Source organism: Neophocaena asiaeorientalis, unplaced genomic scaffold (assembly GCF_003031525.2).
Source record: "Neophocaena asiaeorientalis asiaeorientalis breed wild unplaced genomic scaffold, Neophocaena_asiaeorientalis_V1.1 scaffold196, whole genome shotgun sequence".
NCBI classification, from domain to species: Eukaryota; Metazoa; Chordata; class Mammalia; order Artiodactyla; family Phocoenidae; genus Neophocaena; species Neophocaena asiaeorientalis.
The window spans coordinates 922,355-1,066,533 of NW_020173929.1; the positions used below are offsets into that span (position 1 = coordinate 922,355).

General features: G+C 43.1%; 1 protein-coding gene and 1 long non-coding RNA gene across 4 annotated transcripts in view; both read right to left on the reverse strand.

Annotated features, from left to right (window-relative positions):
- Window positions 1–7,152: 7,152 nt before the first annotated feature.
- LOC112404593 (uncharacterized) lies at window positions 7,153–95,712 on the reverse strand. The gene is made up of 3 exons (XR_003004125.1): window positions 95,518–95,712; window positions 54,621–54,659; window positions 7,153–7,392 (listed from the first exon to the last, which is right to left on the reverse strand). It is a non-coding gene; the product is annotated as an uncharacterized LOC112404593 (long non-coding RNA).
- Window positions 95,713–133,055: 37,343 nt separating this feature from the next.
- Window positions 133,056–144,179, reverse strand: part of WT1 (WT1 transcription factor) — a 52,083-nt gene continuing 40,959 nt past the window's right edge. For 2 of the 3 annotated variants that reach the window (XM_024752633.1, XM_024752634.1), the window contains 3 exons: window positions 140,719–140,808; window positions 140,013–140,105; window positions 133,056–137,447 (listed from right to left, as the gene is read on the reverse strand). In XM_024752633.1, coding sequence (XP_024608401.1) covers window positions 137,326–137,447; window positions 140,013–140,105; window positions 140,719–140,808 — 305 coding nt within the window. In that variant the 3' untranslated portion in view covers window positions 133,056–137,325. The remainder of the gene's footprint in view (window positions 137,448–140,012; window positions 140,106–140,718; window positions 140,809–144,179) is intronic. The other variant, XM_024752635.1, reaches the window with a different exon arrangement.

Consider the following 144,179-nt stretch of genomic DNA (forward strand, 5'->3'; position numbering starts at 1 on the left):
ATGTAGGGGACACGGGTTCGTGCCCCGGTCCGGGAGGATCCCACATACCGCAGAGCGGCTGCGCCCGTGGACCATGGCCGCTGAGCCTGCGCGTCCGGAGCCTGTTGCTCCGCGGCAGGAGAGGCCACAGCAGTGTGAGGCCCGCGTACCGCAAAAACAAAAACAAACAAAAAAGCCCACTGTTAAAAATCCTTTAGTATTTACTAAGTACCTATCAGTAGCAAACATGGCTGAGCATGTAACATGGGCCCTTTTCTAAGCACTTTATATCTCACAGCAGCCTTTGCGGTAAGTGCTATTATCCCCACTCCAGAGAGGAGAGAATGAAGGACAGAGGCCTAAGCAGGTTGCCTGAGATTACGCAATCAGTAAGCAGTAGAACCAGGATCAAAACCTGGGCAGTCTGGTACCAAGAGCTGCCCTCTTAAGCACTGCTTCTCAGCATATACAACTTACTGCACTGGGCAAAGGAAAATGTACAGTATACGTACTGGACGCCTCTACCAGGCTGCCTCACCTCCTCTGGTGCCCCATTTTGTATTCCAGCCATCGCTACAGCAACCGGCCACGCTGGTGCTCAGGTGTGACCTGGCAGCACCTTGCCTGGACAGCGTGGAGAGTCTCTCGCTTTCTGCCCTAAGGTTGCAGAAATCTGCTCAATGATTCTGACGCATGCACACACTTGGAAGAGGGAGGGACCTAACATCCCATGGGGCAAACCTTGACCAGTGAGGGACGGAGCCAGTGGATAAATGCTCCTATTTCTGTCCTGTGGGCAGAGAATTCTGAGGCCCATTCTACACAGCTCCTCGGGATCTCAGTGGAATACAGCTGCTGTGGTCCACACTGCTGATCAGCTCAGTAACGTTGGGTTGGCCTTCCTTCTAATTCACTCCTCCTAGGTCCCACTCTACCTCCTTGGGATCCACTTCTAATAAAACAGACTACATGTACGCAAGAGCTTACCTCAGCTCTGCGTTGTGGGGAAACCAAGGCTAAGACATTACAGTTCATAGCTTGAGGAGTTCAGATTAGGGTGACACGTCGTTACCACAGGAAAAACTCAGTAACGATGCATTAACAACCCATGATGAAGCAGCCACAAGAGTGACTTGAACTGTAACAGTACAAGAGCACGGAGAAGTGAAATAAGCAGGGAGGTACGATAAAGTTTTCTTGGAGCGCAGACACGCGTTCATTTACATGTCGTCTATGGCTGCTTTCCTACCACAACAGCAGAGCCCCGTAGTTGCTATGGAGACCCACGGCCCACCAAGCCAAAACTATTTCATATCTGGCCGTTTACTGAAAAGTGTGTGGACCTCTGATAGAGAAAAGCCAGGATCCTATGGGGATACAGAGAATGGGCACACATCCTATTTCTGAGGGTAGCTGGGAGGGTTGGACTGTTGAACAGGAGCAGGGGCATTCCAGGTAGAGGCAACAGCTGAACCGAAGGCACAGCGTCAGCACGCTGCTGGCGAGGAACCACGGGTGGTTTACCACCGCAGGAGAGAAAGGGACCATGAGAGGAGTGATGGGACATGAGGCTCAGGCAGAGATCTAAGGTCTCTGCTACTCGGTTATTTCTCTCACTTTAGGATATTTCCTTCAATAGTCAAATATACTGTAACAAAGAGTAACTCCAGAGCTGGGTGTGTGCCTTCTACTGAACGGAGTTTATGGGGAGTTCAGGACAATTCCGTTCTTTTGATGAACAGCGGGAGCCCGTCTCGCGAAGCAGCCCTCTTTGCACCCGGGCATCCCTGACGTTAAAGGCCCACTGCCCTGCCCTTCTCAGGGGGAATGCCTCAGCATGCGCCAGCCCTCCTGCCCCTCTCACTGCTAAACCACACAGAGCTGACACGTCACCATGATGGTCAGCCCCAGCTGAGCGCTCTGACCGGTCTCCCTGCAGGCCTGCCTTTTGTTTTCCTGGAACGAGGATGCAGGAACAGTGCTGGGAGACTGAGACCTGCCCCACGGCTCTGAGAGGTAGTGCTTCTTCGTGTCACTGGGAAAGGAGAAACCCTGGGGGGATCAGGATGGTCTGAGGAGGCGTTATTTTGTTCAGTTCTTTCAGGAATATGTATTGAGGGAGGGCAGGCCAGGCGGGGCAATCTTCTCAGGATACAAAAGAATGATGAAGGCCCTCTCCTGCCCTCATGGGGCTCACAATCTAACTGGGGAGATGGACGTGCTATTCCACAGCAGGGAGAGGCTGATGGGAGTGCAGCCCTGAGAGGTAAAGCTTGGAGGATATTAGAAGCTCAATAAACATCCTAAGAGAATCTGCTTTAATGATTATTTTGGAATGAACTACAGTTACCACATCAACTGCTGACATGAAAGTACATGCATAAAGTACTGAAGAATACTCAAAATGGTTTATTCCCCCTCAAGAGATTTTCCTGACAATACTCATCTATACTGGTTGGGTGAACCATTTTTGAATAAGCAATGCAAAGGTGAATTTCAGTCCCCAAAGGACAGACTTAAAGATAATTTGGAAAACAAACTGGTAATGCCAAGCCGCTGGCATTTAGATACCCATTTCAGTTGTTTCAGATTTGGCTTAGATGGAAATGTTGAAAACCAACATTGATTTTTTTCAAAAAGAAAAAATAGTTAACATTTACTAAGTATGGACATTTTGTCAGGCACTGCTATGGCTTCATAGGTTTTATCTCATTTAATCTCCCCAGGAATCCTCGAGGTAGATTTTAGTATTATTACTGTCTCCATGTTACAGACGAGGCAACTAAGTCTTAAACAGACTAAGTAACTTGTCCCCCAGCCATCACTGGAGGAGGCAGATGTCACCTGACAGTTTATCCACAGGGGCCAGACCCTTAACTACCACACCAACTGTCTCCCCTTACTGACTAGTCCCCAGTTCCTGCCTGGGACATCTTTTTTCAGCAGTTTGGCCCAGAACAGATCTCAGGATAAGTTCCTTCTTTGTGATAAGCAGGGCCCACGATCTCTGACAGCTGTTCCCCGCTCTTCATCATCATCTGAAACAATCAGTAAGCATTAGAGAGTACTTTTCCCTTTACAAAGGTGATAATTAGATAACAAGCTGAGATTAAAGTAATTACAGCTAGACAGCTGGCGAGGCAGCACGGTCATGTTGAAATATTGTTGGTACTTCAGCATCTGGTTCTAATAACAGCATAGGCTAAAGGATTTTACATTAATTACAGAACATAATTTAATATAAACATATTTAATTACAATTGATGAGTGATAAACTGTTCGAGAATGACTTAACCCCTTCCGCGTGTCAAAGTGATGGGAACTTTGGGCAGTCCGTGGCCTCTTCTGCTGTCTTTCTCTCCCTCCCCTGCCACGCCCTCCATTACTCCCTGGTTCCCTCGAGCAGAGAAACACCCCCCCCAAAGAGGGAATCTTCTAGACAAGGATGTTGCTCATTGATTATCCCATGGTGTTTGGCACCTGTACAGTGCCACCTATCCTTAGAAAGCCAAGTGGAAGGAGGCGAGTGTGCAAGCCAGGCTGGGATGCATTGCTTCCACCTGACCAGCTGCCTTCCTCACATTGGCTCACACTGATGAAATGAGGCTGCCTCTCCCTGGCTGGTCTTCTCAGTGTCCTCACACCTCTATATGCTGCTGGCTTGCCTTTTGACAGTCAGTGAGCAACCTATTAAACAATCCTCAGATCTCTTAGAAAATGTATAAAGGTAAACTCATTTTTTTGTCATGATCAGGAAGTCCCTGACCACAATAGTTAGGGTATTTTCACAGTTTTGGAGTCAATGTGTAATACCTGGAGGCTTCTACATGAAACAGGACACTATTCTGGCAGAAATTCTTCCTTACATGCTGCCAACCCCCATCCCTACCCCCAAAATTGGCAGAAGCAGACCTTGGATGAAACGGTTTACAACAAACTGAGACCACACAGACACAATCTCCACTGGATAAAGGACTCAATCATTAACTGCACATTGTCTTTCTAGAAGCCCCATTTACAAATGGAAGACTTCAAAAGTCACAAAAGCCATGTTGTGGACTGCACACATGTCTGTGTTCCCCCCAGATCATATATTGAAACCCTACCCTTTGATGGAATGGTATTAGGAGGTAGAGTCTTTGGGAGGTAATCAGATTTAGAAGAGGTCATGAGGGTGGCTCGATCTCTCTTCCCTCGTCCATGTGAGGATACAGCAAGAAGGCGGCTGTCTGCCAACCAAGAAGAGGGCCCTCCCCAGAACTCAACCATGCTGGTACCCTGATCTGGGCTTCCCAGCTTCCAGAATGGTGAGAAGTAAATTTCTATTGTTTAAACCACCAATTTACAGTGGTTTACAGTTTACAGTTTAAATTTCTATTATAGCAGCCCAAACTGACTAAGACACACCACTAGGTCTCAACTGCAATACAGCTGAGAGTCAATCCAAAGAAATTACAAGGCTGATCCTTCCTTAGAAAAGAGTAAGTAGCCCTGGAGTGAACTGGGAAAATTCATTGTCAAGTTTCCCTATGACAAATGATGTGAAATTACAAATAGCCTCAAATACTGTTTTTACCTCCTGCTGTGGATTTCAAAGTATAAAGCACACATTCTCCTAAAAGCTATCATGAGTGCTGAGAAAGACGGTTTATTATTCATAAGTAAGCAAGTACAAGTTACTTCTAGAGGAATCACTGACAGGTGCACAAAAAGTAAAATTAGTGTGACAATTCAGGACCACATAGCATCCAAGAGAATGAGGCACTCTTCAAGTGAAAACATATCCTTTCGAAGAAAAAAAATTTAATTTCCCTCACATAGTAAATATGTAATGTGAGAACTACAAGGTACTTCTTTTAGGTGAAGTGATCCTGCAGAAATGAGGAAGGGACAGGAAGGGAAAGTAGCCAATAAAGCATTTGCTATTCAAAAAGTTACCACTGTCATCAAAATTAAAAGCTTGTGTGTGTCAAAGGACACTAGCAAGAAAGTGAAAAAACCTACAGAATGGGAGAAAGTATTTGTCTTCTTCTCCCTTTTCCCTTCATCCTACCCAGTGACGTGAGGATCTTTTCTTGCACCTTTGCTTGTATGAAATCTTCTGCCAGCTTTCAGTAGGTATTCTGTGAGAATTGTTCCACATGTAGACGTATTTTTGATTTATTTGTGGGAGTGAGTGAGCTCCACCTCCCTCTACTCCACCATCTGGATCTCCAGGGGAAAGTATCTGTAAATCATATTCTATGATAAGGGTCTAGTATCCAGAATATATAAAGAACTCTTACAACCTAACAATAAAAATACAAATAACCCAGATGAAAAATGGAGAAAGGATTTGAATAGGTATGTTTCCAAAGAAGATGTACCAAAGACCAATAAGCATGTGAAAAGATGCCCAACATCATTAGTCATCAGGGAAATGAAAATGAAAATCAAAATGAGATACCACTTCATACACACCAGGATGACTATAAGCAAACAGATAAATAATTACAAGTTGTGGAGAAACTGAAATCCTCAGACACGGCTGGTGGGAATATAAATGGCACAGTCACTGTGGAAAACAGTGATGGTTACTGTTGATGGTTACTCAAAAAGTTAAATATAAAGCTATCATATGACTCAAGCAATTCCATTCTAGGTACATACCCAAAAGAACTGAAAACATGTCCACACAAAAACTTGTATACAAATATTCACAGCAGCATTATTCATAATAGCCAAAAAGTGGGAACAGCCCGAATGTCCATCAAATGACAAATGAGTAAACAAAATATGGCTTATCCATACAACAGAATGGTATTTGGCCATAAGAAAAACACAAGCTGCAACGTGGACCAACCCTGAAAACATCAAGCTGAGTGAAAGAAGCCAGACACAAAGGATTATATATACTATGATTCCATTTATACGAAATGTCCAGAATTGACACATCTATAGCGACAGAAAGGTTGCCAGAGGATGGGAGGAGAGGGGAACTGAGTGACTATTAACAGGTAAGGGGCTTCTTTCGGGGGGGGATGGAAATGTTCTGGAATTAGGTAGTGGTGATGGCTACACAACATTGCGAATATACTAAAAGCCACTGAATTGTACACTTAAAATGGTTAAAATAGTAGGTTTTGTGTTATGTACATTTTATCTCCATTTTTGAAAGCTACCACTCTGGGACCTGGAGCCTAATCCCACTAGGGAAGGCTGGGAGCCTGTATTACAGGGTGCAGCTCAGAGTTATCTCATCCAAGAGGTAAGGAAGCTGGGGTATTCATACACTAACTCCCATCAGTCAGTGACTGAAGGTTGCTTTTAGGGAACATTGATTCCTTGCACTTCTGGCCTGCCCGGCCAAAGGGGCTCTGGTGGCCAGAGAAAGTCCTTAGGCAAAGAAATGCTGGTGCTGACAGTGGATGGTCAGACCAGTGTGCCCTGAAAGTTACAGGCAAGGAGGTTTGGGCAGTGGACCAACAATCTGCTACTCTCTCATCAAGTTGTTTTGGATTAAACAAGAAAGGCTGTGTAAAGGCTTTACAGTGCCAAACAAAGAGAGAGCTCTCAGTAAATGCAAGTTATTTTTACAAAAGATGCAATAGGTTAAATAATTTGATCCAAACTGCACAGTTAATGCAAGGTGGAGCTGGGATTTACACAGATCTCTCTGTGCAGTTCAGTCTTTCACACAGACAATTGTATTAACCAAACGTACAGTAACCAATCTTGCAAACACACCTCCGATGGCAACTGTGTCATCACGGCATTCAGAGGCTATCATAAACAGCTTTACTCTCTCTCCTCCCCCTGATGTGCCCTTGGTGGGGGAAGCAGCTGCTTTTCTCACAAAAAGGCCTTGAGGGCTGAAGTTACTGTCTGCTCAAACTCCAGGGTTTGAATATTATGTAGCTTGTTGTGTAGTTGTTTAACTGAGACTCAAAGCTCGCACATTTGCTGACAATTTAGTGCAAAGGACCAAGACAGACAAACACCTGCAACTGCAGAAGCAGCAGGACACTATCCTCACTAACCTAGCGGTCCTGCTGTTCTCCAGAATAATCTGGCTCAACAAAGGCGGTGCACTAGCAGAAACACTAGAGGAATGCCCTGCGTGAACTCCCACCAGAGAGCATGCCAGAGGGGTGACATGAGGATGGGGGCTGCAAAACCCACACCTACCTCATCAGGTACGGGTTGATCATCGTGTCTAAGTAGCTGTAGTACACAGCACTGTTCCCACGGCCGTACTGGTCATTGTCCTGCCACCTCGTCTGGATGAGCAAGAAGTACCCATAGGCCTCGTGGTGCTGGTGGCAAGCCTCAACTCTCTGATTCCCTGATGATGTAGCCAAGGAACGGACATTCCTAGGAAGCAGCCTCAAAACCCAAAAGGTCGTGGCTGGTAATTGCTGCGTTGGAGAGTACCTTCAAGAAAAAAAGCAATAGGGGATAAGAATGGTCTCAAGAAATCTTGATTTTAGTTTTACAAAAGCAATTGCATTACATTTTGGCCATTGGTTTCAAAAGGAAATTAGAGGGGACTTCCCTGGTGGCGCAGTGGTTAGGAATCTGCCTGCCAATGCATGGGACACGGGTTCGAGCCTTGGTCTGGGAAGATCCCACATGCCACGGAGCAACTAAGCCCGTGAGCCACAACTACTGAAGCCCACGCGCCTAGAGCCCATGCTCCACAACAAGAGAAGCCACCGCAATGAGAAGCCCACGCACCACAACGAAGAGTAGCCCCCGCTCACTGCAACTAGAGAAAGCCCAAGCGTAGCAACCAAGACCCAACACAGCCAAAAATAAATTAATTAAATTTTTAAAAAAAGAAGGTAATTAGATTTTTTTTTTTCTGCTAGGAAATAAATCTTCCCTGATAACCCAGGTCCTTGCCACAAACCTATTTATTTATTTATTTTTGGCTGCGTTGGGTCTTTGTTGCTGCGCACGGGCTTTCTCTAACTGCGGCGAGCGAGGGCTACTCTTCCTTGCGGTGCGCAGGCTTCTCATTGCAGTGGCTTCTCTTGTTGCGGAGCACAGGCTGTAGGCATGTGAGCTTCAGTAGTTGTGGCACATGGGCTCAGTAGCTGTGGCTCGCGGGCTCTAGAGAGCAGACTCAGTAGTTGTGACTCACAGGCTTGGCTGCTCCGCCGCATGTGGGATCTTCCCGGACCAGGGATCAAACCCGTGTCCCCTGCACTGGCAGGCGGATTCTTAACCACTGTGCCACCAGGGAAGTCCCTTACTTTTTAAAAGGACTCCTTATTTTAAAAGGCTTTGGCACATACTGACAGAAGCAAGTGAAGCCTTTGTTTGAATTTGACTAGTAGGAATTTAAAGTATATTTGTATGAGGGTGCTCTATTCCACAAAGTATTTCAAGGAGGGTACTGTTTCTGACAAAATCTGTAACAACACCAAGGGCATAAAGATAGAGTTTGGGTAAACAGTATTATCAATTGGGCCTATCAACTATAAGGATTTTTTCTTTTAAGTGCATTAGTTTTCTTTTAGAACAAAAGTAATGCCCTATGGAAAATGTTTAGACTATGCACAAAGGGGAAAAAAAACCCAACAACCCAACAATACCAGCTATTGACACTTCTGTGTGCATTATTCCAGTCTTATATTTATGTATCTACGTACACATTCTTAAATAGGACCGTACTGCTCATGTTGTTTTGTAATCTCCTGTGCTTAACAATACTCTCTAACGTTAAATAGAGAGAGTGTCTAAATATGCTTAAATATTCTCTTATATCATTTGCAGTGCTGGATTCTGTTATATTCCATTATATTGAAGCACCAAAATTTCCCAAATATTCTTTTGCTGCATATTGAGAATTTTGATTCCAAGTTTGTTAAATGGCATTGGAATCTTTGTAAATAAACCTTCACACACATCCATGATCATCTTCTTAGGATAAATACTTAGAAGTAGAATTGCTGGGTCAAAGGGTAAGTGAGTTGTTAAGGATTTTGATATAAATTAATGCCCTCCAGAAAGGTGGTACCAATTCATACCTTCCACAGCAGTGTATGAGCAGGCCAATTTCCTTGTCAATTTTAAAATGCTTTGTCAATTTGACTGTGTTCTCCCATTTCCATACAAATTTAATGAAATGTGCTAAGTGGAAAGATGACTGGAATGGAATACCAGCTATGATGGAATAACCGGCATCAGAATAACCTCTCTGTCTGAGAACAACTATAGGAGCTAGATGAAACATAAAAGAAGAGCTGTTTGAACATCTGAGGAAAAAAATCACAGCAGCAGGACTCTACAGTCTGTACCCCCAGGGACAGGGTAACACACTGGCCTCTGCTGTTTCTCATCAGGGCACTTGCCAGTTCACCACATGGGGAATAAAGGCTGAAGAGGTAACAGCAACCTAGAGCTTGCAGTGGTCTTGCTGTGTTGGAAGAGTTGACAAGAACTGAAAGGCCAACATCCTGGAGAAAGTGAGCTGCAGAGAAGTGAGCCTAATAGGGCAGATTCCCCTCAAGGACTTCGCTGACTCACAAGCTGCACATGCTCAGAGAACAAAGAAACCAGCAGAAGCAACTGTACACGACTAAAATCTCAGGAGAAAACAGGAGTCTCATTGCACTGAGAACCCAAAAATGAGCTTTCAGAGCTGCCAGGGAGGAGGGCAAAGACCCCAGACTCTGAGTTTCAAAATACCAGGCCAACCAGGAAAGAGGAACAGAGGAATTTTTTTTAATAAAAATAGTCCCACAGACTCACACAGATTTAAAAATAATTATGAATAACATACATCACAGATAAAAGGCCCAACACATAAAGAACTCTAAAACTGAAGGGGGAAAAAGATCAAAAACCCAATAGAAAAATAAGCAAAAGTCACAGACAGACAATTCACAAATAAAGATTTTAAATGACCTTTAAACATATGAAAAGATGGACAACTTCAGTTATAATGGAAATTATAACTGCAAATTATAACTATGCTGAGATACCATTTCTCAATGATTATATTTGGTAAAAATTACAAAGCTTGATAGCACATTCTCTTGACATAGCCATGAGGAAAGAGAGTTTTATACATTGATGGTGGGAATGTCCCCCCACCTTTATGGGAGGAGAATTTGACAATATGTAACAAAACCACAAGTGAGTTTACCTTTTGAATTGCATCTAAGCATTTACCTTGAAGATACACCTTCAAGAATGTACAAACAAACAAAACAAAACAAAACAAAACATATGAACAAAGTATATCACTATTTGTGATTGAAAAGTACTGGGAAAAAACACACTTAGGAGATTGGTTGAATGAGCTATGGTATATTCACACAATGGTATATTATGCAACTATAAATAAAAACTATAGAAGATGTGATATGGAGTGATTTCCAGGATATATTTGCTGTCAATCAATAAAAGCAAAGTGCCAAAGGGTATATATAGTATGATACATTTGTGTAAGAAAGAAGAGGAAATAAGATAATATAAATGTATTTATTTGTATTTAAAAAAAAAGAAACTCAGGAAGAATGAGCCAGAAACTAATAAGGGTGCATTAAGGTGCATGGGGTGAGAAAGGGGAAGTGACCCTCCTCTCAATATAGATTTCTGTGTAATTTCGAGTTTTGGAAGCATGTTAATGCTTTACATACATAAAATAATGATGATGATGAAGATGATGAAGTTAAATTAACAGTGATGGAGGGGAAAGAAACCAAAAATGGAATATAAACAAAAACAAATAAGCCCATAATTCAAATGAATAACACTGAAGGGAAAAATAATTACTTTTGAATACAGAGTTTTCATTCTATACCCTCAGTTTGAAAACAAAAATCTTTTAACAAGTATTGAACACTGGTTAGTCAGTATGATTTTTTATAGTGGTAGGGTTAGCAATTCTGAAACAGTTTCTGTGAATCTAAGCCTGGGCAAGTGAGTAAATATACTGAGGATAATGTGAACCAAGTTTGTCACTTGGAAAAAGGACTTACAAATATGGAAAGGAAAAAGACTAAAATGAACCTTCTGGTGTTAGATTAGATCTGGGAGCATCAATATGAACTCCTCGATTAGAGGCAGAGATAGAGATTTCCTAGCCCAGCTGAGCCTAGACATAATGGCACTCCAGTAGAAAATCAGCGCACTTAGCGCCCAGATCTTAGTTTGTAAATACCCATCTCCACAAAAAGGAACCAGGGCTCCTTAAAGAAAACAACTGATTCTAATGATGGGACAGATAAAGTAAAAGATGATCCCGGAATATCTTACTGTGTCAGAAAGTAAAGAAATGTTCAAAGAATCATGGGCATGTTAAAAGTTCATGGGAGGGACTTCCCTGGTGGTGCAGTAGTTAAGAATCCGCCTGCCAATGCAGGGCACATGGGTTTGAGTCCTGGTTTGGGAATATCCCACATGCCGCGGAGCAACTAAGCCCTAGAGCCACAACTACTGAAGCCCGCGTGCCTAGAGCCCGTGCTCCCCAGCAAGAGAAGCTACCGCAATGAGAAGCCCGCACACCGCAACGAAGAGTAGCCCCCGTTCACCACAGCTAGAGAAAGCCCGCATGCAGCAACGAAGACCCAGTGCAGCCAAAAATAAATTAATTAAAAAACATTTTTAAAGTTCATGGAGGCTGCTTGAGTGAGTTCCCAATGGCCAAATTTGAAACATTTGAGCATCAAATTTCAAAATGAGATCAATGCATTATAACCTTTTGAATTAAATAAGAATTAAGTCTACCAAATTAATAAAGGGGGGCGAAGGAAAGTTATCCCTTACGTAAGTATGCTCAGTAATAAATGTAGAAAGGATAATGGAGTTAGAAAATCATCATTTTGCAAATATCATAGTAATAATTGATTCAAATATCATAGTAATAATTGATTCAGTCAACAATCATTGACAGATGCTAAAATATACTGGGTACAGGTTTGGTGAGGAGCAGATTATTTGCACTGTCTCAAACTATTTCCCCACAAATTATTTACTCACTACAAATTAATAATGGTACGTTTATGTTGGCTCATACTGGTAAGATAGCTCCTTATCCAAGTTATCAAAGTTAATATCACTAATAATGAAACAAATGAACATCAAATGCCTCCTGATATGATGGACTGTGAAGGACACAGTATCACTTTTGTGTTATTTCTGCCAACAATGCAATATCTGAATCTAATCATGATGAAACACCAGAGAAACCAAAATTAAAGAACATTCTACAAAGTAATTGTTCTGGACTCTTCGAAAATATCAAGATCATGAGAGACAGATAAAGAAGAATTGTTTCAATTAAAGGAGACTAAACAAACATGACAACTAAATGCAATGTATGATCCTAGATTACACACTAGACTGGGAAAAAGATGTTGCTAGAAGGGACATTATTGGAATAATTGATAAAATTGTAATTTAGACTGTAGATCAGGTAACAGTATTGTATCAATATCAAACTTTCTAATTTTGAAGTTGTACTTTAGTTGTATAAGAGAAATTCCTTGTTCTTAGTAGATACAAACTGAAGAATTTAGGAATAAAGAAGGATGACATCTGCAACATCATGCCAAATGGTTCAGAAAGAAATAACGTGTGTGCGTTGGGTGGGTGGGGGGATAATACATGTGCATGGAGGGGAAGATGATAAAGTAAATGAGGACAAAAATGTAAAAATTTGGTGAATCTAGTTAGAAGATATACAGTAATACTTTCTGCTATTCCTACAAGTTTTCTGTAAATTTGAAGTTATAAAAAAATCAAAAGTTACCCTGAAAAGCTATCACTAATATGTTCAAAAAACAGATTAAAAAATTTGATAATTTTACCAGAGCATTGGAATCTATGAAATACAATCATTATATTATGAATTCAATAGTTCAGTTAAACAATAGACTAGTCACAGAAGGGAGAACTAATTAACTGGAAGATAAATCAGTCTAAATATTTAGATTGAAGCACAAACAGATAGAAGACTTTAAAATACAAAACAAACATAAGCAAAAGATAGGACACTACTTTTTAAAAAGATAGGAAAGAGAGAGATAATGGGTAATAAGCAATATTTGAAGAAATATTGGCAGAAATTTTCCCCAAACTGAAAGAAATGAAGCCACAGATTCAAGAATCATTATGAACACAAGCTGGATAAATTAAAGAAAACCAAACATAACAAAACTGCTGAAAACAAAGACAATCTTAAATACAGGAAAAAAAAAAAAGACACTTTACCTTCAAAGCAACAACAATAAGATGACTTATTCAATGGAAACAATAAAAGAGACAAAAGAGCGGCACCTTTAAAATTCTTAAAGTAAATGATTGCAGAGCTAGAATTCTACACCCAGAGAAAACATCCTTCAAAAGTGAAAGCAAAATAAATAATCATTTTAACAAAAACTGAAAGAATTTATCCCAAGCAGACCTACACTAGGAAATGCTGAAGGGCACTCTTCAGATAGGAGGAAAATGACCCTCAATGAAAGCATAATAATGCAGAAAAGAATAAAGAGCAATGGAAAGAGTAGATAGATGGGTAAATTTAAATTAATAATGACTGCTTAAAACAATATTAATAATATCTTGTGGCATTTAAAATATATATGGAATTAAAATATCCCAGAACAGTAGCAAAAGAGATAGGAGGGTAAATTCAGTTACAGTGTTATAAGATCTTTTCTTTTTTTAGTAAGTGATAACAATCCTAATTTAAGCTTGAGTATAAGTCAAGGAAGCATGATGTAACCTCTAGGATAATCAGAAAAATATTAGAAAAAGAATATTTAATTAACAAAGGGAAAACTAAACAATAAAGATACTTTTCAAATCCAAAAGAAGACAATATGTCAGGTGAAAGGACCAAAAAATAGATGAAACAAACAAAAAACAAACAGTATAGTGGATTTGAATAAAACTTAGCAATAATTACATGAATTATAACAAACTACTGCAAATAATAGGCATAGACTGTCAGAATGGATTTTTTTAAAACCCAACCACATGTTATTTATAATAGACACACCTTAAATATAAGGACACAGAAAAGTTGGTAGTAAAATGATGGAAAACATACAAACATAAACAAGAAAAAAGGCTGGTGTAGATATACTAATGACAGACAAAACAGATTTTAAGTTAAGAAGTATTACTACATATAAAAGAGAAACTTCCGGTAAAGATAAAAAGGTCAATTCAACAAAGATTTCATAACACAGACTCAAATATAGTAAAAACTAACAAAACTAAAGGAGTAATAAACCAATTCCCAATTGCAATGCACAGCTCTAACACACCTCTCTCGATAGCTCAAAGAAGAAGCAGAAAATAATCTATAGAAAATTAGAACAACATGATTAAAAACTTAACACAGGACCCACTGACTGTAGAATACACATTATTGGGGTTTTTTCAATAAATTTATTTATTTTATTTATTTATTTTTGGCTGTGTTGGATCTTCGTTGCTGCATGCAGGCTTTCTCTAGTTGAGGTGACCAGGGCCTACTCTTTGTTGCGGTGCATGGGCCTCTCATTGCAGCAGCTTCTCCTGCTGTGGAGCACAGGCTCCAGGCACACAGCCTTCAAGCAGTTGTGGCTCACAGGCTCTAGAGCACAGGCTTAGCAGTCACGGCACATGGGCTTAGTTGTTCCACGGCACATGGGATCTTCCCGGACCAGGGCTCGAGCCCGTGTCCCCCTGCATTGGCAGGCAGATTCTCAGCCACTGCGCCACCAGGGAAGCGCAAATACACATTATTTTTAGGTACATATAGAAGTTACCAAAATAAAGCGTATACTGGGTCATAAAACAAATCTCAACAAATTTTAAAGAATTAAAATCAGAGTCTATTCTCTGACCACAGTGGAATTAATCTAAAAATCAATAACAATAACTACAACAAAAACACAACTTTAAAACTCCCCAAAAGCCTGAAAATCAATTAATAAAGTTAAATAAGAAATCACAATGGAAAATAAGAAAACATTTTCAATAGAACAGTAATAAAAATATGACATATAAAAACTTGTGGGATATACCTAACTTGCAGTTAGAGAAAATACAATAGTTAAATGAAAATCTAAGGATGAAAATGAATGATCTAAGGATCTATCTCAACAAGCTTGAAAAAGAGTAAATTAAACTAAAAGAAAGGATATGAGAGCAATAATGAAGATAAGGACAAAAATCAATAAAATAGACATAAAAATAATAGAGGAGAAGTCAGTAAATTTTTTCTATAAAGGAACAAATGGTAAGTATTTTAAATTTTGTGGGCCATAAGATATGTCACAACTACTCAACTCTGCCACTGTAATGCAAAAACAGGCATAGACAATACATAAATGAATGGAAATAGCTGTGTTACAATAAAACTGTATTCACAAAGGGGCTTCCCTGGTGGCGCAGTGGTTTGAGAGTCCGCCTGCCAATGCAGGGGACACGGGTTCATGCCCCGGTCCGGGAAGATCCCCCGTGCTGCAGAGCAGCTGGGCCCGTGAGCCATGGCCGCTGAGCCTGCGCATCCAGAGCCTGTGCTCCGGAATGGGAGAGGCCACAGCAGTGAGAGGCCCACGTACCGCAAAAAAAACCACACAAAAAACAAAAAAAAACAGGTAATGGGTTAGATTTGACCCATGAGCCATATTTTGTCAATCCCCACAGTAGAAAATACAATAAAGCCAAAAGTTTGTTCTTTGAGAAAATAAAACAGAACAAATAAAATTCATAAAACCCCAGTAAGACTGTAGAAAGAAAAGAGGGGACAAATTACCAATATAAGCAATGAAAAAGGGACATCACTACAGAAATCACAGGTATCAAAAAGATAAGATGTTATAAATAACTTTAGATCAATAAATTTGATAATTTAGATGAAATGGACAAATTCATATTTAAAAATACTAACTTACCAAAACTGACAAAAGAAGAAACAGAAAATTCAAATAGTCCTATATCCATTAAAATGTGAATCTGTAATTAAAGCCTGTCCACCAAGAAAACTTCAGGATCAAATGGCTTCATCAGTAAATTCTTTAAACATTTCATGAACTACCACCAATCTTATACAAATTATTCCAAAGAACAAATAAAGTGAAGTCATTTCTGAACACATTTTATGAGGCCTGTACAGCCTTGATACCAAAACTTATCAATAAAGAAAAAGTATTACAAGAAAGGAAGAGTATAAAGCCAATCTCTCTTATAAACATAGATGCAATAATTTGGCAAAATCAAATTAAATATTGGCAGATCAAAGCCAGTGATATATAAAAAGAACAAGCCTCAACCAACTTAATTTATAACACTAATACTAAGCTGGTTTAAAACTTGAATGTCCATCAATATAATTTACCCCCATTAACTAAATAAATAAGAAAAGTTATATAGTCATTGAATATATGAAAAAAAGCATTTGATAAAATTCAATGCCCATTTGTGGTGTTTAAAAATCCTAACAAAGTAGGAATGAAAGGAACTGCCTTAACTAATAAAGAATACCTTTTTTAAAAATCTGCATTAAATATATTAATGGTAAAATAGTGAAAGCTTTTCCACAGAAATTGGGAATGAAATCAGGATGTCTACAATCACTTCTATTAAAACACTGTACTGTGGCCCAAGGAAAATAAATTTATTGTTTTTAATTTTAAGAAAAAAAATCACCGTTGTTCACAAATGCTATGAGTATATGCCTAAAATATTCAAAATAATCTACAAATAAATTAAGGATTAAAAAGTGAATTTAGCAAAGTCCCTTAAAAATCATACTTAAAAATCAATTGTATTTTTAGATACTAACACTAAACAATTGGAAAATGAAATTTTAAAACAATACCATTTACATTAGTAAAACATAAGCTACCTAAGGATATCTAGCATCAAAAATACCAGATACCTGGGAACAAAACTGGTCAAAAATGTGCAAGACCTGTACACTGAAAACTACAAAACACTGCTAAGAGAAATTAAGAATGACATAAATGGAGGGATATACCACATCCGTGTACTGGAAGACTAAGTACTGGCAGGATACCAGTTCTTCCCAACTGATGTAAGTTCAAGGCAATAAAAACCCCAGCTGGCTTTTCTATGAAAACTAATAAATTGATCATACATTTTACATGTAACTGTAAAAGACTTAGAATAGTCAAAACAAACATGAAAAAGAATAAAGTTGAAGAATTTACATTACCAAATATTAAGATTTATTATAAAGTATAGGGTAATTAAAACAGTGGTCTTGGCACAGGATAGACAAATATATTGATGAAACAGGGTCTAGGAAACAGGCCACTCATATAAGACCGTGCAATTTATGAAAAATGTGCCACTGGAATGCAATGGGGGAAAGGATAATATTTTTAATAATTTATATTTTTTAATGAAACTTTATCCCACCTCAAAACATGCACACAATTCAATTCTATATGAATTACAGAACTAAATGTAAAAGGAAAAACAATAAAGTTTCTAGAAAGTAATACAGACTACATTTTTAGCATTGGGGTAAGCAAAATAATCCCTTATACAGGATACAAAAATCTCTTATTATAAAAGATTAATAAATTTAACTTCTTTAAAATTAGGAACTTATGTTTATCAAAGGACACCAGTAAGGTATGCAATACACATATCCAAAAAGAACTAATATCCACAATATATAGAGAACCCCTACAAATCAATGAGAAAAAAAAATACACAACCCAAATTTAAAAAAATAATAATAAGTTAAAGATTTGAATAGGGACATAATGAAAGACGATATCCAATTGGCCAATAAGCGTAATAAAAGGTACTAAATATCATTAGCCATCAAGGAAATGTAAATTAAAACCATAATTATTTCCCATTTAAACCCTCATAATGGCTAAAATTTTATTTTGTTGATGAGGATGTGGAGCAACTAGCACTTTAATACTCTGCTGGTGGAAGTGTAAATTGGTGGACAAAATTTAGCAATCTATTTCACAATATCTACTAAAATTGTACAACTGCATGTGCTATGACCCAGCAATTCCACTCCTTGGTATATAGTCCATAAAAATGCATACATATGTCCCCCAAAAAACACATACAGGAACATCCATAGCAGCATTGCTCATAATAGCCCCAAACTGAAAACAACACAAGTATTCATCAATAGTAGAATGGATGAAGAAAAAGTGGATATTCAGACTTCCCTGGTGGCACAGTGGTTAAGAATCCGCCTGCCAATGCAGGGGAAAAGGGTTTGAGCCCTGTTCCGGGAAGATCCCACATGCCGTGGAGCAACTAAGCCCGTGTGCCACAACTACGGAGCCCGTGTACCACAACTACTGAAGCCCATGTGCCTAGAGTCCGTGCTGCACAACAAGAGAAGCCAGCCACAGCAATGAGAAGCCCATGCACCTCAACAAAGAGTAGCCCCTGCTCACCACAACTAGAGAAAGCCCGCGTGCAGCAACGAAGACCCAACACAGCCAAAAAAATAAAAATATAAGTAAATAAATAAATGTACTTTAAAAAAGCGTATATTCCTATAACAGAATACTATACAACCTTGAAAAAAGACTTTCTGCTACACACAATCACATTAATAAATCTCACAGACATAATTTTTAGGGAAAGAAGCCGAAAGAGTAGCTGTTATATGATTCCATGTATATAAAGTTCCCAAACATCAGAAGTAATCCATGATGATAGAAATCAGAATGATGTTCACTTTGGGGTGGGGCATAACGACAGGGAAAGGACATAAAGAAGGCTTCTGTAGGGTTAGTAATGTCCTATACCTTGGTCTGGGTGGCATTTACATGGGTATATTACTTTGTAGAAATTCGTCAAGCTTCTTTCATCTATAAATGTGTTATACTTCAATTAATATTTTTTCCCCAAAAGTGTGCAACATAAACAAAAATTATGATTACCCTAAGTTAAGACTCTAGTGGCCACAACAATTTACTTTTCCTTCATATACATACAAGGAGTTTATCTCTTGTCCATTCACCCTCATGCAAACTCAGAAAACTTGAGGCAGTCAAGGTTCTTCTTTATCCACATAAGGCCTTGTTATATTGGTTGCTTTGTGGATATGTACATAATTATACAGCCCCAAGCAGGCACTGACAAAGATGGACTTTAATTCTCACGTAGTAGAAGAGCAAGTAATTACTTAGAATCTTTTGATGACCTGAAAATAAACTGCCATCCAAGTGACATTTAAAAAGAGACGTTTCTTAACTTAAACATCTTTACTTGAAAGTTTCCCAAGGAATCAACCTTCATCGTCTGCACCTCTTGGTCACACGCAGGCTAAAATTCATCCACTTGAGCAAATACAAAAATCTCAAAATAGAAGAGTGCTCTGCGTGGTACTGAGTACCAGCTGGCATTTTGACTGACCACTAAGAGAAAGCAGGGGGAAGTCATTTCTTAAAACAACTTTAAAGAGCTATGTCATTAAGCACACTGGCATAATCCAAAGGAAATCAATTTTGACAAGTGCTTCACAAATATTCAGACTTTACAAATAATATTAAGGGCATTCTAAATCCTTTGGGAATGTGTCTTGACTCCAGAGAGAAAGTTGCCACAAATGGGCACTTTCCTGAAGTCTAAATGTGTGGGGGAGGAGGAGCCTGCCGTGCAAAGAAATTCTCAGGAAGCTGTGAAGATATTAGCTATTTTACTCAATTTATTCCAAGCTGAAACATAATAGTACATTATAAATCTGTTTTGATTGTACTTAATCTAATGAAAAAATGTTCATCTTTTTGATAAGTGCTCATTAGTCATTTTTTTCTGACACAAACAGACAAGAAAGATGTTCTTGTGCTGCATTTAAAACACAACTCAACTAATTACAGTGCAATGACTCAAAGAACAAAATCAACGCGCTGAAGTTTCTCACTTGAACTGTCTTTATAGTTGAATTAAAAGTCTAACCACCAATAAAGATGTTATTAAAAAAAAAAAAAAAAAGTCTAACCAAAAAAAATTTAAAGGGCCCTAGCAGTGTGTTTTATACTTAGGTTGAATAACGTTTAAGTAAACAAAGGCTAAATTTTAGCACATTATATACATTTTAATATTTTCTGTCAATTGCTCTCTAAGAATAGTTGCTGAATTTACCAACAAAGGGGTATGTGTTGGGGGCGGGATGCTCTCTGTTTTGGAAGTGGTGATAAATTTGCATAAGCAATTCATTCTGTTTCATTCATCTGGTCCCTTGGAGACCAAAAGCCAACGTGTAGATAATACCCGGTCAGGGTTGGGGCCAGTCAAGGGCCAGGGAATAGCACGAAGCTAAGTGATCATATAAGAATCAAGCCTATTTACAGCTCAGGCTTATGCCCAGGACTTTTAGAAGTATCAGATGTTTTGGGCTTTTTGGAATCACAGAGTATTAATCTGCTGAAATATTATCTTGAATGAGTCTAACAGAATTAATGCCATTTCCTAAAATGCTTAATTTATGCTCCAGGAAGTATTTTAACTAATCTGACACTTTGGGTATCTTATAGCTGGCTATGACTCAAATAATCATTTAATTGATTTTTTATGATTTATTTTTTATTATAAAATATATTAACCTGAAACTAGAAACTTTAGAAATTATTTTAGCTCTATGACACATTAATTATGCATATTGTATGCAAATTCCCGGGCAAAACATCACAAAGAGCAGTAAGTAAAATGAATTACTTAAATATGTTACTTCTTCCTACCCTCTCTATTGAAGTCAGTATTTACACGAATATATGCAACTTTTTTTTTTTTTTTTTTTTTTTTTTTTTTGTTACGCAGGCTCAGCGGCCATGGCTCACAGGCCCAGCCGCTCCACGGCATGTGGGATCTTCCCGGACCGGGGCACGAACCTGTGTCCCCTAGCATCGCAGGCGGACTCTCAACCACTGTGCCACCGGGGAAGCCCTATGCAACTTTTTAAAGGCTCATTTGAATGAACAAACAAAGCAAGAGAACAGTCTAGCACTGAACTCATTCAGTGGATGGTTGTCAGAGCCACCTTCATGAATGATTTTGCTGGCATTTTATAGTCTTTAGACATTGGGTACTAAGAAAAAACACACATCTTGTGTCCAGCAGGAAGTCAAATTGCTCTAATCTCTGTTAAGAAAATGGCTATCCCTCATTAACAAAGCTGTAAACACAGTATAACCATCTTGAAGCAAAAATGCGTAGCTTGGAGGTCAAGAATTCAGGGTGGAAAAACCAAGATTCAAGTCCCAACTCCACCACTTGTTCTTCAAGGGAACCTGGACAAGATTCTTCACTTCTCTAAGATTCATAAATGAGTAGCTGTTGGGGGAAAGAACACCCACATTGCTGTTATGAACATTACCTTCAAGAAGATGACAGGTGGAAAGCACTTAGCACAGAGCCTGACATATCATCAGGATTCAAAATTTAGCTGAGATTAATGAACCATCAATAGGACCTGAGTCTCAGGGACCTTCCTAGGAGTGATGAGCCACCTTTCTTCCCTTCCATCCTGTGTCATTTTCAATACTCCAGCATTGTCTGGAATGAAAAGGCAGCCCTTTTCCCTATATCACACTAACTGGTTGATTTCAGGCATCAAACCTACAACCTTGACCTTGTTATTATCATCCCAGCAGAACCAGCTCTCTTTATTAGACCTCACTTCAAGGTGTCAGCATGTAAGAGAAATGCAGTACATGGTGCATTTGGTCATTATGGGTCACCACACCTTTTCTGTAATTCTACTTTTGGATTTATATTTCCATTCATACTATTTGGCACAAAGGAAAAGTTTACCAACTTATTAAGTAATGGAATGGGCCACGTTCACTTTACTCGGACTTTATCTAAAGCAAATAAAACCATCAGTGTTTCTCAATCCTATACATGCTTATCAAGGCTGACTCGAGTACCTCGTTCCTCCCCATTAATATAAAAAGTTAATAGTCAACTGTTATTGAATGCTTACTAAATTCCAAGAACTTTATGAAACTCTTTCGTGGACTATCTCATTTAATTCTCAAACAATCCTAGACAGTAGGTACTGACATCCTTACATTAGGAAAGTGAGACTCAGAGAGGTTAAGCAACTTATTTAAGGCCACGCAGCTAGTAAGTGACGGAACCAGGATTCAAATTCAATTTGGTATGACTCCAAAGTTCACGATCTTTATCACAAAACTGTAACACCAGAAAGAAGTCACAGAGATTAGCAGCAAACACATCCAGAGGCATTCACATCAGTAAAAATTAATTGCAATGAGGTCAGAATTCGACACCAATTAAGTGTTATTCTTTTCACTTTGGGGTCATCTGGACACTGATTAGCAAGTTCATTCTTTCATTTATTTCTGTATGTATTTACTGAACAACCACTATGTGTTGGGCACTGTGCCAGGTGAGAAAAATGAAAACAACATATTTCCTAACCTGGATTTTCAGTTACTTCTCCCAGGCCTCATCCAAAAGTGAAAGGACATCCACTAGGAGTCCTTTCCTCAAATGCCACGCTTTGGACAAAAACAGTGGACTTGAAAATAGAGGAAGTAAGATTTTCTATATGTTATACAAGTTAATCAAGTTCTCTTTTCCAGTTCTTCAGGTACTGTTGCTGTCTGCAATTCCCCAGCGTTAAACAAAATATGTGAGGGGCTTCACAGTCTTCCTCAGCTCACCAGACTCTTCTTCCATTGTTCTCCACCATGTGCCCTAAGTTCCAACGATGCTGAGCCGCTCATATTTTCCGAACTCATGGGGCTCCTTCTCACCCTCCATACTTTTACATACGCTGTTGCTTCTGCACAGCATGCCTATTCCTCCTAATATTTCAATTCACCATGTACAAGCCAGCTCAAACATCACCTTCTTTATGACATCCTTCCTGATCACTCCCCACAGTCTGTCTACAACCTTGAATAATCAGACGGAGTTTGATGGTTACCTCTTTCGTTCTTTCAACAAACTATTCCTGCAGTTGAAACAAAACAGACCAATATCCCTGCCCTTGGGAAGCTGACATTCTTGTGGTGGGAGAGGAAATAAATATAAGAAATAGGCAAATTATACGGAATGTTATAAGCTGATAAGTGGCATGGAAAGAGATGGGTAGGGTAAGGAGAGTGGGACTGAGGGTCGAGGGGAGGACTGCACACAGGAGAAGCTGCAATTAAAAGCAGTGGTCAAAGTAGAGCCAATTAAGGAAGTGAGAAAGACATGCAGAAGGTGAGGGCCTCTGAACATTTTGCACTACTTCTCCCCACATACATTTCGCATCTCTCATTTGCATTTCAGTCTTCCTCATTAAGCTGGGAGTTCTCCAGGGGCAGGGACTAAGTGAATTATCTTTTTCCTCCACAGTGTACAATTCAGCACCTGGCAGGAATTGCTCAGTTTATTGTTTGTTCAATGAACAAATGAAAGAAAGAAACTCTTCACAGGCTCCACAGTCAGAGAATTGGTCATTTCTCCTACCCCTACATTTTTTAAATGGTGCTTTACTGTGTTTGCTTTCAGCATCTCCAATAATCTTCCTGTCTTCTTCACCAGTGATCTCCAAAGTATGGGATGTGCACCAAGGGGTTTCCAGGATCATCCAAGGATGAGAGGCCTGGAGAAGCAGGAAGGAAACACTAAAATCATGCGATTTTTTAATATCTAAACTAAGAGAAAATAAGCACTACTGAAATGTAATATATGGGTTGAGGCGGACACCCTCACTCACAGTGGGCCTGAAATGCCCAAAGGGAAGGAAAGCTTCACTCAAGAATGACATCCCCACTTGGACAGGGCCCGTTGCTGTCACTGTTTTTGTTTTTCTTTACATTATACCCTCATCCTAGCAAGCCCTCAACAAATATTTGATGAATAAATGAATGAATATTACAAATAGTGAAAGTTCTGGAGAACTGTCTTTGCACCTCAGTGACCCCTGGTAAGGGCCGGGAAGAACACAGATGTCAGAGACAAAAAGGGCTACACCCATTATTCAAGTCAAGACTTCCCTGTTACCTCAGTCACCTCAGCCAAGGAGCAGCAGCCCTGGTCTATTAAGGGGCTTATAGGAGAGGGAAAAAAGGATTTCTTCCTTGTGCCGTTGACTTGTCGAAAGGAAGAAGCTTTTTCATCAGGCTTTTCCTTACCTCCCAACATTCCCTTCTTTATAAACTAGATTCTGATACCTGAGAGATTCTCACGTTGAGTAGGACTCATCCAGCCTCTGTCTTGATGGAAAATAAGTGGTGTGCCACTTCATAAGGGTACCAAAGTAAACCTTTGACTTTGGTATCCTGGACATGGCCAGGCAGGGCTGCTAATTAGAAATGGTTAGCCAATGCAGCCTTGTGGTACAGGCCCAACAAGCTCTCCCTCAAACCTTCCCTGGGAACAACAAAGCAAGGGTGTGCCAAGGGTACTCAGTGACAACTGGGCTACTGGGTTCTGATCAAACTGTGTAGACTTTCTTCCTCCTTCTCCCCTCCTCCCAGGGTTGGAGACCTAGTACATGAAGATGACAGAGGAAGGCAATCATTTCAGCACAATGATAGTATAGGAGACACCCAATGAGCTGTTTCTCATACTTTGCAAATAACTCCCCACCCAGAAAAGACACTGTGAAAATCCCCTTTAACCCCAACATTCAGTGCCCTGGTGCCATCTGGTCAAGAACACAAGGGAATCAACCAGCATAGAAAGAGGTAAAACACTGAGGATTGGGAACAAATGAATAAAAACTGAAGAGGGCACCAGGGAGACAGAGAAAAGGTAGGAGATGAAGAGAGGAAAGCCTTACTTAGCTTCCCAGAACCACTCTCAGCTATAAAATGGGAATAATTATTGTAAAGTCCTGAAACTAGGTGTAAGTTAACACCTGCACAAATATAGGGAGGAGAATCTCTGATAAGAACCAGGGATTTTAGTTGACTACAAGGTCAGTATGACAGTGTGATGCATGCGAAAGTTAAAAAAAAACAAATACAGTTTCCAGCTGCATGAATAGAAGTAAAACTGTTTGCAATAAATAAGGCAAGAACATTTCTCTTCTTTCTGCATGGCTTTGAGGTACAGCATTCAGTCTCAAGAGGAACTCTCTTAAGTTCCAGGGTAAAATGACCAGCATGGCAAAGGCCTAGAAATCACAGTACCTGGGATGATCATGGTGAGACCAGCAGGGATGGCTCCCACAGTAAGTACACAGAAACCCAACCCTGCTGACCACCTTGTTCTTGCCTCACCACCTTTTATGCGAATCTAGCCATTGTTAGCCTCTTCCTATTATGAAACCACCCTCGGACAACAAAGGATTTCACTAACCGGGTCAATGTGATCTAATACTTTTTGTGTATGTATGTGTGTCTGTTTAAATATATAAGCATTTGTTTATATCCTGCCTCGTTATATAAAAGGGATTCAAGGTGGTTTACAGTGATATATACATAAAATGCAAAGTAGCATACAGTGGAGTATAGATAAGAAAGATAAATACTCTTATTCTACCTCTTCTCCTCCCCGACAGCCATTTTACCTTGCGTTCCCAAGTCACAACTGCCATCCAGTTTGACCCAACGTCTACTCCCAATAAGCCTGCTTCAGCAACAGCAGCCTGAGTCAGATCTGCGTATTCAGCGTCATCTTCTCTAGCACACTCCTTCAATCCCTACTTAACACAGTTGGTTAGGAACCAGAAGCATAACAGTGACAAGACGAGGCCACCACCCACAAAGATTTCACAGTCCAGCAGCCCACCTTCTTCCCAATGGACAGGCAGTTTAAGAAACTGGCCATGTTGTTTAGATAGTTGAAATTTAGGGAGACTGGATTGCTGTTTCCAAAATTTGAAGGGCTCCAACAGGGTTTACCTTTCCTTTCAGTTTTTAACTATGCTATTTTATGTGCACTTTTATTTGAAGAGACCTTAACTTCCTTTTGGATCTAAGTAAGTTATAAATTAGAAATGAGTAAATATAGGGCAGCAATACAGCAGAGCAGTCAAGTGCAGAGGTTTTAGAGTCAGCTATTTTGGTTTCAAATCCAAGCAGCCCTGGCTATTAGCTATGATTTTTAGATTAGATGCATTTAGATAACCAAGATTAGACGTTGGACAAGTATTTAACATCCCTTAGCATCAATTTCCTCATCTTTAAGATGAGAATATCAATACATTGTGAAGATTAAATGGCATGATGTATTGGGTTGGCCAAAAAGTTTGTTCAGGTTTTTCCAAACCAACTTTTTGGCCAACACAACATGTGAAGCACTTCGAGCAGGAGCTGGCACACAGTAAGTGGCCAAGCACTGGTAGATAGTTATCATTAAATGTAAGCATATTTGAAGACATATTAGGCAGAAAGGGAAATCTTGATACCAGTGAGCTGAATTGTGACTTCATTATCATCAGCTCTAGAAACAAATTCTGGGTTTCCTCAAACTGATATTTTTACTTATTAGTATATGGAATAAGTTTCTAACTACTAAAACATTTAAAAAACTGCAACAACATAGGGGTAAACTCTCTGTTGTTACAAGCAGACAAGCAGCAAGATCCCCTCCATCATGACTGTCATTGGAAGGGAGTTGGGCTCCGTGTCTTATAAATTTCTTTCCTACTGTAAGACCCTGAACTTGAATTAAATCTACCGTAGAGTGAGAACAAAAGAATCATGCTAGCTTGACCTCAGAAGACGAGATTAGAAAAACTGGAGAATGGAGCCTGAGTTTCCACATAACTGGAACTGCTGGCTCAGGGTCTCTTCCCTCTGCTGTCACTGAGCTGCCCTGGAGCCCAAAGGGAGGGCGGCCTCACCGAGGCTTCCGGCTCTGGAGGGGCCCCACTAGCCAAAGCCGCGACCGTCCTGGGGACCGTGGGCCAGTTCCCTGAAACTTGGACCTTGAAGGCCACCTTTATTCACACAAAGAAGATTTTTCCATTTGGACGTCAACGTGTCAGAGGAGATTGTTTCAAGATGGTGGAGTAGAAGGAAGTGCTCTCACTCCCTCTTGCGAGAGCACCAGAATCACAACTAACTGCTGGACAACCATCGACAGGAAGACACTGGAGCTCACCAAAAAAGATGCCCCACATCCAAAGACAAAGGAGAAGCCGCAATGAGACGGTAGGAGGGGCGCAATCACAATAAATCAAATCCCATAACCGCTGGGTGGGTGACTCACAACCTGGAGAACAATTATGCCACAGAGTCCGCCCACTGGAGTGAAGGTTCTGAGCCCCACGTCAGGCTTCCCAACCTGGCTGTCCGGCAACGGGAGGAGGAATTCCTAGAGAATCAGACTCTGAAGGCTAGCAGGATTTGATTGCAGGACTTTGACAGGACTGGGGGGAACAAAGACTCCACTCTTGGAGGGCACACAAAAAGCAGTGTGTGTGCATCAGGACCCAAGGGGAAGGAGCAGTAACCCCATAGGAGACTGAACCAGACCTACCTGCTAGTGTTGGAAGGTCTCCTGCAGAGGCTGGGGGCAGCTGTGGCTCACCATGCGGGGAAGGACACTGGAAGCAGAAGTTCTGGGAAGTACTCCTTGGCATGAGCCCTCCCGGAGTCCACCATTAGCCCCACCAAGGAGCCTGTGGGCTGTGGTGCTGGGTCACTTCAGGCCAAACAACCAACAGGGAGTGAACTCAGCCCCACCCATCAGCAGACAAGCAGATTAAGGTTTTGCTGAGCTCTCCCTGCCAGAGCAACACCCAGCTCTACCCATCACCAGTCCCTCCCATCAGGAAGCCTGCACAAGCCTCTTAGATGGCCTCATCCACCAGAGGGCAGACAGCAGAACCAAGAAGAACTACAATCCTGCAGCCTGTGGGACTGTATGGGACCTAATGGGACCTAATGGGACCTAATTCTGACCTAATTAAAAGCTTTTGCACAGCAAAGCAAACTATAAACAAGACAAAAAGACAACCCTTAGAATGGGAGAAAATATTTGCCAACGAATTAACAAAGGATTAATCTCCAAAATGTATAAATAGTTCATGCAGCTCAATATTAAAAAAACAATCCAATCAAAAAATAGACAGAAGAACTAAATAGACATTTCTCCAAAGAAGACATACAGGGATTCCCTGGTGGTGCAGTGGTTGAGAGTCCGCCTGCCGATGCAGGGGACACGGGTTCGTGCCCCAGTCCAGGAAGATCCCATGTGCCGCGGAGCGGCTGGGCCCGTGAGCCATGGCCGCTGAGCCTGCGCGTCCAGAGCCTTTGCTCCGCAACAGGGGAGGCCACAACAGTGAGAGGCCCGCGTACCGCAAAAAAAAACAAAAACAAAAAAAAACAACTACAATGAGTATCACTTCACACTGGCTAGTATAGGCATCATCAGAAAATCTACAAACAACAAATGCTGGAGAGGGTGTGGAGGAAAGGGAGCTCTCTTGCACTGTTTGTGAGAATGTAAATTGATACAGCCACTATGCAGAACAGTATGGAGGTTCCTTAAAAAACTAAAAATAGAATTACCATATGACCCAGCAATCCCACTACTGGGCATATGCCCAGAGAAAACCATAATTCAAAAAGACACATGCACCCCAACATTCATTGCAGCACTATTTACAATAGCCAGGTCATGGAAGCAACCTAAATGCCCACCGACAGACGAATGGATAAAGAAGATCTGGTACATATATACAATGGAATATTATTCAGCCATAAAAAGGAATGAAATTGGGTCTTTTGTAGAGAAGTAAATCAGAAAGAGCAAAACAAATATCGTATATTAACGCATATATGTGGAATCCAGAAAAATGGTACAGGTGAACTGGTCTGCAAGGCTGAAATAGAGACACAGATGTAGAGAACACATATGAACACTAAGGGGGGAAAGCCGGGAGGGGGAGATGATGGTGGTGGGATGAATTGGGAGATTGAGATTGACATATACACACTAACATGTATAAAACAGATAACTAATAAGAACCTGATGTATAAAAAATAAATAAATAAATCAGGAGGAAAAAAAAGAAAAAGAAAAATTGAAGGCAGTTTTCTGAAGCACTGCAAAGATAAGGGATTCCTGGACCTGGGAAGACTCATCTGGCCAGAGGCCAGAACAAAAAGTGCTGAATTATTTTCGTTGGTTCCTGGAAACCAAATGCAAATCTAACCAATAATCAGTCAATATTTATCGTATCCAGGATTATGAAAAGCTCCAGACATGGTCCCAGAAACAGAATATGAGGTCATTAAGGATGACAGTGACCATGAACCTGCCTTTTTATCTCAGGATCTGGGCTGTGTCCTCTGAGGCACAGGTCAACCGTGGTGCTTTCAATTGTAAGCTGCCAGGCCTAGGTCTCACTCAAATTTGCTCAGAGATACCATTCTTCAGTTCCTCTCCTAGATAGTGAAGCACATGCTTTGAAGAGCCACAGCATTTAATTCTGGAGACAGTTACCGCAAGGCTGGTGATGATATTCCCAAAATATTGTTCCCTTGCAAAATATTGATCAGAAGCTTGAAGGTAAGGAGTAACAGAAGCGCCTCTGGCCTGAATATTTTTAAAGTTTGCACCTGAGCACCTGAAGGAAAAATACATCAAATCAAAGAAATTTAAAAATCTGAAAAATACTTGTCCTTATCACATAATTTTAAAATAAATTGTTGTGGGGTTTTTTTGCGGTACTTGGGCCTCTCGCTGTTGTGGCCTCTCCCGCTGCGGAGCACGGGCTCCGGACGCGCAGGCTCAGCGGCCATGGCTCACGGGCCCAGCCGCTCCGCGGCACGTGGGATCTTCCTGGACCGGGGCACGAAAACCCGTGTCCCCTGCAACGGCAGGCAGACTCTCAACCACTGCGCCACCAAGGAAGCCCTAACTTGTGATTTTTAAAGCTGCTTTCCAGTTCCTTACAGATGAATGTTAACTTTGTTCCCAATCAAAAGCTTTTTTATGCATTTGGTCCCAAGTTGTCATGCTGCCTACAATATTTGCAATAAAGCAATTAGAAGCCATAGAGTAAACAAAATGTGTTCGGTAGGATGGCAGGCTCAGGAAGCAGATCAGAAATATTCACACACTGTCTGTCAGGGTGTTTTCTGGCTTTTTCTCTGTTTTATTCATTTATACTAATGTGTGGACAAGGGGGTTGAAAACATTTTGCTAAGAATGAACCCCTGAGTTTTATATGTAATTTCTAAGTTTATCCTCGGGAAAGAAGCCACAATCTGTTTTCAGACAAGAGTAAAACACTTGCAATTCCGCTTGAAAAACAACGTCCAATCTTCCCTTAAATTGAGATGCCAGAGCAACTAGATTGCGATTTAAATCAGAGAACAAAATTAGCCCAGGTACACTAGGGTGGAAGGAGAGGCAGAACAGACACTGGTAGATAGCCTATGAATTCAAAACGTAGAGCCTTCCTCCTGGCCCCAGCCAATTTTGACTTCCAACAAATTAGAGAAATATATTGGCAGTTCACCTACGATTCACTGGTAAACAAACATATTTCAGCAGCTACTTTGTGACCGCCTTTTGAGGTGAGCCTTTTAAAATTCCATAAAGGACTGGGCTGTAACAATAACTGCTGGATGCACAATAACCCTTGGCAGGGCTCTAATGAAAAACAAAAATCTCCACCTAATTCCAACAATTTGCCATAGTAACAGAAGCCTTCATATTATTAATATTAGCATGGCCTGAGGAAGAGTTAGAACCTCAGTGAGGGGCAGGGACGGACAACAGCAGCTAAAATACTGCATCTCCTGGTTAAACCCAATGAGATTCGAGTTCCAAGTTGGGTTCAAAAAGCACAAATTCGGACCGATATCAATATCAAGGATGGACTTAGCCAAACAGCTTCATGTGCAGCAGAAATGAACTGATCATCCTGGTTGGATAGGGGCTGGGCCAGCTAAGACTTCTTTGTGTTACGGGTGGGTAAGTGGATCCGTTTGTTGGTTCTCCTTTTTTTTTTTAACATCTTTATTGGAGTATAATTGCTTTATACAAACTGGATTAAAGATTTCACCTCCACATTCCCATAAAAGTAAGCACACCTGGGGATAATCATAATCCCAGATTCACCCACTCTTCTCTTTGAGTTCTGTAACCAGCTGAGATCCCTGCTGGCAGAGAATTGAGGACTTAGTGGGGAGGGAGGGAACACGTTCTGATTGGAGGAGTTTCTATTCCACAGAGGTGCCTTTATCTCTGCAGATATGTCCCACTGGCAGGTTTGCTGGAACCAGATCTATCTCTCCAAGGCAAGGGCATTTCAGGACTCAGCCTAAGGTGGCATCTATTTAGTTCAAAAGTTTACCATCAGTAGAGCCCACAATCTGCCTAGCAGGGCCTGTGTGGTTCCCCCCCTCCCCTGCCCCAACCCCATCCCTGGTGAAAGGCACTAATCCCAGGTGAGGGGAAATAGCCAGAGGGGGGAGAGAGAGGGGGAGGGAGAGAGAGAGAGAGAGAGAGAGAGAGAGAGAGAGAGAGAGAGAGAGAGCCTTCACAAAATAATTTTTGCAAAGGTTCAGGTAGTGATAAGGAATGGGGCGGGGGAGGGGATGATTTGCATTAATCTAACATCCTAGCATTAAATTCAGTCCAAGTGGGCTTTTGTCAAAAATCATACCAAATGCTGGGAAATGATAATCAACTGAAAGCAAAGTGGTCCTTCCTTACAGAACGGTTTCAAATTCACCATCTTTGTAATGGGAGAGGAGGATCTGGAGATAGGGAAGTGGGTTTCTGAAAGACTCTGCAGATCACAAATGTGCTGATCTAACACTATCAATGACATCTCATCCCAGATGGCAAGTGAAGGAGACACTGGGATTTAAGGCACCTAGACACTTGCCAACAGAATATGAAGACATTAGGGAAAAAAAAAAAAACAAGAATCCTTAAATTGCGTTGTTTAAAAGGCATAGAGGTCTAAAATTAATCTAAGGAACAAGTTCAAGAATAATAAGCATCTAAACCTCAGAATAATGTGAACTTCCAAATGCAGAGAATGGGGATGCTGACTAAATTCAAATCTGTTCAGAGACTTTATTCCAGGGCACGAGGCTGAGCTGCTGTCATGTACACAAGTGGGGTGTAAAGTCAATGGGATTACATTTTCCTAATTATTTTCTCCTTGAGCTTTACAGCACACACACAAAATGAGATCAGCCGGGACCTGCCTCTCTAACAAATCACTCCGATTTAAACATTGCTCACATAAACAAAGGGGGTGGGGTGGGGGAGAGAGGCACAAGGCTGGGAAAAGACAGAGAAGGGCTTCTTCAATCACAGTTGCAAGGAACAAAAACCTGGAGGGGGAAAAGAGTTGTTGGACCGCCACCAAATCTCTCCCACTGGAGACAAGAGCCCATCTGCTGAGCTCGGCAACTTCGCTTTAACTACCATTCAGCTCGCGTCTCTGCAGAGATCTGTCTGCCGAACTGGCAGATGGACCCCTGCTTCCCTGAGTCGCTGTGTTATTTGTTTAATAAATTTAATTAATATCCATACTGCATTGGATTTCTCCCAGAAAGGAGGCCGAAGTGTTCCCTTTCCCAATAGCTACATGATGAGTGATTTTCCGGAAAAGAGCAGACAACGGTGCCCCGCGGCACGCTGAAAAATTAAAAGTACTGTGTGCGTACGTTTCTTTACATGTATTAATTTTTTGCTACGCACTAATATAGTTTGGATGGGTATTTTAACTTCATGAAAGGACGCAGTTCTAAAAAAGGCAGATTATCGCTTTTTTCAGATCAGTTATATTTGTTGGAATGTTTTTTAAAGAATCCAGTTCAACCACATATTTAACATTTTTATCTATTTCTTCCCAAACGGTGGGTCCTGAATGTTAAGGAGGTTCCCTTTGGCAAACAGCTAGCTCCACGACCGTTGTTAACACACTGAAAAATCTCCCTGGTCATGCTGAACTTGTATGATTTCCTAAGCTGAAAAATGTGGCCACTGCAAAATGGAGAATAGAAAAGGTCTTAACAAAATCAAGGCAGTAGCGTTCTCCCTCGTCACTAACCGCAGTGCCAAGCTTCTTGGTGACAGAGTCCCTGCAATCAACAAGTATGAATTAAAAGTGTTTTACTTGCCTTGTTATTCACTGTCATCCTGTCTTTCTTGGCACCATATTTCATCTTACTCTAGATTTCCCAGAGTATGTTCCAAGAAAGAATAGACCCTTGAGGATGAAAATGTCTAGGAAACATTATGTCAAAGAAGGTTCAACAGGCTTCTTCACTGCAGGACTTCTCAGAGCCTTTAATGTGCTAATAGGTATTGTGAATATTCTTGTAGAGGAGGGTGGGGTTCAATATAAAAGGCAGCATTTCCCAAAACCCAGACCTGTTTGATTCATCACTATATCCCAAGCCTTAATATAGGGCTTGGCAAATAGTAGGTACTCATTAGTATTTGTTGAACGAATGAATCAAAGGAACAAATGAATGAACAAAGAAGTAACTCCCCCAGTGGTTTTGCTTAGAGGTAACCCTTGGGCACCTGAACCTGACCACTGATAAGATTTTATTAAAGAACAAATGAACAAAATCACCTCCATCCTAAGGAAGAATTGAAGGAAGTTAAATCAAATACTGAATTTGGAGGGTTTCACTTTCAAGGTGCTATTTTCTTATATTAGGTTTATTCTGCATTTAAACTCTTCGCCACTGTTCAATATCCTAAACAATCCCCCTTTCTTTTACATATCGAGAAAACCTGATCTTGTAGAATTCTGTAAACTTCTCAGCTCCTTGGCAGTACCCTAATTTACTTGTGTTTGATATGCATAATCTCTTCCTAGGAACTGAATAATGAATTCGGTTCAATCGCAGGCATCGAGGTGGTGACAAAGATAAAAAATTACTCCTTTCAACAGAATTATTTTAAATGCAAAAGCTAACAAAGGCAGAATTATTTTGAGAGTTTATTGATAATCTCAATGTTGAACTTGTCAAATTGAAATTAAAGTTTTATTTAATAGGAAAAAATAACAATTATTTTAATGTAGGTTACCCCTTCTGCATTTTGTCTAAAACAATCCCCTATTGCTCATTTTCCTTCCATAATTTTCCTACAATATTCCATCCTGTTGATACAGCACTGAATTCACTCATCTTTCTCCTACAATTTCAGACAACTACAGCCCCTCCTGCTAATTAGATATGCTCATAGAGAATGCAAAGAACTGGCACTGGATCCTACATGTCCGAATAACTAGATGATAGAAATCTCTCCTCTAATTCTGCTGGCTACTAATTTCTAAACTTAAAGAGAAAACCTTCTGTTACCTAACGATTTCAAACTGCTGATTGCAGTTTTATGCTGAAAGATCTCAGAAGGCTTCGCTAACATTAAAACCTTTAGAAGTAAAAGGAGAAATGAAGCCTTAAATAAGCATGCATTTTTTTAAATTTCCTGCATCAAAACATTTCTTGAATTGGGAGAATAAATAATCAATAGATAGAATTCAGAAAATATTATGGGCTAGATTTTAGGAAGTAGGGGGGAAAAGAAGGGGCAGGAAACTCGATATTAATTGGATGCCTACTTACATGCCAGCCACAGGGTACAGTACTTGTAATAAAAATAATCAATGAGAGCTAACATTTAGTTATGTGACAGATACTGTGATAAATCTTTATATGGAAATCTATTCCTGACAATAGTTACTATTATTATGATTTTAAGGTGAGGAAACTGGGGCTCAGAGATGCTAAGCAATGTGCCACAGGTCATACGACTAGTAAGTAGAGTGGGGGAGCCCAGATTTGAACCTGGCCAATCTGACTCCAGGGCTTACGCTCCCAACCACTATGTGTTCCCACCTCTTGCATGTATTACCTTATCTCAGAGGCTATATACAACAATATCAGGTGCTCTCGGCCCTTCCAGATGGAAAAAGACATGATGAAAATATGTTGCATTAATACTCCAAATATATGGTAATGGCAGAAATTTGTTATAACTTGATGTTTATAAAGACAATCCCTGAACTAAAATCTGTTAACTTCATCAAAAGCCGAGGTCCCTTTGCACTGACATAGCTGTCTTTTCCTCTACCAGATTTTCTAGCCTATATTTCAATGTGATTTTCTCTTGCAGGTATCATTTTCAATAGTCTACCTAATGTGATGTGCTGTAATTGATTATATCCCCCGCCAACTCCCTCCTCATTTTAGGAGCAGCAATTAATACAGGCACCTCTATTCAACAATAAACTCAGACAAAAAACAAATAAGTACCTCTCTACAGTTGTCTGCCTTCTCCCCAAAAGACCTCATTTTCCTGTAAGACAACATGAAATCTTTTGTTTTGTGTGTGTGTGCATTGTTGGTTTTTTAAAATAAATTTATTTATTTTTGGCTGTGTTAGATCTTTGTTGCTTCGCGCGGGCTTTCTCTAGTTGTGGCGAGCGGGGGCTACTCTTCGTTGCAGTGCACAGGTTCTCACTGTGGTGGCTTCTCTTGTTGTGGAGCATGGGCTCTAGGCGTGTCGGCTTCAGTAGTTGTGGCATGTGGGCTCAGTTGTTGTGGCTCATGGGCACTAGAGCTCAGGCTCAGTAGTTGTGACACATGGGCTTAGTTGCTCTGTGGCATGTGGGATCTTCCCAGACCTGGGCTCAAACCCATGTCCCCTGCATTGGCAGGCAGATTCTTAACCAATGCACCACCAGGGAAGTCCCTAATTTTTTTTTTAATTGGAGTATAGGTGATTTACAATGTTGTATTAGTTTCAGGTGTACAGCAAAGTGAATCAGTTGTACATATATCATATCTCCACTCTTTTTTTAGATTCTTTTCCCATGTAGGCCATTACAGAGTACTGAGTAGAGTTCTCTGTGCTATACAGTAGGTTCTTATTAGTCATCTATTTTATATATAGTAGTGTGTATATGTTAATCCCAGAAAAATTTAACAAATATTTTGGTTGGTAGACAAAATAAATACTAATAGGCACACATTGGGCACCGTCTGAGTGCCCTCTCTCTGCTACTACATGCCAGATTGGATACATTCTGTTATCCTTACTTCACATAGATAATGTATTAGTTTATTCATTGTAGTATAACAAATGACCCTGAAACTTTGCAGCTTAAAACAATAAACATTTATTATCTCACCGTTTCTGTGGGTAAGATTTTGGGCACAGCTTAGTTGGGTGTCTCTGGCTCAAGGTCTCTCCAGAAATTGCAGCCAAACTGTCAGGTGGGGTTGCAACCTCACCTGAAGGCTCTAGCCAAGTGGGGAAGGATGTACTTTCAAGCTCATTCACATGGTTGTCAGCAAGATCTATTTCCCCAAGAGGAGTTAGATTGAAGGTATCAGTTCCTTTTTGGCTGTTAGCCAAAGCCCACCCTCAGTTCCTTGCCACATGGCTCCTCTCTGTAGGGCAGCTCCCACTGTAGCAGTCGGCTTCCCTCAGAGAGAGACAGAATGAGAGGGAGAGAGAGAGAGGCCAAGATAGAAACCATGGTATTTATGTCACTTAATCTCCGAAGTGACATCACACCACTTTTGCCATATTCTATTTGTTATAATTGAATGTAGGTCCAGCCTACAATCAATGACAAGGGATTACATAGGGTTTGAAAACCAGGAGTCAGGAACCGTTGGGGGCCATCTTAAAGGTTGCCTACCTACTTCCAATGTTGCATTTTTGTGCCCCTAAAGGGAAAAAGACACACACACACACACACACACACACACACACACATACAAAAATCTATAAAATAATTCTAATTTCCCAATATTTCTGTTTCAAAACAAAATGAACACATTTAGGAAAAGTCATTCGACAAGTATTTAGAGTGGCTAACAGGACCAGACACTGTTATTGAACGTTTTCTAAAAGAAATAACTAAAATGGTTTTGTAAAAATTCACCAGGACCACTTCTTTCCCCCCAGGCAGAGACAAAGGAGAATAAAGATTAAGACAACCATTGTTCTTTTCTAATTAAAACCACCTCAGCATTTACTGTTACAGACTATTGTAAGAATGTCTTCTGAAGCTAGAGCAGCGACAAGCAAATCCACTTGCCCACAGATATAAAACACAATCTCGGGGCTTCCCTGGTGGCGCAGTGGTTGAGAGTCCGCCTGCCGATGCAGGGGACACGGGTTCGTGCCCCGGTCCGGGAAGATCCTACATGTCGTGGAGCGGCTAGGCCCGTGAGCCATGGCCGCTAGGCCTGCGTGTCCGGAGCCTGTGCTCTGCAACCAGAGAGGCCACAACAGTGAGAGGCCCGCGTACCGCAAAAAAAAAAAAACCAAAAAAAACCCCACATTCTCTAACACGAGATTTAATAATGATAGCAGTGCTATTTTGATCCCCATATGCCTTCCTCTTCTGTCTTATAGCTCAATTGATCAGAATTGAGCTATAAGGAAGAGGGGTATTATTTACTGATTCCCTTCAAAATTCAATATATTGATACATTAAGCAGGGACCATCCACAGTAAATAGTACAAACTAGACACCTTGTCCCTGATGCTAAGAAAACACTTAAGCGTCTCCAGAATTTTAAGTGCCTCAAGGGAGAATAAAATGAGAAGGGTGAAAGGAACACATTTTTTTTTAAGGTGTGTATTTATTTATCTATTTATTTTTGGCCACGCCCCCTGCAGTAGAAGTGCAGAGTCCTAGCCACTGGACTGCCAGGAATTCCCAGGAACACATTCTTTACTGAAAGAGCGTTTACCAAAAAGAAACTGAGAAATAACCTATATGGGAAAATAATCTGAAAAAAAATGGATATATGTATCTGTATAACTGAATCACCTTGCCGTACACCTGAAACTAACACAACACTGTAAATCAAATACACTCCAATATAAAATAAAAAAATTAAAAAAAAAGAAACTGAGAAGATACAGAATTACCTGAATCTACCTTGAGTTGGCAAGACCCCCTTCACCCCCCCCACTGCCACCAATCAAAACGGGGACCCACAAGATGGCTTAGGTTCAACTATAGAGAAATAATATTCCATTTTGCACACCTACGTTTTTGAAAAAGACCTATTACACAAGCAAATAAATACTTTACAACCTGTAATAAGTGCCGAAAAGGAAAGAGGGGAAAATGATAGAGGGAGAATGATAGAGAATTGCTTTGTCGAGAAAGATCCCTCTAGAGAGGTGATATTTAAGCTGAGACATGATGGAGGAGAGAAGTTTCCAGGCATGTAAAAAGTAGGACAAGGGGTTTTCCAGGTTGAGAGTGAAACTGAGCAAGATCCTGTGGGGCTCCCGGGCATGGAAGCCTTCCTGTCCCCCGTTTCTTGTAGGCAAGACTCCAGCCTCCATGACCCTCCCTGGGTTCCAAAGGGCAGATTCGAACAGTTGCTAATCAAGGGAGAAGCAGCCAAGAGACCACCTGAGGCGAGATTAAAGGGACGAGAGAAGCTCATCAAGATTAGGAGACCGACCACCTGAGATGAGAGTAAAGGCATGCAGACCCTGCACACACCCTAATCTTATCAGGAACCCCACCTTTGAACTATTGTTATAAAACTCCTCATCAAATCCTCCCAAGTTGGGACACATAGTTTTTCAGGGCAGGAGCCCATTGTGTCCCCCTTTGCCTGGCAAGGCAATCAAGCTATCCTTTTCTACTTCACCCAAAACTCTGTCTCGGAGATTTGAATTGGCACTGGTGCACAGAGGCCGAGCTTTCGGCATCAAGAGGATAGCATGTTTCCTGATAAGAGGAAGAGGCTGGCATGCTGCAGGAATCGAAAGAAGGCCATCTCTGGATGAGGCAGAGAACGGAGTAAAATGAGATCACACCAGCTACTCAGAGGGAAATGGATAGGGCATGACTGGCCGTGGAGAAATCAGTTACGAGGCTGCTGCTGGAATTTAGGTAAGAGATGGTGGTGGCTCAATCTGGAGCATTGTTAGTGGAAACAGAAGTTAGAGGCAAGAAATATTTAGGAAGTAAAGATAAGCAGTGAGACTGGTTAGGAGGGTGAGAAAGAGGTGGAGAGAGAAAATGAGAAAGTGAGAGAGAGAGAGGAAGAAAGATGACTTCTATGTGGACAATTTCCATGTGTCTGGGTTAATAACGTGGCGAGCGGTATGCTTCAACGTGACCACCTCTTGGCTTTGAGAAAACAGCTTCCCATGTGCCTCAAGAAAAATTCTGAAGAACCCAATCGTCACTTCTTTGTATCCCGTCAGCCACAGGCGAAATCTTCCATTCATTGGGAAATCAGACAGGAAACAAATAAAATGCTTCCAGAAAGAGGGCTGAGAAGTTAAGAGTATGCACAGAATCCAGAGAGGGTCTTCATTGACCATATATTCCAACCATTTTATTTTAACAGATGAGAAAAGCTTGACTCAGAGAAGTGAAGGAGCAGGACAAGTTAACAGCCAGTTAAAGGCAGAACGAAGGCTAGAATCCAGTTCTTCTGATTGGACCAAATACAAATGAAGCAATATGACAAATGAGTACAATGATTACATGTACTTAGTAGCCATGTATCCATAATTTCCTTTCCTCCCTCCTCCAATCCTTGGTGAAAGAGGTATGGCATTTGAATGCAAATTGCAGGGGGTGTGGGCAGGTGATATTCTGCATCGATTTTTGAAGAGAGCCTGCTAAACATACTCTGTGGGACACTAAACTGTAGAGGTCTAAATGTTATTGAAGAAAAGGAAGGAAGGATGCAAGGGAGGGAGGGAAGGACAGAAGGACAGAGGGAGGAGAGAGAAAGAGAGAGAGAGAAAGCTGAAATTTTTAACCTCAAATTACATTGTTGAAAATGAACAAATTTGGACCCTATATGAACCTTAATGTGATGCCTCCTTTGCTTTACTAGGTTATAAATGATATGAAATTTATGTGAAAACTTTGAATATTTCAATTCCTAAGTCTAAGAATCTAATTTTATAATCTTTTCTACATTTTTCTAGTCTTCCAATTCTAGTAATTTTCTAATATCAAGAAAGAAACGGATTATGAATTCAGAAATAGGTAACCAATGAAAAGAGAGATGATAAATGCAAACTATTATGATTTTAGCTCTAGTATTCCCTTCCCAAATGATATTTCAACCCTAGAGGCTTCTCAACCCACGCCCCAATCCACTCACATTTATTTTTAACTCTCCTTTACAAACCCATTCCGATACAAATTTAGAGAAAAATCTAGGTAAAAGATTTCAAATTGTTATTCATCTCACAGTAACATGTTTGACTAAATTCAAGTTCTCAGGAAAAGACAACACTGAGTGAAGTCTTCCATGCAAACTTACATCTCCAAGCTTTCAAAAAAAAAAGAATGCTTATGTCAACAGATACAATTTTACATGAGAAACAAATAGCTTTCATGCACATTTACACCCACCAACAGAGAAAACAATCTAGCCTAGAGCAACCTACTTTTCCTAAAATTATGGGTACCCTATGCAAGTTGAAAATGTCTGTTTGAAAGCTTTAAAGCCAGAATTAATTTTGTTTGTTTTAAGATAGCCACCAAGTATCTTTCCTCTTAACACGAAAGTTAGTTCTTTGGATCTGGGCACATTGCAACTCTGAAGTTTGGATAGATCAATTGCCTCTCTTTCCATATTTCATGCTCTCACACTCAAAATGGGTGGCTCAATTTAGATAACATCTTCCTCCAAACACCCCTCATTGTAAAGCACAGTGTGACTGCTCAGAAAGCTATGAGTCATGGAAAAGAGGAGGTTATAAAGCCTTTCTCCTCTAAACTAAATAAAAGCATTTACTGCCAACCACAGGAGAGGAAAGTCAAATCAGTCCTCCTGCAAGCCAATGAATCAGTTCTATATCCTCCCACAAAATTCTTCTCAAATAATTTGCAAAAGAATTAGCACAGCCTTCACCAAAGGAGTTGAAAGAACATCCCACTGTGTTTCTGTAATTCACTGATGAATTTACGAGAGTTGATAATTTTCTTGTCAACAGAAAGATCCAACTTCACTCTTCTCCAATTCAGTTTTGTAAGTGATACCTTGCAGTTTAAATAATAAACCTTAATCAAGTAATGAAATAAGGTGACCCCTGGCATTTTACTATGTCATAAACAAATTCAACCCCACCACATCCCAGACTATCTCAGGACCAATGTATAAAGACTCAGTCCACAGCCAAGGGATTCGTGGGCCTTTAATCCCGTCAGGCTGGGGAGAAAAGAGGAAGAGAGACAATGAATGGTCCAAGCCTACTCTTTACCCCATGCCTTTCTCCAGTGTTTTCTGCCAAGAAAGCAAAGGAGTTTTTAAAACATTTTCATGATAGTAATCTATTCACAGCAACCCAAAAGGAAGTAAGAGTCCATGATTCTTCTTAATATAGAGAAATAAATACTACCACTAGCTACTACGAGGTGAGTGCCTCTTCCACAGAGGTAAGCATTTATTTGTTCGTTTGTTTTTGCTAAGTTGTTCATTTTTTAAATATAAATTTATTTATTTATTTATTTTTGGCTGCGTTGGGTCTTCGTTGCTGCACACGGGCTTCCTCTAGTTGCGGCGAGTGGGGACCACTTCTCATTGCGGTGGCTTTTCTTGTGGAGCAGGGGCTCTAGGCGCACGGGCTTCAGTAGTTGTGGCACATGAGCTCAGCAGTTGTGGCTTGCGGGCTCTAGAGCGCAAGCTCAGTAGTTGTGGTGCACGGGCTTAGTTGCTCCGCTGCATGTGGGATCTTCCCGGACCAAGGCTCGAACCCGTGTCCCCTGCATTGGCAGGCGGATTCTTAACCACTGCGCCACCAGGGAAGTCCAGCATTTATTATTTACCTAGTTTTCCATTCAAGGGCTATCCCCACCCCCACCCCTACCTCCATCCCAACCTCCATCCCAACCCCCAGCCGCATCACCCAGTCCACTGCCAGGACAGAAGGCAGCACGCACTGATCTGACTTGTAACGTGGCTCCAGGAAAATAGTGCATCAGGTGACTAATCACCGCCCTCTAGCGGTGCCTCGACAGTTCCTCTGAAGACCACAACTTGGGGTAAGTGGTAGAGGCACGTGGCTCAGGCATGTGCCAACTGACACCACGCTAAATTCACCTGTGGGCTCTCCCATCAGTTCCACCTGTCACACACGTGGATGGGGGGTGGTGCATGTTTCACCTGAAAGACAGTGCCTGACATTGACAAATCAAATTCCAGGAATCTCAGGCCCAGTTGGTGTCCACACCAAGAAGCACCCACTTTTTTAGGAACATCCTCAGATCACAGCAAAATATTAGGGGTGAATGAGTTGGTGGAAAAGAAGGGCCTAGACTTTCCCCTGCTTGGGCCCACTCCATCCTTCAAAGCTCTAAAGAGGATTTTATTATCCATTTTGTATTAATATTTATTTACACACCCAACACTGCAACACATGTTGTCTTCAAAAAAATCCTTAGGCAAATAGTAATTTTCCATAATATCACAAGGTTATGCAGATGTCACTGGTAACTGTGGCACCCTAGGATTTTGCACATATATATTCCTTTTATAAGTATTACATTCAATTTTGAAAAGCTTACCTACCTGAGGTCCAGATCTGGATTCCTCCCTCCAACTAGAAAAAGTAATAGAACTAGTAAATGTGTGTGTGTGTGTGTGTGTGTGTGTGTGCACGCATGTGTGTGTATATGTGTAGGAGAAGATTGTTAGGAATGGAAAATGAAAATTCTGGGAAAGACTAGTCGTTCAATCAACATAGCCCCCCAGGCCTAGGTTAAGAAATATCTTAGGTCTGAATGGTGCTTTATAAGCACATCTTTATAGTTTATAAGCATATCTGTTTCTTCAGAAGAAGCCTCATTTTGCCTAAAACTACCAAGATGTGCCATGGTTTAGTACAAGTTGCAAACAGGATCCTCTACCCAAGCACCATGTTTCTTCAGGCAGTTTGCACTGTGAGTAGATCTTTATCCCCCGACATTCACAAATGTGGGAGAGAGCTGGGAGAAATCTTATGACCCTAAAGAGTCTTAAAGTCTCTAAGCCAAAGTAAACAGGCCAAATGTGCTAATCATCAGACAAATGTAGAAGGCTGAGACCTCCACTCAGAACTTTACGAAGATATCCTCAAGTTCACTTTATCGCACGTAGGATTTTCAAGATATGAATTTCACTAAAGCACAAACGGAATAGAATCGTGTTGGTATAATCCTCACATATTTCTGCCAGCTGGGATCCTGGATGTTCAGATGTGACCGCCTCTCCGTGGGCCTGAAACCACCAATTTGTTTCACCTGGGTCGCTGCACAGCCATCAGATGGGAGACACTATGTGGTCACTACCCTAACGAAAAGATCCAAAGCACCAACGTCTAGGGAAAAGGCTACAGCTCCCATTTCCAATCTCCCGAGCCACGCGAGTCCCTCTGCGATGGAGTATCAATAGACAGACTAAATGAATTGTTCACTTAATTGTGCTGTGCAAGCTGAATAATTGCAGGCTTTCCAGAAAGGCTTTGTAACCAGTGAGATGGCGCTGGATCTGCCAAAACCTTTACCTTGAAGCCAACATCCTTTCTTTCTCCAGGCTCTCTCCTATCACAAATAATGGCAATCCTGGCATTATTTCCAGAGAAGGCAAAACCATGGCAGGAACATCAAAAATCACGTCTTTCAAAAGGGAAAGATTTCCATGAAGCTGCTGCTGAGAGCCGCTATCTCCATATATGCCAATGTGAAACCTTTAGTCACAAACCCTGATTTAGTGCATTACACACTGAAACAGCCAACAAATGGCAACATGAATCTACCTTTAGGGTGAGCAGAATTGGTCCATTAAATATAATGACCACATTTGAAAGAGGATACAAGAAATGGGATGAGGTAAAGGCTTCAAAGACATGGTTCAACATTGAGAAGTCTGATCTCAATTTTGGAGATCCATTGGAGACCCTGATCTCCAGCCATCCACCTCTTCCCAGAGGCTGTTTCTTGTTTCCTTCCAGACCAGAGATCTAAATATTTTTTATACTCTATTTTATAATAATTTTCCTTCAATATGTTCTTGCCTATTTACTACCTTGTTTTTATCTCTTGCAACAGTTTTTCATTAATAATAATCAGGGTCTTTTCTCCTTGATAGGTCTATGTTTATACAGTTTGAGATTCTCCAATTGGCGGTTTCTTCTCAGATGCGATAATCCCCCATGATACAGTTTAATCAACATGTCTCACTAACAGGATTAGGACTTTAGAAAAAACAGTATGCATCAGGATCTGACAAGAATGCGAAGATGCTATTTTTCTGCAAATATCCTTCAAAAAACCAAGAGATTTAAAACAAGTAGAAAATACAGTGTGGAGCAGCCACCAAACCAAAGTTCTAAGCGGGTTTAAGTTTTGACAGGACAGTGTTATCCTGATTCAAGCGCCAGCTGGCTTGGATGTTGAAACATCAACCGCTTCTGATTTTTCAGGTTTAGATTGGTCCAGAGCGATACAGTTCTGCTTTTCTAAAGTTTGCTTTATACCACTTTGCTTTTACAAAAGACCTACATTCGTACACGTTTGCACTAATCAAAAGAAATCGGAAAAGGATTTTCGTTTTTATGAAAAAGAGAAAACAGCGTTCAGCATTTGTTCTGCAGGCAGCTGTTACAGAGGCAGCTCGAACCCTAAGCAGGGAGAGTGGCACCCCCAAGCTCCTTCCCCAGGAAATACACTGGGCATCTCAGCATCAAGCTGCCACAGCTTTGAACCATGCCTGTGCTTTATCTCAGTTTATTTTGTGCATCCATTAGCAATATGTATCCTACGTTAATTACTCCTTCACGTTCAGCCATTTCAGCTCAGGAAGGGTTTCACAGGAACGCTCTACTTTCTGATAGCGGGGGAAACCTGTATTGGCCTGAGTGTTTAGAAGTGGGAAAGAGATGATGGATGCTGGGAGGGAAACTAAGCAGGGTGCCACCCACAGTCGGAGAGGCCTTCCAAAGAGTCCTTGCTATGAGAATACCCAAAAGGAAGGTAACATGCACATTTCAAACACTATAGGTCAATTTTTTTTTCCTTCCCAAATCCAACTGAGGCTACGGAGAGTTAGAGAGGAAAAAAAAAAAAGACCTAGGTTCTAGTTCTGGTTTTGTCATGAATTCAATGTACCCTTGGCCTAATCACCTTCAATGCACTCTGCCCATTTATAAAATGAGGACCTTGGCCGTGATGAGCTCTGAAGCCCTTTTCACCTTTAACCTTCTCAATCCGAGATGCAATTTCTCTCCATATGTTGACTTATATGCCTGTCATATGGGCATAATTTTTTTTTATTTCCCACACATTTATTTGCCATGAAACAACAAATTTTGCATAAATATTTTAAAATCCTCATCAGGGAAAAGAAGTGACAGTAGTGGAGAGCTGTCACTTTGAAGATGTCCAGCATCCATTCCCCCTCCTTGGCAGCACCTAGGTTTCTTTAGGGGGGAAGTATTTGTGTACAACTGGGGGGAGATAAGTCCAAGTGTCTATCGCCTCCCCCAGTACAAAAGCTTAAGAGGAAACTGGAAGTTCCTTCTGCCAGATTCTCCTCTCATAAATCAATACATCCATAGGATGGACATGTGACCCATCAAATTTTCTCCCTCAGTACTCTGAATCTGTAGAACAACGCAAGAACAAGAGAAACAGCTGGAGTTCATTCACTCCAGAATTGATACCCAGGCAAGACTGTTGAGTAATTCCTGCTACAAGGCTTTCTATTGTTTCATTCTGAAGTTTTCCCTTCGATTCTACAAACGACCCTGTATCCTCCCAATAAATTCTTTTTTCTATTTAAGTTAGTGGTTTGCTGCATAACAATCAACTCCAAAGCTTAATGGCTTAAAATATTAACAATTTATTTACTCACAATTCTACAGATTGGCAATTTGGGTAGGGCTCAGCTGGGATGGCGTATCTGTGCTCCATGTGGTACCAGCTGGATTCATTTAAACATCTGCAGTCAGTGGGTAGATATGCTGGGGGCTGACTGACCCCGGATTGCCTCAATCACTCACTTATTCGGAAGCTGGCTGGAGTTATCAACTAGAACACCTCAGTTCTCCATGTGGCATCTCACCTTCCAGTACGCTAAACTGGAGAAATGTTCAGAGAGAACAAAAGCAGAAGCTGCAACTTCCCTTATATCACATTCTATTGGTCAGATACTTTTTTTTTTTTTAGTTTTTATTGGAGTATAGTTGCTTTGCAATGTTGTGTTAGTTTCTACCGTACAGCAAAGTGAATCAGCTATACATATACATATAGCCCCTCTTTTTTGGATTTCCTTCCCATTTAGGTCACCACAGAGCACTGAGTAGAGTTCCCTGAGCTATGCAGTAGGTTCTCATTAGTTACCTATTTTATACATAGTATCGATAGTGTACATATGTCAATCCCAACCTCCCAATTCATGCCATCCGCGCCCCCCCATCAGATAGTTTAAAACCAGCCCAGATTTAAGGGGTGGGAGAAGAGACTTCATCTGATAATGGGAGGAGTGACAAAGAAACCTTCCCAAGTAAAGGGGCTACAGGGAGACATGATCCACTGGGAACCATTACTGTATGAATCTACCATGTTAGAGTTAGTTTCTGTGGCTTGCAACCTAAGAATGATAACTAATCCACCAATCAGTGGAATGTGACATGGAACACATTAGATTTGGGGGGCTTCAACCTTTAGGACATTTTCCCTGATTCTACATCACATATTAATGAGATTATTTGGAAAGAATGTGGTGTCATGGTAGTGGGGCTATAAGAAGAATGAATTTCAAGTGAAATTATCATGGTTCAAGTCCTGCCAGTTATTTAGCTGTGTAATTTTGAACCTACATAATCTCTGTGACTTCATTGACATATATGAATGAATAACTGAATGAAATGGGGGTGATAAGATTTTCCTGAGCTGCAAATACTGTTGGGGGTATGAAACAGTGCAACTCTGTGAACCACAGGCAATCCTCACTTTGCACTGTAGTACAGGACCATAAAATGACCATGCAAGTTGAGACTGTGCAAAACTGTCTTTATGGGAAACACTACAATTGTTTCCTGACCTTTAAAAATTTCTGTCAAAACATTAAAAACTCTCTCACTATTGGTTATAAATGTATAAGGATATGAGAAAAAGAATAAAACTGATGTTTGCTTAGTACACTATTATTTAAAGTATTATACTAAAAACACTAAAAATAAAGTGTCTTATTTATTTGTACAAAAATTTTCAAGATTAGTTTGGGTGGTGCTTGCCTTCTTGTCATCATATAACTGACAAGCCAGCACCTTTTCTATGCCTTGGTAAATCGTCACACTGCTTTTTACGTTGGAAGCATCTGCTTCTTTTTTTTTTTTTTTTTTTTTTTTTTACAGCAGGTTCTTATTAGTTATCTATTTTATACATATTAGTGTATATATGTCAATCCCAATCTCCCAATTCATCCCCTGCGCGCCCCTGGCTTTCCCCCCTTGGTGTCCATACGTTTGTTCTCTATATGTGTGTCTCTATTTCAGCCTTGGAAGCATCTGCTTCTAACATTTTATCCCTTGTATTTTTAATGTCATGAAATATCTCCAAGAGTTCCTTTTATGTGAACTTTTTGCTGGTGTCACTTCTCTAGGACATTTTTATCCTTTCATACAACCACCTTCCTCATTTATGTCAATAAATTTGCCTTCACTGAGTTCCTTCAGACGCATGTCTTTCAAGAGGCAGTAGTATCAACATTCCCACAATCCGCTATTTCTTCTACTCTCCATTTATGTTTGATTCTAACTTCACTTTCAGCATTAGTACTTTTGTTTCTTTGTTGCACTTTCATTTTCGTTGGATAATTCTCTTTTAATTTTCCATATTTGTAAAATGTCCCATGAGTTTATCACTGGGAAACCAGGAAGCAACACAAGTATACACTTTGCTGTCTGTTTGTGAACTCAGTAACAGATGCATAGTACCAATCACTGAAAGAAGTGACAAGATTGGTCACTGATCATGATGTGCATCTGTCACTTATGTAGTGACCTGTGGACTAAAGAGCTAGCAGCAAAGTTTGTACTTTATGCAACTTCTCAGTGAATACATTGGTAGCTAAAATTTAAACTGTGTTGTTGGCAGACTGGTGTTATTTAAATGGCAGTAACTGAAATTTGTGCGTATCAGAACTATGCAGAGTGAGACCTTATTAAAGATTATGCTGAGTTTAATTATTGTCACAGTTGTTATTAAAGATAGAAAGACAGACCTCAGGGGCTTCCCTGGTGGCGCAGTGGTTAAGAATCCACCTGCCAGTGCAGGGGACACGGGTTCAAGCCCTGATCCGGGAAGATCCCACATGTCGCGGAGCAACTAAGCCCGTGAGCCACAACTACTGAGCCTGCACTCTAGAGCCTGCGAGCCACAACGACTGAGCCTGAGTGCCACAACTACTGAAGCCTGCTCGCCTAGAGCCCCTGCTCCGCAACAAGAGAAGCCACCGCAATGAGAAGCCAGTGCACCGCAACAAAGAGCAGCCCCTGCTCGCCACAACTAGAGAAAGCCCACGTGCAGCAATGAAGACCCAACGCAGCCAAAAAATAAACAAATAAATTTATAAAAATAAATTATTTTTTTTTAAAAAAATGAAAGACAGACCTCGTTCTTACTGTATTAAAGAAGGAGTTCAATTTAACTCAAACACTATTAAGCTCCAACAATTTTCATCTTTGCCACTGCAAGGTCAGCAGATTAGTACTAAATGCAAGCAAACAAGAGGGGAGGAGGGAGGACTGAAGAAACAACTGCGTTTTAACCTTTCCACATAGGCCTAGAGGAAAATAGAGCACACCAAACCCAAAGGTCATACAAAAGTAAGGAAAGATATTGTCAAAATTAAGTAGCTCTTTTTACTACTCTTTACTTCCAAGGCCAGAAGGAAAATCTTTCCATACAGCTTTCCAGGAGTGTGGCTGGTAGTCTCCCAATATCCACTTTCTTTTCTTTCTTAGTAACAGAACGCCAATTTTTGGCTGGTTATGCTGCTACCCAGAATATTTCCCAGCTTCCCTTGCAGCTAGTTGTGTCCACATGATTTAATACTGCCCAGTGAAATGTAAGTGAAAAGACTGAGGGGACTGGGGAGAACTCCTTAAAAGGAGCTTGTTCTATTAGGAGAAGCAACCTTTTGTCCTTCCTACCGCCTAGAATGTGGGCAAGATATTAGAAAGTCATGTTAGACCATAAGGCAATGTTGAGAATGGAAGCCAGGTGTTGGGATGGTGGAACATAAATACCGATGGAGCCTGAGTCCTACGTGGTGTTATGCAAACATCATACCCAGCTCTGGGCTGCCTCTCTCCATAAGACTTCATGTGTATTTAAGCCACTCTTTCTTACCCACATCTGAATACAGTTCCTAACTGATAAAACGAATACTCTTATCTAGTCAATGGGCTATGTCAGTGACCCAAGCAATAGTGACTGTCTTTTACACAACAAATGTCCCAAATGAGTCAGAAGCACATAGGCAAAATAGTATCCTCCACATGGTGTTGGATATTTAGGGGAACAAAAGCTTATGGTTGTTTTGTAAAGTCCTAAAACAGATTCAAATAATCAAAACTCAAACACAGACCTGGCTTAAGAACTGTTTGGACCAAAAAAAAGGGGGGAGGGATGAGAGGGAGGGAAAGTACTAGCTCACAGCAAGCTTGCTATGAATCAGAAAGTGTGGATGGGAACTAGAAGCCCCAAAATATAATTCGGTATAAGGCTGCCCTCATATGAGTGTCTAGAGGAAAACAAAGGAGGTCCTAGCTCAGTGCTGGTCTCAGGTTAAAAGGGACATTTAACAAACAAAAGTAAATTGAGGTGACAGCAACCAAGGTGTCTGGATTCCCCATTTTGTGAAGGATGGGAGAAGGAACTGGAGTTATGCACCTGGGGGCAAAGAAGACAGAGAAGAGATATGATTGGTGTTTCAAATACATGAAGTGCTATCTTGTAGAAGAGGACTTTGCTTTAATCTGCATGGTTTCAAGCATTAGAACCAATGAGTGAAATAAAAATAAAACATATTTCAACTTAATAAAAGAAAAAACCTTCTGAGAATTAGAACTTTCGAAAACTGGAATGCACTACTTTGTAAGGTAGTGTGTTATTTGACATGGTAGTGGATTTTTTAAAAAGTAGGGACGATAATGGAATTCAGGACTTCTTCTGAAACTCAGGATAGGAAATAAAACACTGCTGTATCTTGCAATCCTTGAAAAAATGAAGTGATTTTGATTCTAAGGTGACTATCAATGAAGAATAAAGAGGAAGGGAGCTCCACATTGGATGGGAAACTGGAACAGGCACCCCTTCTATTCTTACTGTGCTATTAGTACTGCTATTAATAATTAGTATTTTCCTGTTACATGTGAAGTAGTTAATATGCAATGATGCAGGTGTTGAACAAATGTTTCCTGAGGAAAATGATAATGATTGTAGTGGACAGAACTCTTCTACCTGTAAGTGGATGAAACAAGCTCAGAATAGTCTGGGGGTAAAATAAGAAATTCAATGGCAGGGGTAATCTCATTTCAGGCTCAAACAATAGGGTCAGAATCTTTCTCCATCTCTTGGATCAATTTTCTCCGAGCTGGCTTCAATCTCAGGCAGACTCTTACCATGTAGAAGCCCAGACCACCTCTGTCAGCTTCATACTTCATTCCCTATAGAAATTTCAATGGGGCTTCCCTGGTGGCTCAGTGATTAAGAATCCGCCTGCCAATGCAGGGGACATTGGTTCGATCCCTGGTCCGGGAGGATCCCACATGCCGTGGAGCAACTAAACCCCGTGCGCCACTACTACTGAGCCTGCGCTCTAGAGCCCACAAGCCACAACTACTGAGCCCGCGTGCCTAGAGCCCGTGCTCCACAACAAGAGAAGCCACCGCAGTGAGAAGCCCGCGCACAAATAGAAATTTCAATGGGGCTTCCCTGGTGGCTCAGTGATTAGGAATCCGCCTGCCAATGCAGGGGACATTGGTTCGATCCCTGGTCCGGGAGGATCCCACATGCCGTGGAGCAACTAAACCCCGTGCGCCACTACTACTGAGCCTGCGCTCTAGAGCCCACAAGCCACAACTACTGAGCCCGCGTGCCTAGAGCCCGTGCTCCACAACAAGAGAAGCCACCGCAGTGAGAAGCCCGCGCACCGCAACGAAGAGTAGCCCCCGCTCGCCGCAACTAGAGAAAGCCGCTCGCAGCAACGAAGACCCAACACAGCCAAAAATAATAAATAAATAAAATTTTTTAAAAAAAATAGAAATTTCAATGGACAGAGAACTCCTTTTACTCAAAAGTCTTACAGTTGACTTGGACTAACCTGGCTTCAAACACAGCCCATTGTTTACCCAATTACTGTGGGCTTTGGCCAGGCTTGGGTCACATGAACTGAGAATAGGGCAGGGGTGGTTTCCACAAGGAAAAGAAGCTTCTGATGTAAGGATGCTGTGAAGTTAAAAATAATAAATGGCCACTACAATGACAACAATGAATGTGGTAGATTTTTTTAATGGCAACTTCAGTGGAATTCGGGGCCTATTCTGAATCTCAAAATAGGAAATAGAAATACTGTTTTATCTAAAAATCCATGAGAATACGAAGTGAATTTGATTCTACGCCTTAATCTAAAATCCTAATACTCAGGCAAATGATAATTTTAACGTGTCTGTCTTTTCACCAATTCCCTCTTTTTTTCTTAAGATGCCTGTTCACAGACAGCCTCATCACACAAAGTAATAGCAAACGAAGAGAAAAGCATAAAATGTTTACTGAAGTGGATGAAGTCACGGCATGTAAAGAAAAATTATTCATTAATAGCTGAAAAAGTCCTCTATATTTAATATTTAGGTGACATATTTCCATTTCAAGTGAAGTAGACATTATAGTCATGAACAGCAAACAGAAACACAAACTCCATTTATTTGTAAAATAAACTCATTTTCTTTTCATATCAATGCAAAAAATGACCCGATGCCATATGTTCCATCTGCCATGATTCTAAGACAGCAAAGCTATACAATTTCTAGATCATTAACTTGTCTTCCTATTTTTCCACGTCTTATGGTTCTGCTAGGTAAGTGTTCGTTCATTCACTTTGATAATGCTACCTTTTATAGGTTTGGTATTTCATTTGCTCAATTACTCCATGCAAAACTGTAGCAGCCAGTGAGTGCGTGTGTGGGAAAGAAAAGGACCCACCCCACAGTTTCTCTAAAAGAACAAGAACTCAAGACTACACTTCCAATGGTTTCAAACAAAAGGGGGTTTGGTCTTTTGCTAGTCTCGAGTTTGAAAAAGGCATCTATACCCCCTCATTTTATATCATTGGAGCCAGGCTGAATGCCACAGTATTCAGGACAGCACAATGGTACAACATAGCAGCATGTCAGCTCTGTAAGTAGTGGGTGGCAAGATGGGGAAGAGGAAAGTGTCCCTATAGTCACATGGGAATCATGGAAGGGTCAATGGAAGGGAACAGGAGCAATCATGGGTCCATAGGTTATCTGCATAAACTCAGAGAAGTAGAATTCTACAAAGAAATCCCAAAATCAGACCTGAAAAATATAATTCAGGGTCATTGCAATGATACAAGAGAGAGATATCCTGAGGTTAAAGCAGCCGTGTATCATCCCTGAGTTTTCCATTTTTATTACACTGCTTAGCTATCCACAGCGTTTTCTTTGGGCCAGCTAAATCCATTCAAAATGGCTGCATGAGACTGAGACCATTATGAAAAAACTGTGCTCAACTTCTGAGACAAGCTGTAGAATTCACACTAAATAGCCCAGTCTATGTGACTTAGAATAGAAAGTCATCAGTAGATGCTTGCCCAAGAAATCCAACAGGAACTAGTATACAAGCTGCATACGAAACATGTTAAGAGGATGAAGGAGCAAAGCAGTAACAAGAGGTTTAAGAGAACGCAGCAACTCATGACAGGTGCATGCTTACACAATTAAATTTACTACTTCTTTTTTGGAGATAAACTCAGGAGTTTATAAAATGAACAGACATAATAATAACTACAAAAACGCCACCATGATTTATTGAGCATGAATAAATCATTTAAAAAATCCAGCATTGGGGGACCTCATTGAATTCTTTCTATAGGTAGGCACTAATAGCCTCTCCAGTTTATAGAAGAAAGTAGATCTCTGAGAATTTTGTGGAATTTCTTTAAAATCACACAACTAGCAACGGCAGAGCCAGGATTTTAACTCTGCCAGTCTGATTCCCAATTCTGTGCTTCTAACCGCCAGTGCTTTTTTCTTAAGCACTTCGCATGAACTCACTCATTCAAGTCTCATAACAATCCCAATAAAGTAGAAATTATTATTTCTGTTTTTCTAATGAGAAAATCAAGATGATAAATCATTTGTTCTAGGTCACATGGCTGGCCAGTGGCAGAGGCAAGACTGGAACTCATGTCTGTCTGACACTAGAGCTCACTTTCATAGATAATGTCACAGGCTGCTACTTGCCCATCAAAATCTATTCTCCTCTTCTTCCTGGGTACGCATCTGCTTAGCCAAAAACTACACTTCTACGCTTCCTTTGCAGTTATGTATGACCATTTGACTAAGTTCTTACCAAAGGAACATGAGTGGAAGTGACGTGTGCAACTTCTGAGTCAAAAGGAACTCCATGGTCACAGACCTCCTCTTTCTCTTTCTCATGAACTGGACCTCAGAATAGCAGGGGCAAAGCTTCAATCATACAGACAAGGACTATATCCTAAGGGATGACAAAGTGCAAAAGTTGGAGGAGGGACTTCCCTGGCAGTCCAGTAGTTAAGACTTCGCCTTCCAATGCAGGGGGTGCAGGTTGGATCCCTGGTCAGGGAGCTAAGGTCCCACATGCGTCGAGGCCAAAAAGCCAAAACATAAAACAGAAGCAATATTGTAACAAATTCAATAAAAGACTTTAAAAGTGGTCCACACCTAGAGAGTGTCATACTGAGTGAAGTAAGTCAGACACAGAGAGAGAAATATTGTATGATATCGCTTATAGGCAGAATCTAAAAAGAAATGATACAAATGAACATATTTACAAAACAGAAACAGACTCACAGAGTTAGAGAATGAATTTATGGTTACCGGAGGGGGGTGGGTGTGTGTGCAGGGAGGCTGGAGGGAAGGGATAGTTAGGGAGTCTGGGATTGACATATACACACTGCTATAATTTAAAAGGATAACCAACAAGGACCTACTGTGTAGCACAGGGAACTCTGCTCAATGTTACGTGGCAGCCTGGATGGGAGGGGGGTCTGGGGGAGAATGGATACATGTGTATGTATGGCTGAGTTGCTTTGCTATGCACCTGAAACTATCACAACATTGTTAATTGGATATACTCCAATATAAAATAAAAAGTTAAAATGAAATGGATAAATAATTTGTGGTTAAAAACAAAAAGTGGTCCACATCAAAAAAAAAAAAGAGGCTTTCAGAAAAAAAAAAAGTTGGAGGAGCCCAATTTCCTGAATGACTGTATAAAGCACGGCTGCCCCATATATCTGGACCACCTTGGAACCGTTATATGAGAGAGAAACAAATTTCTACATTGCTAAACCACTGCACTTTTAGAGTGTCTTGTTACAGCAGCTTAGCTGAACTCTAATATAGCCAGCAAGTACTATCACACAAGCAAGGAAAAGATGCTACAGACTTAGATAAGAAGGCAGGCATGAGGGTGTGAGGGAATCAGTGAGACTAATATTCTAATTACTTACCCTTTCTATTAAATCTCCATTGTAGTATATTCTTCATTCCTAAAGACAAAAAAAAAGTATTCTGAACAAAAGATACCTGTAAAACATCATCTAATGAAAAAAGCAAAACAAGACAAAAACAACAACCTGGAATGTAACAGCAAGTACTGGGAAAGTGGTGAGATTTTCATTTCTTGTTTTTACATTGCTTTATGACACTTCAGCTGACTAAGAATCTTTTGGAAATGATATCCAAATTGGCTCTCTGTAGAATTCATTAGAACAACCAAGCTAGAATCCATTAGAACATAAGAAAACAAAATCCCCTTTAAAACAGGTGTACTGAAATGAGCCCAAATCATAATACTGTAACATACTAAGTCAGTATATCTGGACATCACTTCAATTATCTTCATTTCATCTCTACACTGTGTGTTGCCTCTCTTGGACGTGTTGTTCTGGGTCATACAATGCAACCTCCTTTGTCATCTCTTTGAAAGATATCAGGAAATACCGTAGGGGCCAATCTTCAATTATACACCCACCCCCTGAGTCTGTGGTTACCCAAAGAACCCATGGGATCTTCCAACTGAATCTGAGAAACCTTAAGTTTTAATTTTTTAAAGTAAAAAACAAAAAAGCATTCCTGTGGAAAGTAGTTTTCATATATTTAAAGATCCACTAAAATGATCATAACTTTTAACTCCACATCTGTGTGCTCATTTTAAAGAAATGATAAAAAGTATTATATTTGTGAAGATGTTCACTGAAGCATATTGTAAAAAGGGGAGAAAACTGTAAACCAAATATAAAACAGCAGTGAAAAAATAGTTAAATAAATGATGGTTCATCCCTAGGGGAAACACAAGGCTGATATTTAAAAACAAATCCAGGGCTTCCCTGGTGGCGCAGTGGTTGAGAATCTGCCTGCTAATGCAGGGGACACAGGTTCGAGCCCTGGTGTGGGAGGATCCCATATGCCTCGGAGCAACTGGGCCCGTGAGCCACAACTACTGAGCCTGCGCGTCTGGAGCCTGTGCTCCGCAACAAGAGAGGCCGTGATAGTGAGAGGTCTGCACACCGCGATGAAGAGTGGCCCCCACTTGCCACAACTAGAGAAAGCCCTCGCACAGAAACGAAGACCCAACACAGCAAAAATTAATTAATTAATAAACTCCTACCCCCAACATCTAAAAAAAAAAAACTATTAAAAACAAATCCAAAGCAAAGGTATTGAGAAATAAATCAAACCTTTCCCGTTATCTTTCAAAGAGATAACAAACATTTGCTTTGGATGATCCAGAACAACATATCCAAAGGAGGCAACATACAGTGTAGGGATTACAGATTCTGCAAGTTAAATGATATCATGGAGAAGCAAACAGACAAATTCAAATTGGGTACTTTTACCGGGCAGTTGACCAGGTTTTTCAACAAGTTAATGGCATTTTTAAAAAAGTGAGTCTGTTGTAGATTAAAATAATGTTGAGATGTAACAACCATTGCAATGTATAGATCATTATTTGTATCCTGGTGTGCATGAATCAAGATTAAAGAAAGACATTTTTGAAATAATGAGGGAAATCTGAATATGACTGGATTATATGTAATATCAAGGAATTACTGCTAATTGTGTTAGGTATCATAACGGTACTATAGTTGCATAAGAAAATATGTAGAAAATATTTTCTAGAAATGCATAACGAAGTATGTAGGGGTGAAAAGACATAAGGACTGGAACTTGCTTTAAAATACTTCAGTCACAATAACAGCTATAACAACAAAACACAAAACACACAAGAGTACAAGTTCTGCAGTAGCCTGCCTGAGTAGCTCCAATTTGTATCCAACACTTACTAGTTATATGACCTAAGGCAAGTAACTTAACTTCCCAATGCCTTGGGTTCCTCTTCTGTTTACTAGTGATACCAATCACGTCTCTTGTCTTAGGTTACTGTGAAGATCATATGAGATGAGCTCCGTAAAGACCTCAGCACGACAAGTTAGCTATTATTATCATCATTATTAACCAGTATGCTCTTCACTCATCTAGGACCCCAAACCCCACTCACCAAAAGCACTTAATCCCTTGAAATCTCTCCTCTGTCTTTCTCTCCAGGTCTTGGCTCCTTCTTATTCCCTCCCGCCCTAGCCTGTTTCCTTCTTCAGGATATAGAGCCTCTGCTTTTTTTTTTTTTTTTTTTGGTACGCGGGCCTCTCACTGTTGTGGCCTCTCCCGTTGCGGAGCACAGGCTCCGGACGCGCAGGCTCAGCGGCCATGGCTCACGGGCCCAGCCTCTCCGCGGCATGTGGGATCTTCCCGGACCGGGGCACGAACCTGTGTCCCCTGCATCGGCAGGCGGACTCTCAACCACTGCGCCACCAGGGAAGCCCTGAGCAGCTTTTTAATATACAGATTCCAGGACCTGCTCAAGGGCAACTGAATTGGAATTCTGAGGAATGCTCCCAGATGTTTTGTTTTCTTTTGTTTTAATTCATCTGTTTTATATTTCCCAGGTGATTCTTATGCAACCAGCCCACACTGATCCACAGAATAGTTTTCAGAACCACTAGTTTTCCATTTTTTTTTTTCCCCCCTGTTGCTATGTTTATTCCCTTCTGGGAATAACTTGTTATCCCTTCTGGTCTTAGGGACCTGACCAGAGTTGTGTATCCACCCCTTCCCTTTGCAATACAGCAGTAAAGGTGGACAGCGCCCCCTCAAGAGAGAATGGGTGATGGCAGCAGTGATTAACTAGTTATGTCAACCCAAAAGGAAAGTGAATTTCAGGGACCAAGACTTAGCGACAGTGAGGCTGAATCCTGCATCAACCACAGTAGTTCTGCATTTATCTGTTATATATACTGCACTTCCTTGTACATTCGTCTGAAGGAAAGATTCCATTGCAGGGGGCAAAACGTTTGAAAAATATTGCCTTTTATAGAACCATAACATAACCAAAACACATTTCTTCTTCAGTTACATTTTAGGCAAACAGAATTTTTTTCTATTTTGGGCTACCCTGAAAATTTTAAGTATCATCTATAACATGGATCCCGTGGAAAAATATGAATCTGAATTCAAGATGGCAAAAACACATCTCCCTCACCACCAGCAACTTCCCACTGACTGAGCAGCAAGATGGGATTTGTTGTTGCCTCCCTGAATACCCTCAACCCCATCCCCAAGACTAAAGTGACCCCTAGCTTGGAATAAAGGAAACTCTCCCCGAAGCCAGAAGGGAATCCCTAGTCCCTCCCTTCTCCCCTTAACCACCCCCTGCAGTGGCCACAAGGACTGGAGGTCGTCCAGTGGAAAGAGACACCAGGCACATTGATTCCCTGGGGCTCAGGAAACTCCCCGCACCAGACCCCTGGCTATGCCAATAAATGCCCCAATAAATATTTTACAGGCAAAGAGGAAGCTGCTGACCCACTGTCATTACAGTATGTTAGAGTACGCGCTTTGAATTGCTTTGAGGATCTAGCTATGAATCACCCACATGCTCCCTGGGGAAGAACAACATTTGTGGAGTTAGCCCTGGACACAGATTAAAGCAGATCCACGTGGTGACCTTGTTCCTAGCCTCATGACTACAATATCCCAACCAGGCAAGGCCAAAAGCCCACCGCGGTAAGAAGTAAGGCATTGCTAACTACTTCATTTGCCAGACTTGTGTTTCTCCTCTCCTCCACCTCTGCCTAACAAAACCGCACTCTAGTGACTACTGAGTCGGCACAGGAGCCAAAAGTCCTGCCTGTTCCTCGTGCTAACTAATGAGTTGAATCAATGGAAAAAATCAATACATACCTGAAAACAAGCCAATCCCAAGCCTAAGTAACCCACATCACACCACATGTGTCTTCAAGGGAATACATTTATTGAACTCAAATTTCTCAACCAGCCACATCGACAGCCCCAATAATGACCTATAGGTAATGACCTAGTAATAGGTAAAGACCAGTAATCGGTAATGACCTATGACATTTGAATGCTTACCTAGGAGACCTGAAGGAGCCTCAGCTGCAAAAGACTGCACTGAGCTCGCTAAACTGTGTTTATTGATATAGGGAAGTTAAGACTCACACATCTCCTCATATATACAGGAACAAAGTTTGAAACCAAAGAGGTTTGGAGAACAGTCCTCCTAATTATTAAGGACAATGCTTTGGGCATTCCAGTTATTAAGAGATTGCCTCATGATGGCACTTGTAACAATAAAACCTTTTATTCATTCATATATTAAATAATAATGGCAGCCAAATACCAGGCACTGTGCCTGGCCTCTTTTCTAATCACACATCCCTAAATTCCACCTTCCAAATACACTGGGTTGCTCACAATGCCCAGAATACGCTCTGCTCTCTCCAGGGCTCTACACATGCTGTTCCCCCTGCCTGGAATGTCCTTCCCCACCCTCCATAGGGAGTGTACACACACACACACACACACACACACACACACACACACACACACACACACACACATTCACCATTGCTTTCATCAACTTCCAGCACAAATATCTCATTCTCATTCACTCAGCTCAAAGGCCATTCCAGGAAGTCCTCTCCTCTCCTATAGTAACATGTGCTGCCCCAAGTTTGTCTCACTGCAAAATGGAGCCTGTTTACGTGTGTCTCTCTTCCAGTGGGCTCTGGAGAGCAGGAACTTGGCACTGAGAAGCAGTTCCTTTTAGTGTTAGAACACAAGCCCTGGAACTAACTCCCTGGATTCTAATCCCAGGTCTATCTCTTAATCACTGCATAATTTGGGGCAATAACTTAATCTCTCTGGGCCTCAGTTTGCTCATCTTTAAAATGGGCATAACAACTGTGCCCATCTCCTTGTGTTATTAAAAGGATTGCTCAATACATGTAAAGTGCTTAGGATAATGCATTGCTCTTATAATAGTAAGAGCTCAATAAATGGTTTTCTAAAAATTTCTCCTGCAGAAAGGTAGGGAAAACTTACCTGTGTACACCTCCATTATATTGTGAAAGGGTACTATAATTAAATGACTTATCTCTTTTTAAATGTTCAAGGATAAAAGTGGCAAAGACCTATAGAAACAAGCAGAACCAAATTAAAAGAAAAGCAAGTACTAGGAGAAGGTACTTGCAATGCAATTAACTAACAAAGGATCTGTTTCCAGAAAAGATTTTCAGAAAAGAAGAAAACAAAAACCCTCCTATGAATCAATAAGAAAATCAGAGACTATCTAGTAGAAAAATAGGCAAAGGGTATTAATTATAAATAAGCATTTCACAGCAGAAGAAACCTGAATGACCTATATAACTATGCAATGATTCTCAGGGAACTAGAGGTACCATTTGATAGCTGCTAGATAATGCCACGTGTTGCTGAGGATATGGGAAAATAGAAACTCTTGTATAGGGCTGGTGTGGGTAAATAGGCACAACCACTTTGGAGAGTATTTTAAAAAGGAAAATTGAAGATGTGCAATTCCACTCCTGGGTGTCCACCCTCCAGAAGCTCGTGCACGTGTGAACAAGGAGACACGTTCCAAGATGTTCACTACAGCATCGGTTGTAACAGCAAAAGAAGTAAAAGCAACTTAACTGCCCATCAGTTAGATGCGTATATGTCAAAATGAATAAATCTCAAAAATATAGTGTTGAAGGACAAAAGCAAGGTACAAAAGCACATTGATAGTAAATGCAAACTGTAAAACTCGAAACAACACTAAAGATTATTTAAGAATACATACAGATGTAGTAAATGTAAAAAAACCATGCATGGGAATGTGACATGGATATGACGTGCCATCTTTAGGCTAGAGAAAGAGGTGAAAGAGAGGGGGTAGGTTTTGACTTTCATTGTTCTATTTTCTTTCTTTAAAAAACAGAGGCAAAGGAAATTTGAAGTAAATATAGCACAATATGAAATCTGAATTGTGGGTACATGGGTTTCTAGACAATTACTTGCTTTTCTAATTGTTTTAGATATTCAATAATTAAAAATTTTATGCCACGTGAACTTATAAGAAAAGGTACTATAAAATTAGCGTTTCTAGGTATATTTCAAGAAACTGAATATTCAGACCTTTAATAGATACTCCATACCTTCACTGATTCCACTAAATGTATGACTGCGTGAGGGGATGGGCAGACGGAGGCACGGATAGATGGATGGATGGATAGACAGATGAATAGGTGGCTGGATAGACTGACATTCAAATATATAACTATACAGAGACAGAAGAAATGAAGTAGCTTAGTGAAGTGAAAAGTTTTAATAAAGTTGTATAAAATGAAGTGCTCAGGCTTCAGAACTGAAATCCCAGCTCTGCCAACCCTTAGATCGCTGCTTTGGACAGGGTCACCCTGTGAACTGCACAACACCAAAGGGCACCATCTACATAGACGACAAGGTGAATGGCGCCCCCTGGAGTTGTGCGACGCCCCAGCCCTGATGGATTAATGCCATTACCCCTCTGAGTCCTCATTTCTTTATCTGTAAAATAAGTGCAATCGTACCTGCCTCACAGGGCCTTTAGGAAGACTAATGAGACAATGTATGTGCAGTGCTTAGCACAGAAAGCAGCACGTGGTAAGGAGTGAGAACATGGTAACCATTATATTATCCAGGTGGTACTAGGAGAATGGACACTTAGTGTTCAAGAACAGGTTAACGTGCAACAGCAGCCTAGGAGCTGTCTCCTTAGGATTTAAAAAAGTCATGCACTTTCAGTAGGAAAGTAACATATGTACCTAACGGCACACCTAGTGAGTTCAGGATCTTGGTGACTGTAAGTTTTCCAGCAGGCACTGGAGTGTGTTAAAGCAGCGGCCTTCCAATCCACAGTTCTGGGGTTCACTGGAGCACCTCAAGTTCAAGAGAGTAGGGTTAGCTACTAAGCCCAGATCCTCCCCCTGCCGTCATCAGAGCAAATGGGGCTTTCTGTGCCCTTAGATGCAGGCGTGTCTTGGCTGATGTGAGCGATGTAAGACTGAAGAAACACAAATCCGATTCTACGTAACACTTTCCACAGAGCATCTATAAAGTGCTCACAGTGCATAAACATACACAGCAAGCTCAGCCATGACGTGTACGGTGCACAGAGAGAAGGGGGCGGGGAGTGGGCAGGAGGGAGCAGCGACACGGGGCAGCTGGAAGCCATCTCTCCCGTTTACACTGGCATCACGCAGAAACCAGTTTCACAAGTTAAAATAAGCTGGCTTGCGCGCACGCGCGCGCACACACACACACACACACACCAGACTTAACACACCAGACCAGCCCCTCCCTGAAGGGCACCTCCTTCCGTTCTATGTCTACATAACAAACCACTCCAGAATTTAGCAGCTGAAAATAAAAAGGACCGACCAGCTCTCCTGGCTATGCACTTTGCTGGGTGATTCCTCTGCTTTACTGGAAGGCTTGCACATCTTACTGCAATCAGCTGGCGGGCACCTGAGCTGGAGGGTCCAAGATGCCTCCCGGCACTCAGGGCCGGGTGCTGGCTGGGGAGCCTCACGTCTCCACGTCTCCTCCCATCCTCTGGTAACTAGAGCAGCTTCTTCACCCAGTGGTCTTGGCAGTCTCAGGACAAGGACCCAAGAGGAAGAGTGGGCGCTGCAAGGCATCTAGAAGCTGGGGCTGGGCTTGCAGTGTCACTTCCACACATTCTGTTGGTCAAAGCAAGTCAAAAGGCCACCAGACACAAGGGGAAGAGAAGCAGATTCCACCCCTTGATGCTCCGGAGAAGCAGCAAAGTCCTCTTGCAGAGGGGTCTGCAGGGACTGTGAGAGGCATCTTAAGAAACCACCTGCTACAGGGCCCTTGGAAGTCAGGCGTGGACTGGGCGGGGCTTCTGCCTATGATTTATTTCCTAAGAAAAAAAAGTCCATGGTTAAAAACCACTCCATTAGAGCAAAAAGGCCAGAAAATACTATGAAAATAGGAATGAGGAGCACTTTTTTTTTCTCCTGAAGAAAAGCCTTCCTGGCAGGAGCAACAGGGTTCCTGAAGAAGGCGAGATTTCTCCTGCACTGAGCAGTGGAAGTCATATCGATGTGGCTAGTGAAGATGGTGAACAAGTGACTGGGGGAGGGGAGACTGGTCCTCACTGGAGCAGGTACCTAAGACTTGTCCTCCTAGGACAATGACAATGGAGTGTGATGCTCGTGTGTTGACAGGCCAGGCTGTCAGGTAAGAGAGAGATGGGGCAAGGTGAGAGGAGCCCCGCTGGCAGGGGAGGGAATGGCACTGAGGAAAGCAAATGCAGAGAGAGGCAGAGCTGCTCAGGGACAGGGACACCCCTCACCAAAGGGACAAAAGGCTGAAAAGTGACCCTCCGGAACTCTTCCTTTCCTCTTTTGGAAAGAGAGCAGGAAAAATAAGAAAGAGGCTTTGTCAAAATAGCAAAGCCTTATTAATACAATAATTGGACACTAAGTAAATGAGAAGAGAGTTCATAATGCCCTGACAACTCAAAAGAAGAGGACGAAGGAGAAGAGAACAGAATAAGACTGAGATTCAGACAATAACCCAGCCATTCCACCCCGCTCTAAGAAACAATCCAGCTCCCTCTGTGGGGACAGGTGGACACGTAGAGTCACACTTGTATACGTGGGTTTATAATTGGTTTCATTTTATTCCACAGTAAAGTGGGTTAATGGTACATCCATATTGTGACAACATTCTCTAGCAAATGTCCTAATTAGGAATCCTAACTAGCTTTCCATTATTTCAAAACTGTCCAAATCTGGGTAGACCCCAAAGACCATCTGGAACCTGGACTTCTGCCCAGGGAAGCAAGGGATTGTCCTTCATTAGACCTCTCCATGCCCCACCTCTCTGAGAGAGAGACAGAGTGATGGTGAACACAGTGGAAAACAGCATTCCCTGCTCAAACATTTGGCTTTATGATTTTATCTTCCTTGTAAGTGACCATGTTCATGAAACTTCAAAGGAAATTTTTCTGGTGCTTTGGCTATTTAACATTAACTGGGACATGCATTTGTTTCAGTATGCATCGATGTCTGCACACATATGCAAAACACTCATCCAAGAAACAGCAGAAAGTACTGCTATCCTTTATTTTATCTTTAAACTATATGAGTTTGAAGGGGAAGCTTTTTAAAAATCAAGAATAACTTCAAAATCCAGAGGGGAACTGCCCATAAAGTAAAACCATTCCCACTGATTTATCATTGTATTTCTGCAACCATTGCTTGCTTCAGTAGCTTGTCACTGTCGTGGGTGTGTGTAGGGGGCGGGTAGTCATATGGATCTCACATCGCAGATAAAAGCTGATATAGATTTTAAAAGTCAATCATAAAGCTCCCCCAAGTGGATATTTTTTAAACTACATCAAGAAACCAGCCACTGTATCTAGGATTGTGATCAACTCTGAGGCCCCATATAGGCTTTTGATGAGCAGCAGTGATCTGGCTTATCCATTATTTTGTACATAATTTAATAAGATCTGCATCTTGGGGAAACAATTCTATAAATGTTAAAGAGCATCTGCAAAAACACTCCCCCTGGCTTCCTGGGAACTTAACTCAGCCTAGAAGCTGCCTGTGGCTACTCTTGATTACCTGGACTCAAAGGATCCAGGGATACAGTGATTTACAGCTACTCAGGGGTGGAAAATCTCCCTGTGGCCCCTCTGGAAATGTGGCCCCTTGTCCATTCAGTTGTGTTCTTTATTCCACTAGCTGGGCTGATTATACTGAATTTCTTGGCACCCCTGTTAAACCTGTCGCTTAGATTCCAGAACAAATTAAGTTTGTTGAAGGCTCTGCTCTTTCTCTCTATTAAAATATTCATATCTACTCTAACAACCTGATAAAAACTGGCTAAAAGCCTTGCGGTATCCCCTACAGGGAGTGCCATTTTTAATGAACCCGCAAGCAGCATAAATAAAAAATAACTGGTCTTAATAAAGAATTGATAGAGCAGCTCTGGCCCCAGATGGGTGTCAATGGGGAAGCTACTCACAGCCTTGGGAGACCCAGTGCAGCAAATGAGTCTCCCAGTTAGATAGGGAAGGCCCCCATCCACCAGCAAACTCCACACAAGGGCAGCATCAATGAATAACCTTCCATAAAACGGTTAAATCTAATGGGTCTCAGTGGGGGTGGATGGTAGAAGGGTGACATGAAGGTCCTTCATGGGTGGTGATAAGAGTAATAGCTAACATTTCTTGAGCATTACCATGTACCAAGCATTATCTTCCCAGCAAATCTACCAAATGGGCAGTATTATCCCCTCCTCACAAATGAAGGCTGACAGAATTTATATAAGCAGCCGAAGACCTGAATTCCAACCTAGGTCTGACCCGAAACCCAAGTCCCTGCACTAAAGGCTTGATAAAAGCTTCAGAAACACTGCTTAAAACTCTTAATTCACTCCAGTTATTTTTTGGCAGAAGATGGGACATGAGGCCAGCAATCGCAGCCTCCACATGCCCCTGGGGCCAGGGACCCTGGCTGGAATCCTGGCTCCCTTCCTACCAGGCCAGAAGGCTGCTCACTCTGACCCCATGCCAAGGCCCCACAAGGTAGCACGGGACCCAGAATCCTAAGCTCCAGAAAATAAGCTAAATATGTACTCTCAACGCCTCTGGAATCAAGGCAGAACTGTAGCCCTGATTCTGTCACTTGGGGATTGTGTTACACTAAACAAGTTATCTCATCTGTCTGAGCCTGCAAACTCGTCCATCAAACAGGGATGACAGCCTTAGCTGTTCACACCCAGCCTTGTTCCAAAAGGATTTAAGGCAGCTAATAACACCGACTTCACTGAGAGGTGGTCAGAATAAAACATGATTTTACTACCTATTTATGACAACAGCACTTGTTTTGAGAGACTCTCCATAAAGAGCCCAGCACGGAGCCTGGCTCACAGTGGGCTGGCAGTAAATATGTCCCTGCCTCTTGCCCTGGACCACTCACAATCCTCCCAGCCCTCCCGCAGTGCCTTCCCAAGGGCTCCCCCCCAGCATCACCATCCCACTCGCAGAAGCCTTCCATCGCTGTGCCTGCTCCTTCCCAGCTCTTCATCCTTTCGTGACCTTGGGATGGCGGGGAGGAAGGTCAAGAAGAAGGAGCTGAAACCACCCTGGCTTCCCAGATCTCGCTCCTCAAGTGCGTTCACAGGACAAGTGCTTAATTGGACAAAGGCTATTGTTGTAGTGATGTCCCCTGCAGGAGAGGCTGACCTCACTCCATTCTAAACCTCTTTCCCACATAATAAGGGCAGGAGGACAGAGGGAGGCCGCACCTGAGGTAGCCCAGAGGGTGACATCCACACAGAGTGGGGCACTAGCACAGGCAGTCCAGATTAGCAAATTCTTTCTTCTTCAACCGTACTGTTGTGTTTAGTTTCAAGTTTCAGACGAGTACCATTTTCGAGAATGCTAGCACTCCAGACTCCACAGCCAGACCACATTGTGGAACCTCAGTTTTCTCATCCATAATACTGGGATAGTGATAAATCATACCTCGTAAGGTGGTTGTGAGGCCTGAGTGAAGTAATCCGTGTGAAAGCGGGGCATATAGTAAGTGCTCCATAATATTTTGTTTTTATTATCGGAGCCAAAATCATCTTGTGCCTCAGAATCTGGCTGCCAATTAGAATGCCACCGTTGATAAGGAAGAAAACATTCGAAGATGCAAATCACAGGTTTACAACGAACTTTTGAGTTGTTACGAAAACAAAGAAGTTACCGTTCAACTTTTAAACAGTTAGCTATATTAGAAAAAGACTGCCTGTTCAAAATCAATGCAAAAATGTGGGATTGATTACCAAAGATGGTGTTGCAACAAGCAGTAAGTATCCTTTTCTTCATCCAATGAGTCTAGTGTGATCAATTTTTTTTTTTTTTAATGTATGCCTCTCGTAGCATCATGTCAAAAAAATTTCTTAGGTTCAGGGTGTGAGAGAACCTAGCCACCTTCAACCCTCACCCCAAGGCCATCTTTAAAGTCTAAGTGGCATCAGGGATCTTCATTCACTGACAGCTAACAGCTACGTGACTGAAAGGGGTTTTTTTGGTTTTTTTAATTTATTTGTTTTTGCGATACGCGAGCCTCTCATTGTTGTGGCCTCTCCCGTTGCGGAGCAAAGGCTCCGGACTCGCAGGCTCAGTGGCCATGGCTCACGGGCCTAGCCGCTCTGCGGTATGTGGGATCTTCCCGGACCAGGGCACGAACACGCGTCCCCTGCATCAGCAGGCGGACTCTCAACCACTGCGCCACCAGGGAAGCCCCAACATGACTGAAAGTTAAAAACATTTTTCAGTGGACTGTTGGGGTCAGAGAGAAGAGCATTCCTTCCACCCACTACCCAGGTCAGAACCTATGCAGGGGTAAAGCCAGGAGGCCCAACCCTGGTCTTGTCTTAGGTGGGAAGGAGAAAGGTCAGGATTCTTCTTGCTCAAAAATAGCTCCCTCACAATCCCACCAATTGGTTTCACTGAGTCTACAGAGTTCTCCTTTTAAAAGCAAATATTACATAGTAAAGGATTCTAAAGAGATGCTCCACAGTAAGAAACTGGTTTTCTCTAGGTAGTAGGATTGTGGGTGATTTGGGGTTTCTACATTTTTGTTTACCTGTATTTTCTAGTAATTTTACAGTGAAAAATTAAGTTAATTTTGATTTTGAAAAGGTCTTTCCTGGAAGGATTAAATAAATTATATTTGGTAGGAATTACCTTAAAAATGGCAGAAAGCAAATCACAATGAGATATCACTCCACACTTATTAGGATGACTATCTTTTTTTTTTTTTTTAAACTTAAAATAATGAGTGTTGACAAGGACATGGAGAAACTGGAACCCTTCTGCACTGCTGCTGGGAATGTAAAATGGTGCAGAGCAGCCTGGCAGTTCCTCAAAAAGTTTGACTTGAGGTACCATATCACCCACAACTCCCCATCTAGGTATATATTTAAGAGAAATGAAAACATATAGCCACACAAAACGTGTACACGAGAGTACATCATTCAGAGAGCCAAAGAGTAGAAACAACCCAAATGTCCATCAATGGACAAACATAAATAAGATGTGGGATATCTATATCATGGAATGTTATTTGACCATAAAAAACAATGAAGTACTGTTACACGCTACTACATGTGTAAACCTTGGCAACATTATGCTAAGTGAAAGAAGCAGTCACCAAAAGACACATGATTACATGTGTTACATGATTTCCGTTTATATGAGATGTCTAGAATAGGCAGATCTATAGGGACAGAAAGTAGATCAGCAGTTGCCTAGTGCTGGGGAATGGGGAGATGGGGGAATGGCAGCATGAGGGTACAGGTTTCTCTGTGGGGTGATGAAAATGTCCTCAGACTGACTGTGGAGATGACTGTACTTATTTGTGAACAAACTAAAAACCTCTGAATTATTCACTTTAAGTGGTAAATCATATGGTATTTCAATTATATCTCAATAAAGCTGTTCCCCCCAAAAAGGGAAGAAAGCAATCTGAGTAGGGTGGGACTGCTGACTTGTATGAGGAGGGAGCGACTTTGGGTCGGGAGCACATTGTGGAAGATCGGAAGTCCCTGGAGAGGAAGAGCACGGCAAAGAGACTGCAGGGCACCAAAGACAGGGTGTGATATGCAGCCAAAGGATCAACCTGCACAGACTGGAAAAGTCATCCCTGGTCCTTGGCACAGGCCTGGGTTGCTTCTCCTACACCCGTCCAAGCATTTTACAATTAATGAATCAACATTACTCCCCATGGCTCACCTTAGGCACTAGGAAACTACTGGAAAGAGAAAGGCAGAGCCAGGAATCAGACACTGACTCCACCAAAATCACACAACTCAGGTTAAGTCAGCAGTGATTTCCCAAAACTGGCTGTCCCTCAGAATCGCCCAGAGGGTTTGCTGGACTCTCTGCTTGTTTGGAAATGTAGACTGTTGGGCTCCACAACCCAGATATTCTGATTCCACAGGTCTGGGAGACAGCCAGGAATCCTCTACCCTTTAGATGTTTCTTCCATGTTTCTGACCATAAACCAGGCATAGGAACTTCTGAAATGAATGACAGCCCCTCTTAAAATATTTTTTAAAGGAAAGAAGAATAATCACATTTTTAATTTAAAGAAAAGCTTTAGCTTTCATACAAAGAGAATATATAGAAACTGCTCAATGATATGTTTTTGTGATCCCTGGTAAAGCTACAAAACTAACTTTTAGAAGAATAAAAATATTCATGTCTCCACAACTCACCAATTCTCAGTTTTACCCAGGTATCACAATCAATTCTTCTAAACTGTTCCTAAACCACTGCTTAAATATCATAGAATTTAAAAGCTGAAGAGCCTTGGATACTCCTTCAGCAATCTCGTGGTAGACAAGACGCAACATCAGCCACAGAGATGAAGTGTCGTGCTCAGCCAGGGAGCCGACCCAGATCAGAACCAGGTGGGTGTGCTCAGAGTCCGGGCCTCGCTCTGCTACATCCTAGGACATTCTGCAAAAACAGCTTACACTGGGTCTGCAGTTGCAGTAACCTTAATCTCTGTGGACACAAAGAAATGGCATTTAAGCTATACCTCAAACTATAGAATGCTAGGCCCGTTCTAACAAGAAGGAATCTACAGGTTGCACGACCAAAATCTACAAAGAACAGGTGACCCAGTTCCATAAACCATAACCAACCAACAAAAAGTGATACTGGAGGATAAGGGCTTGAATGGAAGTCTTCTGAGAGAGATGACTTATTAACACTCCCAGGCCCCAACCTCCCATGCCTTGTGAATTACGCAGGTGGCGTTGGCGTCGAGGGGGCACCACTGCAGCTGCTGCTGCCCCTGTAAACATGTGGCCACCCTCACTCTCCAGGCTTGTATTCACCTGTCACCTTTCCAAGGCCGCCTGGCAACCTCAAGGAGATTTGCCCTGAACTCAAATGGAATGGAATATTGGGTTTGTGATTTTTGAGGTCTGTCCCAGGCATGATCAGTAACAAGCCCTGCCAGTTTCCCCCTGGCTGTGTCCCCAGCAACTCCTCTGCCTGCCTAACTGGCCCTGAAACTAGGAAACCAGATGTGTCCCAGTGGCTGCTCGCATCAGGACACAGGTGGCTGGTGGTGGTTTGTTTTTTGTGTGTGTGTGTGGTGGTTTTTTTGTTTTTGTTTTTGTTTTTGCGGTACGCAGGCCTCTCACTGTTGTGGCCTCTCCCGTTGCAGAGCACAGACTCTGGACGCACAGGCTCAGCGGCCATGGCTCACGGGCCCTGCCGCGGAGTGGCATGTGGGATCTTCCCAGACCGGGGCACGAACCAGGGTCCCCCACATCGGCAGGCGGACTGTCAACCACTGCGCCACCAGGGAAGCCCCAACTGGTGGTGTTTTGATTCATAGGAACGAGGACAGTTCACTTACAGGAAGTGGGTGGAGTTTATATGGAAATGTCAAAAGACATCATTGGTGTGAGAGTGACACAAGGTTCCCATCAAGTAACCGAAGTCTGGGTAACAATTCTCCTCTATCCGCCCTGGGAACTGGGTCACATTAGTTAAGAGCTCTGATTCCCGTTTACTCCTCTGTAAAATGGAAGGGACAGTTAAGATGTCTTACCTCCCAGTTTCAGTTTTGTTCACATTTGTAAAAAAAAAAAAAAAGAACTTTGCTAAACTCTGTAGTCTACACATGTAAATTGTTATTGTTACTACACTGTGTAGGGTTAGGAGAAGGGTGGTAGCTATCAAAAAAAAAAATCCACCAGATAATAACAAGAGCTACTATTCACTGAACACTTACCAAGACCTTTGCCAAGTTCTTTCCATTTACTCCTTCCTAAAATCCTATAAGGAAGGTATATTACCATTCCCTCTTCAGAGGGGAAAGGAAACAAAGAAACATTCGGCCACTTGCACAAAGCCCCACTGCAAGGAAGCAGCAGAGCTTGATTTTGAACTTAGGCGTCCATCAAGTTACCAGACAAGTAGTCATCCTTTCTTTTTTAACTCTTCTAATGATGGATAGCAGTGGCAGAACTCTTTTTTTATGATTTTGGGCTTAAGGTCGGAGGGGCGCTCCTTTTCACTGCAGTTTTAAATAGCTGTGTGAATCATGGCATGGGGCTGTGTTGCCAGGTTCTCTTACCCTCTCTCCATAACGTAGCTACGCTCTCTGAAAAGCCCTGCCCACTTCTGGCCGCCTGGCTCAGCAGTTCTCTCATGCACTCCAATGTTGCACTTTCATCAAATTGGCAAGGGCTTATCCAGATCTGCTTATTGGGAAGGAACCGGCTGCTTGTGTCTAAAAACATCAGAAGGAACAAGCCGCTTGTCACTGGAGCAATACCTTACATGGTCTGGGCAAATTCGCTACAAGGTGAAGAATTTTGCAAGAGGAAACAAGCCCATGTTTTTTAATCCACAGAAATATCTCCAAGCAGAGAAGCTCAAAGAAAAGAGTCAGCTTTCACCAAAAAAAAAAAAAAAAATGTTTTTTTAAGTGATTTGTGAATCAGCATCTGAGGCCACAATGGAAACAGAGGCATTACTCTTCCCTGCTGCCCCCAGCCAGGGGGACAAAGGTATAATATCATTTGAGGCTCAAAGAGGCCTTCCAATCACTGGAGCCAGAAAGGTTCCCTCACAGGAAAGGCCCTCACAGGCACTGAGCTGTTGGAGGAGAGCTAGACACCCATCCTTTAAACAAGGGCAAACACATCCCAAAGCCTCCATCTTCCCCACGGTTCTTCTGATCACAAAGCTTTCTCAACCACTGCCTCCTCATGGGACAGGCGCCTGCTGGAAGTCCCAACCCTCAGCAAGGCCTCTGAGGCCCCTTTGTGAGGCTCCTTCACGAGCCAGCCCCTCACGCATCTTCTCCCTCCCCGCCACCCGTACTGCAGCCTGACCAAACCATTGTCTATATCCTGACTCCCGCTCTAAGCCACAGTGCCTGGCACACAGGGGCACAATGCAACCATCATTTGCTGTATTGGTGAATACTTGCATCTCCCTTAAATGAGCCATGTTCTTTTTTTATCTCCAGGTCTTGGTTCAAGCTAACTTCTCTGATTGAACTGTCTTTCCTACTCCTCTAAGTCCCTCTCTGTTTAAAAGAATCAGCTTTATCACTTGGGAAATCATCTTTGACCCTCTCTCTGAGCTGGGTGAAGGACACCAATAACCACGAAGATCCTGGGTGTGATGGAGAAGAAATGGGACCTGGTTTTGCTTTAACGAGCACATCTGAATTTACATTCCAAATGAGTGGTGTTCCCTTTAAAGAAGTCATTAGTTCATTTTAAGAGATCAGTTGGGTTTACGGTGTTAGTAACCCTCTTAGAAGGGTTACTAAGAAATACATTAAACTTCCCAGAACATCACACCACTAAGGGTGGCATCACTCTTCTTGTCTCCCAGAATTCTGACTGAACCAAAAAGGCAGGGCTGGAAGTTAACTTGGAGATCATCTCAACCCCTGCCCAGTTTACAGATGTGGAAGCTGAGGTCAGGTTGAGGTCATCCCAGAGCTCAAGTAGGAAGTTGTTGGCAGCGTTCAGACAAGACATCAGCTCACCTTTAAACCAATCACACATTCAAGACCTTACTCTTTTCATCCCACACTCAGGATAAAAATCCAGTAAATTTCCCCCGGTACATGCTTTGAATCACATTCACAAGTTTTTGGGTTTTTTACTTGTTTGTTTTTTGCTTCACAAGTTACAGAATACTACTACAATGCTGAAAATTTAAAGCAAAAGTGGGAAGTTGTAAGAGCTCCAGACGGACTCATCATATAAGACATATTATTTCAAGACACAGGGTCATCCCCAGTGAACAAAGGCAAATCCCAAGGTTCCAAGGCCACCAGTCTTTAGTCCAATGTTCCTTAAACATCAGTGCTTCGCATATCCTTACCTCAATTTTTGTCATATTTGAATACCACCTTTACTATTATTTATTTATGTATTTACTTTAACTCACTTTTCAAAACATAAATATCCAGTTTAACCTCAGCCTAAGCAAAATAAATAATCCAAGAAATCACAGGTTTGGTATGCTTTTATGTCTTCCTAGCACATTTAAGACGAATACATAACTATTAAGACAAAAAATATTTATGTCTGCCTTAAAAATCACCCTGTGTACTTTCGGTAGTACGCATGTAACATTATAGGAAATTGTGCTTTTACTCTAAAGCACAGCTGATTCCATCCAAAGCGAAACTATTCTCCATAGTTTCTATTCAGTCTTCTGTATGCACCTATTTTATCTGAAAGGCCAATCAGTGGTAGCACGTGCAGATCCCGAACTAAAGCTTATCTCTGCACTAAGAGCTTTTCTTATCAACCTCTGGATCACTATGCCTTCCACACATTTGATCTGTCACTTTGTTTGAAATAATCCTTCACCCTAACGTTCTTCACTGACTATTAATATATTACGAACAAACAGCAAAAATAATTACCCTTTCACCTAGGAAAACACTGGTGACTACGACTTAATGGTCTACCAGTGACATACGGCTTTTACCCAGCATAATGGATGCAAATGTGTAACAGGATATGGGTAAGTTATTTTCACACAAGCTGTCACCTGTCACACAAATTACATGGGCTTCTATTAGCCATTTAATTCACAGATTTAAAAACAAAAACAACGAACTCCATTCACAATACCTGCATCAACCCTGGATCTCCTGGGGAAGGCAGAACCAACCCACAAAGCCACTGAAGAACAAAGGCTGTGGGAAGAACATTTTCCGCATGTACGAAATTCTGCTGTGTGTGGATGGCAGTGTTAGAGTTGTCCAAGGATTCCGAAGTCTTCAGAGGAGAAGAGGGAGGCCTGAGATTATGAGAGAAGCCCAAACCTGGACGCCAGCTCAGAGCTAGGGACTCAGTGGTTGATGAGCCAGCCAAGCCTGAGCCAGTTAGGCTGGCGGGGCGCCGCTGACGCCATACAAAGGCGATGCTAAAAGGTCGGCTGCTTTACATCATCAATCTAGACTGGACAGAGCCCTCAGAGAGGGGCCTTTCATGCACATTCCTGAGGAGCGATGTCCGGGGACGGAAGGCCGAGGAGCCTGTGTTGCCGGGGGCCCTGGAGCCTGAGGCTGCAGCTGTGGGGCCAGCTTCAGCCCTGGGCTCTGTTACCATTTTAGGAAACCGGCAGATGCTTTCGCACCCTGATCTGGTTTTATTCATAGCCCTTACATCTTAGAGTTGGTATATTTTACATTTTCCCTCCTTATAGTAATAATAATAATAGCTAATATTGATCCAGTACTCAGCATGTACCCGGCACTGTTCTAAGCGGCTGCAGGTATGAACACGTACATGTAGCATCACCGAAAGTTGGACCTGGAAGGAGCCTCAGCTATTGTGGTAGAAGGCACCCTGGACCTACATCAGGAGACGAGTACCTTGCCCCCTATTAGCTGTGAGATCTTGAGTGAGTCCTGCCTCTCCCTGGGCCTCAGTTTTCTCAACTGGTGAGACGGTGAGAGAAAGAGAGGATGAACAGGCTTCTATCTGAATGCCAACCCCGAGCCCATTGAGCTGTCCGGGGCACAATGTTGGAGTGCGATTCCGTTCCCCAATCCATTAGCAATGGCTACCACCATGGGCACGGGAGCAGGGAGTACGTGTGTCACCTGTTCGTCATCTCTAAGGTCCCTTCCTGCTCAAATTACCTGAATTCATGGTTCCAGCCGAACTGCCTCACTAAGTGTAGTCTCTTTATAAATTAAAAAAGAGAAACAGAGTAAGAATTAGCTTTGGAACCTTGGATACCTCATTTCTGTCGTAGAGTACGTAGCCTTTGACAAGTAGTGGAATCTCCTTAAGTCTCAGTTTATTCATCTACAAAGTCAGGGTAAAAATATTTAACAGTAGTCTTAAGGATTAAATAAATGTGTAAAGCAAGTAGCACGGTGCCTGGCACAGTAGTAATGTTCAATTAAGTAGAAGCTATTATTGGTATTTTCATCACCATCATCGTTATTAGTCTATCAACCCCAAACTGGATTTACAAAATTTACTGAGCCATGGTTTGTAACTTAAAGAACACATGCTTACAATGAAAACTGACTATACCATCATTCTTGGAGAATAAACTTGAGCCCCTTCCCAAGGAAATATAATTTAGATTTTTTATTACAGAATATTACAAAATATACAAAAATAGAGGATATTATAATGAACTTCCACGGACCCATCACTGGGCTTCAAGAATTATCAATTCACGGCTACTCCTGTTTCATTTATTTCCCCAAACACTCACCCCTCTTCCAGACAACCTGGATCTTCTTTTAAAGCAGATCCCAGGTTTCATATCATTTCATCTGTAAATATTTCAGTATCTATCTCTAAAAAACAGAAAAGATTCATTCTTTGTAATTTAAAAAATATTTGTTTTTAATTAAATGAAATGGCAGCAAGGCGTAATTAGGAAATTATTTTCTCACATCTCTAATAACACACCATAAAAGTCGCTACAAGTGTATGTATTTAAAAAAATAATAATAAGGGGATGGCTCAGGAGGCCACGTGGGGACTGTGGTATGCATGATTTATTATAGCTACACAAAGTGAGTTATTTCATTCTTCCAGATATTTATGACACCGCTAAAACGCTGAATACATCAACATCAGAATTAATCATGAATAATATTTAATTAGTGCTTGACAAGGATCAATTTGGCAACTCTTTTTGTTCTTTCTCCTTCCCCCAAATAGAAAAATAGTCATAAACTAAAGTGTTTTATTTTTTCCATCTGCTTCTGGTAAAGCGCATCCCTGAATTGCTAACTTAGTTGAGATCTCCTGAACTTTCATATACCCAGGTAATTAGACTCAGATGCTGTCCGGACTGGGATTATAAATCAAGTCTGTGTATGTAAGCAGAAAACAGACCACTCACACCAAGAGAGGGTGTTCTGGCAGGTCCGTTTCTCACAGACCTGCCCGCAGAGCAGACGTCTCAGCAGAGCAGAAAGAAGCTTTCATATAGTTCCCGTGTCATTGAACCCCTTCTCTCACTGCTTCAACCCCCAGAAAGCACTGATTATCGGCTGAATTCTTTATTTACAAAAGAAAAAAAGTCCTTTTGGGCACTCAAGCAAAAATTCTGCCCAGAGCTGTGCTAGTAGGTACGAGCCAGGAGACTAAGGCATGCCGGAGGTATGCGGTGATGGCATCTTTCCAGCCAGACTGTTAATGCCCAAAGCGCTTGGTGCCCAAATTACTTGTGTACCACTTCCCAGTCAGGGAGTTTCGTTCTACAGCAGAATGATTAGAATTTTCAATCCATCATTTTGTACCAAGATATGCATTCACTGAATTTTAACAGAACAGCAATATTTGTTTCAGTTAAGTTAGTATTTTAAACTGTGGAGCCAAAGGCTCCTGGGTTTTTGAAGATGTCAGAAAGGAAGTGTTAAATAGTTGTTTTTAACTTAGGGGGAGGCGTCATTCTAAGGGGTTGCCTTTTCTTTATCTCTGACTTATATCAAGTAAAATGAAGTTGAAATGCCTATTGGAGACAGTACATATGACCTTAGGAGACTTGGGGATTTGGAGATCAGCTAACATTTGTTAAATTCTTTGTGCCAAGCCTGGTACATCCTGTATCTCACAGAAGCCTCACAACACCCCTGGGGTTGAGGGATATGGTCATTAACTTATGGATGAGAACACAAAGGTTCAGGTGGCTATAAGAGGTGTCCAGAGTCACTGAGCTAACATGGATGAGGTAGGAGTCCAGATTCGGGCCTTTCTGATCCCCCAGTCCAGGTTCATCCCACACAAGCTGATCCTATAATGGATCTTCCATCTTCAAATATAATAACTAATATTTATTGAGCACTACGTACTAGGAGCTTTATATGCACCTCGTTTAATCCTCACCCAATGTTGTCCTGATTCCCATTTTACAGATTAAAACAATAAGGCTTAGAAAGGATAAGTGACATGCCCAGGGTCACAGAGAAAGTTCATCTGGCTGAAGGGCCCTTCCTCTTAACACTCTGCTACACCTCTCTGAAAGGCAAATTGGGCCACAATCGTAACACAATAATGTAAATACACTATACTTCAATTTTTAAAACACTGGGCCACATTCATGATTTTATGAGAGGTACAATACTCTGAAGACCTGAGTTCCCACAGATTTGTAAATACTGCTCACTGCCTGAGCAGGCGCACAGTGATTTCACACTGTGTAAGGGCACAAATAATTAGAATTCTAAGTCCTCCAACAGAGAACATTCAACACACACACAGCTACTAAGGACACAAGCGAAAACGGGTACAACTGAATGATTTTTTCACAAGGGGGAGGAATAGCAAGAAAGGAACTGGCCAGAGTTTATCATAAAAAACTAAGCTCTTAGAAGATATGATTGAAATAAAAATTCTATCTGCTTTTATCCTCCCTATACCAAATGCTGAATTTCCCTCCTCCGTGACTGGGGAGATGAGGTCAGTGGATCTTGTTTCTGCTCCACTGACTTTTCCACATGCAATCTGATAACTTCTGGAAACAAACCAATGATTACAAGATCATTAAAGTATGTTATTTTAATTAAAGGAGGGTCCTACATGGAGGGGGGGAGGGGCAGTAAGCCTGTAAGCAGCAACCCAAGTATCAGGTGAGAATCCACTCAACACGGTTGGGCTCACCAATCCCTTCTTCTGGTTCTGCCTCCGCATCACAGCCTGATTGGGCCCAATTTTGCTTTGAACCCACATCAAACTGGGTCAGCCCACCTAGACCCTCACATGTGACATTTTCCAGATACACCTTGAGCAGAGAAAAGTTAGTGCATTAAAGCAGTAATCGCTGCAAGTGCTAAAAGAGAGGCTTGAAATTTAATAGGGCTTTGAAAAAGAAAAGAATGAAAGTCTAGACTGCCAAAAAATAAATTGGCATTGTTGTAAAATCGTGTTGCACAGCGAGAATACAAATATTATTCATGTTAAGGAAAGGGTTGACCTACGATGTGATTTATAGGCACTTCAAATGCAGTACAGGAAGTAAACGGAAAAATTAGGGTGTGGGGTCACTGAGTAGGCAAGAGTCAACTTAAGGGTAAAGTTAAAAACTTTAGGAAGGGAGCACACAGTTCAGCTTGCCATATAAATTAAGATCCGTCCTCACTTTGAAAAAAAATGGAAAAAATTAAATATTAAGGTACACATGTTACTAAAGGGATTTTCTTCTCTACACACAAGAAAATAGAAAACTTGTTATAGGGTGAGAAATGCCAAAGGGATTTTTCATAAAGAAAACAGAGAGGAGGTTGATACAATCCAAGAATCAACCGTGTTATCAGTCAGTAATGTAAACTAACCACAGTTACAAGTTAACAGGCTGTAGAGGCACCCTCCTGAGCAAGGACAAGGAAACCAAACTGAGTTTTGCTTTTAGGGCTGTGTCATTTCATTTTTTATTAAAATAGTCTAAATTGGTTTGGACAGTTCCCAAACTTGTCAAGGGCCAGGAAAGAGTGACTGAAGCAGAAAGAGGTGTTCAACACAGTGAAGTTCCAGGCACTCCGCTCTCTGGCCATTCTATTTAAAATACCATCAGCATGTTAGCATTAAATGTTGTCTTGCTTCCTTTCTTTTTCCCCAGAGAATATGAATGTTTCCCAAAGACCCACTAGAGGGCAGAGCTTTGTGATGTTCTGAAATTAACAATTGCTCAACCAGCCCAGCTTCCTGGCTGCTACCAGGGGTAATCACAAGAATGGCTGATTGCAGCTCTATTTACAATAGCCCGGAGATGGAAACAACCTAAGTGTCCATCATCAGATGAATGGATAAAGAAGATGTGGCACATATATACAATGGAATATCACTCAGCCATAAAAAGAAACGAAATTGAGCTATTCGTAATGAGGTGGATAGACCTAGAGTCTGTCATACAGAGTGAAGTAAGTCCGAAAGAGAAAGACAAATACCGTATGCTAACACATACATATGGAATCTAAGAAAATAAAAATGTCATGAAGAACCTAGGGGTAAGACAGGAATAAAGACACAGACCTATTAGAGAATGGACTTGAGGATATGGGGAGGGGGAAGGGTAAGCTGTGACAAAGCGAGAGAGAGGCATGGACATATATACACTACCAAACGTAAAATAGATAGCTAGTGGGAAGCAGCCGCATAGCACAGGGAGATCAGCTCGGTGCTTTGTGACCGCCTGGAGGGGTGGGATAGAGAGGGTGGGAGGGAGGGAGGGAGACGCAAGAGGGAAGAGATATGGGAACATATGTATAACTGATTCACTTTGTTATAAAGCAGAAACTAACACACCATTGTAAAGCAATTATACTCGAATAAAAATAAATAAATAAAATTAAAAAAAAAAAGAATGGCTGAGACCGCAATCCTGCACACGGGTTCTTGCCCCGGTCCGGGAAGATCCCACATGCCGCGGAGCAGCTGGGCCCGTGAGCCATGGCCGCTGAGCCTGCGCGTCCGGAGCCTGCGCTCCGCAACGGGAGAGGCCAGAAGAGTGAGAGGCCCTGTATCCCTCCTGGTAAAAGGAAACCAGGGCTGTGGCTGTGAGGGGCTCAGTTACTGCCTAATGCAGGGCCGCCCAGAAGGGGGCACTCCATGCCGAAGGGGTCAAGACACAGCCAAGGCTCAGACATCCAGTGCGCACCAGCGCCCTTCACTGCCTGGAAAACAAAGGCGGGTGGGCAGGGGCTTCCCCCACCGAGCACTCCACTCACGTGCCTGAGACTACTTTTCACTGCGGTCCTTCCCCCCTTGAGCAAGGCCCTGATGTTCATTTTACTGTCATTTCATCTGCACATAAAAATATTGGGTGAGAAAGGCCAGGATATGAGGAAAATACACTCCGGGCCTAACGCAGCTCTTACTTTCAGCCCTCATTGAAAACTCTCACTGGCCTCTGTTGTGCTGTTAGCCTGGAGTGGCCAAAGTTGAAGACAGTATCCTGAGGGCCGCTGTGATACAGAGAAAATAGTGCCTGGGAGAAATCTGAGCTCTGAATCACTCCTGGGCTGCCACGGATGTTTCCTACAAAACCCCACAAAACCCAGAGGTCACTCTGGCCTCTAAGAGACATTCTCATGTTGGAAGACAAGGAAGTATGTTCCTGGGACCCCGAATCCCTTCACTGCTCGGGGACCTGAACACAGGGGTTAGAACTAATTCCCAGCCATCATCACCCACCCCTGCAGTAAGGGTCCTCATTAACCCATGTCCTCCTAGCGTGTCTATCAGAGAGAAATCTGATCTCAGCTAAGTGTGGGAAGGGGCAATGGGAATTTTCTCTTTCTTTCAAACTTTGAGTTAGAGTCCCACACCAGGTATAATTTAAATTTTCATACAGGCAGCCTCTGCCGAACCACTCTAAGCCTCAGTTTCCTAACCTGTTAAAAAGTAAGACTAAGATTAACTATGTCATGGGATCACCAAGAGGCCGGAATGTGGTAATGAGGTAATCCGTGCAAAGCCCTGAGTGCCGGTTACTTTTTGGTCAGCCTCTATTCGCAGACCTCCGTCTGCCCACCACCTCACGGGATGGTCTGCTTTTCCACCAGAAACTGTGTGGTGAAGGAGGGTGACCTTAATCTAAGCAAGTCTATTTCTGCGCATCACCTGGAAATGACTCCAAATTCACCTTGTGATCTCATAAATAGATGTCTGGTTTCTTCATCTGTAAAATAATACATAATTCCCTCTTAGTTTCCTTAGGGATCCCAGGACAATCCATGGTTCAAAACTATTTCTAGGATTGCATCTGCGGCTTCAGTAGCCATGCCCCGTACATAGCTGGTTCATCTTAAGCTTGTGGACACTTAAGAGCCCCCTGTCTTTTTCACATGGGCTACCCCTAAAGCAGACCTCCAACGCCTCCAACTGAACATTTGCCCTTAATATAGAATTGCATATTTTTATTCTTGCAGGTTTCAGTGCATGTTTCAGCCTGTTAAGATTATTCTGAATCTCCAGTGGGATTCTCTCCCAGCTTTAAGTCATCTCTAGCTTGCAGGGGGAGGTGGCATGTCCAGGGCAAACTATATGCATTTAACATACAATTTTTTTCATGGTCAAATCACAGAACAGGAGAGGGATTTTAATATCTAAAGCTAAGTACCAAGGGATGAAGGGGTAGAGGGCATTGATGGGCGATGGGAGTCTCTACCTGTAGGGTGCACTGTCAAAGTGAATGAGATAATGTGGGTGAAATATTAGCATAAGGGCTAGCACATATGGTAACTACTGTTATTATTGTTTTTATTATTATTAATGTATAGTTTGGTCAATTTAGGGCCTCTTTTTCTCCTGTTGTTCAGCCTTGACCACGTGTTCACACCCAAACCCAAACATGGTGTGGTGCAGTGGGACAAGCATGGGTTCAGAAGCTTCATGACCTTGGGCAAGTTACTTAAGGTCTCTCAGCCTTAGTTTCCTCACGTAGAACATCAGAGTACTAAGAGCACCTCTAGAACTGGTGTGAAAGGTAAAGATATGATTATGTGTTTGCATAAGTGCCTAGTACAATGGGCACTTGCTATGTAATAGTTACTACCATTATAAAAGCAGGTACTTGGGCAACTTGTTAATTGTCTCAGTAGAGGAAAGACACTTCAGAGAAAATAGCCTCGTATGTAAGGCTACACTAGGGTTCTGTGGATTTCAATAAGTAATTCAGGCAGACTCTTCTTTCTAGCCACTATCCCCCATCCCCCACCCCCAAGACGCACACACACGCACACGCAGAAACCTAAGAGCTTTCCGTCAGACTGGAATAAAACTTGAACTCCATCCAGTGCTGGGTCTGATGCTACCTGGATGAACCTGGGCAAATCAGTGAAACTATCGAAAATCTACTTCAGTAGAGAAGTTGTAAAGATCCAGTTAGAAAATACATGAAATACATGTAGAAAATGACTTAAAAATTCAAAAGTATAATTATAATGAACCCTCCTCCACTGTACACATAAAAGCAGCCCCTCATGAAAGGACGTCATATAGGGTGTTTTGTTAAGTGACACAGCCTGGTGAGGGAACTGAAATAAACATTTTTTAAAAACTAATATGTGTCACCATAGTTTAAATGAAATCTAGATTTAATGTCTAACGACCAAATCATGTCAGAGCTCAAAATTACACACCAGTTTCCTCTTTGCTGCTTCCAACAGGCTTTAGCACCAAACCTAGTCTAACCGTGACTGTTTTAGGCGTTGTCGTTGTTAATTGCTTTTGTTTTAGGCCTAGTTCTCCAGGGGGCTCTGCTAAGAGGGAGTAAGCCGCGGCAGCTCCATGTGTAATGCTGGCCAGTCACAGGCTCGGTTCTGGAGGCTGAGCGCACGCCCCAGGGAGAGGACAGCAGCAGGCTGGGTCACCCCATGGCAGGGAAGGTGGAGGAGTATATGACCCAGGTTGCTAGAACTGGATAAACAAACCATCAGCACTCGGATTCAATGGCTAAATTAGAGCAAAGAGGGTCTTCAGAAAGAGCCCAGGGTGATGCTAGGTTTATTTAAAATTTCCTCCCAGAGCTATTCTTATAATAACCCAGGCAGTGGTTTCTGTAAAAGCCAGATTAGATCGTCCTGCCCTGCCTTTTAGAAGTTTCCACAACAGATGGAGGGACGCAGCTTTAGAGGAAACCCCAACTCACATCCGTCTGCCTTCGTTATTGGCCCTGTTCTCAAAACGCTATACGTTATCTTGAGCCTGTTTGTTTTTATCTGTCAGAGTGGTTTATTGTTAGGGAAATGTGGTGTCCGCTGTCTCTTCCCCACCATCAAAGCCGCTTCATTAAAGTTAATAGTGTTTGACTTGCAGAGATCTCTTACCGACGGAACCCAAGGAAGCTCCTGCTGGCTGTTATTTTTCCGGCAGTAAAGGCACCAAATGGATGCAATAACTGCATTAACCTTTTAGGAAGAAGACGAAGAAAACCATACCGCATGACTCTATCTAATAGCTGCTTAATAAAGGCAGCTTGAATTCATGAGGCTAACTCTACCCTTCAGTTTGGGACAGGGTGTCAAACTATCTGACCTGTGTCTTGACTTTGCCACTCAAGGCTCTGTGGCCTGTAGCTTGTCACTTCCCCAGTCTGAGCTTCAGTTTCTTTAGCTCAGAAATGAGGGGGATGGATTTGAAGGAAGGCTTTTTTGTTCTAACCGGGGAATTCTTTGGACAAAAGTTATCTTACAATGAAAACTGATGTATAAAGCAGATAAAAGCAAAAGTTTTCTAGCTACAGGTGAGGAGAGAGACCAGAAGACCTACCTTCTCGGCATCTTTACCCTCCTCCATACCCACCCCCCACCTAAACCCATCCTCCCCCCTCCCCCAGGGGGTCCTGAGCAACCTCTGTGGGCTGCCACCACCACTCAGGACTTCCTGGAACATCATTTGAAACCAACTGGCCTCGGAGAAATTATGTTTAAGGTCTTTTCTGCTCAGACTCTGGATTCTGTAATTAAGTAACTGGAGTCAAACCACATGAGGACAGTTTCTAATTAGGGTAATAACTTTATGGAAGAGTCTCTGCTCAGTGCCAGACAAACATGAAACAGTTTGGGTTTTGCTTTGTTTTCTGTCTTTTAATCACGGCTGTCAAATCTCCCTTCCCATTTGGAGTGGTGGATCTCAAGCAAGTTCCATTACCTCTGGGTTCCTGTCACTGAGTGCTAGTTAGTTCTGTTTGAAATCTCAAACTAACTCGACTGAAATCTCAACACCTCCCTCTCCTGCAGGGCAGGCTGGGGCTGGACGTGTGATTCTTCAGAATGCTCCCTTACCGAGTGGGCCGCCCTCACAGGTGGGAAAACCAGCAAGAGAGTCAAGCGCTACAGCCCTCATCACAGTGCACGCCTGACACCAAGATAAACTCCTCGCCCCCTCAGCCTCCTGCCATCCCGCTCCAGCCCTCTCCTCTGCTCCAGCAGGCCAGGGGACAGATCTGCAAGCCCAAGCAGTAGGGAAACCTAAAGCCAATTTTCCCTTCTTGCAAGCAAGAAGGAATTTCCACCATTTAATTTGTTGAAGGAATTACTCCCTAGCCTCTATCTCTCCCTCGCTGAAAGAGGAGAAAATCATCAACACTGCTCTTCCAAAAGGCTGTGGCCAAAAAGACTCTCTTCCTCTCTCCCTTCCTCCATAACCTCCATAAAAGGCCTTCAGGATGGGAGAGGAGACTGGGTCAATGAGCGGAGGTAGAGGACCAACTAGGCTGCCCCAAAGTAGGGGGTGGAGGGGAGGCAGGGGATGGAGAAGGGAAAGGGAGGGGCCACAACTGTCACTGGCTTTCTTTAAAATGTTGCATTTTCTATCAGGGCTCTAGTTGCCAAATCCAGTACTGCAGGAAAAAAAAAAAATCCCACCAAACATCCTGTACACATGTAATACTAGGATGTCTACCAGACTATGTTTGTGTTTATACATGTGTCTCAGACTTGGATGGGTACCAGCACGTGCACCTGTGTAAAACTCTAAAGAATTCCAAATCACACATTTAGTTCTATTTTTTTGACCCGAGTCTCTGACAGAGAAAAATAAAACTAGAGCGAAAGGAACCATTCATTCATGCTTCCATGCATTCAGCACTGTCTATGGAGTCTTTCCTTAACACCAGGCACTTGAGCGAGGCAATGACAAATAAAGCATGTTCTCTGTCTGGCCATGGTTATTCAAAACCACAGAAATAATTCCATTTGTATAACACTTTAGCATTACTTTTCAAGAAGGTTTTATACACAATAGTTCATTAGGATCCTCACAACCATAAGGTGGTTACAGTAGATATAACCATTATTTTACAACCAAAAGAACAGACACATGGGAAGGTTAAATGACTTGTCTAGTCCCACAGACAGTTAAGTGCATAATGGCGGGGATTAAAATTTAAGTCATCTGACTTCTGGTCACAGGCTCTTTCTGTTTGATCAAACTGTAACCAAATGTATCCTGTGATTTCCTTACAGCTGCCATTGCAATGACTGTATACTCCAGACTTCCAAGGATTTTTTCAATTTCAAATGTTCTGTTCCCTTGTCTTCCAATCTTCCAAATTTTGCTTGTCAGACCACCTGAACTAGTTCTGAAAATACAGTCATTTGTACCAGCTTTAGGTTTGAAAAATATAGCTTTTTTAGTTCAAATGGACTGAAGTTCGATTTAGCCTTTATAATATTAAGACGAGGCAAGGGTCACAGTTTTTCAATCAAACCACCCTTTGGTGTAGAAAATTATTTTGCTACACACATTATTTAAACTGTTCTGAAACCTACTCTGACGTTCTTTTTATTAATCTTTTTCCTGTTTCAAATCCTTCCATCAGGCATTTCTGTCAGGCTTCTGAAGGGTCCCATATGCACACTTCCAGTGCAGAAATTGTGTTCTTTTTTGGTTCATTGGAATCCTTCAGAATGTCTGGCACTGAAACATACTGGCTTTAATTAAAAGGCTATGATTTCTGTGAATTCCCATTAAGCTAGTGAAAAAAATCTGCATTTGAAAAATACAGTTAACACATTGAGATACAGTTGTACTGAAAAATGGTTCATCTTTAAAAAAACTACTTAAGCAGATGAAACTAAGCTGCCTGTAATAAAAATATGCTCATTTTTAGTAAAATCCTTCACTTCTAAATAGAGGGGTTAGCTTAGTATATATGTGGCCAATTAGCCACAAAAAACTCAACTAGACGTGAACCGTGCAATCCACCAATTCGCCCTCTGACGTTAAAACACAGATCCTATTAACAGGAATGTAATTTAAATGGTTAAAGAGTGATAAAAGGGCTTCCCTGGTGGCGCAGTGGTTGAGAGTCCGCCTGCCGATGCAGGGGACAGGGGTTCGTGCCCCGGTCCGGGAAGATCCCACATGCCGCAGAGCGGCTGGGCCCGTGAGCAATCTGATAGGGTTTCGAATATGATACTGCTGTATACCAATGACAGATCAGTTTTGAATTATGACTCCAGCAAAGTTTGAAATAGCTCAAGCATGATAATTAGGGATCCACAAATTCAAGAACTGCATTATATTATGTTATATATTATATTCAGTCACACCTCTTTGCCCATGAACAGAAGCATATTCTCTAACATTCAGATAAAAAAGCCATGTGAATCTTTCAAAATTCTAGGTCCTGGATGCCCTAGAAACCCCTGACTTAGTTTCCCTATTCAATTTACTTATCTTTAAAATGTGATATAACTCAAGGTAGTTGCTCAAGAAACAATATGTAAGAGGGCCCATGAAGTGCAGAAACGTTCACTGGTTCCTGGGGAAATGCACAAAGAGCTGTCAAAATAATCACTTCTCTCCACATCAGGGACCCTCATACTCCATAGGGACATGCCTACACAGGCACAGGAAAGCCAGTGATAAGGAAGACCTGGGAGGAAGATGTCTGATCCACTTATTATTAGCTTCATAAGAGATAAATGTGAGCTGATGTGTCTTACTCTGTATTATAAAATAACACCCTTTACATTTATGGGATAGGCTTGAGCCCATCAAGAAGATCCTGATGGCTTGCCAAGGAATTGGTGACCTCGCTCTGAGAATCACTGCTCTAGTGATTCTCTGCTTGTAATATTAAAGGTAGGATTTCTTTTATAAGTGTTCATAAATGTAAGTAAAATGAATTATTTCGGAAGACACACTAAATTCCAACCATCTCAATTAATCGTCTCATCTTTTTAAGTGGCCACAAAATAGTGGCCTTGATCGTGCAATTCCAGGAAGCTCCCATCCTTAGAATCAGCTCCTCGGGTCTAATCCAAATCCCATTTGCTTAGGATCAGCACATTCCCTCTGGTTTTATATTCATTGGAAAAAGAGACATCCTGTGACACCATTCTCCAAATACTATGCCACCATCGCAAATTTAGAGACTGGCTAGGAATCACGAGCCCTACCAGAGGACCTGGGCCCTGCCAAAATGACCAGTCCATGTGGTCAGCTAATGTGGGCAAGCTGGTGTCCTCAAGAGAACTAGTTTCTTGGAGGAGAGGGAGGAAATCAGCATGTCAACACTGGCAAATCATTCTATTTAGTTCACGTAGAATAAACCCACTGGGTATGAAGACCTTCGTTCAAAGTTCACGAAATGTTACTGTAGTGTTTTACATTAACAATCAAAACATAAAACTCAAGAAAGAGATCCTGTCATTGCTGGCTTTCTAACCAAGCTCAGGTTCATTCCCTCCTCTCCATTTTCTGCTGCACCTCTTGAGGGGCATTATATCTTGCCTGGACCATTGCAGTAGCCTCTTAACTGGCCCCTCTGCCCTGAGTCTCTCATTTTTCACACTGCTGAAAAGTTAATCTTCCCAAGTCCAGCTCTGATAAAATTACTCCCCTGATCAAAAACCTTGAATCATTGCCTCCCGTTGCCTGACAACAGAATTAAGATCACATCCTTTAGGCTGGGATTCAAGGCACTTGCCTCTTTCTAATGTCATTTCCCACATCACTCCAAGGTGAGTGCAAGGTCCAGTGCAAGGCCCACCACTCCTCTCTGTACAAACTCCCAGCGTCTGCTCTTGCAGTTCCCCACCTGGAGTACTGTCCCCTGCCCTCATTCCATCTCCTCTTCACCCCTCTAAGACAAGATTCTACCCATGTTTAAAGGCCTAGAGGAGGGAAATTCTATCTTTTCGATAAAAAAGTGCAAAGAGCAGATCCTGGTTCATAAGCACTCAATACACCTTATCTGTTATCATTGTTGTTGCTGCCATGAAGTCTTTAATCTTCAAAGATGAACTAACCCCTTCCTCGTATGGGTAGCTCTCTTCAGATATGTCTAATTACATGTTATTCCCTTTCATAGTTATTTAACTCTATATTTCATCTCCTCTTACAAACTGTAAGCTCCTTAAAAAGATCTTATTTCATTCACTTTTGTAGCCTCCATGTCAGACTACGAGGCCTTACACACAAATTTGAAGAAAAATGTTAAATATTGCCCTAGGCCACAAGGGGGCATGGTTGAGCTACTCTAATAGTGGAATCATCCACCAGTCAGTAATAAGGCCTTTAGAATTGAAAGGCTTTTCTCCCTTCAAAGTGTATTTGTAAATCTGTTTAAAGTAAATATATACACATTATGTGTGATTACAACTCTACTCATGTTAACATGGAAAGATAGCTGCAATACAGTGAATTTTTAAAAGGAATAAGCAAAATAGAATTTATATGGTCCAATTTTTATAAATATCTATTCTTAAACATACACAGGAAAAATCAAAGTCTGGAAGAATACCCACCAAAATGTTAGCAGCTGTTATCTCTAGTGGGGGAGAGGGAAAAAGAGGGTGGTAACATGGAGGGTTTTATTCTGTATCTTTCTGGATTTTTAAAATAATCAATACATAATAATTTTATAATAGAAAAATAAAGCTATTTAATTCAGAAAAATCTCAAAGCAGAGTGTTTATTTCTCTTGTCATCTCATCTCCAGTTCCATATTTGATGTATTTAAAAGTAAATACACAACTTTGAGAATTTTCTGATAGACTGAAGCAAAGATTTTCAAAATCTCTTGGTACACAGTGCCGGTGGTGTCTCAGTAATTTTTTATGGCACCCCTGGGATGAAAGAAATACCTACCAGTTCCACCTGTTAAGTAGTTAAGTCCAAACAACTTACTATTTATGTCCTAGTAATTTAGTAGCCATTTAAAAGAATAATACAGATAAAGTGAAAAAGAATTTTAATTTCGTTCTTAAATGATCACAATTACTTATTCATGTACTGTGTACACCTATTGGGCACTGTACAACTTCCTAAACTTTGGAATCAGATGGGACACTGCTCCCCTCATTTCCTACTCCACACTGATTCCACCCCCATACTCGATTTTATCACAGCAGCCACCAAAAACCCAACTCCGCTAAGATGTGACATCATTAAAGGAATGTAGCATGATCTCATGGTGAAACTACGAACACTTCGAGCTAGTGGTTCTTGAGCATCCCACAGATGTTGAGTACAGCTCTGTTTTCCTTAAAAATTTAAACTATCTCACAGCACCCTGTGAGTTTACTGCAGCACCCCCAGGCACCACAGGGCATAATTTGAGAATCGATAGATTCACATCATAAAGCTGGTTGTTCTCTGTGAGGCTGGCAAAGGGGGAAGAAACCTCATTAAAATTCCTTGAAATTATTCCAACCTAATAGCTTGGTCAAAATTATTTTGTTTTCTCCGAACAAAAGCCTTCTGGGAAGGAGAAAAGGATAGTGTGGGAAGCTCAGCTGACCTCTGTACTCATAGTTTCCACGTCCCCCCCATTCCACCAAAGTCCTCTTCTAATCCATTCTCTCCAACTCAAAACTAAGTACCAAAGCAGCCTCCAAAGCAGCATGTCCCCGGGAAACTCCCAAATTCTTCTCCATGGTGTCTGAGCCTGGATCTCCAAACACCCTACTGACTTTTCCACCCTTCTACCCAACTGTTTTGAGGCCACGCCAGGAGGCAGGAAAGCACAGCAGGCCCTAACACTGAACTGCTATCAGTGAGCTAGCCCTGGTCCCTTCCCAAATCATGAGGGATTTTCTCCTGCCAGGAATCACCAGTTAGCTCCTGGGACCAAGCCCTCCAATCAAGTCCAGAACTGCTATCCAAATCCACTTGAAATAGGGATTAAGAAGCATTTTTTTCTCTAAAGTTTAATGAAACCAATTTCACATCTTGATTTAATGAGATGATTTGTGATTTTCTATTATCAACTCAAATATAATTAAAACAAACCCAAAAGTCATCACCAACTTGTGCAGAAGGAAGCTCCATGCAGGGACCACTTAAAAAACTTAATCAAGGGCTTCCCTGGTGGCGCAGTGGTTGAGAGTCTGCCTGCCGATGCAGGGGACGCGGGTTCGTGCCCCGGTCCGGGAGGATCCCACATGTGGAGCGGCTGGGCCGCTGAGCCTGCGCATCTGGAGCCTGTTCTCCGCAATGGGAGAGGCCACAACAGTGAGAGGCCCGCATAATGCAAAAAAACAACTTAATCAAGATCACAGGTAGGTGGAAGCAGCCCAAATGTCTACAGATATCAACAAATGTGGCATATACATACGATGGAGTACTATTCCGTCTAAAAAGGAAGGAAATTCTGACCCACGCTACAACATGGATTGCTAAGTGAAATAAGCTAAACACAAAAGGACAAATACTGTATGATTCCACTTATATGATGTCCCTTGAGATCAAATTCATAGAAAATAGAATGGTGGTTGCCAGGGGCTGGGGGTTGGGAATGGGAAATGAGTGGGTATGGAGTTTCACTTTGGGAAGATGAAAACGTTCTGGAGATGTATAATGGTGATGGTTTGTACAACAGTGTGAATGTACTTAATGTCACTGAATTATACATTTTAAAATAGTTAAAATAAATTCGTGTTTAAAATAGTTTTTTAAAAATCATGGAGATGACTTTGTGGTAAGGGGAGCCTTTGATTTAACTGGAATCATGTCCCTAAATGTCACTTGGAGAGCTTGCAGCAAACCTAGAGATGAGTCCATTTGGATGATTTTAAATACATACATGAGGTTTCAAAACCCAAGGACCCTGTTCTAAAGGAAATGATGTCTAAACAAGAACAGTAGCAGCGCACCAATAATAGAAACAGGGCTTCCATGTCTTCTAGCCCTTCAGGAGGAAGAGAAAGGATTCCTAAGAAAATTCAAAATCTCCCCCAAATTTCCCAACCCTTCAGGAAAGAGTGTGAAATTCGCACTCATCTTCCATTCAAAGTTGATACTGCACTTTCCCTTTGCTATAAACCCAAGACATGATGAAGTGGTACCTAGAACAGCAGCCTGAAGAGAGGGGCAAATACTAATTGACCTGGGTCCCAGAACACAGCGTCCTGGGTGTGAGGTGTCCTATGAGGTGTGTCCTGGCTGTACTGTGGTACTGATGTTGTTAAAGGTCCAAAGTACTCGGCTTGCTCTTTCCCTGCAGGCCTGGTCTGCTGATACATTTCCAAACAGCGTTCTGAAAAATGTTTGGGGAGGAGGAAAGGGGCTTTCTGTGGTCAGCTGGGGAAATGGTGTATGATACTTTCTCTAAAGGCTCAGAGAAGTCCTGCAGGATAGAAATTTCAACTCCAGCTTTCTCACATCCTCATGCACTATTTATTTAAAAATATCCCTAGCTCCTCCTCTTGACTTCTCTGTTTTGTCAATGGCATCCAATCTCAAATCTTTAGAGTCTTTTCTGCGATACGTGGGCCTCTCACCGCTGTGGCCTCTCCCATTGCAGAGCACAGGCTCCGGACGCGCAGGCTCAGCGGCCATGGCTCACGGGCCCAGCCGCTCCGCGGCACGTGGGATCTTCACGGACCGGGGCACGAACCCCTGTCCCCTGCATCGGCAGGCGGACTCTCAACCACTGCGCCACCAGAGAAGCCCTAGAGTCTTTTTTAATTTCTCCTTTTGTCAACACATTCCATCGGTCATCAAACTATAAATTCAGCTCCAGCCATACCTCTTCCGTCAAAACTTTTTTTTTCTATGTCCCCTGCCATCATGCTAGTTGAAGTCCTTATGATTGTCCCTCTTGACTATCCCCAAAACCTCCTCACTGGTCTCCACATCTTGTTTTCTTCCCTCTTAACAACCACCATCAGAAGAATGCTTCTAGGCGGAAGTGCTGAGCATGTCACAACTACACTTAGGAACCTTCAGTGGCTCCCCACTGCCAACTGGATCGGGAAAGCCAGACCCCTCAGTCTGGCAAGTGAGGTTCTTCGTGGTTCTCACTCCAACCTGCCCTCCTGGCCTCATCTCCCACCTAACGTTCTAGTCAACTGAACTATTTACAGCCCTCAAGATTTCCTAACCACCGCCCCGCCCCCGCATTTGCTCTCCTCAATGAACCTTCTCATTTTCTCCTTGTCTTTATCCAACTTTGAAGTCCAGCTCAAATACAGGAATTGCTGTGAAATCATTGATCTTTGCTTTGCATTCTCCCAAACACTTCAATTGTTGGAATCTCATAATTCAGAATACAATCAGTTTTGATTAGCATCACATCTCAAAACAATCAATAGTATATTAACATGTTACACATTGAAGGACTACAAACAACTCTGAATATCAAACTATCCTAGTCATCTCTGTATTCTCCCTAAGTGCCTAACACGATGCTTTATACAAAAAAAACATTTAACAAGTGTCTGTTGAATGACATTTAGCTGTTTCATACTATCAAATTTTTAAACCTCAATTGTATTCTTTTTTTAAAGATTTTTTTGATGTGGACCATTTTTTAAGTCTTTATTGAATTTGTCACAATATTGCTTCTGTTTTATGTTTTGGTTTTTTGGCTGCGAGGCATGGGGGATCTTAGCTCCACGACCAGGGATCGAACCCACACCCCCTTGCATTGGAAGGCCAAATCTTAACCACTGGACCACCAGGGAAGTCCCATCAATTATATTCTTAAACCAGCAATAGTCAATTTTCTTTTTCTTGCATCCTGGACCTTTCTTCTGTTGAAATCTTAGATGGAATCCCAATACATATTTTATAGAGAGATTTCATATGTGTTTTAGATAAAAAGTAAATAAAACACATATAAGTGGCATCCCATTTTATATGCATTTATTTTAAATTAAAATATATAGCATTTCTCATTATTAAGTGAACTACTGAGAACAGTAGGCAGTTTTGATGAATACAAAATTTCAAGTAGAGGGTGAGAAGTGGCAATTTGCAATCGGCCATTTCTGGATCACGCTTATTTCTATATTCAGTCTTGGTTTCACACAGTTGAGAATATACTGATCACACAGGTAAGTCATAATGTGCAGTTTTATGTCAGTGGACCATTGGTGGGGTAATGAATTTCGTCATTTCTAAAGCGTAGATACAACCTGCTATATCAGCAACACATAAGAAAGCCATACAGAGCAGTCAAGAACACAGACTGATTTAAATCCGGGATCTCTTATTTACCTGTGCATAACTTAAGCAAGTTATTTAGCCTAAGTTCCCACATCTGTAAACTGGAAATAATAATAATTCCTCCCTCATAAGCTTGTGCAAGAAGAAGACAGGGTCACATAAATAGGAGGCATCAGAGTGAGTGGTCTTAATGTTTTATCATACATGGAGCAGTTACTAAGACATTTATAAGACGTAAAGTATAAAGGACAGCAATATCACAAAACCCACCCAGTTTAAGAAAGAAAAAACGACGGTTACTTTTGAAATCCCCAGTGTGCCCCTTCCTGACTCCATTCCCGTTTCTCCCCCACGAGGTAACTGCTACCTTTCCCATATTGTATTTTTAAAAAATGTGTTAGCACCTACTCTATTAGTACGTGCCAAGCTCTGAGTATACTACTTTCCAGTATTTACTCCATCTAACCCTCAAAAGCACCCCATGAAGTGGATAACATTCTTCGCATCTTACAGTGAGGAGTGTGGGCCGTGGGGATGCCTCGAGAGTCCCTGTCCACCGACACAGCCAGGCTTGAAACACAGTTCGAAGCGCACTCTCATGCTTCATACTTGAATGAACATTTATTAAACACACACCATGTGCCAAACACCATGCTGGGCACTGCAGAGCTTAAGGAAAAGCTTCTTCCTTGCTGGCAACTGGCATTTTCCAGAACCTCGGGGTTCCTCCCTCTGCTGCGGTCTCTAACTCAGCCCCCAGGACGTGCAGGGCAGCCTGTAAGGCCCCGGGAGCCCAGAGTGGCCTTGAGGAAAGGCAAGCGGACCCAGACACTCTACCTCGGTGTTGCCCAAGGTGGTTCTCAACCACAATCAATCCCCGAGGAACCACGGAAGATTCCAAACTTTTCTGCCCCCACTCCCAGCGTCTTCCTCACCCAGGCTTCCTCCAAGAAGTGAACCACGTAGGAATCCAGAGCCTTTGCCAGCAACAGGCCGGTCGTGGCTTCGTGAATGACCCAGCCCACAAGAAAAGACCTCGACTGTAGCGCATGTCACTCCCCTAATTATTCCCTGTGCTGGGAGTCCAACAATAACAGCGCATCTTTCATAAGCAGCTCCCACCATGAACTTTGGAAACTTATGCATGCAGCCAAGCACTAGGAAGTGCTAAAGGGTCAGGGGGTTTGTGTGGCCAGCAGTCCCAGGCCTCTGGGGGAGAATCCCACTCGCTCTCTAGTCCAAGATCTGGACCCAAAAAAACTGCATGAGCTGCCTCCAGGGCCTACTTCCTGGGGCTGGTGGGTCACCATGCGTGGGTCCTTAGAAGGGCCAGTTGGTCACACGGCAGCTGCACCCAAGCTACCCAGGGGAAAAAGGGGTGGGGTGGGGGGAAAGGATACGTTTCCTTGAGGGTCACAATCACTTAGCAAATGCTCCCAAGGCTACACCCTAAACTGCAAAGTTTTTTTTGTTTTTTTTTTAGTACATACTAAATACAAGTCCTGGTAGACCCCGGGAGTTGGCCAGTGTATGGTTCTAGGACATTAACAGCAAATAAAACAGCCAGGTCCCTAAATGACTGTGGTGGAGCTAGGCAATAATCAAATTAATAATTTCAGATCGTGTTAAGTGCCTTGAAGAAATAAAATATCTTTGGTGCATGACGGTGGGCAGGGAAACGGATACTGGAAGCAGAGATCTGAGTTAGGCCGAGCAAGGGAAGCAAAGGCAAGAGATAATCGTTCCAAGCAGAGGGGACATCAGTACAACCATGAGTTCTCTGGTTTAACGCTGATTAGGGGTTTAAGAAATGTTTGCTGAAAAATTAATGTTCTCAAAATTCTAGTACAAGGTAGAGTTGAGTTCTTAAGAGTGCAAAGATCAAAGTGCTATATTGGAAAATTTGTTCTTGGCTTTAACTGAAGAGCAAAGAAAATGTGTGTGAATATATATGTCTCACTAGGGTCTTTTAAAAAAGCCTTTCATGTCCTTTATCCTTTAAACTTTTATAACATAGGTTGAAAGCATGATACAATCTATAACTTCCAGTTCACGTACTGAGAGATCTTTTGCTCAGAACTAAAGAAGACTTCTGTTCTGTTAGGAGGTAATTCACCTCCCTTGTTCCAGAATTTGAAATAAGAATGCCGTGTACCTCTAAATGCAACTATGTAAACATCTGTGTGCACATGGACTAGGCGGTGGGGAATATGGGGCAGGGGCAAGGTTGTTTTCAATATTCCTTTTCTGTTACTAAAACTGGGTAGAAAAGAATACATTGTCCACAACTGTGCAATCTCCTTGTCCTCTGATGTTAATAGATGTGTTTTTAACTGCTGTTTATATGCCATTTCTAACATCACTACCATCTACATCCTCTCCAAGCCAAAGAAAGTTGAAAAGTGCACGAGGTCTTTACAACCTTGTACAGTGACTGCGCCTGCTCAAGTACAATCCGTGTGCGCCCTTCTTTCTCTCTCTAGACAGAATTTCTTGGGGATTCTTCAGGTCCCTGGCCGTATTTCTCCCTAGGCTCTTATTAAAACCAGGTGCGCGGGAGGCGGGCCTTTTGGGACAGAAAAACCTTCTCTAGGCCCAAAGCTCCCCCTTCCGGTGTGTTTTCTAGAGGGGATTCATGAGCTGAGCAAAGAGAAAGCAGGCAGCTGGTTCTGGCTGGCGAGCGGGGGTGAACTTGTCGAGACGGGCACGCGGCCTGGCTGGGCAAGGGCAGTGTGTACAAGGGCAGAAAGTGAGGTTGGGCTGGGGGTACACAGCCGGTGCCCAGGGACTTTTCCGCCCAGTGCCACGCAGGAGCGTTGTCCGCGCACAATGAAAGGCCCCCAGGTCCACCGCGCTCTGTAGGGCGGAGGGAAGCCGCACAGCCGCCGCGTATCTGAATTTGAAACCCGGGCGGGCTCGGGCCACACGGCGGCCTGCGCCCGGGGCGCGCGGAGGAGCCGCCGGAGACCCCGACTCCCTCCCGGGGCTCGCCCGCGGCCCCGCGCCGGCTTCCAGAACGTCCACGGGATGCGCAGTGCTTACCCTCGGTGTCTTCCAGGGACCGAGGCGGCCCGGCGGGGACCGGTCGTGAGTGATGCGGTGGGCCGGGCCGCGGAGCGCTCAGAGCGACCTCCCAGAACGCCGCAGCCCGGCGCCCGAGAGCCTGAGCTTCCGGGGACGCGGGGCTGCTCTACGCGAGGTCCCCGTGGGCTTCTCTGCCCGCGACCGTTGACCCGAGAGCCTAGGAGCCGAGCAAGGCTGCAGCCGGTGGCCGGAAGGGGCAACAGCTGGGGATGGGAGGACAGTTGGGCCGCGAAGGCGGCGCCCCCTTTTCGAGCTCGCAGTAAAATTCGTGCGAGCGCTTGAGAGCCTCACGCCGCAGCCCGAACGCCAAATCCGGCCCAGCGTCTGTGAGGGCGTTGGCTACTTATTAGGGTCAAAGACTGGAGTGCTGGCGCTTTGATCACACTCTAGAGTAGGAGACAGGCCTCAGATGAAAGAGGAGCATGTTAGGGCACAGAAAGTTAAGGTGCAGAGAGGAACAAAAAGACCCGCAAAAATGTGCTTCCGAATTTTGAGTAGCCATTTCCTATTCCTTGGACCAAACATCAAGCCGACCAGTTTTCTCATTTTCTCTAATTGCTTGTTTAAAATTTTGAAGCCCTTTGCCAGGGTCTGTATAGCCTTTCAGCCTGACAGCCTTGTTTTCTGAGGGGGTTGCATGAATTTTAAGTGAGCCCAGGAAATAGACAGCCAGCCAGACAAGAAGGTTAGAAAGCCCTTCCATCGCAAACGTTTGCCTGACACACTGGGCTCCGTTAAAACCACTCCAAAGTGGGTCACTCCAGCACATCTTCTGGGCTTGGTGCCCTGTTTGATGGGAAAAAGTGTTCTCAGCCTTAACCCCAAGATCCTGTGACAACTAACAAGGGAACTCCAGAGAAGTTTCCAGATTCAAGCAACGCTAGTGATTTCTGGCAAAATACTGCCGATGCCAGTTTCTCAAATTTTGGTCCACGAACCACCTACAGCAGATTCCTGGGGGAATCCTTGTTGTAGGTTCCGGATTTAGGGCCTACACTAGAGATGACGAGTTAGATTACGAGCGATGAGCCCAGAAATCTGCATTTTTAACAAGCTTGCCTTGTGAAGTGTCTGCTCACTATAATTTGAGAATTACTAGACTTGGCCCTTTGTTTGACATTGCTGAAATGGTGCTTGTTTTTCTATCTGGAGCCCTCTCTCAAAATTCTCAACGGTAATTAAACATTCTTTTTTTCTGTTTTTTTTTTCCAAGTGTAGACTATAAAGTTTGACTTCCAAACAAACTGTGCCTTATTTCATGAACTTTTTTAAACGAAATTATGCCCAAAGCATTACTTCCCGCTGTATAGAGCTCTGAGCACATCCTGAGGATAGGTAGGTGGGCTATACTTTGTGCCTTGTGCTAAGGCACAAAGGGCTGTTTGGGCTGTTTGCCTTTTTTTTTTAATTTATTTTTAGCTGCGTTGGGTCCTCGTCGTTGCACGCCGTCTTTCTTTTAGTTGCGGCGAGTGGGGGCTACTCATCGTTGCGGTGCGCGGGCTTCTCATTGCGGTGGCTTCTCCTGTTGTGGAGCATAGGCTCTAGGCACGCAGGCTTCAGTAGTTGTGGCGCATGGGCTCAGTAGTTGTGGCACTCGGGCTCAGTAGTTGTGGCTCGTAGGCTTTAGAGCACAGGCTCAGTAGTTGTGGCGCACGGGCTTAGTTGCTCCATGGCATGTGGGATCTTCCTGGACCAGGGCTTGAACCCATGTCCCGTGCATTGGCAGGCAGATTCTTAACCACTGTGCCACCAGGGAAGCCCCTGTTTGTCATTCTGAGCCACACATATTCCTGCCATGCTACAGGAAGCTGAATGTTTTATGCCCCCTACCCGCTCCCCCCGCACTGCCTGCCAGATTCATTTGTTGAGACCTAATCCCCAGTGTGGTGGTATTTGGAGGTAGGACCTTTGGGAGATGATAGGTCATGAAAACAGAGGCCAGCGGGATTGGTGTCTTTGTAAAAGAGGCCCCAGAAAGCTTCTGCACCCATCCCTCTATGTGAGGACGCAGCTAGTAGATGGTGCCTATGAGCCAGGAAGTGGGCTCTCACAAGACACCAAATCTGCCTGTGCCTTAATCTTGGACTTCCCAGTCCCCAGAACTGTGAGAAATAAATTTCTGTTGTTTATAAGCCACCCAGTCTATGGAGTTCTATTATAGTAGCCCAAAGGGACTGAGACACCTGCCAATTTTTCTAATACTGCTTCACTCAGGCCTCAAACAGCACAGCTTTTCTTGGATAAAACAGAAGCAGAGTCTGTGATCAAGATGGTTTCCAAACTGAACTGCACAACAAAGGCACCTATGGAGCTTTTTAAACTACCGACCCACACAGAATCTCAGCAGTCCCAAACGTATTTGTCTGCAGAACCTATTTCACAAAGCATCTCGTGGGACTAATGAGCAGTCAAAAGTGTTGACGGTGCTGACAGAAGTAGCACTGAATTGAAGTTGAGGAAATAATTAAAGGCATAAACAGAACATTTGCAACAAAAATGTTCAACACACACAGTTGCTTATAATAGAAAGAATTTGGAAAGAACCCAAATTTATCCAGCAGTAGAAAGTGGGTTAAATAAATGATGGTACATTTATATGAAGGAATACAAGGCAACTATTAACATAGTTTCGAGAATATTTATTGACTTGGAGAGATGTTCTTGATGAGTAAAGTGAAAAGTGCAACATGAACAATTGCTCTCGTTTAAAAAAAAAAAAATCTAGTGGTAACTGACAGAAGACCCAAGAAAGCAGACTCCTAAGCTGTTGATAATGAACAGTGAAAAGAATCCTAATTTGCACTGCACAACTGGAAAACCGCAGAACACAGAGCTGTAGTTGGAAGGCTACTGAAGAAGCAATTCAATGCCCTCTCCAAGTCATTACAGCTGGGTGACCGTCCTCCACCCCAGCAAGACACTGGAGGCTTATTTCCCGGAGAGGCTACGTGCATTAAAAACAAGAGGATTAAATGAAAATTTAAATACTGCCCAAGCCCTCTTCTCCAGCAGGCTGGAAGCCTGATATACGTCTTCCAGAGAGGAGATTGCAGAATTCTTCTCTGGTGAATTTGGCCCGCCAAAGAGAAAAGAGAAAAGATACTGACATGACAGGCTCCTGATCAGATCCAAGCCCATAGCTGACAAACCCCATCCACACATGCACAACTTCCAATTAGCTTTTTTTTTTTTTTTTTGCCCCACTTGGCAGATACCAAGAATTACTTGTTGTTAGAAGAAAGATTCTAATGTTAAAGAGATGGTAGAGCAGACAGCAAAAACCAAGGCTATTAATGGAAAAGAAAACCCGTTTTTTTTTTTCATGAAAATTCTCAGAGAGATAAAAGAGTATATGCACCCATGAAACAAGAACAAGCTGTTAAAAAAAAAAAAGGGAAATGAGAACAAGGCAGAGCTCTTGGACATTAACTATAAGAAAAACAATGACTAGGGATAAACGATATAGGTGAAAATAAAGGACAGGCCAGATCAACTAAATGATAGGAGTTCCAGAAAGAGAGGACAGAAAAAGATAGAGGGGAGACTGTCATTAAATAAATAAGTTAATTAATCAATAGGATTTCCCCAAATTGAAGGACATGAGTCTCCTGATTGAAAGGACCTCTTGAGTGCCCAGAAAATAAACCTACATGGAGGAACATCCTTATAAAATTTCAGAATATTTGTACAAATAGATTTTAGCCACTTCTAAAGATAAAGAAATGAGTGACCTAGAAAGCATCAAGAATCAAAACAGCTTCAGACTTCTCAACAGCAGCGGAAGTTGCAAGGCAATAGTAGCTAATAGTTCAGGTAGACTCTAACTATATTGTACTGTATTAAGTGCTTTACAATTCATCCTCACAACAACCCTATGAAATAGGTGCTATTATTACCTTCATTTTACAGGTGAGAAACCTGAGGTGCAAAGGAGCTGACAAACGTGCCCAAATGACAGAGGTAATAAATGCTAGGATTTGAAACAGGCAGACTGGCTCCAGAGCCCATGATCCTAATTGGTATATCATACTGAAGCAGTGCCTTCAAAATTAAAAGGGAAAAGTTTATGCAACTCAGAATTATATACCTGGCCAAGTTATTATTAAGTGATAAAGTAGATAATTTTTGGATATGCGTATTCTCAAAAATAATACTTCTCATAACTCTCAAAGACAATTATTGTACAATTACCCTTATATAAGGTGCCTAGAATAGTCTAATACATAGAAACAAAAAGTAGAACATTGGTTACCAGGGGCTGTGGGGAGGTAGGAATGAGGAGTTGTTGTTTGATGTGTACAGAGTTTCAGTCTGGGATGATGAAGTGGAGATGGATAGTGGTATGGTTGCACAATAATGTAAGTATAGTTAATGCCACTTAAAAATGGTTGAAATGGTAAATTTTATGTTAAGTTTACCAAAAGGAAGAAAAAGCTCCTATAGGAAAAAGTACGCCGCCCAAATGAGGGAGTGAAGCAAGAAAGAGGAAAGTTAAGATTCAGGAAGCAAGAAATCCGACTCAAGAGTAAGGCAAAGGAATCCCCCGGGGTAATGAAGAAGGGAGATCCTGGGATAGCGGCTGTGCATTAGGCTCAGGAAACACAACCACTTCAGAAGGTGCAGGGAGTGAAGTTTCCAAAAAGATGAAATTGATAGAAGACATGATATTTTTCTGAACTTACTGAGAAGATATACAGCTAACTGGGAGAGAATTTGAAGCTAAATTAATAATTACATAAAAACTTAGCAGGGACTTCCCTGGAGGCGCAGTGGTTAAGAATCCACCTGCCAATGCAGGGGACACAGGTTTGAGCCCTGGTCTGGGAAGATCCCACATGCCGCAGAGCAACTAAGCCCGTTCACCACAACTGCTGAGCCAGTGCACCACAACTACTGAAGCCCGTGTGCCTAGAGCCTGTGCTCCACAACAAAAGAAGCCACTGAAATGAGAAGCCCGCTCACCACAACGAGGAGTAGCCCCCCCTTGCCGCAACGAGAGAAAGCTCGCACACAGCAAAAAAGACCCAATGCAGCCAAAAAAAAATAATAAATTTTTAATTAAAATTTTTTTTAATTTTAAACTTTGTTGTTAAAAATGTTAAAAAAATGTTTAATTTAAAAAATTTTTAAATCTTCAATTAAAATTTTTTTAATTAAAAAAATTTTTAATTTTAAAACAACTTAAGCAAACAAACAAAAAATAAGATAATTATTAATCCCAGGAAAACTTAGTGTCGTGATACAAAGGGAAAGTAATCTTCATACTTTTTTGTACTACGTGACTCAGTAATGAATTGCATGTTATCTAGTCGTGATAATGTGAACACTAAATATCGATCTAACCAAAGGTTTATGCTAGATCTGCATCAAGAAGATGAGGGTGTGAGTGTTGCGTACCAGGGTGGGCAGGTGAGGACGGAAACTGAATCCTTATATGCCTTATCGGAAATCAACAGATAATGCCTGAAATAGAAAACTCAAGAAGTGACTTAGATATATGTGTTAAATACCAAATGAAACAACTATAAGATTTAAAAGCAGTTGCCTCCAAAATAAAACAGAAAATTGAGGACATGGAGTGGTTTGGAAACTGCTGTTTTTTTGTGGTAAATCTTGGAGAACTGTTTGACTGTTTAAACCATGTGAATATATAAGTTTGGTAAAAATCGAAACTGATTTTCAAAAAAGAAGAACAACACAACTCTAAAGCTTCTCCAGAAAGTCCAGAAAAGCCTGTTTCTACCTCCTGGTTTCCTCAAATCAAACTTACTTTTTTCCAAGCAGTAGTTTTCTGCATACTTCTGTGATTTTCTGCCATTGTACACACATTTTCATAAAATAGGCTTTTGTGAGCTAGCCTGGGAATTTAACCATTGCTTATATTACTTCTCTGGAGACATGTATTTCAAGTTCTAACCAAACAACTTCCAAAATTCCTTTCAGAACTTCTCCCGTTTATTAACTGGGGACTGTATTATCCATTCCCATAAGACTTTACATACAATACAGCTAAAAAGACATTTGAAAAATCACGGAATATTACGATTGCATTTGACACTGTGCCAGCTGGTACAATCAGTGAGTGATGTGGCTACTGGAAAGAAGAAGGGTAGGAGGAGAGTCATCAGGGGAAACTGTGTCAAAGAGCCTCAGTTCAAGCTGAACGTGCGTGCAAAGATGGATTGTAGATTGTTTAAATGGTGGCATCAATCAGGACTTTCTATGAAAGTGACAGCCACTCAACCCAAACTAGCTAAGCCAGAAATGGAATGTTTGGGCTCACCTAACTAGGACATCCCAAGGGGTCTGGCATCTGGCAAAGATTGATCCTGGGTCCAAAAGAGTTGCTAAGCTCTCTTCATCTCCATTATTCTCCCCTACAGCTCCAGTCTTACTTTCCAGCTTTGCAGCATGGGGTGCTGATCAGGTGGGTGGGCAACGCTATTGGCTGTACGTCAAAATCCCAGGGGAAGACCCTGATTGGTCCTCCATGGGTTCAGGTGAATGGATACTATGATTGGCCAGGCCTGAATCAGCTGCCAGAAAGGGAAGATGAGGAATAACCTGCTGGGTTGCCAAAAATAATACCTATTACATCCCAGTATAATTGTACATACCAAATATGCTCCGGTGAAGATTTATTAGAGCCTGGGCCAACTGGCAGCGTAAGTAAAAATGCCTCATAAATGCTAAAGCACCATGAAATGTTGGTTGTGAGTCAGTACTAAATGTAAGTCTACATTGGCCCTACCCAGCCCAACTGCAATTACTCCTGGATCCTCAGCTCTCTGAATGTTTTAAGTTTTTCTTTCCTCCTAGCAGATTCATTTGTCACAGTTTCACCGGGTATTGGCCTCTTTCTTCTAACAGAATCTGCTTCCAACTGCAGTGAAAAATTTGTTCATGTCATTTTTCAAAGGAAGTTAGGAGGAAAAAGAATGTCCACAGTTGGAATAGTTCGAAACTGAAAACATAATGGATGTATATGCGTGTAATCAGATTGTTCTCAGCATCTTTCACTCTACCGTTTCTCTAATCTGTTGAGTCACTTTCTTGGCCTTGTTGAGCCGGTCCTCAAATAAGCCAAAAATATTTTGCTGATACTAGCTGCAATTTACTGAGTGACAGGGTATTTGTAATGTACTTTGAGACTGAGCTTATAGCCCTGAAGATTAGGCAGTTAATTAGTAGAGAAATGTTTTCACCATCTCGAAAAAGCAGACTTCAGATTAATCAACAGTCTATCCTGGAATTTCCAATTTTTATAGGCCTACTTTAGATGTCTGATTTTTAACTAGGTGTGAGGTGTTCCTTGACTGCTGACAATGTAAAGTAGGCTGACGCCTAAATGCGTTTCCGATAAACCTCTCATTGATGTCAACACTTGAATACCTAATGCTACACTGAACTTTGTATTCGAAGATAGTATGGATGAATGCTAACTACTTGTGAGTCTGAGTTTTGCTGAAAAGACCTTAAGCCAGATTTTACAGATTCTCTGTAATGGATACTAGTAAAATCTTAGGGCAGGCCTTCACTTCATTTGCACAAAATTACCAAAACAAGACATTACTAGATGATTACCCAAGGCCATTCTCCATCCATTTTTTCCTTGCCAGTCTCTTCCCATGACAGAGACTGAATATGGCAGGTATTCACTTTCCCAGCCTCCTGTGCAGCTAGCGATGGCCGTATGATCCAGGTCAGGCCAGCTGGAATGAAGAGAGAGATGGCTGGGATATTTGGGGGAGAGATTTTTCTTACCTCAGTGAAAGACAAGATGCATGGGGTAGAGAGCCTTTTTATTTGCGTTCTTCCTGCTTCTTCCTGTTTGGGTCACATCTGAGAAGGTAATGCCAGGAGCTCTAGCAGCCATTTGTGACCATTGCTGAAACACTGAGCATGAAACTGAGAAAAAGCCCAAGTCCCTGGGAATATCACTGAGCCACTACACCCACTGGAACGGCCTGCTTCCACATTTCATGCAAAGTGAGATTAATCATCTCCTACGTCTCAGCCATTGGGCATTCTATCACTTTCAGCCAAAAGCTTGCTTTATCTTTAAATGATTCAAAGATACGAATTATTTACCCAGCTCATTCTGTTGATATGCTCTCCCCTTCTTGACTGTACCCAGATTTTATCTGGGTATCCAACCTCTCTCTATATCCCATGTAGCCAGTGGAAGCAGATTCTTCCCTTGTTTATAGGGGTGATCCTTGGTTGGCTTAAGTCAGTCAATAAATTCCACTCCCCTGGAACTGAATGGAGGATTCCATTCAAGGGTTAGCTACAATTTAAGTTGTCCAACCAGAGTGAATCTTTGGATTCTTGCTTGGAATGCCGGAATAGAAGTGCTCTCTTACCTTCTCAGCTGCTCACATATGAAGCCAAGAATGCTATTTTGCCACCATGAAGTAAAGTAGCCTTTGGAAGAAGTACATGCCTCAGAAGGCAGTACAGAAAGACAGAAAGAAACTAAGCCTATGCTAACGTTACCGAGGTGTTGGATCACTGTAGTTTTGGACTTGCCACTACGTGAGGGCAAAAAATCTCCTTTATTAAAGTCAGTTTGAGTTGGATTCTCTGTTCTTTGCAACTTCAGGATGCATTCTGATTTGATATACTTCCTATCTAGACTGTTAGGCGACAGGCAAAGAGGAAAGCCAAATGGCAATCTTTTAAGAGGCAAAAGGGAAAACACCTCTTCATAAATGAACCATATTGGGTAGGTGCGTGGTCATCCATCATCCTTTTCTTCTCTCATCAAAGATAGAGAAAAAAAACGATGTATTGAACTGCCACATGGAATGTGCTCTGCCACTTAAGTCTGTTGGGCTTTGAACAAGTTACTTAAACTGCTTGTGCCTTGGTTTCTGTGTATGTAAAACGGAGACCATGATAGTATCTGCCTTGTAGGGAGGCGCTGAGATTAAATGAGATAATACATGTAACGTGCCTCTAATGGGGCCTGTTCATAGTGAACACTCAGTAGATGTTAATTATTATGATTATCAGGATCCTCAGTCAACTGGGGATTGTGCTAGAGAGGACCAGTGTCTCCTGACAAATCTTCCAAATGATCTCTGTACAAGACACTCTCTTGTCGCTGAAGAGCTCACACCTCTTCTTTTGGTCAAAAGAGAACAAAATAATATTCCTGCAGATTTCCAACTGCACAACTTCTTAGCTCATGCACAGACTCTCTTACTCAAAGCTCGGTCCTGCCTTTCAGAAGGGCCTGGAGCACTGATTCTCACCCTCCATGAAAGGAGGTGAAGAACACCCCCATCCTCTTACCCCAGGAATCCAGAACTAGCCCTGTTCATGGCAACACACCAGCACAGCATAAGAAGAAAGCCCACCCTGGGGAGGGGGGCAGTGTTTGTACTTGGCAATTGCCCACCTCACCCTGCAGTCCCCTGGGACAGACCAGGATGGATTAGTAAACCCAGAGGGAAAGGGAGAAACCTAGAGACTGAGAAGCAGCCTTTGTAAACAGGGTTCATGGAACGTCTGCATCGGTGATTTCATCCCTGACCAAGGATGCCATAAAAAAGAGAAATATTCAGTGATCACCATTTCATGTCACTGTAAAAGACTTAGAATCGGGGCCCAGAAAGCTCAGGTTCCAGCAACATTCTGCTTTGACAGGACCTTAAAATGCCTTCTGGAGTCAAGTCAGGGAGAAAAATTCTTAAGGTAACTGAGTGCAGCACATAACTAAGTATGAAGAATCCACTCTAATTGCCAAAAAGGAATATGGCCAAGCCTCCTAAGGAAAGGGGGGAAAGTGAAAAAGAAAGCAGAAACATTATGATAAGAAGAAAAGGGATGTTCATTTTCAAACAGGAGATAAGATATGGATTAAAGTTCATCCTCAGAATAATGTAGCAAGAAACTTTATAGCCAAACTGACTCCAACCGGAAAGGTCCCTGTTTCTCGGATCTCTTTGAATTATAGGGAAAACTAATTGGATCTTCATGTTTACCATGGAGGAAACCAAGTGTTACTCAGGATGTAAATCCTGGAGGTACTTTAAAAAAACAACACTGACCTTTAGAAGCCTCTAAACTTATAGATCTGTAAGGAGAAAAGAAAAATTGATTTCCTGACCTTTGCCTAGTTTCTTGTCTTTTTTTTTTTTTTCTCTAAACAGGGGCCTCCAATCCCCTAACTCTCTTCCTGGTGTTAATTTTCTGACTGTGCCCTCTGTCCCTGGTCAGAGCCAGGGGAAGGGGATGGACCCATTCTCCATCTAGACTCTACAGAGGCCGGTCCAGGTTGAGGGATGACTCCACCACTCAAGGACACTGGGTGAAGCCTGCTACCTCTCAGCGTCCTCCACTGTGTCTAGAAGGTGGCTCACCTCTTCAGCAGTCCCACGACAATGAGACTAGCCATCATGTTTGAGCACCTACTGTGTGCTGGGCATTGTGGTATGACATTTTTAGACATTGTCTTTTTTTTTTTTTTTTAATTTGAGCTTTTATTCTTTCTAAGACAATCTGTTTATTTATTTACTTTTCTCTTTGGCCATGCCACGCAGCTTGTGGGATCTTAGTTCCCCAACCAGGGATAGAACTCACATCCCCTGCATTGGAAGCTCAGGGTCTTAACCACTGGACCCACAGGAAAGTCCGACATTGTCTTAATTAATTAATCCTCATAACAACCCTATGAGTTTGGGCCTCTAACTGGCTACACGTCTCTCTCCCATTTCACAGATCAGGAAAACCCCTGTTCCCTCACCGTTTCCTCTCTCCTCCTTTCTTTATCCCACCTTCCCTGTGAGCCAAGAGGTGAGATCAATGAAGGACAGAACCATTTGAACTCCCAGAGTCCTCCGGGTTAGCGGGGCAGTTGTTGTAGAGCTGAGGAAACTGAGGCCTAGAGATGGAGGCCCACCAAGTTCCCGAGAGGCAGGGTGAGGAGCCCCCAGACCAGCATCGTTCACTGCCCCACACAGCATTCTTTCATTCACTGAAGTCTGGTCCGGGAGGCCACAGTGACTCACCATTCTTCCGTGTGAAGTAATTCCTTTGTGGTATCTGGCATCTTTAGTGTCTGAGTCTACAGTGAGAAGAGAGGGGAAATTTAAGGTCATTGCAGGATTAGAGGGAAAAGTGGGTAGCGAGGGAGAAGAGGAACAAATGGGCACACCAGGGAGAAGCCAGACCATGGGAATGTTAGGATCCTGGGGCGGGCAATGGATGAGGCTAAGTGATTTGTCAACATGAATTTATCCCTAATCCTCACACAAAGATGACCCTTCTCGTAATAGGCAAGGAGCTAGGCAGTGTGATCTGAGATATGCCTGCCTCAGGGGCCTGTATAGGGGCCCAAATCATAACTCTTTGCCACTCAAATGGTTTATAGCAATGTCTCCTGCTTTTAAGTCATTTGCTTACCATTATGAAGATTTTTATCGTATTTGTGAACCATCTGAAATTTTATTTGCTTAAGAGTTTAGCAATTTTGGGGACTTCCCTGGTGGTCCAGTGGTAAAGAATCCGCCTTAACAATGCAGGGGACGCAGGTTCAATCCCTGGTCAGGGAACTAAGATCCCACATGCCACGGGGCAACTAAGCCCACACGCCACAACTACTGAGCTCACGTGCCTCAACTAGAGAGCCTGCGTGCCACAAACTACAGAGCCCACGTGTCCTGGAGCCTGTGTGCCACAACTAGAGAGAAGCCCTCACACTGCAACAAAAGATCCCGCATGCCTCAACAAAGATCCCCCGTGCCAGCAACTAAGACCCAAAGCAGCCAAAAATAAATAATTTTTAATTTATTAATAGTAAATTTATTATTAATAAATAAATCTTTTTTAAAAGAGTTTAGCAATTTTTAAAAACATAAATAGATACATTTTAGGAGAAATGTTGTATCAGTACTGTAAGGAGAAAGTCAGTGTCATTTGCCATAAATAGTGGCATAGTAATAAGTACAATGAAAACAAAACAAGGTTATTAGACTCTTGCTGGCTAGTTGCCTGTCAGAGACTCTGAGCCTGAGCTTTGTTCTTTCTTTGTTTTAGAGGTAACCAAGTGTTAGGTGTTAAACACAGGGCCAAATGGAAATTATCTCCTTGACCTGAACCAGAAGGATTGACAGGAAGTGAAATGCTGTTGAACATCACCTAAATCATCTTGAGAACCGCCAGTGGTCTTGATCTCAGACATTAGGGAATTCTGTGGGCTCCTTTCATGTTTCTCCAAAAAGCAGCAACAGTTATACATAAGAAGGAACAATTCATCAAAGACCTATTATCCAGCTGTGAGTTGGGGTGATTCACTTCTCTGGGCCTCAGTTTTCCTCATCTGCAAAATGGGAGGGTTAGAGCAGATAATGTCTTTCAGTCTCTTCCAGCTCTAGATCCTACTGCCTCTATAACCTCAGGAAACAAATATCGGATCTGGGACACAGGACAGCTTGGGTGTAATGGGCAACCACAAGGTCCTTTGAAAGGTGGTAGAGAACAGGCTAGCAGCCCTGAACACTGGAGAAAGGGAGGTGTTTAGAAGTACCACAGATAAAAGTCACCCTCTTCCCAGCCTTACCCAGGGCCACCAAAATAACATATGCAGCCCAAGAATGCTCAAATGGTGAAAGTGTTAAACTCTGATCTTCTCATATTCAGCACTTGGATTTCAGAGCTAAATTGCCTAATTTGCAGTGAGAAAATTACACTTCATTTTCCTTTAAAAAAAAAGTATTCTCTTATATGGAGCATCCTGAGTAGGCTGGTTTCTGTTTGACTGAGAGGTGGTTTCGAGCAGTGGTTAGGAACTTGGCCTGAATTCCATCACTCACTGAGGGTATGACTTGGACAAGTAAGTCCCCATCTTAAAAGGGGGGTTCATAATGATACCTACTTGTGGTTCCACTTCTGGTGGTGGTTACCAGTATTCAACTGTGCTGGTTGGATGAAGAAATATGTGTAAAGTGTTTGGCATAGTATCTAGCAAACAGTACATGTATAAGCAAAAATAGTAGCTCTTAGTATTTCGTGCCTATCTCATCTTGGCCCTTCTACTTGCTATCCCAATACAGCCTCTCTCCCACTCTCTCTCTCCCCCGCCCACCTCCACCCCACTCTAGTCCTTCCTTCCTGTCTTGGTGATCACCTTTCTCATGCTCCGGCTGGTACCTCTCTATATGTCTGTCTCCACGTCCTTTGCCAGACACAGTCAGCACTCAATAAATCTGTTGAATTGTGTAGAGGCCCCTTTGAAAATAGTAGAAGCAGCCTCTAGCTGAAAACAGGAAGGATTTTACAGGGACATTTTTACACTGCCTTCAGACTGGCTGCAGAAAAACCTAAGCCGAAAGTGTGTTATATACGAGGGATATTTGTGGGCATATGCCATCTTTATAGGATTTAGTTGAAACAATTCCTTGTTTGCTCAATTAAGAGGAGGAAAAGAACGTAATCTCCCACTTCTGTTTCATTTCACCCCAGGATAAGGAAGAAAAGAGGATGCAAGTTTCCTAACTGTCCTGGTTTTCTTCTTGGGTTCATCTAAGTGTGTTTACAAAATACACACAGTGGATTCCTTAGTAACACACACATGATTAGCCCCTTCTGATATCTGAAAGATATATGAATTGCTGAGCTGCTGATGAGAAAGATCCACGAATAGTTTTTTTAATTGGTTTAGTAAGATTATTTCCAGTCAACAATTCCCCAGTTTAGTGACAGAAGATAGATCTGTTTTCCATAAAAAGTGAAATGCCAGACTTTTGAATCACTCCAAATAAAAAACATTCCCTTAAAGAGTCACTTGCTATCATTTGTTTTATAGCAAAAAATAAAAGTCAAGATAGAAACTATTATCACAGAATGGCATGCTGAAGAGGCACTAGCGGTGATAAGAACACAAACAGTTCTCAGTCCTTCACTAAATTTCCAACTACTGCTGCAGGATATGCTGTGCTTCATTGGAAACAAATAAACATAAACCAACTTGCCCTCGTTTGTTTCCATCAGCTCAATCAGAACTGGTGTCTCCTACTTGTACAGCACTTTAGAATAGAAAATGCTTTCCTAATTTTTATTTGGTCTTCAGAACATCCCTGGGAGGCAAATAGGGTGGATAAGAGACGTAACATCAGAAACAATCCACATGTCCACCAACTGACGAATGGATAAGTAAAATGTGGTATATCCATACAATGGAATATTATGGGACAATAAGAAGGAGTGAAGTACTGATATTGCTAGATGAACCTTGACAACGTTAGACTAACTGAAAGAAGTCAGTCACAATGGACCATATATTACATGATTCCATTCATACAAAATGTCCAGAATAGGCAAATCTATAGAGACAGAAAGTAGATTGGTGATTGCCTAAGGCTGAGAGAGCCTTAGGGATTGGCGTAGGAAGCAGCCAATGGGTAAGGGGTTTCTTTTGGGGGGTAGTGAAAATGTTCTAAAATTGATTGTGATGACCGTTGCACAACTCTGTGACCATACTAAAGCCAGTGGATTTTAAAGGTCAAATAGGCAAATTACGTGGTTTCTTGTATCACAATAGAGCTGTTTTAGAGAGAGAGAGAGAGATGACACTGTGGAGTCTGCTTTTGACATTCATGTGGCTTCAATCTCAGGTTTGCCACTTAGGTACTACGTGACCTTAGCCACTTATTTCGACTTTCTGAATCCAGCTGACCTGTCTCAGAAGTAGTAATGCCTCCCTTGCAGGGTGGTGTGGGGAACCCAGTCAAGGTCCACAGAGTGCCTGAAACACGGCTGCACGTGCAGTCTGCTCGATACACGGCGGCCGTAACCAGGACCATTCTGACGGTGAGCTAGCTGAGGCTCAGAGTATAAAAAGCCTTGGCAATGGATACGAAATGGGCCCGGCTGGCCTCCTGACACATGGCACTGACCTGCCTTCTTCATGGTTGAGACGGAACAGAAAATCAGAAAGAACGTCAGATTTGGAAACAGAAGAACTAGGCACTTACCCCCTACTGCCTGCTAGCTCTGTGCTGGCCATGAGGGCTCAGTAGAGGGTTAGGTAGATGTGGTCCCTGTCCTAATGGAGTTTACAGAGTGGCAGCTAGGAGAACCAGACTTGCTTCACAATCCTGGGCAAGTCATTTAACTTTTCTAAGGTTCAGTAACTGCTAAGTGTCAGATGAGAGTAATAGTCATGCATCATCTATAAGACTGGTGTGACCGTCTAATCAGATTATCTATAAAAAGTACTAAGTACAGGGCCTGACGCACGACAAACACTAAAGAAATAACCGTCGTCACTATTTTATTATTATAATCTGCAGTAGCATTGTACCTGTACTAGAGGACAACTGTTCAACTTCCGTCAGCGTACTTATTTATTTATGAACTGGAGGTATTAATGGTTATCTCTAGCTTTTTATGCAAGCCAGATAAGAAAATCTGTGTAAAAAGCATTTTTGATATGGGATTATTATTTTCGTTCCATGAAAGCAGCACCACTCGGAACCTTGAGTGAACCAAGGTATTGCTTTGTTTTGCCTCAGACAGCAAGCCCTTCTAAATTACAACCCTGGGAAATCAAGATGATAGTAAATTATTCAGGCCATCTCCTGGCCTGGGGGACTTAGGGTTAGGGTTCAGGTAGTAAGTCCTAGAGTAAGTGGACGTGTAGCCAGGCTGCAGATTGATGAGTGCTGAGAGGAGCCGGTTATTTGATCCCCAGGAAATGTTTCTGTGCTGGGGTCACTGTTGCCAGCTTTTGAGTCAATAAGGCAGCACCTTTCAGACCAGAAAGTTCAGTTCTATTTATCAAGTCAAGAGAAGTGAGAGGAGCAACAAGCATGATGAAAGCCGGGCTCTAGCTAAGCCTACAGTCAGCTCCAGTGTGAGAGGGACGGACCCAGGCAGAGCAGCTGCAGCTTTCCAGGGGCTTCCCAGGATTTCCGGGGTCTTCCTTCAAGAGCTCCACCACTTTCTCACCTCTCCAGACACTGATCAGCACACCCTCATTCATTCCATAACCCTTTACTGAATGCGTAGCAAGGGCCAGGCACTGTTCTAGGCACAGGGAATCTTCATTCATGTATTTGTTCAACAAATAAATATTGAGCACTTACTGTGTGCCAGACACTCTGATAAGTGGAACAATGGCTGAGACACGGCCCCTCCCAGAGCTTCCAGTGTGGGAGGGAAGAGAAGTAAGTCAGCAATTACAGAGGATAAACAGCATAAGGGAGGACAGACCAGGGTGCTATTAAAGCACAGAGGAGGGACACCCAACCCAGTTTGGAGGCTGCCTCCCCAGTCTGAAGGCCTGAGTTGGCCTTCAGGCCCCCAGGAAGTCTCTGTGCCCAGCGGCCAGAGCAGGCACACATTGTCAACAGACACAAGAAAGAAACAACCACCCAAATACGGGTTCTCTCAGTGACCCTCTGTTCATAACTTGAAATCAAAACACCCCCTTCCACCCCCTTCCTACTCCCTCTCCAATATGTTGACTTGGCCTCTGAAGTCACTAAAAACTCCCCAAAGGGAGGAGACCCCTAGAGGCGAGCTGGCCCCCTGTCAAGGAAATGAATCAAACTCACACTTTTATGTTATGGCATCACATCCCTCGGGTACTTTTCCCAATTCGTGTGTTATCTGGCCTCCATGATTCTCCTGGGGTTCCCATCTAAAGTACTCCCTTGAGCGGTTTCCCATCAACCCTTACTGAGATTTTTGTGCAAGGAGGCACTTGTCACATGCCGGGTCTGGGGCAGAGGGAAAGGATGCTCAGCACAGCAAGGGACTTGGCTGCCTGGGTGGGGCGATGGGCAGAGGATGCTGGCTTTCCTTACTGGAGTGAAAAAGGGCAAAAGAGGAAAGACACAAGATGAGCTAGATTAAAAGACTTCCCTTGGGAGATAGATATGTATTCATCTCTCTATTCTTGACTGTGAATGGAGTGGCTTAAAACAGTGCTTCTCAAACTTCAGGTGCGTGTGAATCATCTGGGCTGGGGTCTCGCTACACTGCGCTTCTGATGCAGCCCCTCTGGGGTGAGGCTTGAGGTCTGCATTTCTCAAAGGCTCCCAGACAATACTATGTTAGTTACCTATGGCTGCATAACAAATTACCCCGGAACTGAGCTGTATGAAACAACAAGTACTTGTTATCCCACACAGTTTCTGAGGGTCAGGAATCTGGGAGCAGCTTAGCTGGATGACTGTGGCTTGGGCTTTCTTAAGAAGTGAAGAGCCAGCTTGTGAAATGGCAGCAGGCTGCAGTCTCTGAAGGGACTGGATCCTCCGCTTCCAGGCTCAGGCACATCAGTCCCTGATGGCAGGAGCCTTCAGATCCTCACCACGTGGCCTCTCCATAGGGCAGCTCGTGGCATGGCTTCCCTGAAGACGGAAGCCACAGTCTCCTTACACACAATCCCAGAAGTGACAAACCATCACTCCTGCGTATTCTATTCATCAGAAGTGAGTCATTAACTCCAGCCCACACTGAAGGTGAGAGAAATTAAGCTCCACCCCTTGTCAGGCAGAGACTCAAGGCTCTGGGGACATATTTTAAAAGCCATCGCAAATACCATTGCTGCTGGTCCTTGGCCCATACCTGGAGAGACAGGGTTTAGAACAGCCTCCGTAGTCATAGAGCTGAGGTTGGAAAGTACCTCCTCTGATAAATGGGCAGAACCGTGGCACCTCTCACGTAGGGTTGTTGCCTTATGAGATAACGCACAGAAACTGCTCGGCACAGTACCTGGCATGTAGAAGTGCTCAGTTAATGGTAACCAATGTTATTATTGTCCATAATGTTATCGTTTGAGAAGCTGACCTGCTTCCCAGTGTCAGGCCCAGGCGGCTCCGGGCTTGGCCTTCTTTGCTCCTTGGTCCCAGTCCCACACAGCGCAGGTGAGCTAACACAGGAGGCGTGGACTGCACTGGGCCAGAAATCCAGAGAGCCCTCCCTTCTCACTGTTCTGCAGCCTCCCACACAGGGCTGGGGGTTGTGGGTGGAGGGAGGGGAGCAATGCCTAGACAACATGAAACCAGTGTTTGGGATGCAGCACAGACAGCCTTGAGGTGGTGATGGCAGATTTTAAGGGTCATCTTAGAAGAAGACCCACTGAATCAGAATCTCTGGAGATGGAGTCAGCTAATCTACATTTATAACACACTCTCTGGGGTAATTCCTATGCACGCTAGCGTTTGAAAAGCACTGCCGACAGATGTGAGAGATTTATTTACTCACCTGCCTCCCCCCTCACCTCCCAAAGAACAGGAAGGCTTGACTTTGAGTTCCTGAGAACAATAATGAGCTGTCCTCTGGGGGCCCCGTCTGAGGCCAGAGCTGGACTGGCCCTGGGGTTGACCCGGTGCAGAACTTCTGTCCTGGTGACTAATGATCCAGCGCGGCCCAGCCTGGCTGCGGTTTGTCTACAGGCCCCATGACAGGCCCATCCACCCAGATAACTGCAATCTTGCCTTGTGGGATCAAATACTGGCTTGGGATTTATGAGTCCAAGAAACGACATGGCTGTGCTAGTGAGGGGGTGGTGGAGGGCGGGCAGCAGCCACTTCTCCCCCCGGGAGCCTTGGCTCCTTACCTGGCTTTGGGCTGCCCGGCAGGCCCAGAGGACAGGCTGCTGACTGTTTTGGGTCTGAACAGGGTCAGGGTGCCGGTGAAAAGCAAAGCAGCTGCTCCGCATCTCCATTCAGCCCCTTCCACTTGTGTCGGAGGGAGAAATCATTGCATGGTACACGCTGGTGCATTGTGTCACCTTAGAAAGCAGACGAGGTTAAAAATTAAAAAGCAGCATTCTCCCATTCCATAGCCAGGGAATGGAAAAGACGTTTGTCCTTCATACCCCCTCAAAGCTGGAGTAGATGGCTTGCCGAGGGCTGAGCTGCTGCAGGCCTGAGTCGTGACTTGCAAACGGGCATCTTTCTCTTCATTTTTCCTTTGGGAACGTGGGCCTGTGTCTTGACAATTAGGAAGGGTGAACGACTCCAACCTCGCTTTCCAGGCGTTCAGTTCTCATTGATTGTAGCAGGGCAGCATTCATTCACTGATTTATTCATTCATTCAACTGACTTTGATTAAGTTCTGTTTGCCAGGCACTTTCCTAGGCAACTGAGGAAACAGAAACTACCAAGACAGATCACATTCTGGGGAGGTGCCAGTGGAGACAAATAATGCACAAGGAAGCATAAATTAACGAGATAATTTCCAGCTGTGATGAAGCAGGGTTGGAGAGTTGCTAGGAGAATTTTTAACAAGCATTAACCTGTGCTACCTTTGGAGAAAACAAAGAATAAGAAAGTGATTTGCAACCTAGACTTCAAGTTCTTTCACCATTTCTTTTCTGAAATGGTTACCTGACTTAAGGACCATCTTTCACTCGCCTTTCACTTTCCATTTTGTTTGGATGGAACATCACGCAGCCTCCCAGCACAGAGACCCCATTAATAGCACAGTTGTTACTACACAGATTTGTCCAGGTCAGATTTTATTGCTTTTGGCCCAAGGCTGCTGCAAAATTTACAGAGCAAAGAGAGGTACAATGTGGTCTACTGAGCAAGTCACTGAGTTAGAGTGAGTTTCTGTGCTTGAAGATACTTAGCATTTAAAAGCAATTTCATAAAAGTCATCATTAGACTAATATATCACCATGGCAATTCAACAATGATGTCTAAAAGTTTTAACTGTGATTTTAGAGCAGCCAGTACCAAAAAAGCCTTGAATATGGGGTTGGGATGTTTTTGTTCATATGATTTGGGGGTGACTGAACCCTCTGAGACGTGTAAGATGCCGTGAACCGTGGAAAATGCATGTGTATTCACATAAAATTTCAGGGTGCGTGAACTCCTAAAGTCCACTCGTGGATTCCCCTGGGGATCCACGGGCCCCTGTTTCCTGCTCTAAAATTTACACTCATGGAAAGATATCCAAGATATTTTTTAATGAAAAAATAAATAATTTGCAGACAGTATATACAGCATGATCCCGTCTTTCTCTTAAATGTTATATATATATGAACATTCCATACCTGAGTGGGATCAAGGGAAAGGATTACTTTTACCGTTTATTCTATACACTTCATTTTGAATTATTTCAGATAGCAAACATTACTTTTGTAATAGTAATTTTCTTGAAAATTTAGCCTCCAAAAATAGGAATCATGCCCATGACTGAATCCGACAGTGCACACTTACCATTTCTGGGCAACTGATCTTTCTTTTTTTTTTTTTTTGCAGTACGCGGGCCCCTCACTGTTGTGGCCTCTCCCGTTGCGGAGCACAGGCTCCGGACGCGCAGGCTCAGCAGCCATGGCTCACGGGCCCAGCCGCTCCGCGGCATGTGGGATTTTCCTGGACCAGGGCACGAACCCGTGTCCCCTGCATCGGCAGGCGGACTTTCAACCACTGCGCCACCAGGGAAGCCCAGGGCAACTGATCTTGACTGAGAACCAATACTTACTGGAGACTGTGGTGTGGACCAGAATAGAAGGGGCTGAATACAAGGTCATGTGGAAGGTCTCTCTCAGGGCAATTTAGATATAAGGTTGCTGGATTTAAAAGAGCTCAGTTGGAAGGCCATGGAATAACTTGGAAGTACATTTCTGAATGCGTTTGTTTAAACTGAGGAAAGAGTAAATTAAGCATGCAGAACAGTCTCCTCAGATGATTTTCGGTTATGTTGCAGAGGTCTACAACACAAAGCATTTTGATCAAAGATCTCTGTTCTTAGAGACTGATGCCAGTAATAGCCCACGATGAGTTCTCATCAGAAAGAAGCAGAGCTGACACAGGCAAGGGAGCAATGAACCCAGCTTCCACAGGTCCAAACCTGGGCACAATTCACAGGGAAGGCTTACATCTAGGGGGTATTTGATGATGCAGAGAAATTGGGTTTCTCATGTTTAAAATCATGACCTCCCTCCCATCTGACCCAGAGCTGCTCCCTGCTAAGGTGGTGAGTAGAACAGATAAAAGTATTAAGGGAGGCTTCCCTGGTGGCGCAGTGGTTGAGAGTCCGCCTGCCGATGCAGGGGACATGGGTTCGTGCCCCGGTCTGGGAAGATCCCACATCCCACATGCCGCGGAGCGGCTGGGCCCGTGAGCCATGGCCGCTGAGCCTGCGCGTCCGGAGCCTGTGCTCCGCCGTGGGGGAGGCCGCAGCAGTGAGAGGCCCGCATACCGCAAAAAAAAAAAAGTATTAAGGGGACTTTGGTGGTCCAGTGGTTAAGGCTCTTTGCTTCCAATGCAAGGGGTGAGGGTCGATCCCTGGTCGGGGAAATAAGATCCCACATACTGCGGCCAAACAAACAAAGAAAAAAGTACTAAAAAAGGCACTTTGCATTCAGGAACATTTATTGCTCTGAGCGTGGGTTTTTACAAAACCATTCAGCTTAGCATATCACACGGTATATAAAAGGGAGCTCAGCCGTGCAAAGAAGAGAGACCAGGCCCTCCTCTGAACCAAGTCCTGGTCTGTCGTTGCTGCTTTCCTCCCACAGTGAAACCACGAGTTGCTGAGAGCAGGCATGGGTCAGCTTCCGCTCTGTTTCCCCTGGCCTTCGGGAATGGACGCCAGTTACCTTTACTGGAGCCACTCCATCTGCTGTGCACATGCCCAGGCCTCTTGAGCTTAAGCTGGACAGGGTTAATCGCCACACTTCAGAATGGCTCTTCCAGGGGAGGCAGGAGAAGGAGGTGATTAAGTTAGCTATTATCAATGTGATTTTAGTGATACAGCAGAGCTGCTGCAAGACAGGGCCTGGGTCTTGCAAAGGTCCACCTGGCATCTTGGGCGAGGGTGACACTTCTGTCCCACGTCCAGAAAGTGAAAGCATTTATGGAGTTAGGATCATTCTGACCCCTCCTATCTTCCATCCCCTGTCCCTCCTTGAGACCAAGGCCATCAGAGGGTATTGGGACTATTATCCAATAGCTCATTCATGACTGCCCCCATCTTCCATCCCTAGAGTGCTTTCCAGCCTACACAGTACAGCCCCATGAATTAGTTATCTAATTTGAACCTCACAGTATATCAGTGAGCACCAGATGAGTGTCCCCACTTGACAAATTAGGAAACTGAGGCTTGGAGAGACTAAGGAATTTTCACCAAGTGCGCTCATCTCATTAGTGGAAGAGAAGGCACTTGAAACCAAGTTTTCTGACCCCAAGTCCAATGTTCTTTCCCCTCCACTAGGTGAAATCAGGCAAGTCACCACAAACAAAGCACAGTCCAGCACTGAACCGGAAAGCATCCCTGGGCATGATCTGTGTTTTTCCTGGACACAGCAAAGGAAGCAATCCTTTGCCCCCCAGACAAGGATAATAATAGCTAGCTACATGGTTCTTACTCTGTATCAGACACTTCATGAATATTACCTCTCCTGATTCTCAAAACTATCCTAAATAGAAAGTACCATTACTCACTTTATTAATGAAGAGACTGAGGCTCAGAGACATCAGATGACTTGTCCATAGTCACAGACTAAAAGTGGCGGCGTCAGGACTTCATCCAAGCTATGGGACTCTTAACCACACACTTGCCTCCCGCTCCCAGTGGGCTTGTTCCTCAGTTCATTTGTCAGGCCACCCACCCCAGGCCTGACGCCCTCAGGACCTTTGCTTGGTAGCAGTTTACTTGATTGAATCGAGCAGAATGCTTCCACCTCATCTGTTAACACCCCTTCAGCAGTGGCGCGTTAGGGCCCTTAAACCAGCAACACAAAATCCTCTCTTTCTGCAGAATTGGTCTTTCAGATCAGTCCATGAGGACACAGAGACAGATTCCTCAAACAGAGTCTCACTCGGCAGCATAATTAATAAATGTCCTGAAAAGGGTCAGGGGAAAAGATTTGCTGCCGTTTTGCTGGGCATCTGGGGAGTGAAACACAAGCAATTCAAATACATTTTTTATTTCCACTCATTGCCTTTGTCAAGAACCTCCATATTCCATAACGCCAGATGAATTAGGGTTGTTTTTTTTTAATAGTTCCATGTTTAAGTGAAATAAGACACCTCCTCCCACCTCCCCCTGATAAAAAGAAACACCACATACAAAGAAAGAGGAAAGGCAACAACCTAAGCCTCTGCTGTTGACAAATGCCACGGAAGAAAACTTCCTTTTGTCCGATACACTGTTTCAGAAAAGAAACATTTTTTCTGAAGGAAATAAATGCAAAGTTGATACAATTTTGGTGGAGAGAAGTAAACTTGCAATGGATTGCCCCCAGAAAAATGTGCTGATAGTGAAGGCGGGATTTAAGATTTTGGAGAGGGTTTATGCCAAAAAGAGAAAGCAGTCCCTTTGCCTGTGACCTGGAAGTCTCAGCTCTTCGAGCCCGGGAGTTCAGCTTCGGGTTTTGGTGTTCTCCTTGAAGACTCGGGATGATAGCTGGTGTCTCTGCGGATACAACTTGAATGAATTCCCGGGATAATGACCCGGCCTCCTGTGATTTACTAACATCACCGCTGCACAGCCGCCCCATCAGGGCCCGTTAATCCTTTAATGGTCCCTGCAGTGTGTCCAGGGCTGCGCCGAAAATTCCACAGCCCTCCCTGGAACACTGAGGGGAACTGAATGCCCTCTCCACTCCCCTCCACATCTCCCCAGCCTCACCCCTTATCTTATCAGGTAGCTAATTCCCACAAATTATTGTGTGATTCAGGCAGAAAAATGAAACTGCTCTCAAATCATAAATTTGTCACTTTCTGGACAGCTGCTAAGTCAAGAAAATCTTGACCAAGTGGCGCTTAGTCGTTGTTCTGGACAATTAAGACCCATCAGTGCATTTGGTAATCTCTCTCTCAAAGCAATGTTTATTGATGGGTTGGAAGAAAACCGTTGATATAGAGATTTAACATGGTATCCACTCTTGAGTGGAGTGTAATCCTTCATCACGGGTAATGGGACTCCAGCATATTGACCCAGGTGAAAGGTCTCTGTGGCCCACAGCATCCCATCACTGTGGCCATCCTCGGGCCCAGTACTTGCCTTGAGATGAGCAATACCCAGGCTTCCTAGATCTGCTCAGTGTTGAGAGTAACTAACCGGGACTCTCAGAGAAAGCCCGTGGGGTCCCACGAGAACTGAGCCTCAGAGAGAACACCGAGGAACTTTTCTTCTAGGTTGTATATACAAATCTGCCTATTTCTCACCAGCTCCACCACTACCAGCCTGTCCAAGCCACCTCTCTCGGGCTGTGGCAGGAGCCTCCTTACAGATCTTCATCCTTACCCCACTTTGGTCTGTTCCCCATACAGAAGAGTGAGGGATCTTTTAAATTTTTTTTTTTATCGAGTTAAAATTCACATAAAATGAAATTAAACATTTAAAAGTGCAGAATGCAGTGGCTTTTAGTGCATTTACCATGTTGTACAACCATCACCTCTATCTAGTTCTAAAACATTTCATCATCCCCAAAGGAAACCCGTACCTAGTAGGCAGGCACTCCGCATTCTCTCCTCCCCCCACCCCTGGCAGCTGCTAACCTGCTTTCTTTTTCTATATATTTGCCCATGCTGGACATTTCGTTTAAATGGAATCATACAATATGTGACCTTTTTTGTCCTACTTCTTTCACTTAGCATGCTTTCATGTCCCACTCATGTTACACCGTGTGTTCTTTTTTATAGTTGAATAATATTATATTTTCTGGATAGACCACATTTTGTTTATCCATTGATTAGTTGATGGACATTTGGTTGTTTCCACCCTTTGACTACTGTGAACAGTGCTGCTGTGAACATTCTCCTACAAGTTTTTGTTTGAACACCTGTTTCCAATATTTTTGGTATATACCTTGGATTGGAATTGCTGGGTCACGATCCTTTTAGTTTTTAAGTCAGATCATGTTACTCTTCTGCTCAAAACTCTCCAATGTCTTCCCGGCCAGAATGAAAACAAAAATCTTTACAATTCCCTGCAAGCTCCCTCCGTGATCTGGCTCCTGCAACTTCTCATCCATTAGTTGCCCACTTGGCCCCAACAAACTGGCCTCCTTACCGGCCCTCAGGTACATGATGATGCCCCACCCCAGGCCTCTGCACTTGGCTGTTTTGCCTGGAACACTCTCTTCCCTCACCTCCCTCGGATCTCTTTCCAAATAACGACCCTATTTAAAGTGGAACACCTATCCCCTTTACCCTGATTTGCTGTTCTTCACCTGACCTAGGAAATATTCATTTGGGTTAGTTGTTGATGTTTTTTCTATTTCCCCCAATAGAATGTAAGCGCCATAGGAGCAGAATTTTTTGTTTTGTTCACTGACATTCCTGGTGTCTGGAACAGAGCCTGCACGGGCTAAAATCAACTAGCCTGACCCACCAGCAGAGTGCTTTTCATATCAAGCTGTCGTGTCTCTTTATCTCCAATTACAGCACGTCACATTAGTTCAATCTTTATGCACGTATCAGATTTTTTTAAAGGTCCAACACAAGTAAATTAGGCAGCGCATGCAAACAGAAGTATTCTACATACATTAGCTCAAATGATCTTGACAAGAAGCCCACGTGTTAGCCTAGTTCATAGGCTTCTTGTAAAGAGGTTAAGTAACTTGCTCGGGGTTACACAGCTAGCAAGAGAAAGAGCAACGATTTACACCCAGCAGAGTGCTTGCTCTTAAGCACTACCTATATAATCTTGCTATTTGAATGCATTGAACTAAAGAATGAACACACAAAAAATATTAGGCTTAGCGATCCAAATTTTCATTTCAAAAATCAAAAAAATAGGCTTAAATCACTTGCTGTGGTATGGGATATTAAAATATATTTTCTTTGACAGCTAAGAAAGAGTTTTGCATTGTGGCGGGATAGTTACTTAAGCCATAACAGAGTTGACTTTTGCAGATATGTGAAAGCAAGAAGCACAGACATCAAGCCATGGAGTGGTTCGTTCATTTGATGGATGCATGTGGTGGGTTTGAATTTCAACCCACACATTCAAGAGCATAAGAAATATAACTTTCTTTTCTTAGAATGGAACTTAATTCCTATACGTCAAACTCCCACATCACTGAGGTCTAATCTTGGTCAACGTTAAAAGTTCTAGCCTATGTTTCAGGGGACTCACTGCCAAAGCATGGAAGGTGGTCTTTCTGCTGTTCCAGGAATCTGTGTGTGTAGGTACCCGCTGAGACGCTTCTCCTGTCTGCCTGGCCCCTCCAGGCCTGGGCATCGGATCTTCAGCTGGGCTGCCTAGGGTGCTCCTCTACCCTGACTACCTAAGACACATCACTCAGCCACGCCCTCCTGGGGGCTTGCCTTCTCCCTTCTCAAGCCGCATTTTCTTTTTCCACCTCCTCCTACCTCAAGGGATGTTTTTCTGGTCTTCAAGAGAAATCTCTCCTTCTTTTAAATCTTGGTAATTTCTTCTTAGAGTCATTCCCTTCATGACTTTTTGGCAAATACAAATATAAAAATACATAAAAATTCAAAAGCAGGACGAGCTGGCCACTTCTTCTTGTCATACCTATTTCCCGAGGAAAAGAGCCCAGGGACTAGTTGCTACAGTAGGAAGAGGGAGAGCAGAAGGCTAGGAGAAAAATAAAGAGGATAATATTCCCAAAATGGCATCCTGCCACATGTTACTGAGTACATACCATGAGCCAGTCACTGTTCTAGGTGCTAGTGATATAGAGGGAACAAAATCTGCACAGAGGTTGTGTTTGTTTTCTATTGCTGTTACAGGAAATTACCACAAACGTAGTGGTTTAAAACAGCATAAATATTTTTATATTATACTTCTGAAGATCAGCTGTCCAAAATGGTCCTCACTAGGCTAAGATCAAGGCATCCTCAGGGCTGCATTCCTTCTGGGAGCTCTAGGGGAAAATCTGCTTCTGTGCCATTCGCAGCTTCTAGAGGCTGCCCCTTGGCTCATGGCCCTACATCGCTCTGAGCTTTGCTTCCTTTATCGTATCTCCTTTTCTGATTCAGACTCTCCCGTCTCTTTTCCTATTTATATGTAAGGTTCACCTCAAAAATCCATTTTAATCTCCCCATTTAAAAATCCTTAACTTAGAGCTTCCCCGGTGGTGCAGTGGTTGAGAGTCCGCCTGCCGATGCAGGGGACATGGGTTCGTACCCCGGTCCGGGAAGATCCCACATGCCGCGGAGTGGCTGGTCCCGTGAGCCATGGCCGCTGAGCCTGTGCCTCCGGAGCCTGTGCTCCGCAACGGGAGAGGCCACAACAGTGAGAGGCCCGCGTACCACACACACAGAAAAATCCTTAACTTAATCACATCAGCAAAATGCCTTTTGCAAGGAAACGTATTCATAGGTTCTAGGGATTGAGACATCTTTGGGGAGCCATTATTCTGCCTACCATAGGACGTTTAAAGTCTAGCATGGCATGGTAAGTGCAATAATAGGAGAAATGTGGGATTGTGTGAGGGGTCACAGGGGTAGCAGGCTTGGGGATCAGGGAATGCTTCTCTGTTTAGGCTGAGACCTGGAGGATGAATAAGAGGGGTTTGGGAGAAATGGGAAGAGGAAGCTATAGAGGGAGGGATTCAAACAAAATTTAGAACAAAAGCTCAAAGGTGAGAGAGAATAAAGTAAATTGTTGGAGCTATGAGTTTTGGGGCAAGGTAAGGTTCAGGTGTTCAAAGCCCTGGTAAACCCCTGGGAAGTTTAGGCTTTATCCTAAGGGAACCAGGTGATGAGGTGAGATGACTTGCATTTTACACAAGTCCCTCTTGGCTGCTGAGCCAGTAGAGATTACAGGGAGCAAGACTGATGACGGAGAGAACAATTATGAGGTTGTTTTGCTAATCCAGAGACAGATGATGGGGTTGGGGGCTGGGGACAAGTGGGAGCAGTGGAGAGAGGTTTAGATTTAGATTTAGGGCATCATGATTGATTGGATGTCGGATGGGGGCATAAAGAAGGAGGAGTCCAGGATGACCCCCAGGTTTCTGGCTGGAGCCACGTTGGAGCCACTGAGGGGGAGAAGGAGGAGGGTTGGGGAGGAAGGTGATGGGTTGCATTGTGAACATGTTGATTTGCTGATACCTGTGGGAGATCCAAGTGGAGATGCCTCGGAATCAGCTGTGTCATTGGATGGTGGGGACTAAACGATCTATGGAAAGCACTTAGCCCAGTGCCTGGCACATAGTTAAGTGCTTAATAAATATGAAGTGTTGTTACTATTTTTTAGTTTTATATTCCGGTCTGGGCTATGCTTCAATAAACCATGCTCTGGGAGCCATCAGAGGGTGGGGTGGGGGGGACAAAAAGAAGGCAAATAAATGAGAGGAGAGCAAGGAAAAGGGTTATTCCATAGCTGTATCCGTGTCCATGCTCTTATTCCGAATCCCTTGGATTAACAGATAAAGGATGGCAGTTTGCCTGCTGAAGTGGGGTTATCCATTAGCACTAGCCAAATACAGAGAAAGCAAAACTACCCTGAGTGCACTTTCAGGAATTTGCTGATATCCCCTGGAGGAGGCAGGAGGGAAACTTGGGTCCATTGCTAGGATTAACTCCAGGCTGGTTTGTTTTTGATGGGGAGCTGGGTGGGCGTCAGAGGTGCAGTGGCCCTTTCTCGGCAATATCATCAGCAGTGACAAAAGCAATGAGTTGATTCTTTTCTTCACTCTGATTTCAATCTCATGTCGTCATCAGAGAGAGTTCTCCGTCTACACATGTGGGCACACAAGTACTTGTAAGAACACTGGGGCAAATTCTCCTAGGGTTTTAATATGAATACTTGCCCCTCAGAGAGAGGAATTAATTTTCCTGGGCAAAAGTACCATTTGGTACAAGGGAAAGTTTTGATTTATGAGTCACCAGAGGCAATTTATTTCCTTTAAATATTATCATTATGAACATAGCTACTTCATAAGAGAAAAATGGAATGCAAGGGACATTTACCTCTAAATAGTTACAGCATTTCAAATTCCTGTCCTGTCTTCATTGTCAATAGGATAACTTTGAAAGTTGTGAGCACAAGGTCAGACAATGCAATGAGAAATGTCCAGGATCCAGCTGGGTGTTGTTTCAATATCTTTTATTTGTTGTTGGACTCCAACACTGGAAAAATATTAAAAGAATGCAGGATTCTACCAAGTTTAGAGGTCTTTAAAACTAGACCAGAGACATTTAAATATCTTAAGAATCAAAGAAATGCAAAATCCAGTCAAGTGAAGTAACAGATTGGGAGGTATACAGACTTCTGAAAGTAGAGACAAGGGTTAGGCATTGTGTGACCTGAATCCAGGGGAGCCTGAGATACAGGACCAAAAATAAAGCTCACTGGGTCCTATCGGTCTCATGGAAAGTTCTGTAGTGAGCATCCAGGCTCAAACATACCAAAGGCAACCCCAAAGTGTTTGGGATAATGAAATTGTTTCCTTGGAGGGTAAAAGCTTCCTTAATTCAAAAACTAGGGGGACTTTGAATACTTAAGTATAGACATGGCAAGAGAATCAAACAAAAAATACCAATATTTTTGGGTTAAGACATCTGTATGTATTTGGTGTTTAAAGTGTAATGCTTAAGAGAATTTGTTCTATCAAATTTGTATTTCAGATACAAGGCACAAATAAAATCCATTCTAGTGAATTTTCTTATATTTTCAGCTGCTGGACTCATTTTCTCTCACTAATCTTTCTTGGGTGCTTTCCTGAGATCAACGAGCTATATAATTATGTAATGTACAAATAAGTGATATTTTGGATGTATTTTCCTGTGCATCTTCCTCGATGAAGTATCTGTTCAAAACTTTTCTATTTTTGTATTTTGTGTTATGCCATTATCTCTTGTCTCTATATATCCTTGAATAGTCATCGCCAGTGTTGCCAATTCCTGTTAAATAGCAGTGGTAACAAGGGACGTCCTTCATTATGAAAGAGAATTTCTTGGGTTCTTCTACTTTGGCTTTTGCATTTAATTTTTTAAAAATATTATGGAAATTTTCAGCATGTACAACGGTAGAGAGAGAAGTACACTAAACCGCCATGTACTCAACAACCAGCCTCAACAATCTTTACCACATCTCCATTCTTATTTTATCTACTGACCCTACTCCAAACATTCTTTTCCCTTCCTGCTCCAAAAAGATAATGGGGCAAACTGGAGTATTTTTTTAACTGAGGTAAAATCAATGAAATGTATTGATTTTAAGTGTACAATTTGCTGACTTTTGATAAATGTATAACCCACATAATCAAAAGCTCAATAAAGATATAGAACATTCCTATCACCCTAGAATTTCCCTTATGCCCTCTTCCCCACTCTCCATAGGCAACCACAGTTCTGGTTTCTATCTATGAGTAATTTTGCCTTTTCTTGAACTTCATATAAAAGGAATCATGCAGTACATTCTCTTTTATTTCTGGCTTCTTTCATTCAAAATTTTTTGAGATTCATCCATTTTGCTGCACTGATCATTCATTCTTTTTTTAATTACCAAATAGCATTCCACTGTATGAATGTACCCCAATTTATCTATTTATCCCTTCTCCTATTGATGAATCAACAGGAATCAAGAGGACAGATTCCATTTACTGAAAGTTACCAGGCATTGCGAGAAAGTTACCAGGCATTGTGAGACCATTGTCCTTCCATGGTCTCTTTCATTTAATTTCTCAAACAACTCTTTGAAGTCTTGTTCCAATTTACTTCCTCTCAGCTCCAAATTCACCCTTCAGTACCTGCTTTGCAATGATAGACGGGATTCTTGATGTATTTCTTCTTCACACTGAGCGCAGTGTTAAGCTTTGTCAGTAGAGGGCAGTGGAGAGACATTACGGGAGGAAGAAGTTTTCCTGGTTTTGATGTGCTGTTTTGCCTTGCTTGTCGCTCTGTGCACCTGCCCATGCACGTGTGGAGACGTCTAGTGGTGTTCTAGCCCACCCAGGGTGCCTAGCTCCTCAGCAACCTTGAGCCCTGTCCGGAGCCCAGTGACCACCTTGCTCTGGCCTTCCTGATGCAAGCACTCCAAGTGTTCCCCAGGCTCCCCAATCCCCTGTACATCTGCCCACCAGCCTCTGCTGGCCTGTGCCCTGGACGACTGTTTACCATGGCCTCCCAACATCAACACCATGAATTCCAGGCCAAGTGTCACCTGCCAGGAAGTAGACTCCCAACACCCTACTTCTCTTTGCCCACCCACCTTGGCTCACCTGTACGTGTGCTGTTTCCTACTGCCTGGCCACTGGAACAGCTCTGGGCCAAACAACCCAGCAGACCAGGTGGGCTCCACTCATACCTCCTCCAACGGAGTCTGAACCTCAGCCACAGGAAGGCCATGTTTGTCCTTCCTTGGGTGGTTGCCCTCAGCCCTGGGGTCCCCTTTAGGATTCTCTTTATATCTTTGTAATTAAGCACCTATCTGAGTTTAATACGTCTTTAGATTAAACCACCCCTGTTCAAATCACTACGTGGTTTCTGTCTCCTGATTGGACCCAGACTGATACAGGCCAGTTCTATTATTATTTCCTTTTGGAAGATAAGAGAATGAGATTGAGAGAAGCTGCGTGATTGCTCAGGATCACATGAGGAGTACAGCGGCAGAGCTGGATACAAACTCGGGACTGTGGGCTCTAAAGCCTTGGATTTTCACCAGTCTGCTCCACTAACTAGGAGTCAGTGTAAAGATACCACACGAGACAGAGCGATGGGCTCACCTCCCCTCACCCCCTCCTTTCCCAGGCTTATATGTCCTGGGTGTTTCAGATTAAAACAAGGGCGAAAAATGCAAAAACGAGACCAGCTCCTAGAGGAAGATTTTCAAGAGTCAAGAATGTCATCTCGAGCTAATGGCCAAAATAAACACACAAGAATAGAAAAGGGAAAAAAAATCTACTTAAAAATCACTTTTACACACTTTACACATGGTCAATATTCTTCTCCAAATACATTTGTTTTGAGGCTATTTGATTTTTGCCAATTTCCCCAGCTTTGTCTTATCTGCTAAAATGCCTCATTTTGCTAAAGAGAGCTGAAACCTCAGTTTCAGGTCTCGTCTGTATTTGTATTTGGCTCAAGGCAGCCAGATTCCTGGATGATGTATGTCCCATAAGCTCTCAGGGACTCTGGTCCCCACTGGGGTTGTGCTCAGAGGCAGTGTGCAACAGCTTCCATATTCCTGGAAATGAAGCCTCAGCACTTGCCAATTTCCACGGTATAAACACTCCCAATTCAAGCTACTAATGTTTTGACAACCAGCTTGCAAAAGTCCTACATATGTTAACAGCTGGCTCTCACAAGGCAGTGGAAGCCAGCTCCATGCACCACTGGGTAGCCAGCTCTGAGGATATACCATCTTGAAAAAGCAGGAGTCTTCTTGGACATGGCCCACTGCCTTCCTTCCCCACTATGGTTCCAGGTGTACCAAGATATTCCCAGTCCTTTTAATTCTTACAGTTCCTTCTGCCTGCGGTGTTCTTCCCCTTCTTTTCCTTCTAAGAAAGGAAGGAATGCATCCTTCACGTCCAGGCTGAAAAATATTGTCTGGTAAGCCTTCCCTAGCCTCTTTAGGCAAAGCTCATTCTCGATCCTTTGCCCACACCTGCATTATTTGCTTAAATTTCTGCTTCTCCTACTAGATTGTGAGGTCCCTTGGGGAGACGGCCATGCTTGCTTCATCTCTGAACTAGGAGCCAGACACATAGGAGGCTCACGATATATGACTGCTAAATGAATGAAGTTGTTGAAATGTCCCTGTCTCCGGAAGGCCCATAAAAGCAGTTCTACTGGTAGTGGTTGGACAACAGTGGCTAGCAGGGCATGTCTTTTCTCTAGCTGTGGGCAGGAAGTGCCCACTGCAGGGTAAGAGCTCCTTCTGACCAATCTCAGCTCCGAAGGGATGTTCTGGGAAGACCCAAGCCACTACAGTTGGCCTTAAACTTTTTGGCAATCACAAAAAGGCGGCGGATGAGGTAGATGTGAAGGCAAGAACTTGATCCTTCTCTTAAGCTCCCCCCAAACCTATAAGCCTTCCACAAGGATGGACTGTGTCCTCTAAGATGTCCCCTCAGGACTGACACAAGAACCCCAGAGTCAGAAGGAAGAGCTAGACCGACCCTCTCAAACTGGGAATTTCAAACCTGCAAGAGAGAAGTGGAGGGAGGGAATGAAGAGAGAGAGAGTGAGAGGGGAAGGATAAAGAATAAGAATGACCACAGAGAGTAGTAACATTCCCTATATACACAGGTGATAAGAGCGGATAACAGCAATGACAACATTAAGAAAATAAAAACACTGCTGTCAAAATTTTAGACCAACTAACACAGAACTAAATAGGCAATAACTCGGGCTGATAAAAAGCAACAGGGCATCAACCACATAAACACCCGGCCACTTCAATGCTTCTGTCTGTATTATGATGACACTGGTTTGTTGACACCACACCCGTCCCCATGACCCCAGGCACCAGGAGTGGTGCCTGACTCACGGAGGAGGGAAGTTGTGCGGGGTTGATGCTGACGAGGAGCTTTTTGGGAAAGACAAGTTATCCTTGACTGGTTGCAGATGGCCCAGTGAAAAATGAAGTCTGCCAGCGGAGGCTGCCTTTATCAGCTGGAGAGGTTCAGCAGGGACGAGACTTCCCCATCCCCGGTCTGCCTGAACGAGCCTCCGGTTTCAGCACCATATCACAGGCTGTCCTAATGAATTCTTCTGACGGGCTGGAGCCTGCACGTATCTGCTTCTAGGACTGCATCCTGGCAGGCTGGGGCGTGGTACGGAACTCGCCTGGTGTTTGCATTCCGCCTCATGGAGTTGGCAAGGAATGCTTGCCACGGGGAAAGAGCTGTCAGATTCACCAGGACTGAATGCCCTGCCTAAACCGGCCATCCTGCCACTATCCTGGGCTCCCCTCACTGACTTCCAGTGGGCAGGGGGGTGCCCAGGAAAGGCCAAGAGGCTGCCCAGGGCATGCCAAGCCAGACACCCAGTGGGTGCCCACAGTGTCAAAGACAAAATTATAAGAACAAGCTGCTGTTTATTAACTAACTTCCCATTATGTGCCGAGCCCCACACCAAGGCACTTTGCCACGTTTATCCTGTACAACTGTCCCATGAGGTCAGTGTTACATTCCCACCTTAGAGATGAGCAAACTAAGGTTTCAGTCCAGCTGTCCAGAGTCATGGGGCTGGTTAAGTGGCAGATCTGGGGAATGAAACTGAGTTTCATCTATCCACACAGCCTGTAGTTCTAAAAGGACTAGTGTGGAGGAAAATAGGCAAAATGAAACAAATACCTGGAGATTCTGCAATAGCAGGTCAGATAAACCTGTCCTTTTTCATCCAGGTTTAGTAGCACCGTGATGACCGTAGTAAAATATTGATAAAATATGAATCTATCATTGGGGTTTGAAAAAACCCACACACTATAAATTCGTCTCAGAACCCAGAACCAGGAGTTTTTAATTGCCGCTGCTTTTGGTTATTTGAGCTATTGTCCTTCTCATTCAGTATACCAACCAAGGAGTGCGGAGCCAGCAAGGTGTTTCCGAAGACCCTCAGTCCCGCCCCCAGACTGAGACCCACAGCTCTCCCAGTTCCTCGATACTGTACCTCTTGCTGACACACTCCATGTTTCGTACCTGAGCCAAGGCCTCTGAATACTTTCTTCCTCTCCTCTCACTTGGGAAGTTGAAACCAGCAGCAGGCATTTTGATGGGTTCAGAGAGGACCTTTATACGAAAGATGCCTCACGACACCTGGGCATGAGCCTGACGTCTGATGAGGGGGGGTCCCAGCTATCCCTGTTTGATAGCCGCCAGCTGGCCAGGGTGACTGACAGGTGGCGAGGTGACCTTGTGTCCCAGTCCCTTCAGTCTCCTGGAGGATCACAGAGACAACTGTGGGGCAAGTGCAGCTGGGCAGTTGCTGACTACCTGCCCCTCCTGGCTTTGCCCAGCGCGGCCCATGTCTCCTCTCTGCAGTGCAGCGGGCCACGGCTTGCTGGTGGGGTGGCCCAGGGCCAGTGCGGGCGAGAACCCAGGGACAGGCTCTGCCTCAGTCCTCCTTGAATGGCTTTGCCCTGCTCGATGCACAACTGGCTACCCTGCCTGAGCGTGTGGACTAAGCCCCTGCGGCATCCCCTTCCGTGGAGGTGAACAGTGGTGTTAATCTGAGCAAAAGCTGAGGTCCAAGTGTTTCAGGCCTCATGGTCAGCCTGTATCCCGTTGCTGGGATGCTCTCGCCTCCTGGAGGGCATGCCCACCCCAAGGCCTCTTTCAACAATCCTCATGCTTTGCTTTGGGCCCTTCTAGACCGCTCCTGTTAGAGGTGAATGGAGGGACTCGCCAGGGGCAGGATCAGCAAGCTGAACCATTGTATCTTGCCACTAGCGGTCGAAATTTACTAGACACTTACAGGTGGGGGGAGGATCTTCCAAGATTCACAGCTCCTCAGCTGCTTCTCCCAGGGCCCAGGAGTCTCTGTCTAAAAAAGTGGCAGCTTGTCTCCATGTGACAGCATCAGGAATCTTCCTCAGAACGTGCTTTGTGCTGCGCACCCAGCGAACTCAAAGGTGTCTTCATCAGGAGTCTACGAGAAGGGATGAACTCTGCCTCACTCGGCCTGCTGCTAGGAGGAGGGCAGGTGCGGCCTCCCTGGATTTCTTCCCCCATGAGACCTTTGTAACCCTTACCAAGGATCACTGTGCCCCTTCTCCCCTGCCAGGGGAGAAGGTCTGCCGCAGTGGGGACTGGAAGGGAGGCTGTGCCCATGGTGAGTGATAAAGGCCACTGAGATGGATCATTATATTTTTAGACCTCAGAAAAATTAGGACAAGAGACATCTGTGACAGGCTCCCTGGCCTTCTTCCTTTGGATGGTGAGGGCCCAGAGACATCTTAGAAAAATGGAGGCTGCCCGCGGAGACAAGGGGATAATCCTACCCATGGGACCCGTCGGGAGCTTCCCTCACCTCCACCGTCACTAGACACCAGTAGCTTTCTCCTGCACCCGCTCCCTCTGACACCGAGCTCCTGGGAAAGCAGGATGCTGCTTTTAAAAAGTATTTGTTGACCTTGAACTTTTAGATGTGTTTCTCAATTTTCCCCTTTTATCACTGTCCAGCTAACATTATACTAGGTCATTTAAGTTCTGGTGTTTAATATAAAATATTGAATGAAAACATACTTTACGGGCTTCCCTGGTGGCGCAGTGGTTGGGAGTCCGCCTGCTGATGCAGGGGACACGGGTTCGTGCCCTGGTCCGGGAAGATCCCACGTGCCGCAGAGCAGCTGGGCCCGTGAGCCATGGTCGCTGAGCCTGCACGTCCGGAGCCTGTGCTCCGCAATGGGAGGGGCTGCAACAGTGAGAGGCCCGCATACCGCAAAAAGAAACAAAAACCATACTTTACGAACAGGCTCTGCAACTGGAAACGGGAGGAGGGAACATTTTGCCAATCATGCCTATTCTTCCTCTGGACACCTGGCAAACACTCCTAGTATCCGAACAAGCTGGTGGGCAAGAAGGCGCCACTGTTGCCTTCTCTCGGCATTCCTGTTCCTCCTCCAGACCAACATGCCCTGAGACGAGGAGGATAAATACTGTAAAATGAAGGGGTTGAGAGTGTGGGCTCTGAGTCAGAGCTGGGTTTGAATCTCTGCCATACGTGAGCTGTGAGACCCTGTGTGAGCTACTGTGTAGGGCCTCAGTTTCTTTATCTGTAAACTGGGAACATTCTCAATAAGAGAATGCATGTACAATGGCACTGGTCTGTACATAAAGGTCCGATAAATGGCCCCATTATTATCATTTGCATGTTAGCCCTTGAGCATCTCCCATTTGGGAAGGCCCTGGGTGCGTGTTAACAGAGCTGGGGTGGGTTCACATGGGGCGCCGGGCCCTGTCAGACAGAAGCCCCCTCTTCCTGACAGACCTCCCTGATATCCGCACTCCATCCCTCATCTGTCTCATCTTTCTTCGCAGAGTTGTCCCCCTCTTTCTACCCCTCCTTTCTGTCTCCTGGAGTCCAACTGCCTCCTCAGTGGCCCTCAGAATCCCTGCCGTGTCAGGCAATCCTTCTCGCCCACTGTCAACGTCAGTGCTCCCAGGATGCCGAGAAGGGGAGAAGCCACCTGCTTCAGCCAACCCACCTTCTACACTAATCTTAGCCCCTCCTCCTGGACCATCTCTCAATCCTCCCTGCTCCATAAAAATATCTTGTTAACTCCTAAACTCACATTTGCTAATTTGGTCTGCCTTAGCTGCTTGTATCTGAGATCTGTCTGAGACTCCCACCCATAGCTAGCTGATTTTCACAGTGTGCTTAAAGGCACTGACTTTCCTGCATCTACAACCTCAAGAGTTTGTCCTCATCCCCTCACGAGTCTCTGAAACAAAACTTTATTCAGGGGGTCCTGACTGCATATGGCTGTCTGCTGGCTGGTCGGGTGGATCTCCAGCCCTCTGAGAGATGACCCTTCCGATGCTGCCTGGCTCACTCTTTCCTTCTCAAGGCTGCTTGAAAGATGGAGAAAAGCCCAGAGCCCTCCACTGAAGCAGCTACTTTCTCAGTGTAAGAAATCAGACCATGTGGTCATCAACATTGTATCATTTACATTTATTTATTAAGTTTTGTGCGGATTTCAATCATTTGAAATACAATAAAATAGTCACTAGAAGCAAAGATCTGAATAAAAACGGCCAAGACCTTCATATTTTCTTGGGGATTTGTTTCCCTTACTGTAGTTCTTATACATTCACCCGTGAGAAGTTTCTATGAGCCACTCTGCCTGCTGCAAGCTTTTGAAGAAAAGTGCCCCTAGCTGGGAACTACTGTTCCATTTACACACACACACACACACACACACACACACACACACACACACACACCACTACACCTGTTCCTGACATATCTGTTAGTCCAAAATCAGCGATGCAAACACCCTGCAGGGAGGACAGGGCTCTGGAAGACATTGCCTTTTTCCTTTTCCCTTTTCCCTTTGGTACCCAAAGAGCTAAGCAAGTGGCTCCTCGTAGGGATGAGACGTGGGGAATTCCTGCCTGGCTCACAGGGAGTACATCCGCTCCAAAGCCACGAGGTTTCAGTTTGTGGGTGCTGGAAAGCACGCCTCAGGGAGGGAGAGGCCTGCTGTGGAGATGTGACCTGAGTGAGGTGTGAGGACTGGATATGCAGGTGGGACCGTGTACCACCTTCTCCTTACCTGGGGGAGGGGATCTCCCTTGCTTGGGGAAAGTCACTGACAGAGGACGGTCAGGCTGTTTTGGAAACAAAGCTCCTCATGGATGGACTCTCCTGCATACAGCTCTTCTGACTGCGTTCAGCGCCAATGTCCTGTCCCACAGCCCCGGGGCTCATCGCAGTGGGCCCCGGGCCATCTTCACGGCCGCTCTCTACAGGCTAAAAAGGTTCAGGACAGTCTCAGGAGTGTTAGGTGCAAAACTCATCAGTCACCTTATAGCAAGTATTTCTCGAGCTCAGCCGTTAGGTCTTTGTAAAGTGTCATCCACAGACCAGCAGGGTGGGCATCACCTGGGAGCTTGTTAGGAATGCAGTCTCAGGCCCCACCCCAGAACTTCCGAATAGGAGTCTGTGATTCAACAAATTCCTCAGGGAATGTCTATCGATATTAAAGGTTGAGAAGTCCTCAAGGAAGTAACACAGGAAAGGAGACGATCCACTCCTCTAGAAGCTCACACATGGTTAGGAAGATACGACTTGTAGATATGAAACCATGGAGCAGAGCGCATGTCTATATCACCGAGCACGTTTTGGAAGAAAACTTGGATACAGAACACCTAGACCAAGTCCTGCCTCAGCCACTACTTTCACTGAGCCTCAGCTTCCTCATCTGTACAGTGGGAATAATACTTGTCCTGTCTACCTTATAGGTAGATGGTCCTAGGTGGGAAAGCATGATACCCATAAAAAATACTATTGAATGTTATGTACTCTAAGTGCTACAGAGGTGCCGGGGTGAGACAGCCTGGGAAGACCCACTGGGGGGCTGAAGGTGGCCTTTTAAAGATATTGGACCATACACTTTACTAAAGCAAGATGGAAAAAATGTACATTTTGACCTTTGCACCTCATATAGACTCTAGCCTGAGCTACAGAGAGCTCCCTCTGACCAGCTTTCGTCCTGACAATCTGCTCGTGGTCAACTCCACGGGTCTCAAAACACACACTCAATGCCACTGGGTGTGTTACAAAAGGCACAAAGCAAATAGATGTGGTCTCTGTGGGGAGGCTGACAAGAGCCCTATTGCTGCAAACCTTAACCCTGGTTTGTAGTATATGGAAACGGATTTGTTTGTCATTTTGCATGAAGATGTCTGGACACTGCAAGAGGATGCGGGGGGGAGGGGGGAGGTAAAGGAAGTTAGCATGAGTTCTCAGGTAATCATTTTCCTAGATGATGCCTATGAAGCCTTGGCGATGTATTAGATGCTTTCATGCTTTTCCCCCCACCATTTAATCCTCACTACGACCCTATCAGACAGATAGGGACAAAAAGTCCCCACTTCACAGATAAGGAAACTGAGGACTTAGGATCTGAATCCAGGTTGGTCTGCTTTCCAAAGCCCATGACCTTAACTGCAAGCTAACCTGCTAAAGTAGCGTGAGAATCTCTGGGCTTCCTAGCGCAGATGAAACAATGTGACTGCTTTTGTTGTGAAACCTGGCTCGCTCTGACTCGCTGACGATTGCCATGCTCGTCCTGAGCTTCTCCAGAGAAATGCCGTCTTCTGGCAGGAAAAGATAAAAACTGCTGATACAAATGAGTCACTACACTGGCTATAATTAACAGTGATGCAAGAGCCAGATGCTAACCAAGAGGGGCCTCAGGACCTGACTTTTAGGCAGCCCAAACTTTGAGCTGCACTTCAACGCAGAAAAGTCTCTGTTGTGAGCTGCTGTCTGCTGAAGATACATTTTAAATGAAGAAATGAAGCCTGGAATGCACGCAAGCTCCCAGATAACGGAGTTGAGAAGGGCGGCACCAAATTAATCTCCTTATTTACAACTGAAAAACCATCCACCAGAACCAGAAAGAGAGTTTATAGTTTATAGATAACGTAGATCTTTGCCTTTCACACTCGGCTGCCCTGGAAAGTCTTAAGCAGTTTCCAACCTGCTGAGCTAATTTATAGCAACGACGACTGTAAATTGGGTTGTCCTACGTGTTCAGTTTATACTCTCCTGATTGCAGTGTATAGCAGTGAACTTTTCAAAAAAGACCAGTTATCATTTGCATCTCTCCGCTCTCTTTTGCTGACCTGGAGTAAGCAGTGATGCAATGAGAGCCCGATGAAAATGACTCTGAAAATACAATTCCCCCCGTGCCATCCACATGGCATGATGACAGGTGAAGGCGGTGCTCCCTGGCTGCTTCTATGACCAGTAATTACCACCTGAGGTTCAACGGAGAGAAAGAACGAGTGGTCAGGACCTGGACAGACTTAAGCGGTCATTGATGTCAGCGTCAGCATCTTACCTGTTTAAAAGAGGCTCAACTGTCCTCAAGATTTGTACGCAATACAGCTGATAGAATCTTACCACTTTCCTTTTGAATAGACTTTAATTGAGAGCGAAGTGAAAAATGCAGGTTACATTTTTAGTGTTACTTAGTGTTATATGTTGGAAGATCAACACCAAAACAGTGATGCATCTAACATTTATACATTTCCTAACTTTAGTTGTCAAAGAGCAAATCATTATCAGATATATATATTTACACAATAATTTCAAGCAACAGTAAATAATAAACTCCCTCCCTTAAAAAACAGAAACAAAACACACACATACACCCAACCACCTTTAAACAATGGATTTCCTCACACTAGTAAGTCTCATTTTTTTTCACATATACGTGTAGACCCAAAGTTACTTAAGTTACTAAAGAACAGTCTTATCAGTGGAGATCCCGGACCAGCCCTTATTTTCTTTTAGAGTCACTTTAATTTTTTACAACTTGAAGCCACATAACCAGTGTGGTCTGTATACTCTTAAGGACACCCCAAATGATAAAAATGAATTCCACTTCCTTTGTGTGAGGAGATAAGTACATCTCTGAAGATGCATACGATTACAACTCAGAAAAGTCAAAAAGAAACACGAAAACAAAATCTCGGATCCTCAAGCACGGTTTCTTAAGAGCATTGTGCTAATGTTACACTGAATTAACTGAATGATAAAAGATTCTTTTAGATATCTCTGCAGAGGTACTGGTTAGCTCTGATTCTTTTTTCAGCGGCTTGAAATGCTTGAGTTTTAAAAGTTGCCTGGTGGCGCTACATCCTGCTTTCCAGGTTAGCGGCCTGCCTAAGCTCCGGAATGTCGGACGGGACTCACCCCCAGTGCCTCACCCTCTGATTTATTTCTTGCTGTTGCTGTTAGTAAATGGAAACCATGACAAAGTTTACATTAGCAGACACATCCACATGCCCTGGCCTATAAATACTCTATGATGGAAAAAGGTACAACGACGCCATTCCCCATGAAAATGAGCATAAAGGGAGAAGGGGCAGGGGGGAACATTACCATCAACGGCTCTTCTTAACAGTGGAAAATCCAGACCAAATGGCAATGGGCTTTTCACTAACTGGACGCTGACAGCCACTTCTCCAGAGCCTTATGAGTCAACTAAAAGTCGGCTAAGTAGAGACCAACTCCTCTGGGCAAACCTGGTAGGATCCAGTAGTACAGGCATCTTTCTCAGAGGCTGGATGAAGAAGATCAGCCTCCATTTCCTTCTTAGAGAGGCGAGTGAGGAGGACTGCTAAAGTCAGCTTTGAAAGTAGTTCACACACTGTCCTGCCCGAGACACAGAGCGGTGCCTGGCGTGGACCCCTCAAAGCGCCAGCTGGAGTTTGCTTATGTTTCTCTGGTGCATGTTGTGATGGCGGACTAATTCGTCTGACCGGGCAAACTTTTTCTGACAACTGGGCCACCGACAGCTGAAGGGCTTTTCACCTGTTGACACAATGGCCAGTCAGAGACACTTGCGGTGGAGAGATGGGGCGCAAGTTCAAGCATCAAAGGCCCAAATTAAATCATCACGAGACACCCACTCCAGATTCTCTCTAACTCTTTCCCTAAGCTAACAAATCGGGCCCATCTCACAGGCAGCCTTGAAGTGGCAGCACCTCTGGGGCCTTAAGGATTAAAATACTGTGACAATTATAAAGTGTCATTGAGTCAGAAGACTTGGGAAATGGGAGAGAAAGAAGGAGTCTAGTTAATGGAAATGTCTGGGCAATTCATATTTAATTAAGGGGGAAAAACATTTGGTAAAACCCCTGCCATTAGACTGTTTTGTGAACTGCGTAAATGTTTCCCCTTTGCTGTTTAAGGAGGGAATTGAGCTTAATTGGGAGGCAAGGGCCTCAGGATCATCACCCTGGATATTGTTGGTTGACGGCCACCCAGTAGCAGAGCTGTGACTGTAGCTTTAATATCTCTGTCTGTAGAGATATTCTGGATGGGCTGGGTGTTTTTTAAATAAATCACTGACATCAGTGCACACGGTATTTGCTTCTTTCACCTTAAAGGGTTACTCAGCATAATACCCATTATACAGAAGATTCTAACTGAGGCACGGTTTTGAGATTTTTAACAAGCTTGCCAAAAAATTGAGGCTTCTCCACCTAAGGAGGCCTCAGAAGATCCTTCCAAGCCTCATTTTGGATAGGGAAGATAACCAGCATTTATGAATGCCTAATACGTGCCAAGCCTTGTGCTGGGATATCACACACACACATATATACATACATATATATTCAAATATATATATATACATACATATATACACACACACACACACACATATATATATAATTTCATGTACTCCTTACAGCAGCCTGTAAGGCCGGCATTATTATCCCCACTCTACAGATGAAGCTGGACCTCTGGTGAGGGCAGACCCAGGCAAGACTTAAATCCAGGTCTGTCTGATTCCAAAGCCCACACATGTTGCTGCAACATACCTCAATGCATTGGACCTCGACATAATGGAAATACAGCCATAGCTTTATCCTAAGTAAAAACGTTGCAGGAGCCTATTCCCGTACCACCTGGGGATGTTCTCAGGATATGGCTAGTCCCACGTTGCTTTCTCTGAGAACTAGTGGATGGGGCAAGCACTGAGAAATGTCCCAGGAGAGGCGCTGTTCCAGGGTCAGAACTGGAAGCCAGTCAAATAGAGCATTAAACAATCTGCTGGTGACATAGATCACTTTGTACATATACAGATATGCACCGGGTAGGGGGCTGGGTACAAGCGATGATAACTCTTTCCCACCAAGTTATGAGCTCAGGATGAAGGCAAAGAAGTGACACCAAAGGCACATGAGTAACGGAATGAGATGCCCATCCCACCAACTCTGGGGCACAGGTGCCTTGACTGTCAGTACGTACAGCCTGTTGGGGCTGAGAATCCAGGACTCCACAGGGGCTCATGACCTCCCATTTCCCTCACCTCCTACTCACTGTTCCTCTGCTCTTTCTGATCTGGTTCCTGTCCGCCCCCCCACCTCCAACTGCCAGCCATGCTGTCAAAGAACACCTCCTGATGGACAAATCCCAACCTCTCCTCCTGCCAGTCATCATTCTCCTCAGTCTCTCAATGGAATTCAACTCTGCTGACCTTGGGTCTCTTCTTTATTCTCTATCCTCCCTGGGCTGCAAGGTGAACCCAGGCTCTTTCCCCAACAAAGAAGGCAGTGGGTAGGTGGGCTGGGAGAAAACAGAACTGGGTTTGCTACTTACTAGCTTTGGGACTTTAGACAAAGTCATTTTATCACGTGCTTCAGCCTCCTCATCTGTAAAATGGGGATAAAACGTGCCTACCCTCCTCTTCTTCCAAGGATGTTGCAAAGATAAAATGAGATAACCTAAGCATTGGCCCTCCCTCCAAAGCTAGAAAACACACAACAAAGATGGTGTTATTTTCATTACGAATCACACCAGCCTTGTGGAGAAGCAAAAACTTCCAGCAGCCAGTGAATTAATGTCCTATTCCCCTCTCTATTCTAGTACAAAGGAAATAATACCCACACGCTGATATGGGTCTGGCAGAAACCATGACTGCTCCTGCAACACTAACTTTTAGCAGAGCAAAGATTCAGTCCTCTGAAAATAGTGCTGTGAAACGCAAACTTTCAGGAAAATAAGTGTTTGGCTTGCTAGAATTTTTGCTGTTTTTCTGTAAGGTTGATTATCCTATCAAACTGAGTTGATAAAAATGTGATGCAACAAATTGGGAACAGCAGGGACCTAGCTTATCTCTTCACTTCATTCTGGACACTCAAGAAAAGAGTTCTTTTCACATCTCTTATGCTCTGTGTCCCCCACCCTCATTCCTTCTTAAACAATGTTGCTATTTAAAGATAGCCATGCACTGTGCTTTCTCTCCACTGAATCTAAACCTGCTTAGAACTTTTACACTTGTTTTCTCCAGTCTCTCTCATCACAAGCAACTCCATTCAACAGTAGTTTACAAAAATAATGAAAAATAAATGTGAAGAAAAGTTTACGCACTTGTTTTACCTGTATGAGTCCTGGTGTGGGTCTTCAGATGGTCAGACCGGGAGAACTTTCGCTGACAAGTTTTACACTGGAATGGTTTCACACCTAAACGGACAGAGAAGGTCTAGCCGTGGCCCTAACCATGTGGGGCAAAGCAAGGCCCACGAGTCCTGCTTCCCGGCGGCCCGAGGAGCCAGGCATCTCCAGCCACGCCTACAGTATCTGCCTCGCCCTCAGATTTCCCCAGTACCCCAGGCCCAGCAGGAACCACCTGATTCTACACAGTAATCTTTGAAGACCTGTGGTCTTGGGAACAACTACGGTTTAACCACAAACGTCCAGCTTCTCACCAAGTTCTCAGCTGTGTCTGAGACTGAAAAAGTGAATCACACACTACAAATGGGATTTTGCTCTCCACCACCCATGTTCTTTACTGACACTCAGTGTATCAACAGCAAATTGCTAATGGGAATATCATGGCTCTGTGGTTTTCAGGGGAAATATGGGATGTTTCTTTTTCTTTCCTTTCTTCTTCTTCTTTCCCCCGCCCTTTAAGGGAAGGTAAATCCCCAGAGATTAGGGGGGGAAAAATTATTGGAGAAACTAAACAAACAAATGGCTGACCCTCTCACATCCATATTGAACAATAAAGAGAATCACAAAATCAACCATGACCCGAGGGAACACACTGCCAGCAACGAGAAGGGAGCCTACAAACCTGTGTGTCTCCTTTGGTGTCTTTTGAGCTGGTCTGAACGAGAAAACCTTCGCTCACAGTCCTTGAAGTCACACTGGTATGGCTTCTCACCTTGGGGAAGACACATATTCCGTTTGAAAATGATACTGGAAATGAAGATCTCATTAGAGGCAACTTCTCTTACTGGGACTGAAGGGATCCCAAAATGCTGAAGGCACTTGGGTGGAAGGTTTCAGGGATGGGTTGCCAACCGCAGTGTGAGGTTAAAGGCCCGCCTACACATACACTTATGGGCAGGAGGCATAGAAGGGGGTTGCGTGAATAAGGATGCGTTAGAAGTGAACGGAGGGGGACTTCCCTGGTGGCGCAGTGGTTAAGAATCCACCTGCCAATGCAGGGGACACGGGTTCGATCCCTGGTTCGGGAAAATCCCACATGCCGCGGAGCAACTAAGCCCGGGTGCCATAACTACTGAGCTCGCGTGCTACAACTACTGAAGCCTGAGCACCTAGAGCCCATGCTCCGCAACAAGAGAAGCCACGGCAGTGAGAAGCCCGTGTACCGCAACAAAGAGTAGCCCCCACTCACTGCAGCTAGAGAAAGCCTGCGCACGGCAACACAAGACCCAACGCAGCCAAAAATAAATAAATTTAAAAAAAGAAGTGAAGGGAATTCAGGTTCTGGAGTCTGACACTGGGGTCACATCCAGCTCTTCCACTTAAAGTGCTGGTTGAAGTACCATTTCCTCACTGTGAAGTGGAGCCAATAATCCGACAACTTCCAAGGATTTATAAGCAGATTACAGCAGACCCTCCACATAAGGGTCTTAGGCCAGTGCCTAGCACAGAGACAGTGCTCAGAAAGTACTGGTAGAGAATATTTCAACAAATAATAGACCAAAGCAGTCTTAAGTCCTAGGCTGAGTCTGAGGCAGAATTCTGGGATAGATGTGCCTCGGAGCCAGCCCCGTGAAGTAAGTGTTTTATGTTTTATGGCCTGAAGATGTGGTGTTCTCTGCTACTGACTTCCCATTCCTGAGTCAGGCATAAACAGCTGCATGGTTGTGAGGTGCTCAAGTTAAACCAGGAGCCAGAGCCTTTAGAGTTTTCGGTATCCCTTTACCCAAGAGAAGTCAGGAGTGGGATTACACAACCTCCTGCCTCAGAATGGAGAAGCCTCACCCCTGTCGTCACTGGAGAAAGTTCAGCCAAATCCTGGGGACTGCGCCCTCTGAATGCACTGAGTGACCCTGGGCCATCCCACCTTCTTATGAGAATTCTGAGTCACCAGCATTCTGGGATGGAGAGCAAGCCCTCCCAGGATCAGCCGGCTCTTTCTGTTGCTGGGCAGTGCCTGGTTACCCTTCCGGCCTCATGACCCCCTCTGTTTCCCTGATTAATCTATATTCCTGCTATACAGAGCTCACCATTCCCAAAAACTGCCTTGTACTTTGCTCACACTAAACATCCTCCATCCCTATCTCCGGATTCCTAACCCATCAAAAACTCTACTGCACGTCCCTCACAAACGCCGCTTTCTCTGCGATGCCTTCTTGGAAACTTCATGTTCACACAGAAAGCCCTTCCTTCCCTCATCACAGAACTTATTACAGAATGTCTAACATGGGGCCGTGTCCAGGTCGAGTTCTGCCGCGAGCTGGAAAATCCTGAGGGCAGGAGCCTTTCCTTAACTTTCTATTGATATCCAGCCCAGCAACTTAAGCTTCACCTCTTCAACCTGGGAAAAGCAACACTCCTGTTCAGTCTCATGTCTTTTCTCTGCCTTTCTGCTTCTGCTCATCCTTTACTTCCTCTGCCCAACCTTGCCAACCCTTTGATGGTTAACACAAGCCCTTCCTCCTCCAAGAAACGAACGACGCTCACTCGAGCAAGTCTTCTCAGCACCTCCAGATTCACACACTCTGTGTCCCTTTTCATTTGTGTATGTCTTGGCTCCAAAACAGACCACAGACTCTTTGAGAAGAGGGCCTGTGACTTGGAGTTGAAAGTCATGAGTTTAAGTCCCGCTTCCCTATATCCTACCACCGGATAATTGTGCGTGAGGATTAAATGAAATAATGCATGTAGAGAATTTGGCACATAGAAAGTATTTAATATAAAAATACTTAACATAATAGTCTGTACTATTATTATAAATAAATACAAAAAGATGGCACTCTTTTAAGAAGGGGACTTCAGCGTTGTTAAATACCCCGCCCTTTTTGCGGTACGTGGGCCTCTCACTGTTGTGGCCTCTCCCGTTGCAGAGCACAGGCTCCAGACGCGCAGGCTCAGCGGCCATGGCTCACGGGCCCAGCTGCTCCGCGGCATGTGGGAATCTTCCCGGACCGGGGCACGAACCCGCATCCCCTGCAACGGCAGGCGGACTCTCAACCACTGTGCCACCAGGGAAGCCCAAGGAAGCGTTTCTTAAAGGTTCCAGCGGGTCTGGGGGTCATGACTATCTTTTTCTTAAAGGTTCCAGCGGGTCTGGGTCATGACTATCTTGCCCACTGCCTTCCCTTCCCACAGACATCTAACCCTCACTGTTTTCTAAGTGCCTCTTTCCCATTAAAATTTCTACAACCACATTAACTTCAATGTATTACATCCGTCTAGGCAGAACTTTACCTTATCATTTGCCTTATAATCTTAACAGATAGTTTTCAAATGATCCCATTTGGGGAAGTATGTAAAAATATAACATGCAACTAGTTCTCTCATCTTCAGCTCCAAAGCAAGTGGTTTACTGAGGGCAAACTCAGGTCTATGCCAGAATTGCATCCTCCAGACGCAATGGCTTAGCAAAGACCAATGGTCTAAAGAGATCTGAATGCAGCTCACTTTCTTCTCCAGCTTCTCCAAAGCAAAGTCCACAGTAACAATAAAATAATAATGGTAATCATAACAATGTAGCTTCCCTTCTGTCGTGGAAAGAATGGTAGCAACTCCCCAGCAGGAAAGCCTGTGCTTTGCCCGGCTTTTCTGTAGGGGAGACCTAGCCACACTCCTACCTAGTGCCCACAAGGCCAGGAGCAGACATTTGTGAAATGGCTGTTCACATTCAAGGCAGCCAACAACAGCACATGGCCAATTCTCTCTTTCCCAGAGGCAGACCCCTTGACCTGTGGGAAAATCCAGTTTTCTTTAAAACATCATCAAAAATCATCATCCCTTTTTTTAAAGATTAAAAACAAAAATTAAACCTACAAGCCATTTTCCCATTCCTATCTGGTTGGTTATTACTAACCCAAGCAGTTAAGTTCTTCTTTGGACTATCTTTTCCTAAGTCTCGTGATGACCTTGCATATCAAGTTCTCAGAATCATCTGATTACCAAGCTCCCAGGCTAGCTCCTCTCCCTTAAAAGATACTAATAGAATTATAAAAGTAACACTATCATCTATTCAGACCTATTAACATAGGAACTGTATGTTTCACATCTCTAACTCCTATAATTCAATTTGATTTTAGAAGTTAATCT